We start from the raw sequence: 144,179 nt of genomic DNA, 5'->3' as shown, positions 1-144,179 counted from the left end.
TGATCCTGAATTTTAGGGTGACAATCTTCCATGTGTTCAGCAGGACATCTATCCTGCGAGTGGTCTATACTTATGGGTGGGACATGAACCTGAGCGGTAGTACATAGCTGATTTCATGTGCAAATATTATTCGTAGGAGGTGGCCTTGGGGGGAGAATCACGGTTGGTGTTATATTTTCAATAGGGGTGGGATTAATAGTTTCCTTCGGCCTCGCCTGTTTTTGGAGCTCATTAGTAATTCTATCTAATTTGCTAATCAGTGGTTTTATTTGGGCAGTAATGAAGGTTTCCAGGTGTTTTTGCAAATCAGTTATAACTGGTTGTAGCCATCCTGGCGGACTTAATGGGCTTGGTACAACTATTTCTATGTCTCTCAAACAAAGGAGCCTAGGGGGTTAAAGGGTAGGAAGCCCCCCTCTCAAGACCATACAACAAAACAAGACCTACCCCGGAAAAAGGTTCTGGTTAAAATTTGTATATATTCTAGGTACCCAATATCTGTAGTGCCTATCTCGCTGTCACTCTCTAGTGTTACTGCCACTAAAAATGAAAAGATTGCTGTTAAGCACCGCCCGAGTACATATGCACAGGGTGTGACAACAGCAACACGACCCTAGGTGTCAAAGTGTTTCCCTGCACTGTGGTGCTGTAAAAACCTGCTAGTGATCAGGCCAAAACCAAAAAAGGTGTGATAGGACGGCAGTGCCTCACGGAAGCAGCCCCAACGAGGTTTATGTAGACAGGTACTCGCCTACTACCTCCTGTTGTCATCATCGGTCACTGCCGCCCAAACAGAAACAGAAAAGGAGGAAAATGATAAAGAGTGCTGAAACCCTCGTGCTAGTCCTAATGACTGGTGTCTACGGGGCAAACTATATAGTGGGATGTGTCTGGTAATCTAAAGAAAAAGAGGAAGTGTCGACCCAACTGCTGGGGAACTGAGTCTGATCAGGACTCGAGTCACTCCAATTAAAACCGAGCAGCACTACACTGGCTATATGGAACTTTATTCTAAGCTGTGTCGCTGCTCATTAAAACCGACATGTTTCGTTGCCCAGTTCAATTTACCGGCAACTTCATCAGGGCTTGGGTCGACTGGTCTCTCTGCGACGCTAGTATAGACCAGCGATTACTTTTAGTCAGCACCTGGGGGAAACACAATTAAAAACACACATACTCAGTATCTCACCCATCCGGTCAAGACCAGTCCATCTGAGCATCTGCTCGTCATCCACATTACCAGCTTCACACCTGACATGTATATTTACCGTCAAAGTGGCTGTCATTCAGCATACCTGCACCTTCAGTGTGTAAGTATCTGTGATGTCTTAAAAAACCCTTTGGATGTTTCTTCAAAGGCTGCGGAACTGCGTTTCTATAAGTGCACACAAAAAATGTAACAGTTAATGAAATGGCATAGTGTATACACTGTTCAGTCCCCTCTGCTCAAGTATCGTGTATCAACTCCTTTACGAATGACTACAATGAAGTGTAAGCAGAGCCCTGCAATGATGCCTGTGTTCGAAAATCACCCTGGATTGCATTGTTACTGCTGTCTATTTTCGTGAATGGTCAAGAGTCAAATGATATTTTAAACACAGCGCCGCGGGACGCTGTTGCCGCGGCTGCCTAAAGTTTAAAAACCCTTGGCTACCCTGATGTTGCGCGGCAATTCAGCAGGCGCTTGTCATGCGCTGGCACTGTGCTGAAAAAACTGCCCTCGTCGGCCTGTGTGAGGAAATCACACTGCTCTGCTCGCTACAACGGGTCTTACCTCGTCAGCCTGTACGTCGGGAATTGACTCGTCCTCGATCACTGGGGAGAGGCCTGCTTCCTGTTTAAATGCGTCATGCGCGCGGCAACCGCGCATGTGCACTAATTTACTGAGGGGGTTGGCGGCCATGTTGTGTAAACCGCCGCTATTAGTTGCACTGTGCCTAATGTCTCCCTGATTGTTTTAAAAGGGCATGACATTGTGTGCCAACAACCTCCCTGGTTGATAAATATGTGGTCTACACATTCCATTAAGGGAATACGAAGAATAAATGTGTTTAAATATTTAAACTGGTATGCTCCTTATCTGGATAGTGCAGATTATGGGGGTAGTTATAGAGGCGCTGGGATCCCGCACCTAAGCTCAGCCCCGATCAGTTCATGTGGGTTTATAGGCATGCCTGACTCCGCTGGATTCTGTAGTTGATGATGCGAGGTCAGCAGCCTCATGTATTAATGCCTAACCCTGGCGAAAGAAGTCTTATGTCACAGTGCCACCTTACCCCATTCAATGAAATCGTTGAGGCCCTGTTGGTCTGCTTTCTCCTGGTAAATCCAACGGGCCTCTTTAGTCGAGAGCCTTGCTTCCATATTGTGGGAGTCACCAACCACCCGTTCTAGTACTACCCAATGTAAATCTCTAGGGTTGTGTCCGGTTGTCAGAAAATGCTGAACCAGCTTCGTTGTTAATTTGCCCACCCTGATAGTACTAAGATGTTCCTGTACTCTGATTTTGACCTTGCGAGAGGTAAGACCAATGTAGTGCAAACCACATGGGCACGTTAGCCTGTAGATGACATTTTGTGTGTTACTAAATGAGTTCAAGTACCAGGTCTTACCATTTCTCAAGGTAACATTTTTAGTAGGGGTGGTAAGCTCACACACTGTGCATCCGCCACATTGGTAATGCCCCGGCGGGATGCCAGTATCCCTGGACTTAGGCTGGGGTCGTGAGTGCACTAAACGGTCACGCAAGTTAGTTGACCGCTTAAAGGCAAATCGAGGATGTGGCATCGTCATGGTCGGAGTGTTGAGCAGGGGCCAGTGTCTTCTAATTACCTGTCTGATTTTGGTAGACAGGGGGCCAAAGGTAGTGACAACCGGAATGCAATCTCCCTTGATTTTGGGTGTTCTTTCTAGCAGGGCAGCTCTGGGAGTGTTGAGGGCTCGTTTCCGTGCTTGTTTAATTATCTTTGTGGGATATGATCTTTCCTCCAGTTTGTTAGATAAGGCTTCAGCTTGTGTGATAAATTCCTCTGTGGAGGAACAGTTCCTCCGGTACCGTAAGAACTGCCCCACGGGCAGATTATCTCTCAAGGCCCTAGGATGGTAGGATCTGTAGTGCAGCAGGGAATTCTTGTCAGTAGGCTTTTGATGGACATTGGTGACAAGTTTACGATTTTCCGCCCTGATGTCCAGATCCAAATATGTGGCTGCCACATCACTGATGGTCCAAGTGAATTTCAGGCATTCATCCAAGTTGTTAAGCCACACGAGGAACTCGTCCAAATCGGTCCTGGGTCCCGTCCAGATACACAGGACATTGTCTATATATCGCTTCCAGAGGGCAATGTTCCTCTGGAAGGGATTATCGTGATGTAGGACGTACCCGGTCTCGAATTGACCCACATATATGCAAGCTAAGCTTGGAGCAAATGTAGCTCCCATGGATGTCCCGGACACTTGCAAATATAGCTGGTCTTTGTAAGCAAAAAAGTTTTTAGTGAGAGCCAATTCAACACACTGGAGCACAAATGATTGAGGAACATCGTAGAACCATTCACAGGTCCCCAGGGCACGTGCTGCTGCCACCAGCGTGGCTGCCTGGGGAATGCTCGTATATAACGATTCTATATCGATTGTCACCAGGAATTGATGTTGCGGGTCATACTCGATGTCATTGAGGATCCTCAGAACGTCGGTGGTGTCCTGGACGTATGATGGCTGTGTGATCACACAGCATTTTCTGACAACCGGACACAACCCTAGAGATTTACATTGGGTAGTACTAGAACGGGTGGTTGGTGACTCCCACAATATGGAAGCAAGGCTCTCGACTAAAGAGGCCCGTTGGATTTACCAGGAGAAAGCAGACCAACAGGGCCTCAACGATTTCATTGAATGGGGTAAGGTGGCACTGTGACATAAGACTTCTTTCGCCAGGGTTAGGCATTAATACATGAGGCTGCTGACCTCGCATCATCAACTACAGAATCCAGCGGAGTCAGGCATGCCTATAAACCCACATGAACTGATCGGGGCTGAGCTTAGGTGCGGGATCCCAGCGCCTCTATAACTACCCCCATAATCTGCACTATCCAGATAAGGAGCATACCAGTTTAAATATTTAAACACATTTATTCTTCGTATTCCCTTAATGGAATGTGTAGACCACATATTTATCAACCAGGGAGGTTGTTGGCACACAATATCATGCCCTTTTAAAACAATCAGGGAGACATTAGGCACAGTGCAACTAATAGCGGCGGTTTACACAACATGGCCGCCAACCCCCTCAGTAAATTAGTGCACATGCGCGGTTGCCGCGCGCATGACGCATTTAAACAGGAAGCAGGCCTCTCCCCAGTGATCGAGGACGAGTCAATTCCCGACGTACAGGCTGACGAGGTAAGACCCGTTGTAGCGAGCAAAGCAGTGTGATTTCCTCACACAGGCCGACGAGGGCAGTTTTTTCAGCACAGTGCCAGCGCATGACAAGCGCCTGCTGAATTGCCGCGCAACATCAGGGTAGCCAAGGGTTTTTAAACTTTAGGCAGCCGCGGCAACAGCGTCCCGCGGCGCTGTGTTTAAAATATCATTTGACTCTTGACCATTCACGAAAATAGACAGCAGTAACAATGCAATCCAGGGTGATTTTCGAACACAGGCATCATTGCAGGGCTCTGCTTACACTTCATTGTAGTCATTCGTAAAGGAGTTGATACACGATACTTGAGCAGAGGGGACTGAACAGTGTATACACTATGCCATTTCATTAACTGTTACATTTTTTGTGTGCACTTATAGAAACGCAGTTCCGCAGCCTTTGAAGAAACATCCAAAGGGTTTTTTAAGACATCACAGATACTTACACACTGAAGGTGCAGGTATGCTGAATGACAGCCACTTTGACGGTAAATATACATGTCAGGTGTGAAGCTGGTAATGTGGATGACGAGCAGATGCTCGGATGGACTGGTCTTGACCGGATGGGTGAGATACTGAGTATGTGTGTTTTTAATTGTGTTTCCCCCAGGTGCTGACTAAAAGTAATCGCTGGTCTATACTAGCGTCGCAGAGAGACCAGTCGACCCAAGCCCTGATGAAGTTGCCGGTAAATTGAACTGGGCAACGAAACATGTCGGTTTTAATGAGCAGCGACACAGCTTAGAATAAAGTTCCATATAGCCAGTGTAGTGCTGCTCGGTTTTAATTGGAGTGACTCGAGTCCTGATCAGACTCAGTTCCCCAGCAGTTGGGTCGACACTTCCTCTTTTTCTTTAGATTACCAGACACATCCCACTATATAGTTTGCCCCGTAGACACCAGTCATTAGGACTAGCACGAGGGTTTCAGCACTCTTTATCATTTTCCTCCTTTTCTATTTCTGTTTGGGCGGCAGTGACCGATGATGACAACAGGAGGTAGTAGGCGAGTACCTGTCTACATAAACCTCGTTGGGGCTGCTTCCGTGAGGCACTGCCATCCTATCACACCTTTTTTGGTTTTGGCCTGATCACTAGCAGGTTTTTACAGCACCACAGTGCAGGGAAACACTTTGACACCTAGGGTCGTGTTGCTGTTGTCACACCCTGTGCATATGTACTCGGGCGGTGCTTAACAGCAATCTTTTCATTTTTAGTGGCAGAAACACTAGAGAGTGACAGCGAGATAGGCACTACAGATATTGGGTACCTAGAATATATACAAATTTTAACCAGAACCTTTTTCCGGGGTAGGTCTTGTTTTGTTGTAACAACTATTTCTATGACCTCATCCTCTAATGGTTGTTTCTTCCCACCCTTATTGATGGATTTTGGTTTTCTTACTTGCGTAATCTTTGAGCCTCTTTTGGGCAACCTAGGCTTACTTAAATTTGGTCTTTTTGCTGCCTTGCAAACAGGTGGTTCGGCCTCTGCTGGCTGCTGGCCACAAGGCAAATTTCCATATGAAATGTCCAGGCTATTGTCCTGTAAACTATCACAAAGGTTTACTTCTGGGGCTTGCAGAAGTCTGCTTTGCATTTGTGTGTGGGAGTTATTTGTAGGGGTCATTGATAGGCGTCTCTGGGTACGTTCAATTTCCCCATTTACTGCCCCAATGACCTTCCTTAACATTAAATCTATGGCCGTTGGGGGAGCCGAATATCCAACTGCAATGTCAGTGTCAGATTGGCTATGTGTGGTAATCAGCGGGGTACTTGCTTTACGCTTAGTTGATCTTGTTTTAGGTTTCGTAGCCATAGCGCCCTTTCAATTAACAGCCCCCTTTCTCCCAGTATGGTCAAAGCAAAATGGCCAAATATTAATCAGTGTTTAGCATTTAACATTTGGCTACCCAGAAACACAGGGCACGTTGTGTATATCAATTTGTAAAATGACCGATCATGCAACACAACCTCAGTGTCCAGCTTATAAGTACTATAGAGTCTATACAACACTCCGATTTTAACAGGTGGAACGGAGAAGTCTTACATGTGTGTCAGCCCCGATACCTGGGTTTTACGCCAATGGATGTGGCCCAGCCCGGCCTCCTTGTGCCTCTGAGGGCCACAGAGGGCCCGCCCTTTGCCCGGGCTTAGCCCGGCGCCCGCCCGCGTGTCCCGCTCCCCCGAGGGAGCAGCGGTCTTTTGTGCGCCTCCGGGCGCGTAGTTGGCGTCAAGGGGCGCTAGGGCGCCTGGGATCTGTAGTTTCCCCGCTTCCAGGCCGCGAGATGATGTGGCGGCGCCTGCTAGGTTGCACACAGCGTAGACGGCCAGAGGAGCAACAGCAAAGATAGCGGTAAGGGAGGGCACCAGCAACGTTCCCCGTCCTATTGAGCAGGTCTCTGTATTTTACCAGGGCTCAGTGTTTCATTTTCCCGCTCCCCCGAGGGAGCAGCGGTCTTTTGTGCGCCTCCGGGTGCGTAGGTGGCGTCAAGGGGTGCTAGGGTGCCTGGGATCTGTAGTTTCCCCGCTTCCAGGCCGCAAGAGGATGTGGCGGCGCCTGCGGGGTTGCACACAGCATAGAGGGCCAGAGGAGCAACAGCAAAGATAGCGGTAAGGGAGGGCACCAGCAACGTTCCCCGTCCTATAGAGCAGGTCTCTGTATTTTACCAGGGCTCAGTGTTTAATTTTCCCACTCCCCCGCGGGAGCAGCGGTCTTTTGTGCGCCTCCGGGCGCGTAGGTGGCGTCAAGGGGCTCTAGGGCACCTGGGATCTGTAGTTTCCCCGCTTCCAGGCCGCGAGATGATGTGGCGGCGCCTGCGGGGTTGCATACAGCGTAGAGGGCCAGAGGAGCAACAGCAAAGATAGCGGTAAGGGAGGGCACCAGAAACGTTCCCCGTCCTATAGAGCAGGTCTCTGTATTTTACCAGGGCTCAGTGTTTAATTTTCCCGCTCCCCCGAGGGAGCAGCGGTCTTTTGTGCGCCTCCGGGCGCGTAGGTGGCGTCAAGGGGCGCTAGGGCGCCTGGGATCTGTAGTTTCCCCGCTTCCAGGCCGCGAGATGATGTGGCGGCGCCTGCGGGGTTGCACACAGCGTAGAGGGCCAGAGGAGCAACAGCAAAGATAGCGGTAAGGGAGGGCACCAGCAACGTTCCCCGTCCTATAGAGCAGGTCTCTGTATTTTACCAGGGCTCAGTGTTTAATTTTCCCACTCCCCCGAGGGAGCAGCGGTCTTTTGTGCGCCTCCGGGCGCGTAGGTGGCGTCAAGGGGCTCTAGGGCACCTGGGATCTGTAGTTTCCCCGCTTCCAGGCCGCGAGATGATGTGGCGGCGCCTGCGGGGTTGCATACAGCGTAGAGGGCCAGAGGAGCAACAGCAAAGATAGCGGTAAGGGAGGGCACCAGAAACGTTCCCCGTCCTATAGAGCAGGTCTCTGTATTTTACCAGGGCTCAGTGTTTAATTTTCCCGCTCCCCCGAGGGAGCAGCGGTCTTTTGTGCGCCTCCGGGCGCGTAGGTGGCGTCAAGGGGCGCTAGGGCGCCTGGGATCTGTAGTTTCCCCGCTTCCAGGCCGCGAGATGATGTGGCGGCGCCTGCGGGGTTGCACACAGCGTAGAGGGCCAGAGGAGCAACAGCAAAGGTAGCGGTAAGGGAGGGCACCAGCAACGTTCCCCGTCCTATAGAGGAGGTCTCTGTATTTTACCAGGGCTCAGTATTTAATTTTCTCGCTCCCCCGAGGGAGCAGCGGTCTTTTGTGCGCCTCCGTGCGCGTAGGTGGCGTCAAGGGGCGCTAGGGCGCCTGGGATCTGTAGTTTCCCCGCTTCCAGGCCGCGAGATGATGTGGCGGTGCCTGCGGGGTTGCACACAGCGTAGAGGGCCAGAGGAGCAACAGCAAAGATAGCGGTAAGGGAGGGCACCAGCAACGTTCCCCGTCCTATAGAGCAGGTCTCTGTATTTTACCAGGGCTCAGTGTTTAATTTTCCTGCTCCCCCGAGGGAGCAGCGGTCTTTTGTGCGCCTCCGGGCGCGTAGGTGGCGTCAAGGGGCGCTAGGGCACCTGGGATCTGTAGTTTTCCCGCTTCCAGGCCGCGAGATGATGTGGCGGCGCCTGCGGGGTTGCACACAGCGTAGAGGGCCAGAGGAGCAACAGCAAAGATAGCGGTAAGGGAGGGCACCAGCAACGTTCCCCGTCCTATAGAGCAGGTCTCTGTATTTTACCAGGGCTCAGTGTTTAATTTTCCCGCTCCCCCGAGGGAGCAGCGGTCTTTTGTGCGCCTCCGGGCGCGTAGGTGGCGTCAAGGGGCGCTAGGGCACCTGGGATCTGTAGTTTCCCCGCTTCCAGGCCGCGAGATGATGTGGCGGCGCCTGCGGGGTTGCACACAGCGTACAGGGCCAGAGGAGCAACAGCAAAGATAGCGGTAAGGGAGGGCACCAGCAACGTTCCCCGTCCTATAGAGCAGGTCTCTGTATTTTACCAGGGCTCAGTGTTTAATTTTCCCCTTAGAATCATTCCGCCCCAACCCTCACCTTGGTGAAAGTGCCATTGGTGCATTTATAGGTAAGACAGTTGTCATGTGAACTCTGTATGTGGGTTAGATTCCTAAAGCTTGAGCAACATTACAATCTGTTCAATCAAACACACTATGGGCCTCATTATGATGTTGGTCGGAAAGCATTCTGATCAAATCGGATTCAGTGAGTCTGACCGACCGATTACGATGTTTCCGAACACCTTTCGGGCAGACTCCCACTGACTTCAATGGGAGTCTGTATTCCGACCGACAACACAGGCTTCTATTGAAGAAAGAGGTGGTTGCAGAAAACCTTGCATCCTGCCACACCATGCATGGTTACCCCCACGGACCCCAACCGGAGGTCTTCAGGTGAAGGGGGCCTGCTATGGGCCCCCAAAGTCAGATTCCGACAGCCGAACCATGTTGGACAAACTGATTCCGAAACGCGGTCCGAATCCGACATCGTAATGCGTTGGTCAGAAAGGCGGTCAATAGACCTGTATGATTCGACTCCGACCAACTCAGTTTCTCCGAATGCCGATCGGAACCATGTCTGGGTGACCGAACGGTTTCAGACTATTGTAATCAGTTGGTAAGATGTGTTTCTGAGTCGGTCAGAAACGCGGGTTCTGAAATGGATTCGGACAAGCCAAATGCCGTTCAGAGCCTTTCAAAATTACATCGTAATAAGGCCCTATGTTTCTGTACAGCTTGCATTCAGAACGTGTAATGTGCTTGAGGAGAAGGAAGATCTGTAAATAAAATATTTACAGTTTAAACTTAGCTTGCCAGGCTGTTTGAGAGGCTTTGTACCAGTTGGTGAGAGGAGGCCAGGGTTTGTGTGCTACCTGTCGCTGTCGCAGAGGGAGGTGTCCAATTCCCAGCCCCAGTTCACAGAGGAGCTGAAAGTGAAAGCTCTACTCAGCGAATTTGGCAAAAATGCTATAAACAGATACACTGAGCACAAGCATGCCCAGTGTATATGTTTACAGCATGCAGCATGTGACTAACGTAACAGGATTATGAGTTAAGTCTCATGACTCTTTGAGGTCACATCATATTAACTAAAACACATAGAAACAGGGTAATCGGAGCCCCAGCGCGTGGCAGGCATGTGTTTTGGCCTTCTGAGAGGCTTCAAACCCATTATTGGTTTCTTCCAACCTCATATTCGACAGTTGATCATTCAATCTCTCATCCTGTTGCTCCTGCATTACTGCAACATCTTGCATCTTGATGGTAAGAAACCGATTTTAAAGAGGTTGCAATTGGTCCAAAATGCTGCTGCCAGATTACTGTTCTCCCTTCCTAAATTCTGCTCCTCCTCTGGGCTCCTTCAGAAGCTCCATTGGTTGCCCATTGAAGCGCATTCAGTTTAAAGTTCTCATCACTGCCCACAAGATTATGAACGCTGCAGGAGCCGCCATTCTCTCAGAACCCATGCAACCCAATTCTCCTGCCAGGGCACTTCGTTCACCAGAATTACATCTGGTAGCGATCCCTCGATTTAAAAGAAAGACATTAGGAGGTTGCTCTTTTGGTGTTTGGCTCTCACCCTTTGGAACAGCATGCCTCCTGATCTAAGAGAATACATAGACTCATCTTTGTTTCAGGAAAGAACTTAGGGGCATATTAACAAGGGCCGGCGATAAATATCACAAAGCTCGCTTAGCGCTTGCATATTTATCGCCGGCTATCTCTGGAATTTATCGCCCGGTTAGCGCGTTATCAACAACGCGCTTCGCCGAGGCGATAAAAATTCCAGAGATAGTGTGGATATCGTAGTTTTCCACCATGGAAAAAGGTGATATCCTAGATGATAGGGCCTGTGGTCTTAGCCACAGAATCCACCCCCATTTTAAGTATGCCTTAGTCAGGAAGTTAACAGACGTTAAATTCATGCGTTAAGGCATACTTAACGCGATTTTAAAAATCGCTAAACTTCTTTGTTAATATTGCGAAGCTGCCTTTGCGCTATTTTCCCTGGTTGGTTTCACAGCCACGCCTACTTTGCATCTCATTAGCGATGCAAAGTTAGGCATGCTGGAAACGGGTGCTAAGTTAGCAAAACACGCGATAGCGTGTCTTTGCTGATAAGGCGATTAAATTATCGCCGCTTTTCGCCCGAAAACGGACGCAAAAGCGGCGATAATTTCATAGCGCTGCCTTGTTAATATGCCCCTTAAAACCTGCCTGTTTGAGATCTAGGCCTCTTCACGTCCTCCCTAACTCTCTTTGATGCATAATGCAGGTCTACTGTGGTAAGCGCCGGGAAGCCCGTTGCTGGGGTAGCCATGAGGTTTATATATCATATTAACATTAATATTAACTTTACGGTTAAAAGGCGAGATTAAATATATCCCCAGAGACTATCTTGGGATTAAGTGTTTCCCAGTAAAGCTTTGTGACCACTCCATGTGGTCGAGAAGCGCTAGAGATAAAGGGGCAGATTTACAAGAAAGTGACGCATCTGTAGAGATGCGTCACTTTCCCTGTGCCAACATGCCAAATCCTTGCGTCACCGTGGATGCGTCGTATTGACAATAGCAAGGATTGACAGATGCGTCAGAAATTCTGACGAATCTGTTGACGGAAAAGTCACGCATTGCTGGAGTCGTGTTGCAAGCACGAAGCAACTCCAGCAATGCTCAGGGGCGCCCTATGCCTAACATGCTGCGTCATTCCTTACGCCTGCTTCAAGCAGGCGCAGGGTTTTGACGCAGCATGGACGCAAATGTAGATTTCACTGCGTCACTTTTACGAGGTTTCCTGCGACGGAACGCCCACTCTGCATACATTAAACCTGATGCAGGTTTAATGTGGCGCAGGGCTTCACAACGTGACGCATCTCCCTAGAAGCGTCACGTTGTAAATGGGCCGCATATTATACGCTGCCGCTGCGTCACAAAAGTGACGCAGCGACGGTGCAAAAGTGACGCAAGGGGCTTGGAAATCTGCCCCAAAATCTTTAATGAATAAAAGATCAGGATTCATTTTTCTGTTCCTAATTGCCAGGCTCAGGAGGGCCAGGGAGGCACTTTCTAGGTGGCTGTGGTCAGTGAGGTTCTACATCCCCTAGAGGACATTATTTTGCATTATCATGGTATGGATTTAGTTCCAGGGGCAAAATATGAGAGGTCCTGGTACTATAGCAGGTTGCAATCTACACTCTACGAAGAAAGTCAGAAAGCCAGCTGTAGGCTGCCTGTTTTTTGTGGTCACTAGATGGCCCTAGTGCTCCACGCTGTGTAAACTCCCTTCCTCAAGGACGGTTCTTCCACAAGAGAGCTTCACACACTGTCGCTTTGCCATTTAATGGCAATGTAAGAATATGTGAAAATTCTTGTTTTGCTGTTTTAGGGGATTACTGTTGAATGGCACATCCCGTCCCTTCCTAAGTTGTTATGTGTATCAAGCATGTTTTTAATACTTTCATGAGCTATGGTCTATGCAGCACCCTAATGGACATTGTGTTGCCTAATTCAAGTCAGGCAAACGTAGAAGTCTTTTCGTGGTGATATTTTTGGATTAATGCTTAAAAAAATGTATTCCTGTAAAGATCCCAAAAAGTAAGTTCTGCGCACAATGCCTTGAAGTCGGAGAAGGGGAGCACAAGGCATGTATCTGTGGGGGTTTGAGACTGCTAGTATTAGAACAGCATTCATCTGTGAAACGTCTAACCTACAGAAGCTGTAGTCTTAAATATTTTGGGGGCCCCGTGCCTTACATATTTTGGAATGCCCCGATTTGGAGCAACTTTGATTTAATTCACCATTTTCAGCGTGTTCATGCTGTTTGGGGTAGGTTACAGGCATCCATCGAATTACTGGACCCCAGGCCATAAACAATATATGGGGTATATTACCAATAACGTGTGATAACTACCGCAAGAGTAGCTTAACGCACCACTCAACATTGCAGCCCATCGTGGCAAAATAACCCCGTGTCAACGTGGAATTTACAACAAGGCGGTACCATGTGATAGTCTGCCGAAACCGCAGACATTGTCCGCGATACAACCACCTCGATGGAGATAAAAACACAAACCAAAACACCCAAAAACCCGCGATGGGCCAAAGCGCGATGAGGAAATCAGCGATAAGCAGTGCCAGGCCTGCAACACACACCTGGCAGGCGGGAAAAATCACCATCAAAGTAGAAAAAAACACCCAAACACAAACTGACCAACACCCAAGCACCATGGAGGCAGCTGGAGCAGGCGCAGAGGACGAGCGCAACCCCTCAAGCACCCCGGACGACCAGCCCGGAACCTCGGGGACAGGGAAGGGCAAGAACAAGAAGAAGAGGAAGACGAAGTTCAGTCCGCAGGCAAACAGCATCATAGTCACGAAGGTGATGGAACACCATCAACAACTGTTCGTAACCGCCAACGTGTCATTGGGCACCAAAACTGGAAAATGGCGGGACATCGTGGACAAGGTGAATGCCATCGGATAGCACAAGAGGACAATGGACAAGGTCAAGAGGCGATGGAATGACATCAAGCGGAAAACCAAGGAGAAACTCGCAGCCAACCAGAAGGTAGCAATGCAGACTGGAGGTGAGGGTCCAGCGCCACAGCTCGTGCTGGATGACATGGAGGAGCTGGTGTCGACAGTCATCAGTGTGGATACTGTGGCCGGAGTCGGGGGACTGGACACTGCTCGACAGGACACAACACAACCGCAACAGGGTGAGTGACCACCAGGTACTGGGGGGACGGGTGGAGATGGCCATGATGGCACACATGCACAATCAAGCAGAGCACAGTGCACACCCTCAATGACTCTGGGTCATCGCCCAGATCCACAGACTGTCACAATGTACAATGCCATGCTGTCTGAATGTCAACATGTACCATGCAGCTACATACATGTGGAGACATTGCAAAACACCATCTCCCCTTCACATTGCAGGGCCACCGTCAACACACCCTGCAGAGCAGTCCCAGCCACTCTTCACTGATGACGAGGAGGACAACCCCAGCATCGACGCCCAAGCCTTCCTAGATATCATTGACATAATCCGGGACTCACCTCCAGGATCAGGGCTGACCAGCTGCATCGAGGAGACCCCACCCTCCACCCAGCAGGAGGCACCCACGGCAGTCTCCCAAGACCCCCAGGAACAACACACAGCCCTCCAAGGCCGTGTGCTGGAGGCCCAGAGGGAGACGGCTGAGCAGGTGCGGGTGGGGTTCGACCTCATGGCCACCAAACTGGACGCCATCCATGGCTGTCTAGGCCTGCTAAATGGCCTCCAACGAGCCCTGACTGACATCGCTGGTATCCTGACATCGGAGCGAAGAACAACTGTCCGCTCAGAGGGGCACCAGCGATAGTAGCCGCGAGCTGGCACACATGCGGAGGCTCATGGAGGACATAGTGCGGATGGAGGCAGGAAGGATGGCAGCTACCACTGCACATCAGCGAAATGTAGCTGGGATCTACCATGCCCTGCAGACCATCATCATGGCATTGCTGCCCCAAGGCGTGGCACTGATGAATGCTGCTGCCCCCACACCATCCACATCTCCGCCCCCTGGTGTGTCAGTGCCTCACAGTGCGGCCAACAATCCTCCTCCGGCCCCTGATGTGTCAGTGGCACACTGTGCCGCAGCCAGTACTGCAACCCCCACAGGTGGCGTAGAGCACACATCCGGGGATGAGGATGTGGATTGGTTTGGGATCAGGAGGTAGTAGCATTCATCTCCTCCACCTGGCCTGTTGCTGCTTGGTGCCACACATGGCCTCATGACCTATCACTGACCCCCGATACACTCCGATGCACTCACCTTGGACAGCAACATGGACTGCCATATCCTGTCTGATGACCAATGACATGGCGACCAGACTGCGGACTGTACCCTTCTTCTTCCGCAGGACTTGTCATCCCCGGATGGAGTCTGGCTGGCCCTCCACGGGCCCATATTATGTAGTGTGCTCGGCATTGCCCTGTACCGCTCCAGCTGCAAAACTGCACTGGATGTGCAATATACATTCAGTGACGCACTGCTGTGTCATATCTGTCATCATTCATGTATGAATGTGTGGATGAATGTAGGGACAATGATTTCCCTTGTGTCAATGATGCTCATCCTGTGGGATGCCAGTTAGAGAGTGCTACATTGCATATTGTGTACCGGGTCCCGTGAACACCACAACAGGGACACACGCATCAGTCACTTCCAAGACCAGACATGGACTGAACCGCGTCCAGAGCCCATGAGTCATTGTTGTAAGCTCTGCGCGGGTCTGGCATACGGCAGGTCAGACCACTCCGCTAACGCTCCGAGGGGGAGCCCTCATTGCTACCTGTCACAGGCGTACTCGCTGGTGGTGTGCAGGTAACTGGTCTAGTTGTCAGCATGTCACAGCCACTCCCTGAAGGCAGATTTGCATGCACACCACATGTTATCATTTGAAAACTGCTTGCTTGCCTTTTCTTCACAGGAGAACTGTCTGTTGTTCACATCCCTAGACGTGCGCTGCGACCTTGGTCTGAACATTGTGTAAAGAAACAGTCTGGGTCGCCAGAAAATGCATGTTTTTGAGTTCAGGTTGATCGGCCCACTATTTAGCCATAACACGCACACAGCTGCAAATACCTGAAAGTCGAGAACCTTTAATATTGCAGTCTGCATGCTTTACACACACATTCTGGAGAAGAACTTTCCCAGGAGCAGAGCAAAGCTGATCCTGTGATGTGATTCAACTAAGCTGATCTTTACGGTATGGGGTTCCCCATTCAAACCTAGAGACCTTCTATTAGTCTAATAATACTAGTTTACTAGCGAAAGGAAGGTGGCTGTATTCCACTGTCATTTGTACTATGATTTCTCCTTTCATTTTCTATGGTATTGTAACAATGCTGATGGTTTTAATTCTAATCATTTTTCTGCTTATGTTAGCCAAAGTACTGCATCTTAGGACACGTAGTTTATAAAATAAACATTTTAAACTCTACCGTGTCTCTGATTACTCTTGTTGTGGACTGATATGAGAATAATAACAAACAGGTATTTCTGATTCCCACCATTCCTGAGAGTGCTCTAAGTCGCTTGTTCTGGGTTGTCTATACATTGGGACCTCCGATAGAATACAGATAACGAATGGGACACTGATGCTGGTCGGATAGGGGTTCTGGGTTCTGAGGTGAGTTTTTTGGTACACCACAATTCACTGAGGTCCTGGTTTCCTGCGCATAGTTCTGTGCATGAGCAGGATCCCTGCAACATGGCGCACCTAACGTTTGGTCTTTTGATTTGAAACGCCTTAGTAGTGCTTATATTAGTCCACAACTCCCTCACTCTTGTTTCCGGATAGTGGGAGTGACGGATTTCACCTACCTATTAGTAGCCTAATAGGTTCTTTCAAGCTTGTTAATTAAAAAGGTTTCTTATATTTCTGAACCCTTGTGCTACTGTAAAATCCGTTGTTGTTCTTCTCTGTGTCCTTCTGGCGGTCGAAATTGCAGCACACAGTCGTACGCCTTTGCGGCGTCATTTGACGCAGTATGGGGTACCGGACGATGGGATGAACGTTATTTTTGTGGTGAGTGGGGATGCATCCCACCCTTACGAGTTGTTTTACTCTTGGGTGATGCTGCCGGTAGTGAATGCGGATGATAAGACATTTCACTCGTATACTCACACATGGGTCCCAGCAAATTATACACCATATAGGACGCTGGAGATTCCCCTTTCAACCTGGCAGCATAGCTTATGGTTTAATGGTGCCCTTCCCCATGCGGTTGCACCGGCTAGACTGGGCCCTTTGTCAATTCCAGGGGCCACATGGCCGGTGCTGGCCGGATTTACGCCTCACCCCCGCTATTTGACTATTGCGGTGGATGAATTGCGTACACTCCATACAGCCCTCATTTCAGTATATAGGGCTTTAGTGCAATACGTTTCGTGCAATGTGCAGGTGGGGGCACCTGCTGTTGCGGGACTACCGGCTGGTCACCCTGCGGTTGTTATTAGCCCCGTCATAGTTAATTCGGTGATGGGCAAGCACCCCCAGAATAAGGACGATCTGCCTTATTGGCTTGCCGAGAAATTTGACCAACTGGAAGCAGTTTTTCCGCACTCTACCACTGTGGAGAAACATAGGATCCTCACCATTAGTTTGCCGAAAGACTTAGTCCCGGAAGTGTCCGATTGTGACAACTGGGGTAAGGTTTTTGCCGCGGTCTACTCGAAGTGCTGTGGCACTCCGTCTATGGCTATGCTTCCCTCCGTCATTAAACGTGTTTAATATAACCACGGTCCGGAGGCGGCTGTAGAGTTGGGCATGCGGCTTGTCGGAGTGTTCGACTTAGTTGACTCTCTCGTCCTTGGTAATCTCAAGGGAGATGCGGTACAATTCCAAGTGGGTAATGGCTTAGCCCGCGTCGATGAACTCGATAAGCCCAAAGAGTTGCCTAAAATTATTGCGGAGGCTTATAGAACTATTGGACGCAGTAGTTTAGGGGTTAAACCAACTATAGTCATTCCTTACTTGATACAACAAACTAAGGTGAGCTCGTCTGTTAAAGACGATCGTCTAACTTTTCCAAAGCAGAATTGGCGGACAAAGAAACAGGGAAAGCAGCAACAGAAACAGGGGTCTCGTCCTGCGTCTCCCGTACAGCCGACTAGTGAACGCACATACGATTTGCGCGATCGCACTTGTATTAGATCACCTGATAGATTTCAGGTTACTGAACAACGCTCTCCTCGTTCTTCACAGGAAACATCGGCCTCACAGTCCGGTGGCGGAGAACGTGGCAAAGGTCGGGGTGCCCAGCAAGGATGCGAGCAACCCCGTCAGGCTGATGGTAAAGGCAAGCAAGATGAGTTTGCACGTCAACGTCCCCCGTTTCAGAAGAAGAAAGTTGCTGCGCTAACAGCGAGGTATGCCACAGATAGTGAGAACGCAGCTTCGGAACCTGACATGGGCACTACCGCTGCTCGACAGCGCAGCGGAGGTTACAGTAGTGCGGAAAGCACTGCGTCCATATCTGGAGGCGACAGCAACTGACACGTTCATTACTGTAGGAACTGCTGACACTAGAGTGGCTCCCCCTGACAGACTATATGATATAGTCCTCCTAATTGAAGGTGACATACAACGTACAATTCAAGGGATTTTTTGGGATAATCTGACATCTTCCTATGACATTCTCTTAGCGGAGGCAGACTGGCCCCCGGCTTTCATTTTAGATGCTCCTAGAGGGGAGGAGGTAATCCTCCCGTCCTTTGCGCACACAGTGCCAAAGGAACACGCTGAAAAGATTTCCGAGGAGTAGGTTCAGGTGCTTGCTCCTGCTTTGTATCGTACTCAAGTAGGCTGGGATAAATTGTCCCCCAGCCATGAGATTCCATTACGGTCTATGACCCAGCCACATCCCCAATATCCCATGCGTCGCGAAGCTAGATCTCACGTCGCGGACATCCTTGAACAATTGGAATATCAGGGTGTTATTAAAACATGTGTGTCACCAATGAATAATCCTTTATTCACTGTAACGAAGCCTGATGGGTCGTACCGCCTAGTTTTGGATTACCGGCATCTGAACTCTCATTGCCGGACGTGTGCTGTACAGAATACCCACAGTTCTGCTCTCGTTGATAGTCTCGTGAGAAAAAGGTTTAAAACCACACTTTACATTTCAAATGGCTTTTACAGCCATAACCTGTCCTCTATTAGCAGTCAGTGGCCAGCGTTTACTTCTGGCGGCAAACAAAAATAGTTTAAGAGGTTAGCCATGGGCTATAAAAACAGCCCTGGCGTCTTTGCCGCACGAGTTGTCTCTCTGTTAGAGAGCATTGACTCTGATGCATACTCGTATGTCGATGATATCTATTTCACGGACGACGAGTTGTGGCCCCATCTGTGTCGCGTTGATCGCATCATTGTTATGTTTGCAGACTTCGATTACAAATTAAATTTTGTGAAGTCTCACATTGCAGAGTATACAGTGTTGTTTCTGGGCTACGAGCTCAACAATGAGGGTCGAGGATTAGCTCCTCACTTTCTGGAGAAGTGCGCATGCTTGCGTGCTCCTACGACACTGAAAAAATTACAGTCTTTGCTGGGCTTTCTGAATTTCGGTCGTACGTATATTCCTGATTATGCCCAGCGTATCAAGCCGCTTTATGCCTTGGTACAACCTACTTTTTCCAAATCAAGCTGGCTGCCAGAGCATTCAGCTATTTTGCAATCTTTGCAAGCTGATCTTCTTGCTTCAAAATACTTACTGACACGTGATAACCGCACTAACCTGGTAATAAGTATTGTACCAGGCGCAGTGGGTTTCACATACTTAACGTTCAATGAGGGCGACACCATCCCCATTGCATACAAATCACACTTGTACACTTCGGCTGAACTGTCGAGAAAGTTTTAACGGCAGTTCAGATGGGGATTCTTAAAGAACGAGCGCTGTCGCAAGGAAAACGCATGTTGGTGGTCACACCATATCCTGCCCTAGAGGCAGTGACTAACGCGAGCTACGTGTAGCACTTCACGAACTGCGTAGTACCTTGTTCGCACTGTGCCAGATGTCGTTTTCAATGATTGCACAGTGCGGACAAGCAACCGGCACTGTGCAATCATTGAAAATGGCATCTTGCACAGTGCGAGCTGTAGTTTTCTGCTGCTCGAGTAGATTTTTACTCGAGCGGCAGCTTTCTCAACGCGAACTGGTAGTTTGTCATCGCAAGCGGTCGCAAGCATACGCGACCACTCGCAATGAGAAGCCTGACCTCCTCGCGTTGGGAATCTCGCCGGGAGGTTTATTTTCCATGCTCGCGATCGCCAACTTGATGTTGCTGATCGCAAACAAGGAAAAAGTCTCGCCGGGATGTCATTTTGCTTGCTCGAGGTCGCCAACTTGACGTTGAGGACCGCGAGCAAGCAAAAAATGACCGCAGCACTACGCAACACTACGCTACGCGTGTTCGCACTGTGCTACGTGCAATTCGCGAAGTGCGAAGTAGCGCGAACTTCGCAAACTACGCGAGCGTAGCGTAGTGCTTTGCCCAGGCTTAGCAGTGACTAAGGCCAGTGTACCTAATTCTAAAGCTTTGCATCCACGTTGGATACAATGGGCCACTTCCTTGACATCGCCCGATGTCACCTATATCTTTGGTGCCTCATTGCAGACTCAGGAGTTTTTGCAGTATGAATTCGTTCATCCGGCTCCTCTGTCTTTGCGCCCGCTCGAAGATTACCATTGTGTCATTTACACTGATGGTTCGGCGCAACCAGCGACTGGATCGAAGCATGCCTATTCAGCGTACTGCGCAATTGTGGCGGGTACTTTTGTGAATGGTGAATTCCAATCTGATGTCGTGCATACGCAGTCATTGGGTGATTATACCGCACAGTTGGCGGAGGTCCGTGCTCTGGTGCTTGCAATGGAGTTTGCTGATCCTCGGGTCACTACTCTTATAGTAAGTGAATCGTTTTACTGTGTTCAGTCCTTTAACAACAATTTATTCTTTTGGTCTCCAAATGAATATCGTGATTCCAAAGGTAGCACAATTAAGCATAAAATGCTTTGGGTTCGAGTGGCAGAACTTAAAGAACATCTGCCTCTCGTGAATGTAATTCACACTCTTGGGCACCAGCGAGTTGGTGTCCACGCTGTCGGCAACAGCTTAGCTGACAAAGCAGCGAAAACAGATGTGGCGACATATCTAGTAGCAGCAGTTACAAGATCCAAAAGTAAGATCGATGATGACATCTTGGCAGCTATTGCTGCTACAGAGAAGGGAAGTAATTACCTGAGAGGTTTCCCTTCTCGTTACCATTATCACTTAAGTCCTGATAACGTCCCATTAGTGAGAATTAACGGCGTTGGTGACAGATTGATTCCCAACGCGGACTGTAGACCATCCTTGATAACAGCAGCTCACGAGGGTATGGCCTCTGCCCACGCCGGCGTTGCAGCAACTGTTACTCTGTTACAACAGCGTTACTGGTGGCGCGGGTTATATAAACTGTCTCACACTTATGTTCTTGATTGTGACATTTGCCAGCAGATTAAACCTTCAACTGCTGCGCGCCCACCACAAACTCAGTTGTACATATCCAATAAACCACTTGGGTGAGTTTATCTGGATCACTGCGGTCCTTTCTCCTCTGATACTGCGTACAAGTATATCTTAGTTGCAGTGGATTCGTGCACACGTTTTCTGTGGGTATGGCCACAAAGGAGTGCTGATGCCCGTACTGTCATCAGGGATTTGCGTGTCTTTGTGGGAAGTTTTGCGTGTGGTACCTTTCATTCTGATCCGGGCCCTGCGTTCGCCGCTAAGGCGTACAAAGAAGCCATGAAAAATGTGGGGGTCCAAGTCAAATTTTCGTCTCCATACCGACCTGAGGGTACTAGTGTAGTGGAGCGAATGAACCATGACTTAAAGCAATCCTTGACAGCTAGGTTTTTAGGCACTGGCCGGAAATAGTTAGCCCATCTGTATAACGTCCAACGTGCACTTAATAATCTCCCTAGAAGGTCTCTGGGTGGGCGGACCCCATGCATGATGCTCTTTGGCATAAAAATGTTTGTCCCCGACCTTGATGGTCTAGACATGGCGGCGTCTGCCGCACCCTTTGACGTAGATGATCACTGTGCTGTATTGCAGACTCTACAAGAAGCCAGAGACAGTCTCGCGAAGGAACACGTGCCCTCCACATCTGATGCTGCGCTTCAGATTCCGGTAGTTGGCTTGCTACCTCGAGTTGGTGACCTAGTCCGTGAGAAGGTGGCGAACAAGAAGGAGTTTGGCCCCTCTTATCGTGCCCCGGTTCCAGTGCTTGACGTGCAGGGTACAAGAACAGTCATTTTACCTCCACTTCCTGGTCGCAAGGATAACAGGTACATATCCATTGACAATGTCAAACTACAGCGAGTGGCCGATTCTTCTTAGTATGACTCCAGCGGTTTCTTGCCCTGTGATGCTGAGAAATCCTGTTTTGGCTCCAGTCTCTACCACCTTGTCTGATATTGCTATCGAGATGCATACAGTTACTGATCCTTTGTTGCTACAACCGGCTGGTGGTCCACCTGAAGATCCTGAGTATGCTTATCCTGCAAATGTACCATTGCCTGTTTTACAATCCATGGCAGTTAACCAGTCACGTTTTTCCTTTGATACTAACTCTATGACTTCCAATGCCCCATCAAAAGTTTCTATTTTTGCTGTTTGGTTTAAAAGACATTTTTTGATTCCCCCTTGGACTTACATTTGGCTAATGCTCATATGTATTTTTTTGTTCATGTCCATTGGATTTGTGATGGTAGTTTTTCGTCCTGTGAATGGACACTACCTTAAGGAAAGATCTGCAATTAGACTAGTTGATGGAACTTTGACCCCCCACTCCTCATCACACATCATGAAGAGGGACCAGACTTTTGTGAATATTACTGCCTGGCCTATGTTAGATGGGATTGCGTGGGATGCTGTTAAATTTCAGATTCATGGTCCCATTGAGGTTATCAATGTACCGAATGTATTTCGTGTTTCTATGGGTGATGTGGTTAAGCAAAACATCCGCTCTGATGATTGGGACGTTCAGGCCATAGAAGCACTGTTTTCTGATTTAAAATATAATGCCGCATTTGATGCTGAAGATTTGTATTTAGATACTGCTAATTATCGTGAGCAGTTTTGCTATCAACATTATGGCAATCATTTCCTACATAAAGCCAATACGTATCGAAATTTTGTAAATTATACGCAATGGGAACATTGTCCAACGCCAATGCTAGGCAGCTTCACCACATTGGTGAACAAATTCACATATTTTTCTGATTTCAGTTTTTCCAATCCTGCCTCCTTTTATTTTAAAGTGGCAGCAGAGTCTGCCTCTAAGGTTAGGCTGACGCACACTAAATTATTATATTCCAAATACTTTATGGATGATTTGTCAATCAGAGGTTATGATCTGTGGAAAGCTACTATTAATCTTAAATCGGCTTGGGGTTCTAAACCGTGGCAGGTACAAGGAACAGAAACTTTACATCGTGCCTGCCTTATCCCGAACCACATGTTGTTTTTAAATTCAACAATCTTTCAGACCACCTGCTTTGGATTGGCTACTTCTAAAAAACTGAATTCTCCCTCCACTCCGGATCTGGGTGCGTATCCACATTGGGATAATCATACAGATCTATCCCTTGATGCGTTGCAGTCATCCATCTCTAATACATCCTTCAATATTTCCAAATTAGATCCGGAAGGATGGTTAATATGGCAGACGAGCTCGGATTCCTGCCACAATCGTTTTCTGGGTTTGAAACCTGGGCATAGGCAGGTTCGTGTAGACCCCCATTTTGAATCTTCTCATTCTGTTACTACCTACTCAGTAGGCAAGTTATGCCAATCCTGGCTGTAACATTCCAACTTGGCATCTGTTAAACTTCATTTATCTAAGTTACATGACAAAATAGATTTGAATGATTTTGTTAAAGGTCCTGTAGGTGGCAGGTCCAAAAGATGGGTATATGCTATTTATAACTAAGATTGGAAGTTATCACAAATTGAAGCTGCTTCCAGATTGAGAGCTATAGATCAAGCCAATATGGAAAAAGTACTAGCGGTAATAGATAATAGCATTAACACCCTTTCTTCCCGAATTTACGCTTTAGATAATGTTTCATCTGCTGTTGATATTGTGCAGGATGATATGTATGTTTTGTATCATGGTCATAATCAATTGTGTTCTATAATGCAGTTTGCATGGACGTTGCAAACGTTAAAGGCTGGGAAAGTCCCATGGGACTACATGAATACTTCATCTTTGTTCCTTCCTTTTAATCTAACTGCAAAACAACAATTCATGCCCATGAAGGATGCAACATACTCGTTACTACACATTAAGAAGTTAGAACCTTTGCCTTTCTCTGTGGCCGAATTGAACTCTGCTGTGTGGCTTATCAACGGGTTAATAACACTACCATTCCCCTTGTTTAAGTTCAGTTCTTGCATGAAACATTATGCCCTAGGCAGATATGAACAATTAGGTACTGCCTTCCTGCATGACGTTTGGTCACTCCCATTTACATACAGGTGCATGAGAGACAGTAAAGAGGTCTATTTGAAAGGTGAGGAATGCACTTCCACACCTGATCACTCTGTAGTCTGTAGGCACATTCAATTGCATGGCACGTGCAATGTGCTCGCTCCTAATTTAGCATGCGTCCTGAAAGGGATTCCAGTGCCAGCTATTACACCCTCTTTTACGTTGCTAGCTAACGGTAGTTATTTGCTTTTAAATAATGAAGCTTGCTGCGGGATGCTAGTGGGAATTCCCCAGATTGTGACTGTATCTCAGAGATTAGTCTGCTGTAAGAATGTCCTTTTCCACCTCCGCATGGGCGGCTGGATGTATCCATCTGGCCTTCCATTCCAACCTTGAAAGCAGAGTTCAACAAGATGAGCAGAATAAGGGCTCTATTGTCTCAAAATACATGTTATCATTTGAAAACTGCTTGCTTGCCTTTTCTTCACAGGAGAGTCTGTTGTTCACATCCCTAGACGTGCGCTGCGACCTTTGTCTGAACATTGTGTAAAGAAACAGTCTGGGTCGCCAGACAATGCATGTTTTTGAGTTCAGGTTGATCGGCCCATAATTTAGCCATAACACGCACACAGCTGCAAATACCTGAAAGTCGAGAACCTTTAATATTGCAGTCTGCATGCTTTACACACACATTCTGGAGAAGAACTTTCCCAGGAGCAGAGCAAAGCTGATCCTGTGATGTGATTCAACTAAGCTGATCTTTACGGGATGGGGTTCCCCATTCAAACCTAGAGACCTTCTATTAGTCTAATAATACTAGTTAACTAGCGAAAGTAAGGTGGCTGTATTCCACTGTCATTTGTACTATGATTTCTCCTTTCATTTTCTATGGTATTGTAACAATGCTGATGGTTTTAATTTTAATAATTTGTCTGCTTATGTTAGCCAAAGTACTGCATCTTAGGACACGTAGTTTATAAAATAAACATGTTAAACTCTACTGTGTCTCTGATTACACTTGTTGTGGACTGATATGAGAATAATAACGAACAGGTATTTCTGATTCCCACCATTCCACTCTAAGTCGCTTGTTCTGGGTTGTCTATACATTGGAACCTCTGATAGAATACGGATAACGAATGGGACACTGATGGTGGTCGGATAGGGGTTCTGGGTTCTGAGGTGAGGTTTTTGGTACACCACAATTCACTGAGGTCCTGGTTTCCTGCGCATAGTTCTGTGCATGAGCAGAATCCCTGCAACACTACCACAACGTGGCGCTGACTGGGGTTGCACAGGCTTAGTGGCACCCAGAGCATTGCGGCCGGCACAGACACCCCGCCACAGGACGGTGACTTTGAGTGCTCTGAGTCAGTGGCACCTTAAGCTGCTGAGTGGGTGTGCAGCCCTGTCCCGGCGGTCCGGACAGCTCAGGTTTTGGGTGCCCTGCTGGACCGCAGTGTAAGCCATAGCCAGCGGGCAGCGAAGCCCTACCGCCACATGGTGTCGCTTCCAGGATCCAAGAGTTAGTGGCACCCATTGGGCTGAGCGGGTGTGCAGCCTGCGATGATGCCGGGTGCACTGGTATGTCCTATGCCATGGAGTAATCAAGACCCAGCACCAAACATGGGACCTGGTGGCCTCCGGAGCATGGCTGCATGGTGTGGAGGGTGCCATGTCCTCGGGCGCTGGGCTTGTGGCTTGCAGCGGCACATGGTGGTGCCTCTTGTCTACCCGCCGGTGGCGGAAAGTGAGCAGTGAGACCTGGGTGTGCATTGGCGGGCATGCTCCGATGGGCAGCGGGAGGGGCTCGGGTGCCTCTGCCTGGGTGTGCATGGGCGGGCATGGTCCGATGGGTGGCAGGAGGGGTTGGGTGCCTCTGCCTGGGTGTGCATGGGCGGGCATGCTCCAATGGGCGGTGGGAGGGACTGGGGTGCCTCTGCCTGGGTGTGCATGGGTGGGCATGACCTGATGGGTGGTGGGAGGGCTGAGGTGCCTCTGCCTGCGTGTGCATGGGCAGGCAGGCGATGTTGTCTTGTGCAAGTGTGTGTACTATGCCAATCATGTTTCTGGACTCTGTTTCAGATGACGGCTCTGTCTCAGATGTGTGACCTGGTGTACTGCTATACGTACCGGCAAGTGGTTGGAGACACACCGATGGCCCCCTCTCTTCTTCTCTACCTCTCTCTCTCTTTCTCCCCCTCTCTTCTTCTCTCTCTCTCTCCTCCTCTCTTCTTCTCTCTCTCTCTCTCTCTCTCCCCCTTCTTCTTTTCTCCCTCTCTCTCTCTCCCCCTCTCTTCTTCTCTCTCCCCCCTCTCTTCTTCTCTTTCTCTCTTTCTCCCCCTCTGTTCTTCTCTCTCTCTCCCCTCTGTTCTTATCTCTCTCCCTCTCTTCCTCTCTCTCTCCTTCGCTCTCTCTCTCTGTCCTTTGATGTGCGCAGGACACACCTTCTCATCATGATTTTTGTCTTGCAGGCTGTGACCTACGGATTGTCCCGAGGGGAGCCGCCATGTGTCTTCATTTCATTTCAGTGTTTCATTTGTTGCTTCGAAAGTGAATGTGTGATTCTCATTTCTGTGACAACACATGCATGTCACCAGTTGTGATTGTGCAACATCAAGCGGATTATTTTGGACATGTTTAGCTATAGCTGATGTGGCACATCTTTGGTCGGAGGGGGTCCTGGGGGTGGTGGCGGAGGCAGAGGGTGTTGTTGCCCTTTCGACCCTCCGGGCTGCATGTTCAGTCACCCGGGTGCATCTGTTGTTCTTCAGATGTGGCTGTGGGCTGTACCCCCCTTTGTGGTGCAGACTGCGGTCCGACTTTGCACCAGGTCGGAGCAGGTGTTATTTTCCTGCTGCTAATGCACCATATCGCCTGTTTTGTGTTCTTATTGCAGTTCTGTCTGGTCGTTATGAATGTTGTGGAGTGGTGTTGTCGCGGGATTTGGCACGGGAACGCCTACTCTGCATCTCATTAGCGATAGTTGCGGGGGTCATCTGTGGCGATAGTTTTTTGCGGCTGCTATCGCAGGAAAACTGGTGGTATCGTCTGTTAGCACCAGCTTGTGAATAGGGCGATAATGTTATCGCCACTTTGGCTGGGATAAAATGCCGCTAATTTGGCGATAAGTCCTTGTGAAAATCCCCCTATGTGTACCCTGTACCGAGCTATTTAGGTTGTAGTAAGTGGTGACAATTCCACATCCCCAAGACACAATTCCCTGTATTGATTCATAGGAAAAGAAGAAAAACTACAATTTAAAAGCCCATCAACCTGCAGGACCTGCAACCATAGATCATGAAACAAAAAGGACAGACTTGAACATGAGTAAACCTACAAAGAAGAAAGATATGTAGGAATTTAAAAAGAAAATTAACGTCACTTAAGAAAGATATGGTGATCACTGCAGCCTTGTCAGGAACACTGTATGATTGTGTACAAATATCATGGATATCCGAGCTCTCTACTCCTAATCAAGATGTATCTAGTTGCAGCCACTTCAGAAACGCAAGGTTGCACCATCTTTACAATGATATGGTGCAGCCTTGCATATCCCCCTGCACTGGTGCTACACTTAGCAGTGTAGCGCCAGCGAAGGCCCCCCTGCACCATAGTGCAAGGATGTCTGCGAGCAGGGGAGGATTGGTTATGTGTAGGAAGATGTCCCTTCCTGCACATAAACAATCCTAAAATGCCATGTTGTTACTTTCATGTGTGCTGCTTCATACAGCACCCATGAAAGTCACAAAATCATATATTTTTTTTACAGATTGTTTATATACAGGAAGAGGGACCTTCCTGTTCACAAACGATCCAATCAATCAATCAATCAATCAAAGGACTTTATTTCGATCACTGGGGATCATAAAAGTACACCATAAAACCAGACAATTACAAACACACAATACAAATAAAACATTTCACTATAAGCAAACATTCACAGTCTATTTACAGTCACAGCAAAGTGAGTCAGTCAAAGTGCATCAGTGTTTGTGCAAAAAGAGAGTTTACTAAGGTAGCAGCATGGTTGTAAAAATTGCATAACTGTTTACAATTTCGAACTTTATCAAGGTGTACTTAAATAAGAAAATGAAATATGTTTGCAACAATACTCTTTTTTAAAAGAAAATGAGGACATAACATTATAAATAAGCTTTCATCACCTATTTACAGTACAGAAATATAGGTCGATCAAAGTGCATCAGTGTTTGTGCGGATACATCCATGTTAATACTTAAAAACCTCATCTTGTGAAATTTTAAAAGAGAAATATATAGTTTTTTAAATACTATGTGCTTATGAAGTAGGACATAACCCACGATAGAAACTTTACGGCGCCATAGAGTGTGGTGCGCCATAAAACCGACACCCTAGAGACTGTCAGGGGAGTACTTAGTGCGCCTGATCCACACAGCCATTAAAAACATAACTATACAAAATACAATCATACATGTTGTAGTTGTCTTCAATATTCTGTATGCCTCCTTGTTTCTCCTTACTCCCAGATTTCTACAAAGGGGGCAATCCATTTAAGTCGGGATCGGGAGTACAAGGGACAAAAAAATAAAACATGTTCAGGTGACGCAGGAATCCCTTGACAACAGGGACAATATTCTTCAGCACTCTCTCCTACTTTACACCAATGTATTTTAAAGTATTTTAGAGGTAGGCAGCCATACCTAAACTGTAGGTATAGTTACCTCGCTAGCGGGGGTTCCATTTCATCCAGTGTAGGCTCAAATAACAGAGTCTGTTTAAAATTCATAAAATCATTTGAAAGTGATCCCTTGCAATTCATTATCAGGTCAGTTTTGATAAAACCCCAATATACAGCTTTAAGACTGAATTTATTAATCTGGCTAAGGGTTTCCAGATCTCTCCAATAGGCAACCAGTCCTAGCTTAACTAGCAGATTCTTGACTGTGAGCATCCAGGGAATCTTGTCCACGCAAGATGCTATCATTAGCTCACGGACATCCCACCGTATAGGAGGCGAGTGCTGCAGTGGTCCATAACCAGTGACAAAAAATAAGTATCCACACGCCAATTTTATGTAAAATCCTCTTCTGGCCAAGATCTAGATAGAGAGGAATCAACGGAGTAGACACCGGAAGATTCACTAGTGATCTTAAAAACTTTTGTTCAGTAACTGGGAGGTTACTACAGTTAGAGCAGCCCCAGAGTTCTGCACCAAATAAGGTCACACCTAAGGCTTTAGTGTTATAAATTTCTAACGATGGAGCCAGCTTTCTAGATCTAGTTCTCCTATGAATTTTCAGAATGCTTGCCGCTTGATGAATCAGAGTTGACTGTGCTTTATCCAGTTGTGGGGCCCAACTCATAATCTGGGTGAATTTAATACCCAGATAATCAGAATCTGTCACTAATTCTAGTCATTCACCGCCCACACACAGATGTTTCTTACATTTGGTCATTGAGTTAGATGAAAACAGCATACATTTAGTTTTGGAACTATGTAGCTCCAGCCCCTTTTCCGAAACAAATTCCTGAAAATCATCTAGCAGCTGATGGAGCCCTTGCGGTGTCTTAGATATGAGCAGAGTCTCATCCGCAAATAGGAGAGCAGGGCCTATTGACCTCCTATTCGTGGAACATCACAACCATCCCTGCTCAAAAAACTAATGACATCGTTAATGAACAGGGTAAACAGGGTGGGTGCTAATACACACCCCTGCCTAACTCCTTTATCAATATAGATCACTTCAGTTAGGGCCCCATTTTGACCCCAACTCACGTGTGCCAGAGTATTAGCATGAAGTCTTATTAGAATATTGAGAAGAGGGGATGGCACTCCAATATTTTCTAGGACTTCCCACAGTTTTGCTCTCGGTACCATATCAAAAGCAGCACGTAAATCCACAAAGGCAACATATAATTTCCCCTTGCGAACAGTGACTTCCCTCCAAAAAATGCACATAAAACGGACAATTTGGTCTAGGGTACTTACTTGTTCCCTAAAACCAGCCTGCCACTCTGAAATAATATTCCCCTCTTGGAGGTGGGCAAGGACCTGCTTACAAAAATGTTTTTGTAGTGAATCAATAAGGCTGATAGGCCTATAACTCACTGGAAGAGCACAGTCCCCCTTCTTCACTATCTCTGCCAGCTTCCACGAGGGGGGTATTTCCATACCTAAAAGAATACTATTAGAGAGTAAGTTGATATATGGTCCCCATGTTTTAAGATCTTCTTTGTATAAATCATTAGGTATCCCATCGGGTCCAGGGGCACGACCAGAAACACAGGAGCTAATTGTTACTTCTGTCCCACTGAGTAAAAATTGCAAATTGTTAGGCTCAAAATGAGCCCCACTCACAGCTACAGTATCTCTATTGTTAGGCAGGGTTGTCCTTTGTATAGGTGGCTAAAGTGTGCAACCCACTCTTCAGGTTGGACACAGAAGTCAAGTACAGATTTCTTACCCCTAGACATGATAGCTATGCTTTTCCGAAAATCCCTAGTGTCCCTGTTTACCAAGGCATCGTGCAGATCTGACCATATCGATTCTTCCCACTCCCTTTTTGCGTTGTTGATTACCGCCCTATGGCGTGCCCTAGATTTCATAATCAAGACCTGTGATTTAGATTTTATGGCATTCAGAAGCTTACCTTTCACCGCTCTACAGGCATTATTGTACTAGGACTCGATTATAGGGCAGGTGTTCTTCTTGTTTCTTTGTTTACCCAAGACATCTCCTATAGTCTCCCCTAGCTTCTCATGTATATATAGCAATTTTTCGTTTCTCATCATAGTAGGGAGTATGGGCAACTGATCATGTCCAGCCTTAACAATTCCCTTAATAATGGTTAATGTCCCAGGGTTTTTAGATACCCAATCCCATTTAATAGTTCTCAAGTTATTAGTAGGCTGAAGTTCACCAATATCACTATGGCCCCTGTTCCCAAGGTGTGATATTATCTTGATACTTAGTGATAAACTGAGAATGTTGTGATCATTATCAGAACGATCAATCACCTCCATGTCTATGGCAGCAGGCCATAACTCGACTTGGGCTAGGAAGTAGTCTATTCTACTACAATGACCCGGTCTATTAGAAGTAACTTTGCTCTGACGGTCTTAGGTGCACCTGCCATTAGTGGCTTTAAGATCATACTCAAGGTTAAGTGCCTGAAGCTGGCCTGCTTTGGGTGTCCATCTTACTTTGGGCAAATTCAAGTGGGGTATACCCTATTGGTTATCCAAGTCAGTGGTTAAGTCGTGGGGAGCAGCCGCTATTGGCTCAAAAGTTGTATTGAGATCTCCCGCCACCAGTATTAAGTCTCTTGTCCTCGGGGTCAAGAGATGTTGTTCAAGTTGGTAGATAGTAGATAGTGGATGTTTCGTTGTATCTATCCTCTACCCTGTTATAAACATTTATTAATTTTATAGACAAACCAGAGGGAAACAAAAGTCTAAGAGCGAGAATATCCTTTGAGCTACAAGGCAAAGTGCTAATAGTACATTGCAGCGAAGTCTTAACCCAAATACCCAATCCCCCTGAGGGTCTTCCCTTTGAGCTCTTAATCGCGTCAACACAAAAGGATGTATACACATTTCTATGAAATGGTACAAGACACCAGGTTTCCTGGAATAGGCATATGTCGTAGGTATCTATAAATTCTCCCCATTGAGCATCAGGCAAAAGTTTAGCCAATCCAGCTGCATTCCATGAGGCTATCCTCACCACGGGCTCCAGAGCTAGTTCTACCTCATATGGAATAGGGGTAGCTTTTGAGGTACTGACATTTGATATATTATTAGTTTCTAACATCGATGACCCTTCTTGCCTATACAGGGGAATCCCCTTCTTGTACGGGAAGTGAAAGTGAATTCTCAACCCCCATACTTCTGCATACATCCACAGTACAAGAGATCCTATGCTCCAGTCACTGGCGATTTCTACAGTCTGCTCCAGTCCCTATGCCTGTTCCCCTATCTATCTACGTGCAATCCATGGCAGTTTCCTTTTTCCATGTGTGCTGCACAAGGCATCACACATGGAAAAAGCAAAAACAAGGAGAAATGCATTTCTCCTCGTTTCGCCAACTTAAGACCAGGTTTTCCCTGTTCTTAATTTTGGTGCTGCCTCCTATGTACGCAGCCCTTGTACATAGGGGTCAGCGTCAAAATCTATGGGTGTTGCGGTGGAACGCCCAGCGCAACACCCACTGCCCAGCCCTTTCAAACTAACCATAGCCTGCAAGGGTGTCTTATTTACAAGGCAGAGTTAAGCCACGTTAAGTGGCTAAACGCTGCCTTGTAAATAAGGCTAAGCCCCTTTCGCCACCACAATGTCGGAAAAAGTGACTTTGTAGTGGCGATAGGGACTTGTACATATGCCCCTCTGACTTTTGAAATCTAGGCATTGTTCATATAACTTACATTATACATATTTAACTTTTGCCAGCAAAGTAATGTCTCTGTTTACATAAATGCTAACATTGGCTCAGACCTCACACATGAAAGCTATCCCAGATGTTACACATGTAGAGTTCACAGGCAACGGTATCAACTTCTCTAAACCATGGCCTCTGAGCTATCCCTCAGACTACACAGATTAGACAACCCCAAACCTCAGACAGCAAATCCTGTCTATGTGCTACATAGATCTACAGAGTCAAAGTTCAAACAGAATCCCTATCACTTAGACATCTGACAGCAATAACATCCCTAAAATGACATATATCTTAGAGTCTTGGGCCTGTTATAGCACGGCTGCTCTCAGGTCACATTAACCTTACACCAGCAAATTGATTACATGTCTTAATTGTAAGCGAGAGACACACATGAGACATAAGTGACATCCTGCCACCTTTAATATTGGTATTGTCATGACTATATTTTTAACCCCTGAAGGACAAATGACATGCAATTCTTCCAAAAGCCATGTTTCAGTAATAAACAACAGTTTTAAATGTTGTTCCAAAATGAGTGCATCATATAGGTTTCTGTTCTTTACTGCAGACCTGGCATTAATAAGACTGGCATCTTATAAATGTTCTCATTTCGCTCTAGCTAGTGGGTAGGCATTAACCCAGATGCATGTTTTCTGTGTGGCACTAGGCAGTATACGTTGCCTTTGGGGAGAAAAGGAACAGATTAGAGATTTAAAGTGTAGCTGGGAGAAAACAATGAAACCAGAAACTCACAGTTGTAGTATTAATAGGCCTCTTTAAGAACAGAATGGATAGCCACGGGGTGCATTTGGGTGTGGACGGATCCAATGGACAAGCTTTAGGAGGGCCGGTAGTCCACACCTGTGGATGATAACTTTTAACTGCTGCGCAAGGTACCTCACAGCCTATGAGGGAACAGCAACAGCCACCGATCGACTTGAGGCAGACTAAGCAAAAATTAACACAATTTAAACCAATAAAATAAAAGCAAATGAAAGTCCAAGAAAAAAGAGCCAAAGAAAGCAAATCAGCTGAAAAAATATTAATACTAAGGTAGTGAGGCTCTGGCATCCCTTGGGACTAGATGGTTAGGTACAAGAAAAGAAGCAGATGTCAAAATGAAACCAGATCTAGTTCACAATTTGGTTTAGCAGCAAAACCCAAGTGTTAGAAGGGAGTCCATGTCACTCTGCCATATAGTGCTAACAGCCAATGATGAAGGAGCTACAGTCTTTGTCACAACTTCATGAATCTCTTGTTCAGGTCTAGCCAATAAATTGATTCAGCTGTTTTGTCAGCTCTGATTAAAAAGCATAAGTACAAAATGGGCCAGTGGTTCAGCCCCCTCCCACCATTGGCTCGTTTGGACTGCAAGGGACCCTATTTTTGCTGATCACATGCAGACACGTGCCTAAAAAGATGTGCACTTCATATATTTTTGTCAGTGTTGAATGTTTAAACCATGTCTTCAGGTGATAATCATTTCAAACCAATAGTGTCTTATCTTTGCTTCATTAAGAATCATATGTTTCTGTCATTTGCGGCACAACTAAAAAGGATTTCTGTACATGTACACTTGTCTGCAAGGAAATACCTGTAATGTTATATTAAAATGATATGCAATGATTAATTATTATTAATTTAAAATCTGTATTGAACATGTTCTTCTTTTAATTTTTGTAGCATGTGATTAGAGTAAAAAATGAACCATCATACAAGCTTACCAATACATACCTAGTGGATTTGCTAATACTTCTTTAAAAGTGGGTAACGTTGCAGCTCAGATGCAACTCAACTTAAAATTTAAATAAAGGTCACTGGCACAACAAATGACTCCAAATGAATGCAGAAACTCTTTGGCACAAAACCAATAGAAACAACAGCAGGATATGGACATTGATGCTTTTCTGTTTTCATACAAAGTTGTATGCAAACATTTTGTGGACTAGTCAAGCTGTAGGTTGTATGTTGGGGTGACTTGACAACACGATGATACATGTCTTCCAGTCTTATAGTGGAATTTCTAAGTTCTCATAGGATGCTGCAGTTTTTCTTTTGATTTTCTCCACACTTTATTTTCAGATTGCTTCAGAAAGTAGCTTGTTTATCTGATACTATCTTAGCTTACAGACTGTAAGAGAACATGCATTTCAACTTATAATTTTCTCTCGTCACCTTGGGTCCAATGATAGGTCTAACTTAATTTGCAGCTGTGTTGTGGGTTATTTTGGAGCTCTAGTTTGTGACCAGGAAGCTTTACCTAGTGATTTTGTGCACCAGTTAAGTGTACAAGGGATGAGAATTCCAGTCAATCCGTTTGGTTTGTGAAAAACAAAACAGACAATAACTGTTTAGCACCAGCGCCATGGGACTCTCCCACTTTATTACCAGGGGCCCCCTTGAAATGCGGGCCCTGGGCAATTGCCCATTTTGCCCAATCCTTAAATGTCCCTCGCTGGAGTGACACAGGGGATACAGGTGAAGTGGTATTGTCAGCGGACAGCCTGACACCTCTTACCTGTAATTCAGGGCTTCAGTGTAGGAGACAGGGCATGTGGTGTTGACTTCAGTACATAGTTTGCTGTCTGCTGAGACCCGTCGCCTACATATTCAGTTAATAATGGGGAGGATAGAAATTGTCTGTGACAGAGAGTTGGAAAATGTACGTAAAACATAGAAAGGAACTAATAGTCAAGGAGAATAGCATAATTAGAGTGAAAGGAGAAAAAGGAAGAAAGAAACCTATTAAACAAGCATTGGAAATGCAACAGGTCTAGCATTTATTTGAGTCAGAGCTATATGCATTGTAAACTTGCAAGACTACCTACTATGCATGCAGCACTATGTTCGTAATTGTATTTATATAGCGCTTACTGCCCATGATGAGGCATTGAAGCATGAGCAGCGGATGCCACGATTGCTTCAAAAGTCAATGAAAAGGAAAAGAAATGCTGCCGCACACTTTGTTTTTCTATTTCTTTACTTTTGTTACAATCGCTGCACCTGCGCTTTAGCTTTAAACATCTTGAGGTAAAGCGTGGGTTCCACGATTGCTTAAAAAGTAACTAAATAGAAAAAAACACCTTTGCAATGCAATAGGTCTCGCATTACTGGAAGTTTAAGCTATTGGCATTGCACTATTATTAGCAACGCCAATAGCTCACACTTTTAGTAATGTAAGACCTATTGCATTGCAAATGCTTGTTTCTTTAAGTGACAGAGTGCATCCATGGCAGCCAAGATCCACGTCTGAAAGCAAAGGGCAGACCAGTAAACCCTTTTCTTCTGACGCACACGCTTCGCCCAGAATTTAAGCTTAAAGTTGGAAACACTGACAGCAGACCAGGAACAGAAAAAATATTGCTTATTCAAATGTAGTGGTTTGGGTATCAAGACGTTTTGCAGCCCTAAAAGACAGCTACAGACTGGGTGGGCAAGGGAAGCAAGCTCAGACTCCATGTTATATAATGATGCATAAATAACTATGACAAGAAATAGTGACGTTCAAATTCAAAACAAAGGGGCATATTCTCAAGGACTTACCGCCTAGTTATCGGGAACTTTAGCGCAGCAAAAGTGGCGAGAGAATTATCACCCCATTCTCAAGCCGGTGCAAACTGCCGATATCGCCAGTTATCCAGCGATAGCTACAGCAAAAAACATCGCCATGGATGAGGGCTACAACTAACGCTAATGATATGCAGAGTAGGCGTTCCCGGGCAAAACACACAGAAACACCACTTCGCGATATTTTAAACGATCAGCCAGATCGGCGAAGTGATCCAAAAACAGGCGATAAGGCACGTTAGCAGCAGGGAATGAACACCTGCCTTTTACTGGTGTTATGCAGGACGATAACCTGCAGTATGAAAGGGAGCCCAGTCCAGAGCCTCATCGGCAGACCAACACATGTCATGGAGCTACTGATCATGCAGTTCGGACACCCAAGAGGCCCACAACACCCACCGTCACCAGCCCCAGTCCCCCCGCGGATCACACCCCAACCACCCCCCCGGACCCCGCCCCCCAGACTGCCACCGAGGCAGTGCAGAATAAGACAGCGGTCCTTCCGAAAACGCACCAGCCTCACAGACCTAGCGCCAGAGGAAGTCATTGCCCACTACAGGCTCAAAAGGACAACCATCCTCCGCATCCTGACCCACATTGCCCACAGGCTGACGGTACCAACACAGCGGACAACCAACATCCCTCCACAGACAAAGCTGCTGGCTGTGCTGCACCTGTTGGCAGCTGGTATCTTCCAACCAACAACCGCCAGAGTCATCAGAGTCTCACAGCCAGCCCTATCAAAGTTCATCACAACTGTCTTGGATGCCATCATCAGCTTGGTGCCCCAGCACGTTCACTTCCCCCACACTGCGCAGAAACAGCTGGAGACCAAGCAAGGCTTCTATACCATAGCTGGCTTTCCGCACGTGTTGGGGGCAATTGAATGCACACATGTCCTACTTGTGCCCCCTGCCGACACTGCACACAATTACCGCAACAGAAAGCATACTCATTCTATCAATGTGCAGGTAATAGTGGACCACCGGGGACTCTTCACCAACATCGTTGCCAACTACCCAGGCAGTGTGCATGATTTCTACATCTACTGACAGTCCATCATCAACCAGCGCTTCGAGGACAGCACCTACGGAAATGCACTGCTCGTTGGTAAGTACCAAATGAACACACCACACACCTCAACTCCACAACCATGCAACTCACAACTGTAGGCATGCACATGTTACAACATCACATACAACATGCCAAACAGCATGCCCACCTACCAGACACAACAACACAAGGAACTGTGGTAACAGGGGCCAGGCATGTAGACAAAGCATCCACGTCATGGCACCTCTACCACACAATAGCTGGATGTGGTGAGAGGTGGGAACCAAGTATGTGCGAAGGAGGCAATTGACCCATGAATCAGAATGAACACAATGCCAAGTGAGGCGGTGATGTGCTGGACAGACTCAAGTATGCAGAGCACAGACATGTCCATGTGGACATATACTGCTGGTGTATGTGGTGTCGTAGACAGTGGACTCAACCATGTTACCTCAGGCAGTGGGGTAGACCTAAGACATGTAGCTATGTCGTCCCCCCCTGTAAGCGTAAGCTGAGTGGGCTGGGCCAGCGTAGGAGTGGAAATTAATAGCCCGGGGCTCAGGGCATTGTTCACTTCTGGGATGGCCACCAAAGCAAATACTGCGTGTGTCTCTGTGTCCGCCATATCCTCACCATAGGCCTACACACACGTGGCTGACCACCTTCAATGGCCAATATCACAGTGTCGTTGTCAGGCTTGTGGACATGCGCAGACATGACAATGGTGTGTCTTAGGAGTGCATGTGATGCAACCGTGCAGCGCACACAAGCAAAATAGGCTTGTGGGGAGTGAGGAGCAGCTGTGAGGCAACGTAATACACATGGATGCCACTCATTTGCCACATGCAAGACATGTCAAACACGAATCCCAAAGTCCCACACATCACACACCAATATACTAATAAGCCTGCCAACACAGAATGCAGAACCACTGATTGACACATCTCTCTCCTCTGTCACAGGTGATCAAGGATATGCCAGTAGATGATGACACCCCTCCGAGCCCCGAACACCCAGGCCCAGAGGCAGTACAATGCGGCCCAAAAACGCACCAGGGGAATTGTGGAGCGCTCATTTGGCATGTTAAAGTCACGTTTCAGGTGCCTGGACATCACAGGTGGAAGAGTCCTTTACAGCCAGCAAATAATGTGCAAGATGATCATTGCATGTTGTGTGTTGCACAACATATGTGTACGCACCAATGCCCCATGGATCCATGTGCCAAATGCACCGGACGATGATGATGAGGATGAGACAGGTGGACCACACCCCAGTGCAGCAGCAGTAGGAATAGCCCGAAGGAACACTATCATTAACAATTTCTTCACATGAGCACGTCACATTGGACTGTCCTTAGCAATCATGGGAGAGGACAAAATGACCACAGGCACAGCATGTGAAAATAAATTCATTCCATGACACATTCCCTGTGTGCATGTCACTCCTCTGCATTAGCACATCACTCTGACAAGTGTAAGTGCAAAATTTAGTGCTGACAATTTCACCAATGGCAATTAGATGGTGGCAGTGTCACCACCGTTATCGGGATCCTGTATTCCTGAGGACTGAACCGGGTCATCCTCTTCTCCTTGCCCTTCCCTGATCCCGAGGTCCCAGGCTGGTCCTCCGTGGAGCTTGTGGGGTTCTGGTTGTCCTCTGTACTTGCTCCGGCTACCTCCATGGTGCATCGCAGTTGTTTGTGCTCTGTTTGTGTTTTTTGTTGCCGCTTTTATACTGATTTTTGCAGCCTGATTTGTGGGACTTGCCGGCCGGGTGCTGCTTATCGCTGACTTTTTTATCGCAGTTGGGCCTAACACAACTTGTTTTGCGTTCGGGTTTGGATTTGTATCGTCATCCCGGTAATGTTATCACGAACATTTGACTCGTTATGGGGTCGCTATTGCATGTTACCGCTGTGTTGTGAATAGCAGGTTAACACGGAGTTATTTTCCCGCGATAGACGGCGATATGAAACATTGCGTTAACCGATTTTGACGATGATTATCGCACGTTCTTGAGAATATCCCCCAAAGAGTGCTTAGAAATGGCCGCTGGCAAAGTTCAGAGCATTTAAAGTTATAAGCAGCCTCTACTCTCCCATAATATGCATCTGAAAATAGCTAGCATTGCGCGTCTATGAGAGATACACTTTCCCCAACCTTCCTATATCCATAACTGATGCAGCACCTAATCTGCCCAGTAGGATAACAGAGGGTGTAGCCTACTTCACCACACATACTACATATACTGACTGTGCTGGCTACTGAACCCCACACACCCAGCAAGCACTTTAAGGACAGCGGTGGGAGGTCACCACCAGTAATAGACCGAAAACAGACGGTGGGAACTGGAAATACTAATTCGATTTGGTTTCTCAAGTTTGGAGACTGAATGAAAAATACAAGTTTAGTATAGTTCAATGTTATTATGCCTGATAGGTGTGAATGAAAAACACATACGAGCTGTTCCTGTGTCGACACTTTGTTTAAATGACCCTTTAATACCAACTTGTGATCCTGATGCATGTGAACTGCGGAGTACTCTCACAATCAGGCATATTTCATTCTTGGAAGACTCCATGTATGTCTCCTACCCTACAGAAACTTGTGCCTCAGTTGACCATGCCCGCCCTCAGGCAGTTTACAGAACTGGCATACCAAGATTTAACTATTGCACTTGATTGATGCCCTTTCTTAATGAGATAATTTAAAAAGGAATTTCTTCAAATAAAAGGCTTGAAAAGCAAATAAATGAACCGATCCTGGGAAATGAGATAGCATGCAAAATCTGCTTGCATCCCAATGCCTGCACAAACACAAATCAGGCTTTGCTGTTTTTCGAAGTCCTTAAAATGAAAACCACTCCAAAACTCAGCTTCTCGCATGAATGAGCCCACTTCTACCAGTGTACTCGGAAACCTACAGCATCCATACATGTGCGATGTAGCAAAAAACACAACAGGACAAGCAGTGTTGTGAGGGTGAGGTGGTATGAGACCTGATGAATTGTAATGGCCAGCGGAGGAAGGTTCTGAAACTTAGCAGAGAAGCTCTGAGGGTTGACACAACTTAGAGGGTTGACCCAAGTTAGAGGTATAATCATAGCCTTGGTAGGATAGTATGAGTTCCAGAAGGGAAGACCGAACAGCTGAAAGATAATGTTTTGGCTTCAGGACACTTAACAGAGAGACTCCAAAGGCCTATGAATAGGGGTCTTGGATGGAATGTTGTACAAAGAGGCATGAAAGAGATTGTGTGGAGTTGTGGAAACGGACTGGTGTGGTAGTTTGAATGGGTACTGTGGGTCAGGACTGAATTTTGTAGCACTGATATGGGCTGTTTAATAAAGAAATGTAAACAGTGTTGGCATGGGAATGTCCCCTGCATAGTATACCAGAGTGTACTCTTGCCTTTACTGCCCAACTGTATGTGAAATTGATATCCTGACTTTTTTTGCTCTCCAGCCACACTAATTTAGTAAGTACACCGAGTCCTAGGATTGTCAATGGAAGTGCAATTTCCAGAACCTGTTCTGTGACCTGGAAGGTGCAACAAGCATGGTCTTATAACTGACAAGGGACTACTGTCCATGTCCTATGTTGATCACATGAAATAGTGATGGCAGTGTACTGTACTTTGTGAATTATTAGTCTTGGCCAGACTTTTATTCTGTGCTAAAGGAGAGTGAGGACTAGCAACATCAGTTGAGTAAAGTTCCATTTTAGTCTGTCTTCCAGACCTTTGTGCTGACATTCTTTTTGTGTATGTGTCGAGTGTGTTTATGTCTGGTAGGTGTGTACCACATGTGCTGTAGAAAGTCTATTTAGGCCTGATGTGTCAAAGGGTTTTATCCATTCTGGGCCTATGGGGAAATGTGTTGATACATGAGGGCCTTTGTATGATGAGAGGCTGAGTGATGGGGCTAGTGTGATGCATTTTGAATGGCTCCTGTTTTAGCATAGCACAAGATGCATGATGGATGCAGCCTTCCCAGGTAGTCAAAGAGTATTTACTGCATTCTGATGGCTAGGGACCTAGACACTAAAGTGAGGAAGCATGGAGACATGCCTAGCCTTAGAACTTTAATGAGGTCCTTGTTAGACCTGTAAGCCTTAGGATGGTTTTCCCTCAAACATTTTGCCTTCTACCCTCCTGTCTGCAGATTTATTTTTGTTGGCCTTAGGATTTGTACTCAATCCCAAAAACATGTTAAAATTGGCTTATACTTTATTGGCATATTTAATTTACTTATATGTCCCCAGTAAAATGGCATACCATATACCCAGGGCTAGTAAATTAAATGGTGCTAGTGGGCCTGCAGCACTTATTGTGCCATCCACTTAAATAGCCCATACAAAATGTCTCAGCCCAGCCATTGCAGCCTACATGCAGTTATAAACTGCCACTTCAACCTGGCAAAATAAACCCATTGTCAGGCCTGAAATTCCCTTTCTTTAAAATACATATGTCACCCCTAATATAGGCCCTACCAGTCCATCGGGCATGGTGTATTGTATTTATTTAAGAAGGTGGACATGTATTTTTCAGCTTTAAATGTCCTGGTAGTTAAAAAACTCACAAATTCATTTTTCACTAGAGTGAAGCTTGACTCTCACATGTGATAACATTGCGTTACCTCATTACATTTAATTAGTGCTAATTTTCATCTGGGAGCAGGTAGAATTATCATGTTTGATTTCGAAGAATCTGTAATTTAAAATCCTCCTTAATAGTAAATTTGGATTTTACATCACAATCCTGAAAATACTACTTTTAGAAAGTTGGAATTTTCTTTTCGAAACCATTTGGTGCCTGCAGCCTGTTTCATGTATCAAATGACTAGGTGTAGTTGGCAGTTGGTCTTTATGTATTTCTCACAGACAGCCACACAATAGAGGAGTGGGTGTTGGCAGGATGGTCCATTCAAGCAGAATTGGGAGTGGATCTGTGCAAAGTCCCACTTGCACTTCAAAGACTCTGCCTCAGCACACACATGAAGAACTTCACACTAGCCTACAGTGCACCCACACATTCTGGGGCCAGAGCAGAGAGACAACACGTATAAGGGGGGAAAACTCCAGAAGTTTGTTCCGCTGGCACCAGATCTAAAACTATGACCCTCAAACCCACTCTTTGGTACACTCCTGGACCTGTGGACACTACACAAAAAGGGCTGCCCTGCTGCCAGAGGGCTGCCTTGCTGCTTGATGCCAGCCCTGCTGTCTGAGAAGGAAGACTAGCCCTACTCCCTTCATCACAGGCGACCTGAGTGACTCCAAGGGCTAGGTAGCTGCCCCCCTGTTCGAACTACAGGGACACAACAAGCTCCCGAGTCCTCTCTGCACCTGCTCTGCTACACTGGACTTGTCTTGACCTACGGCTGGACCGGCCTGAGTCCTGCCGGACTGTACTGGTATGAGTTATTGATTCCCTTGAGGTGCCTCCCAGGCCCTTGACCCTTGGATGACATCAGAGTGCATTCATCTTGAAGTGAAAAGCTGAAACCCTGAAGTTTAGACTGTATGCATTTCATATTCCATTGGCAAGATAGATTTTACAGAACATTAGTCCTGAAAATGTTTCAATGTTTGAAATAAGCCTTAAGAGTGGAAGGGTGTCAGGAATAAATAGAAAGGTCTAAAATATGTGGAATACCTTTCTTCAACAGCTCAATCCTTAAAATCTCCATACTAAAAGGGGAAGATTTCGAAGAAGAAGTGACCCCAGGGGTAGAACTGGAGAAGAATAAAGAGGAGTTCTTCATGACGAAGAAGAGCCATAGATAGAAGGAGAGAGAACCATGACATCTTCTGCCAGAATGAGACCATCACAATTACGACTGCTGCATCCATCTGAATTCTTAGAAGATGTTGAGGAATTAAACTAAAAGGAGGGAAGGCATAAAGAGGAAGAAGGGACCAAGGAATAGATAAGGCATTCAATCCCCATGCACCTTGTGTTAGAAATCGACAATAGAACTTCTCCAGATTTGAACTGAGAGGAGAGACAAATAGATCTACTTCTGATTTTCACAATTTGTAACTTAATTCGTGAAAGACAGTTCGGGTAGGAGACAGATCCAGAGATGTTAGAGCTTTCTGGCTCAGAGAGTCTGTCACAAAATTCTTCTTTCCTCTGATATGCTTAGCAGTAAGAGATAGGAGGTATTATTCTGTTTAATCTGCTCTCCTCATCACCACTGAATTCAGGTATGTGGACAATGGTCAGATATTCCTGTTGACATATGACATCTGACCTAGATTGTATGTTCTGATCAAGGCATGTTGATGTAGAAAGTTACTGAAACTTAACACTACCTGGGTATCAAGACTCTCCACCTGCCAGTCAGTTCTCTCAATTTAAATGATGGATGTTGTTCCATTGAAGATAATTTCCCTTGAGTTGTCAGATTCAACAGAGTTTTACTCCAACCTAGAAAACCTGTATCTGTTGTTACTATGCATGGAGAAGGTGCAAGGGAAATCCTTTCTCTGGAGATTCTTTCTTCAGGCACCATGGAAACTGCAGAGAGATGTGAAATTCTGAAAGTCTCTCAATTATGGTCTGCAGTATTTTAGGATGTGACCTAAGTGAGTTCTTAGAAGGAGTCTGGCCCAAGGAACCAAGAACACACAATACCATTTGCTCTTCAACTTTAACCATGCTCTTGCCAATAATTGACTCTAAGCCATAAGGGAGACTGGTGCTTTCCATAGTCATTTTCTCTTTTTCTCAAGGGAAATATATGACTTCCAAGCCTGTTCTAAAATAAGCACTTATTGAAATCTGATCCTGAGAAGGAATCAGGTGACATTTCAGGAGGTTCACTAGTAGACCATGCTTTCCTTGAATATTCTGTGTAGTTTCTCTTCTATTTCAGAACCAAGGTTTTTTTTCTTCGAAGTGTAGACACAATGCTGCATTCTTTTCAGCTGAATGTGTGCTAGACTCTAAGAATAATGTCTGCTGGCCACTACAGTAGCCCCCTCAGTATCTATTCTAACACCATCAAAGGAGGTATCTGAAAGAAATTCAAATTTGTATTTTCCAATTTTCTAAAGGAGCCATTGTTATGATGCTACATAGTAAATGTGTCACCTTGCTTACGTTCCCCGCGCGCCCCTCCCTCCTGCGCGTGGCACTTCCCGGCTGGAATGTTGACAGCCGGAGATTCTAGTGACAGTTGACAGTTTGCATGTATGACAGTTGGCACTAATGCTTTGGATGTACCAGTCGCACTCCGCCTCCGGTTGAGTGTGTCGTTGTATGAGAAATAAACTTGTTAAGTTTAACCTCCTGACCCTTCGTCTTTACAATTTGGCGACGAGAGATGGTGATGTGAACGACACACAGAAGAACCCACAAGTAAGGGAACGTAAAAAAAGGAATTGGAAGAAGATAACCGTATGATTGTGCAACGGAAGTGGTGGCAAGGAAAATTTTGAAAAAAACGGAACATATAAGCGATAAAAGAAAAGTGTTTGAAGGAGTACAACTAATTAGTGCAACTTTGATGAAATGAAGAGACTAATGTAATTATCTACGCATTTGAGAGAAAAGTGTTTTCTGAAAGGGCCTTTGTGTGAACAGCACCATCAAGATTAACGGAAGTAAGGATTCCAATTTGAGAAGCGATCGAGCAAAGAATATTGAGTGGACTTAAGGTGGAAAAAAAAAAAACGCTTGCCACGCACCACGGAACGAACTGCGACGGAACAATGTCGTGTGAGTAGTGACTGACTGCAAAAGAATATCTATGCGATAGACTTGTCGGAAACATTCCCTGTGAATTAAAGAAGACATTGTCGAATAAAAAATGGAATCCAATTGAGGATCAACAGTGATTAAGTGGATGTACGTAACAGGACTACTAGCTACGCACCTAAAGGAAAGAAAACGACGAAGGCGTGTGAGTAGTGACGTATTACATAGAATTTCAATTTAGCAAACTCACCGAAGCATTCTTCTGTTATTATCCAGTGTGGCAAGGGATCGTGAGGTGGCGTGGAGGGAATTCTCCTCAGACCTTGGGCATTCGACTTAGAACGTCGTGACGTCAAGGCAAGCGGAAGTGAGTATTCAATCCGCGGTCTAGTTTTCACGCACAGGAAACCGGCGTGCCGCAATTTTAACCAGGAAGTGTAACGCTGGTAACTGGTTTGACGCTGAAATTGACTAGAATAATAGTACGATCAGCTGGATAGTTGGAAAAACAACGTTTTTTTTTTACGGAACTCTAGCGGAAGCGTACTAGGCACACTGGTGAGAATTGTGTGTGAAACAAAAGGGTTTTACTCAAATTTAGTTTAAGAAAAAGTTTAAGTAAGTAACCCAAAAAGAAAAGGGTAGTTTACAATGGCATCTAGTAATGTATACAATCTACAGCCACCAGAAGCATTTCTAAAAGGAACAGGTGCACCAAGTGTAAAATGGGAGAATTGGAAGGAGTATTTTTGCAATTATATATCCACTTTTGACAAGGAGGATGAACCACTAAAACAGGAAGAAAAGAAAAAAATCTTATTACATTGTTTAGGTGCAGGCGGATTGACAGTATATAACAATATCACAAAGAAAACAAGAACTGATGGCGATAGAAAAGTGTACGATGAGGCAATGGAGGATTTAGATGGTTACTACAAGCCTACAGTATGTGTTGCTGTACACAGGTACAAATTCTACAGAAGGAAACAAGGGAAAGATGAAAGCATTGATGACTATGTGTCGGCACTTAAGAACTTGGCACTTTCATGCAAATTTGAAAACATGCATGACGATTTAATAAGAGACCAGATTGTCATGTGTGCTGCGAATTCGAATATACAAGACGCTCTGTGGGCTAAGGGAGAAAAACCACTCCTCCAAGTAATTGAAATAGTAAAGAAAGCTGAATTAACAGGGAGATGTGCAAAGGAAGTGATTAATGAAGGGAAGAATAAGATGGAAGAAACCAGCGTTGTGGCAAAGATAAGTAGTAGAAAAACATATACAAAGAATAAAATGAAGGACATACCCAGATACAAAGGAAATGCTGGTCAGTTTGAACAATTGAAGTGTTACCGTTGTGGTAGTGGAAAACATCTGGCAAATGATTGGAAATGCCCAGCAAGGAATAATAAATGTTCCCAATGTGGAATCATAGGCCATTTCCAAAAGTCATGCAAAAGAAAGGGAAAAGAGAAGGTGAAATTTGTGGAGGACGTAGAAGAAGAAGCGTCCGAGCAAGAATCCTCTGACGAGTCGGTGTACAATTTGTGTGTACTGGAGATTAATGAAGAAACCAATATAGAAGAGGAGGAGATGTACAAGAAAAAAAAACCAACCTGTTTGGTCGAAATAGGAGGCGTGAGTATTAATATTGTAGCGGATTCTGGGTCACCGTGTACAATAATTAACCGTGAAGTATGGAAAGAGAAGTTTAAGGGTAAGGTAGGAAAACAATTAAAGGAACCAGATATCAGCCTTAAGACATTCACAGGAGAACCTATAGAACTTATGGGGTTTAAGGAACTTAAATTTGCATTCAAAGAAAGGGAAACCAACAGCAAATATGTAGCAATTAATGGTCCTTCAGTACTTGGGTGGAGAGATCAAGGTAAACTGGGAATAACTCTCAATCCGAATAGCGCTGAACCTGTCCTAATAACACTACAGGAAGACTGTGATCTGGTTGAAAGGTTTCCAAAAGTATTTAATGGAAAAATAGGGAAACTAAAAGGATTCCAACATAAAATAAGACTGAAAGAAGGCGCAGAACCTTGTCTACATAAAGTAAGACAGATACCGTTGTCTCTAAGAGAAGAAGTTGAAACAGAATTAAACAAACTGTTAGATGCTGAAATAATTGAGACTACTGAATCGTCAGAGTGGGTCGCACCACTGGTAGTCGCAAGAAGGGCCAACAAAAAGTTAAGATTATGCATTGACTTGCGTGACCTAAACAAAAACATTCTAATCGACCAGTACCCTTTACCAAAAATAAACGAGATGTTGTCCCTTACTAAGGGCATGACTGTATTTTCAACCGTTGACTTGGCAGCTGCATACCACCAGGTGCCACTGCATCCAGAGAGCAGACACCTCACGACGTTTATAACGCCTTTTGGGTGTTATAGATTCAAAAGAGTACCATTTGGGCTAGCATCCGCAGCTGCACTATTCCAAAGACTGATGCACGAATTATTCAAAGGCATAAAGAACATACTCATTTTTCAAGACGATATCCTCATAATAGGAAAAGACAAGAAAGAACATGACAAACGGTTGGAACAAGTTCTGAAAATCATAGAGAAAGAAGGATTAACAGCGGAATACAGGAAGTGTAAATTTAGCAAGAACTCCGTCACTTACTTAGGACATGAAATCACCAAGGATGGAGTGAAACCCAAGAAAGAATTGATCAAAGCCATCAAAGATGCTCCTATACCACAGAATAAAGAGGAATTAAGAGCGTTCCTAGGTCTAGTGGAATACTATTCAAAGATTGTAAAAAATTTCTCGATGAAAACACACTGTATCAGAACCCTTCTGAAAAACAAAATCAAATTTGAGTGGTCGCAAGACTGTGAAAACAGTTTCAAAAACCTAAAAAAAGAAATATGTGATGCACCACCCCTTCAGGGTTTTGATAACGAATTACAATGTGTAGTCACCACAGATGCAAGCGGAAAGGGTATAGGAGCAGTATTATCCCAAGTGGAATCTAATGGCAAGGAGGTTACAATTGCCTTCGCATCCCGGTCTCTAACACAAACGGAAGAGAAGTATTCCGTAATAGAGCGAGAAGCACTGGCGTGTGCATGGGGACTGGACCATTACAGACAATACATATGGGGGAAAAGAATAATTTTAAGGAGTGACCACAAACCCCTGACAAAAGTGCTCACAGTAAAAGGATTATTCAATGCATCTCCAAGATTAGCAAGATTGTCAATCAAATTGTTGGATTACAATTATGAAGTGCAATACTTGCCAGGATCTAAGAATGTCGTAGCGGATTTTCTAAGTCGGTTACCATTGCACAATATGGGGAAAACTGAGATGGAAGAAGAACTATGTGTTGCCAGCGTAAGTGAGGAATTCCCAAGTATAACCAAAGAAGCATGGAAAGAAGAATATGAAAAAGACAAAACATTAGAAGAGGTAAAGAAAAACATTGTGGTAGGATGGCCAAAGAAGTGTAACATGACGAAGGAAATGCGAGCCTATTGGGAATTAAGGAATGAGCTATCGATAGAAAACGAATTGGCATTAAGACAAGGCAAAGTGATACCTCCCACAGCCTTAAGGGAAAGGCTTATTGATCTATGCCATGAGGGACATCTCGGCATAAATAAAACAAAACAGAGAATAAAAAACTGGTATTGGTGGCCAGGGTGTGACATTCAGATTGAAAGAGCCGTGAGGAATTGTGTACCCTGTGAGAATTCGGATAAAACCCAACATGTTTTAAGGCCAACATTACAACCGTTAGAGTGCCCCAACATGGCTTGGGAAAGAGTTGGCATAGATGTAATGGGTCCAGTGAGATGGCAGGAAGAACAAATGTATGTTTTGGTCTTAATAGATCATTTCTCAAAATGGCCAGAAATTAAGGTCTGCAGGAAAGTAGATGCAACTGATATTGTCAAGTTTTTGGACAAAATATTCAGTAGGGAAGGCATACCTAAGGTTATTGTCAGTGACAATGGTAGTCAGTTCACGACTGACGTTTTCAAAAAATTTGTAAAGGGAAAAGGAATTAAACATAAAACCACTAGCATCTACCATCCAGCAGGAAACGGAGCCGTAGAGAGGTTTAACAGGGTGATAAAAGGCATCATCCAGTTGGCCAACAATAACGGGAAATGCTGGAGAGAGGAATTGGGAAAAATGGTATGGAGCTACAGGATAACACCTGGAGAAAAAACCATGGTAAGCCCTTTTGAGATGCTGAGAGGAAGAACTCCCATGTCCAAAGACAATATTGGTTGGCTAAAAAGCGCAAGGAAATCAGATTGGTCTGTTGAGAGTGTAAAGAAGAAGATACAAGAGTCAAAAGAACAGAGTAAAGGACGATATGACAAAAAACACAACTGCAAAGAAATCAACCTGGAAGTAGGGGACATAGTGAGAGTAAGGAAAAGCGGTAACGTAACCAAAGGTCAAAACAGGTTCTCTAACCCATTAGAAGTGAAAGAAGTATTTTGCAATTCGGCACGTCTTGGTGACGGAAAAGTATGGCATGCCTCTGCAATATCAGTTTGTAAAAGGGTGGAAAAAGCTCCTAAAGAAACACGGAGTAAAGTACACATGGAGAAGAAAGAAAAATGTAAAGAAATAGATGTAATGGGGCGAGTTGAACTTGATTTTACGGATTCAGAGGAAGATGGGGATTACATGCTACAGCAACAAATGGGACAAAACAGTACTAATGGACAGGGAAGTGAAGTTGTTGAGACCATAGGTGCGAACTGTGATGCTACCACGAGTGAATCTGGTGCTTCAGTGAGTCATGGTAGTGACATTGAGTTAGAAAGTGAACTGGAAGCTGTTGAAACAAACGGAGTAAGGTGCGTTCCTGTTGCCTGCACACCTGGAGGTCGAACTGATCTAGATGAAACACTTGAAACCAATCTGAAACCAGAGTTGGAGACGGAAAATACGGAAGAGGAGGCAACCACAAGTAGATGTGGTCGCGTCGTGATTAAACCTAGCAAATACAATGATTTTGTGTGTGAATAGCTGGTTGTTACCCTTCTCATCCAAGCTGTTCCTTTATATTCCTTTTCACCAAAATCCCTTTCCTTGAGGGGGAGATGTGTTATGATGCTACATAGTAAATGTGTCACCTTGCTTACGTTCCCCGCGCGCCCCTCCCTCCTGCGCGTGGCACTTCCCGGCTGGAATGTTGACAGCCGGAGATTCTAGTGACAGTTGACAGTTTGCATGTATGACAGTTGGCACTAATGCTTTGGATGTACCAGTCGCACTCCGCCTCCGGTTGAGTGTGTCGTTGTATGAGAAATAAACTTGTTAAGTTTAACCTCCTGACCCTTCGTCTTTACAGCCATACATTCAAATCCTTCTTGAACAGATTAAAAACATTCTTTAAAATCCGATGTTAGGCTCTGATTAGTGTATGCTGTGTAAATAGTAGCTCTCATGGCACGATTGGATCTGAAATATGTTTAATTTGGAGCAGATCTACTATTTTGTATGTAAAACACATGTTCTCTACAATTAAAGATCTCCCCCCAAAGCTTGGATCATCTTATCTTTTTCTTTTAATTGACAAAAGTTGGACATGAAGCAGGGAACCACAATCTTGTCAGGATCCTTCCTGACATGAGGAATCACATCCAGAACCTGCGGATGATGTGCTGGAGTGGGAGAACTAGCCTAAGGAACAGATGAATCACAGCTCAGTAGAATTAGAGGTAACTTCTTAATTTGAACATCCCGTATCCAAGCAGATTATTGAAAGGATTTTAGGTAGAAGCTTCTTGTTGACGCATTTGGCCTGTTGTTTATTGAAGGGTGTTGGAAATGGCCCTTTTTGCAGGATTAGCCCCAAACTTTTTGCTTATTCCTCCTATATTTTCCTGACCTGTTGTTGTTGGCTATAGAACTCTGGGCACTTTACCACTGCTGATCATTGCTAAAGGGCATCTACTGTCTGTGTACATTGTTAGTGTGATTGGTTCTCCCTGATTGGCATATTTGTTTTACCAGTAGGTCCCTAGTAAAGCGTATCTGATTCCAGCGAATTTTCACCAGACTCACTCTCTCAATTTCGTTGCTTAATAAAAACGTAAATTTGCTGTTTTATTCTGTCAAAGGTTTTGATCTCCAAGTTTATGTGGGGTAGCTCATCTAGACTAGAGTTTGCAAAGCTGTAGTTTTATTTTAGACACTGATATATGGGAGAATATTTGTCAGTCATGTCAGGTTTAAAATCATCCCCCAAAGAATTGTGCCTATCTTTTACACTCAGAAATCACTTTAGAAACTGAGGTTATTGACAGGAGATTTGCAAAACTATTTTAAAATGTGTGATATTGTTCAGTTGTTACTGTACATTATCCTTCAGAACCTTAATACAAATATCTACACAGACATTTCTCTTTTTGTGGCTTTGCTGGTGGCTATCAGCAGAATCGAGGCACAAAAATATTCAAAGAAGCACTACCTTTGCAGTGGTTTGTGGTCTTCTGACTCGCCATCTTCTGAGTAAAGAGAGGGCTTGGATTCTGTCCCAGAATCCCCGCTATACTCCTGCCTCAGCAAATGACTGAGCAAGCAGAGGCAGCAGCTTTACAAGCAAGAGATGGGCCTTCAGCACCAAAGATGCTAGATGGGCTGCTCCTGATGAAGAGCCTGAGGAATAGGGCCTCAGGAGAAATTTTGTGCATAGCACAGATCTATATCAGTTTCAGAACCCCTACACAGAAAATTGTAGAAGGAAGTTGTGAGGAAGAAGAGGAGGATTTATTTTCTTACATTTTCAGAAGACAAATCTCAAAGATTCTTTCCAGAGACCCAAAAAAACGGAACATTTCGCAAAAATTGAGGAAGGACTACAAATTGACATCAATAAAGTGGCAAAGAATAGAAACAGAGAACAGGTACTTAGAAAATAAATAAAATGCAATTTTTTAAACCAGCATCATACCTGTTAATTACATTGCTTACTCATAATAGCTGCTTACTAGCCCTGCTTTGGAACATCTAAAAAAATGCTACTCACTGTTTTCAGTTTACCCTCTCAAAAAACCGGGACATGGGCCAATTTTACCGAAATCTGCCAGTCGCCTAGTCACCCTAAATTTCAGTGTAGTATTACGACCATAGGACTTAATGCAAGCAAGAAAAATATGCTTCCGCCGCCGCCAGTCGTTAATAAATTGGGCTTTAGCGAGCTCCTCTCAGACATGAACCTTGGTGCCAAAGTACTTAGGCCTGGCATTGTTTAAATATGCAATTCCTCCTAAAGTCGTGTGCGCGAGGTTGTGTCACCCACTACACCCTTCCTCCCTTCTATTACTTTGTGAGTGGAGGAGTGAGTAAAATGAGCGGGTACCTGCTTCTCCGAGGAGGGCGGCCAGGAGGACCCCTAACAGCAGACTCAGTTCGGGGCGCCTCATACTTCCTCACCTGCAGCTTCTCCCCTCGGGGTCCGTACTTGGGACGAGCAGCGACTGAGAGCGGTGAACGACTGACTGCGAGGTGAGCGCCTCAGTGACTGCAGCGTTGAGCTCACTCAGGTTACTGACTAGAGGGCAGGGAGGACAGGTGAGGGGAGGGGGTGACAGTGTGGAGGAAGAATAGAGACAAAGGTAAAGGGCGAGTCTGACAGGGAGAGAGGCACACGTGGGAAGACACTCGAGAGCTGAGCTACAGAGCGGGAATTACGAGAGTGAGCCATTACCAGTGATGTTACTGACGCGGAGAGCGAGAGAGAAACAAATGCAAATCGACAGGAAAAGAGAAGCAGTGAAGGAAGAGAGGCACCCACTGAGTGGGGTGGGCACAGAGACTGAGAGGGAGAGACGTGCTAAGGGAGGAGAAACTGATGAGCAGGAAGATACAGCGCACTGAAGATGGAAGAAACTAATGGAGGGGAGAGAGTGTGACACGGAGAGACACGGGCGAAAGTGACGCGGGGGTGGGGAGTCAGGCACGGAGAAAGACACTACAAGGGGGAGACAGCCTCGGGAGGAGAGAGACCCCCCTAAGACCGGTCCAGGAAGAATCTGGTAACAGGGGCACCTATATGCCCAAATATTTAAAGTGTGGACAGTGAATCTCGGTAAATCTGGAGTTGGATTTGCCAGACTTGGAGTGATGGGGACCAGTTGACCTGGAGGCCCGAGGCCTTCCTAAAGAGCTCCAACACCCCAAAGTAGCCTAGGTTCTGTCGTTTGTTGGCGCCCCATGAATAAGAGCGCATCCTCCACATATAGAGTTATGGGGTTCTCTAGCCCTCCCTCCCACTGAACACCCCAGATGTGCATGTCTCCCCTGATCCACACTGCCCGGGGCACCATCAGAAGGGCAAACAGGAGGGTCTGGAGGCACCTGGATGTGTTTTGAGATCATCCTTGTCCTGACGAAGATCGTTCTTAACGTTTGCTTACAAGGTTGAATCAAAGTGAGGTAGTAAACATGGCACACGTGGATTTGCATGTATAATGTTAGATATAGATAGTTAAATAAATACATTAAGATCTTGTCAAACCTGTACTGTAGCTCAGACAAACCATACTCGTATTGTTGTACTAAATATGTCACTGAAGCATTTTGACTTGAACTGATCAGTGCCACTTCTTTAGCCTTGTTGCTTTGCTTTGTCTCTTAACATATAACAAGAAGAAACAATAAATACATGTTAGAAGCTAATTGTGTGTATTGATAAAGACTATATTGAATAAGACCTTAGCATTAGCTCTATTCTGCTCTAGAAAAGGAAGCATTGTTTTTTTGGAGCCCTCAGCGTGGCACACACATGTTCACGCCAGAGTGTCACCCTGACATGCTGGGGCAATTGCCTTTAATTGTCACATTTGTCATCATCAATACAGTAAATACAAAGCTATTAGAAGACAGATGTAAGAAATAAGGAATATATTACCATCCTCGATGATGTTTGACCAAGTTGAGAGAAAAGAGGCAGAGATTCTTGGTTAATTTTAATAGATTCTTTTTAAACATATGGTGAGTCATGGAATTGTATGCACTACCAGTCATTGGAGGATATAAAATACAAAATTCCTTTCTCTTCCGTTATCGACATGCAATAAGTAAGGAAGAGTGGAATTAGAGGAAAGAGTGAGTGACGAATGTTTATTTTTTCACTTGGGTTTCTTTTTCCATGTTGGAAAGTTGATCACTACCATGTCGATAGAACAATGTCTGTCTATTTTAAAAAGGAAGGCAAAATTATAGATACCTCAAAGGAGTTCTGCTTTCCAGTGAGGTTGTGAATTAAGGCGAGTTTTCGGTACCCGCATATTTGTGAGAATGTGGGGCTGAGGGTGGTGGGTTGGAAACATCAGGTAGTTTGAGAGTGCCGGAGATAGGTTGTGTGTCCCAGATACTTAGAAAGTTTTTGAGAAGTTATCGCTTTTTAGTTTATGTTTTCTGGAAAGGTTGTGAGTTCCACAGTGGTCGGGAGATGGCGGGAAGGTGTTCGTGTTGTAATTTTAATGCTTCCAGAGTGGTGAATGAAGGTAAGTAATGAAGTGTGCCGTGTCATTAGTGGTGCATTCATACTTGTGCTGCCGTAAAATAATAATTGTATGTATCCTGTTAATATTGAAGGACCTTCAAACATCCACTGTGCTGGATCCTTTAAGACAATTTACAACTTCTGGAGACATTTGAGAATTTGCAGGAGTTGTGCAGTTTTAAGTACCAAAGAGGTTGTGAGTTTTAAAGAGGTGGTCGGAAGCGGAGAGGTTGTGAATTTAGGAAATGTTGCAGGTTCACAGGGGTTGCATGTTTTCGAGAGGCGTACAGAACTGATGAATGTGAATCCCAGAGAGGATTCAGTCCCGGAGAGACTGTTCAGTTTTAGAAACTGTTTTATGACACTGCTGCACGGAGGGAGAGTTTCGCGTGCCCCTTTTCACCCTCAGGCCATCTAGTGAGAACTGAAATGCACATTGCTGGGATGACTGCTTGAAAGCATTTCTGTAAAATATAAAAATGTTCCCAAACAGGTTCCAGACATGATGGTGGAGCAGCCCGTTCGTTTGAGGAGGCAACGCCTATTTTCAATGTACTCCATCGCACCACTGCTGAGGGATTTGACATGTGAAAGGGAGTTATTGCCATTATACACCTTGACCTGTCACCCCCTTACTATCCTGGACTGGAAACCTCTGAAATCCGGATTTGGCAGCAATTCTTCTGCCTAAATTAAGTTCAGACCCGGTGCCAGTTCGGGGTAGTGTCCTGACACTGAGACACATGCAGAGCCCACACATGTTCAGGGACCTATTCACAAAGTGTATTTTGTAGTATGGAAAGTAGTGCTACGGCATGTTCTGTTGTATATTTTATAAAGCACAAATGCACACCTAAAAAAGGTGTCCTGGTGCTTATGTGAGACAATTGCTGATGCAAGGCTAGGGAGTTAAAGCCAGAATAGCCCTGTCTTTAAGGATTTCCTAAAACGTATCAACTCCTGTGATTTATGAAGGGAATCGGGAAGGTCGTTTCAGTGTTTTTCTGCTGCTGTGGAAAAAGTCTTGCATCCTCATCTCACCCCTTGAAACTGGAGTGTGCACCACTGACAGGATTCTGTGGACCGTAACAGGCAAGAAGGGGTATAAATGTTGAATTTTGTTCTCAAATATAGTAGTCCTTGTCTATATACTGCCTTAAATACGTGGCACAGAGATTAAAAATCATTCTCTTACGCATGGGTAACCAATGTAGATATTCAAGGTTCTTGGTAGCTGAAACAAATCTTTGGCTGTGGTGTTTTGAGTGTTCTGCAATGTCTGACTGAGACCCACCGGAAGTGCCAGATGCAAGGAGTTATCTATGCGTTTCAAAATGGTGGCTCGAATGACAATATGATGAGCCGATCTGGGTAAAGATGGTAGGGTATTTTTCTAGTCCTTAACAGGTGGAAAGAAGTGAATGCATAATGATGAACCTGACTGGCTAGGAGTAGTTGTCAGTCTAAAAAAATACCTGGAGCCTCATTTATGAAACCTGGCGCATTGCTGCGATAAAACAGCGATGCAACAGTTTTCACAGTGCCCTCCTTGCGACACGATGGATGTGCCGTATTTAATGTACGGCACTCCCTGTCGCAAGGAATGACAGATACGTCAGGAATCCTTACACATTTGTTGGTGCAAAAGTCACGCATTGCTGGAGTTGTGTCACAAGCATGATGCAACTTCAGCAATGAATGGGGTAGGCCTGTGCCTATGGCACTACGTCACCCTTGCGCCTGCCATGAGGCAGGCGTAAGGTTTTGACGCAGTAACGTCCTAGAAATGTCGCAGTAAAATCTCATAGATTTCACTACAACACTTCTTTGGCCCTTTTTTACATGGGAACGCCCCTGCATATATTATACCTGATGCAGGTATAATGAAGCGCAGGCATTTACAAAGTGGCACATTTGCTTAAATGCGTTACCATGTAAATACGGGGCAGAGTGGCACATTGTTTACACCACTGCTGCATCACAAAAATTGATGCAACGGCAACACAAAAGTGATTTTGGTCCAGGAAAGACATCTATTTACTTGTTTCTCCAATATATTAATCTGGAAAGAGAAAAATGAGCCTCAAATTAGACATCACTTCTGGGCCAATGTTGCATTTCTTCAAAAAGGAAATATTAATGCTTTTTTCCACTCAGGTGTAGCAAGTCCCTTTATTAAGGACTCTTTGCAAATGTCCAGCAACAGAGGTACAAGGACAATAAAAACTTTCTTCCACTGATCCAGAGGGAGGGAACTGAGAGGAGGTGCTGAAGAGATAATTGCAGTAATATTGGTAAATTGGACTAATGTAAAGGGCTCCACTTGCTACAGCCTTTGGAGAGTTGTCCGTCCCTTGACTGCTGTAGCTGTCACAGATGCCAAGATTGAACCTTGCTCTAAGCCAGAGTTGCTAGACATCAGCAGGGGTTGGACCTGTAGAATAGAATCCATGAAACTATTTGTCATCGAGTTCCAAATAATTGTAATTTTCTCCTCAAAGTAAGAAGAAAGTCTATGCACATTTGTGAGTGAAAAATCTCAAAGATCATTTTGGAAGAATTTTCTGCCTAGCAGATCGTATTAGAATACAATTCCTTTTATGCATCAATGATCACTTTTTTATTAGTTTTTACATCACTTTTTCCATTCTAATTGGGCTGGGTAAGAATAGTCCTTTTGTCAGGTTCTTTCAAACTTTTTACAGCCAGTTTATCCTCCTTCAGCATGAACGAATACTATAGGTCAGAAGAGCTCATTCTCTGGTTTAAGCGTTTTCATCGCAATCACTTCTTCCAGAACAGACTCAATCCATTGAATATATGTCTTGTAGCCCACAGAGCCAGTCATTTTGCTTTGTATATTGGTCTTAGCATGATGACCAAATGCTAGTTATGAAACCTCTAATTTAGACCAAGGACGTTTTTTATATTCCATCCCTCGATCGTATACATTGTGAGAGGTAGTGGGTCTGGGCCATAGATTGAACTTAATTAAGAAGTGGTCCATCCACACCGAAAATGTGGGTTCCAACTCGTAGATGGTGTCAGTGGCACTGAAGATTAAATCTATTATGTGGTCTTTTTGATGAGTTTGAGTGCGGACTTTCTGAAACAATCCTAAAGTTGTCATGCCCTCACAAATCTACTACATGCTAAGTTATAGAGCTGGTCATCCCAGATGTTAAAGTCGCCCACTACCATAAAATGTGCATAATCCAAGGCCATAGAAAGTACACTGTCTAGAAAAGGTTCTATTAATTCTTCCACCAGGCCTGCTAAGTGGAAGCAAACAATGTCACTTATAGTAAAAGTAGAAGGGGATGAAATGACAAAACCCATTAGCTCCACTAAGGAGAAATCTGGAATTGCTGGTTCCTGAAGGGAAACAACCTTTACAATGCAGTCATTACATCGCACTACCTTTACAACACAGTCATTACAATGCAACATCCTTTAGATCGCATGCCATTACAACGCAGCCATTACATCGCATGTCACTACAACACATGTCATTACAACGCATGTCACTACAATGCATGCCATTACAACGCAATATAAGGTAAGTAATGGGAAATAGTAATTTTTACACCTACACTATCCAACAGTTACCCTACTGTTGCACGCACTGGAGTGGGAATAGTAATTTTTACCCCTACACTATCCAACACTTACCCTTCCATTGCCCTAAAAGTAATATGCGTTGTAATGGCATGAGTTGTAATGGTATGCGTTGTAATGGAATGCGTTGTAAATGTAGTTTCTAAAAATGCGTTGTGTTGGCATGCGATGTAAAATCATGCATTGTAATGGATGTTGCGATGTAAAAACTGCATTGTAAAGGCATGCGTTGTAAATGTTTGTGTTTTAACATCATACATTCGTTCCTGAACACCTTATCTCAGTGATACTCAAAATACAGCCCAAGGGCCTCTTGCGGCTCTTTTGACCTTTGCATGCGGCCCCTGGTGAACAGCAGCTCAAGCTGCCGTTCAGTTGCTGAGCACTAATTTTTGGGAAAAAATGTTAAATGAATGGGCAAGCATTTATTAACCTGCAAATAAATGCTTGCCCGTTTATTTAACATGTTTTTAGACCTCCTTACACAATCCCTGACCCACCTAGACCCCCTAATGCCACCCTGTTGGCATCAGTGCGGCCCTCAGTGACAGTACAGATCATGCTTTGTGGCCCCTGGGCCAATGATTGTGAGTACCCATGCCTTAGCTGCTGGGCGTCCTCCTGTGATGGCTTTTTGGAGTAGTTGATTGATTGATAAAAGATTTATACTGCGCAAGACAATAACCCGCAGGTATCAAGGCGCCTAACATAAAGAAAATAGAGATATAAATGTACAGCCTTACACGTAGGCTCGCAGGAAGAGGCGAGTTTTAAGGGCACTTCGGAATCTCTGTAGGGAAGGTAACGACCTGAGGTCCAAAGGAAGATCATTCCACCACTTAGGAGCCAGAGTGGAGAAAGCCCTGCCACCCCACCTGGCTCTTCGTATACGGGGAACTGTCAGAAGCAATTTCCTGGAGGAACGCAAGTCCCTTGCAGGAATATAGTGGGAGATGATAGAGCCAACTCCCATGTCGTTATTCCTTGCAATGGCTCTGTAGGTCATACATAAAACTTTAAACTGTACTCGATATTCTACCGGTAGCCAATGCAGTGTTTTCCTGGCCAGAGTGGCCGAGGAGCGTCTAGGAACATCCAGAACAAATCTAGCAGCGGCATTCTGGACCACCTGTAAGCGCTGTAATAGGCTCCTATTTAGCCCCGCATACAGCGCATTACAGTAGTCCAGTCGTGAGCCGATGAGAGCGACAGCTATTTGCTTTCTGGACTGTAGGGAGAGATATTTCCTGATTCTTCGCAAGGTATGAATTAAGCCCCAGCAGGTAGAGATGGTTCTACTAACCTGTGAGCCCATGTCCAGGGCAGGATCTATCATCACCCCAAGATTCCTGGCAGATATCGTGGGGGAAGGGCATACTCCCAGCGAATCAGGCCACCAACTGGCTGACCAGATGTTCTGATTTCCTCCAAACACCATCACCTCAGTCTTCTCCCCATTCAGTTTGAGCGAATTTTGAACCATCCACTGACCGACTGCCTCCATACAAGATCTAAAATTGGAGGCAGTTGGTACATCTGAATGGGAAAGAGAGACGAGGATCTGGGTGTCATCTGCATAAGAGACTACCTCCATCCCGAAAGTTCTTATTAATCTAGCCAGTGGGGTCACGTAGATGTTGAATAGGGTCGGACTCAGGGCCGACCCCTGCGGGACCCCACATAGCACCGGTTGGGATGGAGATAGGAACTCTCCCAGCTTGACTCTTTGTTCCCTTCCGTTAAGGAAGGAGGTCAACAGATCTAGAGCTGCGTCCCTCACCCCCACCTCCCTCAGACGATGTATAAGTATTGAGGGGGGAGAGGGTGTCAAAGGCCGCAGTTAGATCTAACAGGACCAGGAGGGTGGTCCGGCCCCCATCCACTCTAGTGCGGATCTTATCAAGCACGATGGTGAGGGCCGACTCAGTACTGTATTCCCTCCTGAATCCGTGCTGGGAAAAGTCCAAACAGCCCGAGCCTTCCACAAAGGCAGCGAGATGCTTGTTTAGATGTGCCTCAAGCATCTTCGCAGGGGCTGGAAGCAGAGAGATTGGACGGAAGTTCTTTAGGACCTCCGGATCAAGGGAAGCTTTCTTTAGCAGAGGTTTAAATACTGCACTCTTCCACTCCAAGGGGAAGATACCATCTCTCATACATAGATTCATGATTTCTAGTAGAGGCGGTAAGAGAGATTCCCTACACTGCTTGATTATCTTCAAGGGGCAGATGTTCAGGGAGGAGCCAGAATTGGTTTTATTGAGCAAGATCTCCAGATCTTGTAAGATCAGCGGGGGGAAAGAGTCGAGAATACTCAATGGGGAGATGTCAGACGTAGTCCTATCCATCTCAGCCGGGGCAGAGGGCCCACTGATCGAAGCTTTTTGTATCTCAAGAGCCAGGTGGATATCCTGTATTTTGGTGTGAAAGAAGGAAGCAATTTTATCACACAGATCTTGCAAAGGTACGACTGGATCTGATGTTTGTAGGTTGATCAAAGAGTCAACGATTCTGAAAAGCTCCTTCGGCGAGGAGAGGGAAGTTGTCATGGCCACAAAGTAGTCTTGTTTGGCCTGCACAATCTCAGCCTTGTATTTCCTGACCAGGAGTCTATGAGCTTCCTTATTCTTAAGGTCCCAGCTAGCATGCCAGAGCCTCTCCATCCTCCTCACTTCTTGCCTGAGAAGTCTAAGGGATTCCGAGTACCATGGGGCAGAGGGTCTCTTCCTAGCTCTACGACGGGTCTGTAATGGAGCCAATTCATTCAGGGCCTCGGCAATAACCTGTTCAAAATGGCCGACCGCGGTCTGGACACTATCCGAGCCTGCGGTAGAAAGACTGACAACCCATGGTGCAAGGGAATCATTACTAATGTTTCTAAAATTTCTACCAGTTCCCGTAGTGTGTTTCCCTGTTTTGCTTCGGTCCATCTGAGGGCATTCCAGAAGGAATGGAACCGCAAGATGATCGGACCAAGACAGATGTATCGGATCCTTGACAGTCAAGCGATGGTCGTTAGAAAAAATACCGTCTAGAATATGGCCTGCACGATGGGTCGCCCCGCGGACTCTCTGCGTGAGTCCACAGGACGCCAGGGCATCAATAAGACACGAAGCATCTGCTAGATCAAGCCGTTCTAAATGGTAATTAAAATCCCCTAGAATGGAGAAATTTTCTTGACCAAAGTAGGGCTCCAAATACTGGAGGAGATTACACATGAAGTCAGTCCTCGGGCCAGGAGGTCGATACAATAGCATTCCATTAAAAAGAGGGCAACGCCCTTCCTTTACCGCAAAAAAGAGAGCCTGAACGCCATCCTGAAGATCAGGTATAGGCACTATGTGGCATTGCAGGTGATCTCGATAAAGAATAGCTATCCCACCTCCCACTCGTCCCTGTCTGTCCAATCTGGCCAGGCAGTATCCTTCTGGGACCGCTTCGATCAGATCAGGGCCAGATGACTCTTTAGCCCAAGTTTCAGTGATAAACACTAGGGCAGGCTTTCTATCCAAGACCATCTCTCTAAACATTATTTTATTTTTAACCAGGGAGCGGGCATTGATCAAGATGCCTTCTACTCCCATTGTCTTGGGGCTGATAGCAGCGGGGGGATTGAATGAGGGGTGAGGGGGAGGGGGAGCAAAATTACCCGATGGACACGTATAGTGACAACCACATAATAGGGGGCGAAGAAAGTCGTCTGGTTCAAAGATGTGTGAGCATCTCAAGAGGCGAGGTTTCAGGCGCAGCATCTCCTGGCGCGTATATCTCCATGAGGAGGCAACAGCCCCGTCCGAGTCCGAAGTCCAGCCGCCCAGCCCGTCCTCAGCGCGGACGGGCGCAGACGGGCTGGACTCTGGCGTGACTCCGGCGTCACTGTGGCGTCCCCGATGCGCGTACACGCTGCAAGTCATAACCAACCAATTAAGTAGTGCTCAAGCCCGGTCACGTGACGGCTCCAGCAAATGGCTGCGAAGTGCTTCCAAGACCCACCCAAGATGGCGCCCCAGGAAAACAGAGCGCGGGGACCGGGCCGCCGAAATGGCGGTGGAAGCAGCCAAGTTTTACAGTGCAGCGATGCGGTCCGGGAATAGAAGCACAGGTAGGGGCGACTATGGTATATTTTAGGCAATTCTTAAGCTAATTAAAAACCGGGGTCAAAGTGAATCAAATTAACAAAAGAACATACGACAAAACGAGGGCTATTAAAATGATAGCAGGCGTCTGCCAGGTAGCGCTAGGTGCAGGCGATATCAAGGATGAGACTCTCTCCCACCCACCTTAAATATGCACTCCAGATAAAGCCTCTAGCCCGTTCACGTGACGGCTCCAGCAAATGGCTGCGAAGTGCTTCCAAGACCCACCCAAGATGGCGCCCCAGGAAAACAGAGCGCGGGGACCGGGCCGCCGAAATGGCGGTGGAGGCAGCCAAGTTTTACAGTGCAGCGATGCGGTCCGGGAATAGAAGCACAGGTAGGGGCGACTATGGTATATTTTAGGCAATTCTTAAGCTAATTAAAAACCGGGGTCAAAGTGAATCAAATTAACAAAAGAACATACGACAAAACGAGGGCTATTAAAATGATAGCAGGCGTCTGCCAGGTAGCACTAGGTGCAGGCGATATCAAGTTTGTGCTTAGACCTCCATCACTTTTTTCCTCATAAGCCAAATTTGCGTCCTTTTTTCCAACACCCTAGGGATTCTAAAGGTACCCAGGGTTTGTGGATTCCCCTGCATGGTACCGAGAGAACAGGCAATATATTCCATAATATAGATTTTTTGAGAAAAATAGGGAAAGAGTTGCTCCAGATAAAAGTGTCTGTTTTTTTCCTAAAAAAGGACATGAGTGACTGGTTTGCTGTACTAAAGCCACCATCTTCCCAGCTTATAGGAACATGCAGAGCTGAGCCAAAAATTTAATATTGTATCACAATTGTGGTATTTTTTAAAGAGGTAGCCCATTTTTCTTTTTTTATGTGCTCTCAAACTACTTCCTGTTTGTGATGGAAACTAGTGTGAAATGCATGGGTGATCCAGTAAAGCTATAGATTTCTGAAAAGTAAACCACATTCCAAATTCAGCAAGGTGTTGTATGTGTTGATCACTCTAGGTTTTTTTTAAAGGAAAAAAACTGTTGAAACAAAGAAATATTGAAAATGGGTAGGAAAAGACGGCCACTTGCAACAACATTTTCATCTGTAACTTTCTGTTACTATGACCGAATTACACAAGCAATATACCGTTACGCCTGCCATCCTTCTGGTTGTGAGGATGTACAGGGTTTGTACATTTTTCAAGAACCCAAGTTACCCTGAGCCAACAACTGAGCTGCACCATACAATATTTTTTCATTAAGTACCGAGTATAGACAAATTCATATAGCGAAAGAGGCTGAGTGAAAATAGGTATCAAGGAAACCGATGAATTTCTGAAATAGGCATAAGATATGGAGTTAAGGAACAGTGGTTATTTGTACATCACTGAATGTGTGGGTACCCGTAATAGATTATGGTTTGGAGGGTATTTCTTAAAATGGCTTCTTTCTTATACACTGGCTTTCATTTGAAAAGCACAAATTCAGCAAAATCCAATTGGTAATAACAAATGTTCTACTATTCTGTACTCCCATAAGTCTTCTCTTAGAAATTGTACCTCACTTGTGCAGGTCGACTTGGTGCCTGCGATACGAAATGGGCCAAAACACAGCATGAACACATCACATTTTTCCACTGAAAACGGACCCTTTTTCCAATGTGGGTAGCTCTAGGTTTTGGACACTAGCTCAGCCCACAACTAGGGAAATGTTGCAAATTCATCCTGTGCCCTGGGCACCCCCATTTTGTGCTGACTGGTACTGGTGGTAACTGACTCTGACTGTCCCTGGGCTCTGCCTAACCAGGCTCAGGGCCAGCGCTATGCTGAAAATACACTTTGAATATGGTGACAACATCTAAATACACTAAGGTACACTATGGGTTAGGGTACATCTATGATTGACATGCCCTCCCCTATAAGCCCTAGTACAAAATAGGGCAGGGGGATCAAAACTACATTTATGTCCCTATTACGTAACAGGACATGGCAGTTTAGAGACCAGCAGCCCTTTGTGCACTTGCTTTGAGCCCTGTGTGCACTGCTGAGGCCTGAGGTCAGGTTAAAAGCAGCCCTATGTTGCTGGACTGCTTTTAACATGTAAATTGTGCCGAAACTCGACTTTGTAGTTTGGGGCACTTAGAAATTATAGACTACAATATTTTGGCATATTAGGTAACCCCAGGGTCTCCACTAGGTGTTCCAGTGGTTGAGGGTCAGGTACTTATAAGGAGGAAATATATATAAAGAGGTAGGGACTCGGAGTGAATAAAGGTCCAGCAGACATGCTCCCATTAGCTAATCATGATCATGTGGTACTCAGTAAGTACGGATTCGTCTGCTTAGGTCAGTTAAGTTCCACAAAGTCTACAGGAAGCATTACTCTGTAGGAACAAATGCCTTCACACACTTTGATAGGTGTCATGATTCATCATTGGGCTTTTGCTCTATGTCAGGATGATGCTGCAATGCCCGAAGGGCACCCTCAATGGGGGCTCTGCATACCTGGGTGATCATGACTTATAAAGAGGTCACTTACAAAATTGATTTCATATGCCCTGAGCATAGAGAAATGACGCATTTCACATCCCTCAATGTAGTGAAGTGCTTCCCAAAATCGGCGTTTGTGCTAGGAGCACTATAGAGAGAGGACCTGCAATCATGTTACATATTCAGAACCCCTAAAGTCCTAGGTGTTCCTGGGGTCGGGGGCCCTGTAGATATAGGCAGGGTGCCTATAAAATATGTTTTATAAGCCTTGGTGTTGGAGAAAATTGCCCAGTTCATTTCCCCCATTGCAGATCCCCAGCTACATAGGTTAACATGACAAGAAGTATACCAATCAGGAAAAACAGAAAAATATAATTCAAGGACTTACTAGAATGGTATTGATGAATCCCACAAAATGCTACTGTTGAATTTATCCTAAAATGTACTGGCAAGAAATTATAAGACTTCCTTGTCTTTAAGATAATATTTAGCCTTCCAGTGAACTGCCCTGATTGGTTAGAGTTAAGGGCATTAGCCAGCCTGCATTGTTGAGGTAATAAGTTGCCCCTGGGGTGAAAGAGCCATTCTGGGATTTGTGGGTTCTGCCACATAGGAATACCAGAGCATTGGGAGGGGTCGTAAACCATGATCTTCAAAAGAAAGAGGGGACAGGCAGAAGAAACCAGTTTCATTTACGCCTCTACCCTCTGAACCCACCCAGATGGCAGGCTTAAGGAAGGAATGTGTAAATGCCAGGGGAAAGGGGTTTATGGAGATGAGCCATCCTGGAGGTTGGTTCAGCCAGCTCTTGCCTCTCTGCTGAAACTTCACCATATTACATTTGGGAGAAATAGTGCTTTCTGGGAGACCATTGTGCCACACTTTGGAGGAAATGGTCATGCTATGGGGTGTTGCCCTGCACCCCATTGGACAGGAGTGCCCTCCTGCGTGACCCCAGAGAACACTGAATAATTATCAAAGAGGGGCAGTGCCTCTTAGCTCTGCTGCTTGAAGCTGAAAGAAGACGAGGAAGGATTGGCAAGCTGGAAACTTGATTTGGACCTTCAGGCCCTGCATTCTGACTTATTGCACCTGCTGCATTATCTGTAACTACAGCCCTTTGGATGTACCCTCTTTCAAGAGGAATAAATAGTGAGCTTCCCGCAAGCTGCAGGTTAACAGAGCTCACCTGCATCAACTCCACCAAGAGTCTCCTGCCTGGAGTGCATCCAGTGGACCTTTAAGGGTGTTGTCCAGATGCATCGTGGGAACTGTTGTCCCAACCTTTCAAGGCCCATCTTGGAGATTAAAGACCCTTGGATTGTTTTTTGGACACTTTGGACTCTCAAGAGGAACTTTAGGACGAAGTTCCAGAAGTTTGGGAAAGTTTGGTGAACTTTACTGAAAAAACTCCAGAGGGTGACTGGACTTTTACAGAAAAGCAATCCACTGAACCCTCACCGAATCCGGCCTACTGGAGGAGGATGCAGGAGTGTGAAGGTAAAATCTTGACCGAGCCTCCCCATTACTGTATCTAATCACCGCTCCATTGCGGTCAGCCTCAAACTTTGTCTTTGTCCTGGTCAAAGGCGACCAAATGTCCAGAAGTGGGACTTTTGGTTTCTGAGCACTAGAAAGTGTTTAATCTTTAAAATGCATATCCCTGGTTCCTTAAAGTCAATTATTTTCGTTTCCATTTCATTCTAAAGATAAAAATATTTCCTGTTTTTATAAATTGGTGTTGGATTTTATTGTGTGTTGTGTCTTAACTATTTACTGAATTTTTGTTTTTAAATGCTTAACATACCTGTCTCTGCAGTTAAGCCTGCCTGCTCGCAGCCAAGCTACCAAGGGCTAAGCATGGGAATAATTTTCTGAGATCTATTCTGAGCCCTAGACTGTGTTAGTGGCCTTATTGTGAGTGGCACATGCATATTTGCCACTCTTAATAATCCACTTTAAAACAGGAAACCTAGCAAACCTGGGCATTTTTGGAAACTAGACACTTGAGGGTATCCAGGGTGGGGTGACTTGCGTGGATCTCGCCAGGTTTTTTTACCCACAATCCCTTGAAAATCTCAAACAACACATTTTCCTCACATTTCTGTGATGGAAAGTTCTGTAATCTGGGAGATCTGCAAACTTCCTTCCACCTCACATTCCACCAAGTCTCCCAATAAAAATAGCAGAGTAGGCCTTGTGGCCGCAAAAGGAAATGGTTCAAAACGCAAAATGGACACAAATAGAATTATTCCACTGAAAACTGATGCTTTTTTCCTAATGTAGGTAGCTCTAGATTTTGGACCTTAGCTCAACTGGCATCTAGAGAAACCTAGACAACCTATATGTTTTTCAAAACTAGACACCTAGGTTATCCAGGGTGGGCTGACTTGTGTGGGTCTCACCAGTTTTTTTTACCCAGAATCCTTGCAAACCTCAAACTTTGAGTATAAAAACACAATTTCCTCATGTTTCTGTAATGGAAAGTTTTGGAACCTGCAGGGAGTCACAAACCTCCCTATAACAATGTAACCTCACTTGTGTGGGTAGGCCTAGTGCCTGTGACAGAAATGGATCCAACTAAGGTCAATAGGAGTCCCCTGGTGAGGGATCCCGTAGACCTTGGTTTGAGCCATTCCTGTAGCAGGCACTAGGCCCAGCCACACAAGGGGGAGCATTTTTATCAGCACAAGTGGGGTAATGCATAGTGGTAGGAGATTTGTGGATTTGTGCAGCTTGTGGAAGTGTTACTCACAGAAATGGAAGGAAAATGTGTGATTTCATTCAGAGTTTGAGGTTTGTAGAGCATTTTAGGTGAGAAAAGCTCATGGGAGCCATGCAAGGCACACCACACCACCCTGGACTCCCTTGGTTGTCTAGTTTTAAAAAATGTCTGTAGTTCATAGGTTTGCATGGGTAGCACCACAGCACGGCCCCAAACACTGCACCTAACCCTATTGCTTATCTCTCAACAATGCGATTTAGGGCCTGTTGTGTTGTTTTCTCTTGGGCCACCCACACAAGTGGGGTACCATTCTGATCGGGAGATATGTGGGAATGCGGGCTGGTAGGAAACCTGTGGCTCCATGCAAATTCAATTTCTTTCCTTCACAGAAATGTCTTGCCAAAGAGCTTCTGGGTAATATTATCTGGTGAGAGCCACACAAGTAATGCATCCCTGGAATCCCCTGGTTTTCTACTTCAAAAATGTGCAGGTTTGCCTAGGTGCCACCTGAGCTATGGCCTAAAACCCACAGCTACCAATAATGATACAAAAAATAAGGAATTCTAAGTAAGTGCCATCTTACTCCCACAAACATAAATCTGGTACTATTTATTTAAGCTAATCCACCACGTATACTGGTTGGTTTTAGCACCTCCAGAAATGCTGGATTCAATGCACAAATACTTTTCAAAGCATATGAATATTGAAATCAAGTCTTCTGAAGGTGAGCCATAAAGCCATATCAAGACACCAATCACTTTATGGTCCATTAACACACCATTCATGCACCACATACAAGACATTCTTACCTTCAGCCATGGACCCAAACCAACAGATCAGTGCACTCACATCAACATACCGCCACCAAGCAAGGGCCAATCACATTCATACACCACAAGACATAATCAGTTTGATTTTACCATCTGACAAGTAACCACCTCCTTCTTTCTTACATTACTATACACGTTCTCAGTAAACCTATACTAATAGCTCCCAAGACATCCACATGGGGCTCAGAAAGACATGTCTTACAAGCATTTTTAGCATGCTCATTGTGATAAATCGAACTCCTTCTAGTTTGTGGATGCAAGTTGGGGCTGTGTCTAAGTATGCCTTCTGAGTCCTCATTCCTCGAACTGAGCAAGCATATTTACCATTGAAATAAAGGGTAACATGGTGGGAAACACTGCCCAAGTTACCTAAAAGTAATAGCCAAGCAAATGTCCTGTGGGATTCATTCACAAATAATTCTTCTTTTGCTTGGAAATTGTGAAAACACAGTTACTAACTTGCATCATACCCAATGTTATTGAAAAAGGGTACAGGACACGATATCTTGTACGACTGTTTTCACATCGTTAGTATAAGGACAATATACATTTCCTTATATTTTAAAATTAGTGTAGACGACATAGTGCTCAGGCAGTGAGGAAGTAGTTATACAATAACATAGAACAAAACACAGAACAGATCCCAAGGTTGTCTGTTGTTGTATACATACTTTTTTGCTGTCTGAGCACTGTGTCGTCTGCACTCATTTGGATATATAAGGATATGTTTACTGTCCTTATATTAAAGATGTCATCAGGGATGTCATCAATTATGTAATCAGTGATGAAACTGACCATGTCATGAGTAATGTAATATGTGAGGTCATGAGAAGTGCAGTGCAGGGGCGCAAGTTATAAACAGTTTAACTGGTTTTCAATTTGAAATCTGAAACTAAGTATAACATCTCCATAACCTTTGGTTGTTTTAGTGATTTTCTAAGGTTTTTTTCAATTTTATTGTCTAACTATAATGCCCCTGTAACCTTTGGTGTTTTAGTGAATTTCCAAGGTTTTTAAAATGTTATTTGCTAGTAATAACATCCCTGTAACCTTTTTTTAGTGAATTTCTACAGATTTTAATGTTATTTCCCAACTATAACGTCCCTGTAACTTTTGTTTTTTTAAGAAAGTTTCTAAGGCTTTTAAAATGTTATTTCCTAACCGTAACCAGTAACCTTTGAGAGTGAGTGCATGAATGTCTCAGTGGGTGTGTGAGTATCTGAGAGGGTGTGGGAGTAGCTGCATAAGTATCTCACTAGGTGTGTGAGTGGGTGCCTGAGTAGGTCTGCAAGTGGGTGCATTAGTATCTAAATTGATGTCTGCGTTCATGAGTGTTGGAGTGTGTCTCTGAGAGAGTGTGAGAGTGTCTAAGTAGGTTTACAAGTACCTTCATGAGAGTGTGAGTCAGTCTGTGAGAGACTGCATGAGGGTCTGAGTGGGTGTGTGAGTGGGTGTGTGAGTCTGTAAGTGGGTCTGTGAGTGGCCGTGCGAGTGGCCGTGCGAGTCTCTGAGTGGGTCTGTGAGTGGGTGAATGAGTGTCTGAATGGGTCTGTGAGTGGCTGTGAGAGTGTCTGAGTGATTCTGTGGGTGGGTGCATGAGTGCCTGAGTGGGTTAATAAGTGGGTTTGAGAGTATCTGAGTGTGTCTGTGAGTGAGTGCATGAGCATCTCAGTGGGTCTATGAGTGCCTGTGAGAGTGTCTGAATAGGGTTATGAGTGGGTGTGTGAGTGGGTTTGTGAGTGGGTGTATGAGTTTCTGAGTCGATCTATCAGTGGGTGTGAGTTCCTGAATGTATAAGTGGGTGTTTATGTGTTTGGGTGCGTGTGTCAGTAGCTGTGCCAGTGACTGGGAGACCTTTCATCTGGTTAATTACTAAGTATTGCCTCCTTGGGTAAATGACCAGTACATATTCTACACTACAGCTTCATAATGGAGCATGAGGAAATGTCACCAGTGACCTTGTGTGATTTTTGGCAATGTGATTTTTCCTTATCCATCTTTATCCAGAACTTAGTGATAATATGAATCTTCCTTTAGAGAAGAGGACAGTAGTACACAGAGGTAACTCTCTACAAGGGCCCTTCCTCTTAACTACATGAAATAAGTGCTTCTTTGTTTGATGGGGATGTCCTCATATTACTTAGCATCAAGAATGCGTCACCAAAATTGGTAGGAAAAACCATGGGGGGGCAATTGTTAAGCTGCCCATCATCCTGGAAAAATGCGAGAAGTCCATTGCAGACTAAGGTGAAAAGGGAGGGGCCAAACAGATAGAGTTTCAGGTGATTTTGCACATTTGTATGCTCATAGTCATTTAAAGGAAGAATCATTGACTCCGCTCTGACAGATAATGACAAGAAAGAACCCACTTGTCACAGTCACTACACATTGTGCTCCAATAGATCAACGATGCATTCACCTCCATGAAGCATTTCAGATCGTCTTTTAATGTGGGACTGCTGAAAACACACACTTATTTTGCCTTTGTCAAGCCCAGGAGGTCAAGATAATTTTTCCCTTACATAGTGGAGTTTCAATTGTGCAGCTGCTATCTTTATATATGTAAGTGTTTCCCATTGAGATTTAATTTCTGTAAAAATTGGGCAGGTCCTCATGCCAGCTACCTCTGTGACAGTTCTCGTGTCCAGCTTGTCTGTAGTTTGATACCCTTGGCTGCCTGTCTACCTGCTGCCCTCTGTGTGTGTCTCCTCTGCTCATTTCTTGCTCTGTTTTGCCTTTACTGCTCACTTTTCTGCCCTCTGTTTTGCCTTTTTTCAGCTCGTTTGTCTTCCTACAGTTTTGTCTTCACTGCTCATTTTTCTAACCCTCCGTTTTGTCTCTTCTGCTTGTTGTTCTGCCCTCAGTTTTGCCTTTTCTGCTCCTTTTAATGCCATCTGTTTTGTTTTTTCTGATAATTTTTCTGCCCTCCGTTTTGTCTTTACTGCTTGTTTTCTGCTCCGGTCAGCTCCGGTCTTGAAAGTTTAGGGCTGATTCGTCAAGCGGGGGCCAAGAAAAAAGGGGGTCTCAAAACACGTTTTCCCCATGTTAATTTCCATAGGAACTTTAGACAAAGCTACAGCCCAAACTGCTGAACGGAATTACACCAAATTTAGCAAAAAGGTAGGTCTTGGTCCTGAAAGAACCTTTTTTTTTAAATGGTGTAAATCCGTTCAGTAGTTCCTGAGAAATTAGAAAAAGAACAGTTTCGATATCTGAGCACCAGGGCATGAGCTTCACTCTGATTGGTTGTCAACACTCCAAACCAGGAAGTGTTGGCAGCCATCTAGTGACTCGGTAACCGAGTCACAAGAAAAGAGTAAATAAAAAGGTGAAAAACAAGAAAAGGGGGCAAGGAGCAAACACCTACTTGCTCAGAGGGTCTCCCAGGGCCGAAAAGCCTTTACAAAAAATTATCGCCCGAATTCGTGCTGGGGTCGCGAATCTGGGCGAGAAAATAATTTTAAAAAAGGACGCGTGGTCCCCGAAGCCCCGGGGTCTGCCACCTCCCCAAGGCTTTGTTTTGAAAGAAAGCGTGGGGGGGCTCCTGCCCCCCACGCTGCCCCGGGGACCACCACCTCCCCAGGGCATGCCAAAATCAGTGCGGGGGGCCTCGTGTGCCCCCACAAGCCCTGGGGACCACCACCTCCCCGGGGCTTTGTACTTGATGGCAGGTGGGCCGCATGCCCCCCTCCTGGACCTCTTGATGGCCCTGGGGACTGCCACCCCCCAGGGCCGGCTCCTGCAATGTCCCAGGGTGCCCACCCCCGGGACATTGTCGGTTGCTATGGCAGGGCGGGAGCCGTGCAGCTCCCGCCCTGTCATAGCAAACTATGTTTTGCTTCATTGAAGCGAGAGCAGGGAATCCTGCTCTCGCTTCAATGAAGCAAAGCAGAATTGCTTTTGAGCAAGGGGAGCTGCATGTCAGCAGCTCCCCTTCCTCAAAAGCAATGTAGGTTCCCCCAGGAGGCCAGGAGCCGGCAGGGACCGTGGGGGCATTGTGGCTCCCTGCACGGTCCCCAATGGTCAGGCCAGATTCCGGGGGATGGGGTCCCTGGGGCCAGAAGTGGCCCGGGAGGGGTGGCACATGGCCCCCTCCCGTAAAATTGTAATTAAAAAAATAAACCAGGGCAGGCCCAGGGGAAGGGGTCCCCGGAGCCAGAAATGGCCCTGGGGGTTGGGGTCCCTGGGGCCAATAGTGGCACTAGGAAGGGGGGTCACGCAGCCCCCTTCCTGTGTTTATTTTTTTTAAAACAAAGAAAATGCCCAGGACCCAGGGGATGGGGTCTCTGTGGCCAAAAGTGGCCCAGGGAAGGGGGGCCATGCAGCCCCCTTCCCATTAAATAAGAATTAAAAAAAGAAAAAAGAAACCGGCAACTCGCCGGAGGCCCCGCCCCCTCCATGCAGCACTCTGCAAGCGCTCCCCCTGGCACTTTCTAAGTCCCCTTGAATACTAAGGGTCCCTGGTCACCAACTAGCCCACCAGGTATCTTCAGTAAGCGCCACAGAGCTGCGTTGCAGAGAGTAGGTCTGAGGCTGCGCCCCCTTTTACACCTTTCTGCAACGCAGCTCTGTGGCGCCTAATTGGAGGTACCTGGTGGGCTAGTTAGCCCCCAAGGACCCTCAGGATTCAAGGGGACTTAATCCCCCAACTTACAACACGTGAGGGGGCGTGTTTGCAAAGTGGTGCAGGGAGGGGGCAGGGCCTGATTTAAGAAGTGTGCTAACACGCCCCCTGGCGCATTGTAAATTGGGGGATTAAGTCCCCTTCAATCCTGAGGGTCCCTGGGGGGGGCAACTAGCCCATTTCATCACGCGCGCGGCATCGCCATTTGGCGTTTCAGTGTGCGCAATTAAATTTGTTTTATTTATTTATTTATTTAGATTACTCAGGTTGGCCGTGAGCCAGAGTTTACTAAAACCCACCTTGCCCCTCCCCTGAGCCGCCCACAGCACTCCCTCCAGGAGCCGCTACTGCCACCAGGTACCTCCAGTAAGCACCACAGAGCTGCGTTGCAGAGAGGTGGTCTGAGGCCACACCCCTTTTTACACCACTCTGCAAACGCGGCTTCTGCTGCACTGCTGGTGGGGCGATGAGGTCCTCTTGTGTCCTGAGGACCTCAGGACACAAGTGGACATCATCCTCCGAGCAGCAGTGTGCAAGAAGACGCATTTGCAGCGTGGTGTACAAAAGGGCATGGCCTCGGAACACCTCTCTGCAAAGCAGCTCTGTGGCACTTACTGGAGGTACCTGGTGGGCTAGTTGACCCCCAGGGACCCTCAGGATTCAAGGGGACTTAATCTCCCAAGTTACAACGTGCCAGGGGGAGCATTTGCACAGTGGTGCAGGGAGGGGGCTGGGCCTGATATAACAAGTGTACAAACTGCCCCCTGGCATGTTGTAAATTGGGGGATTAAGTCCCCTTCAATCTTGAGGGTCCCTGGGGGCCAACTGGCCCACCAAGTACCTCCAGTAAAAGCCACAGAGCTGGGTTGCAGAGAGGTGGTCCGAGGCCACACCCCTTTTTACACCACTCTGCAAAAGCGGCTTCTGGTGCACTGCTGGTAGCGCAATGAGGTCCTCTTGTGTCCTGAGGGCAAAAACCTTGGAAATTCACTGAAAAAACAATAGGTTTCAGGGACGTTATAGTTAGTTGGACATTATACTCGTACAACCCAGAGAAAATCGGTAGTTATAGTTAGTAGAGCTAACTATAACTCGCGCCCCCGCAATGCACTGCTGATGACGTCATATATTACATCACTCATGACATGGTCAGTGACATCACTCATGACATCACTCATGACATCTCAAATGACATCACTGATGACATCACTGATGATATCATCCATGTGATAATCTGATGCACCTACTCACACCCTAATAAAACCTTTTATACACCCACTCTAAAATACAGACTACCAATATCGAAACCATAGACAGACCAATAGCAGTTAGTACATACCAGCTCAGTGATTCCTAGGTCTGCACACACACATCTACTCATTCACCCATACAGTAACTCATACATAACTCATACATGCAGTCACTCATCAATACAGCACTATCATATGCACTCATACACCTATACATACACTCACACACTGCCGCTCATCCATAGACTTACTCACACATCTACTCAGTCATGCAAAGAATCAATCACACCCATTTACTCACCTATACAGGTATACACAGACCACCTCACCTATTTATACAAAAACTAACACATACTTACTCTCTTATACAATCAATGATACAAGAACACACTCATCTATACAGCCACTCTCACATTCACTCACTCTCACGTATAGTCACTTGTATACTCCAACACTCACATATACTGCCTTTCACAAATGTATTTACTCACACATATACCACTGAGACATACATTCACTCACCAACACACCCATACACACACTCAAGCCACTCCTTTGTCACATTTATACAAAGAGGTGAGCAGTTCTGGTATTTTACCTAAAAGCTGGAGAGGCACCATAATCAATCCTGTGTATAAAGGAGGCAATTTGGAGGAACCAGCAAATTACAGACTGATCTCGCTAATGGGCTCAGAAGCTAAATATTATGCCTCCCTAGTTCTCAGAGACTTGGTACATTGGTCAAAAATTAATAGCATAATTCCCATTAATCAGTTTGGATTTCGTTGGGGTTCGGGCACAATTACGAACATTCTAGCTCTAGGCTCAATGGTAGACAAGATCATACAACAGAGGAAAATCCTATATGTATGCTTCGTAGATTTCAAAGCAGCATTTGCCCACCGTGTAGACAGAGGTATTCTATGGAACAAATTAAGGCAATGGGGGCTTCCAGCACACATCCTCTGAGCCATAATGCAGCTATACCCAAAAAACTGGATGCAAGTCAAAGTGGCAGATGGCTCTAGACTTACGAGGAAAATACAAACAGAAAATGGCCTGAAACAAGGTTGCATTTTAGCCCATCACCCGTTTAACTTGTTTATGGCCGTAAGTAGGACCAGGCAAATTTACACCCGCCATGCCTAGGCCCCTTACAATTAACGCACTTATCCTATGCGGATGATATAGTTTTGTTAAGTCAAACGAAAGTAGGGCTTCAAAGAGGGATCAACTTATTGAGCGATTTCGCGAAGGACAACTTATTAGAAATAAATAAAGCGATAACAAAAGTCATGACAATAAGTCACCGCTTGCAGGTACGACAACAATTCAAACTAGGTAGTGTGAACTTGGAGGGAGTCACAAACTATAAATATCTCGGTCTAAATATCGACAGCCGATTTAATTTTAGAACCCATAATGATGGTTTAATCAAGAAAGGAAATGGATTGATACATGCTTTCTGCTTAATAGCGAAGAGTTTAAGCGGTCCATCGTTTAAACTATTATTGGCTGTTGTTAAAGTGAAGCTCTTGCCAACTCTAGCTTATGCTACTGAAGTTCAATACGGCAAGGAAGCAGCAGTCCTTGAGAGAATGCAAATAAAGACATATAAAACAGTATTTGGTTTATCGAGAAATTCCTCCCCAGCGCAGATTCGCCTAGAATTTGGTTTACTGCAGCAACGTCTAGCAAGAATGTATGCGACAATAAAACTATGGTACAAAATCCATTTAAGCTGCCAAAACCCACTAAATAGTGCCATCTGGGAAGCACAGAAGAATATTCCACGATCAGCTTATCATAAGTATTTGCAGCTATCAATAAAGTTAACGAAGGTGTTGGATTTATGGAACCTGAACTTACCATTCACAACATTTCGACAAATAATAAATAAGGCAGAAAAAAGACACTCGTTAACGGAGGATAAAATTATATTCAGCAAGTGCTCTCATGCCTGGATGGTACTGCAATCTTATACAATCTTACAACCAGCGACTTACTTGAACATAACGTACTCTATATATTTAAAAAGGAAACTGCTAGCAATATGTCTTGGTTCACTACCGACCAATGCTGATCAACCACTCTGGAAATATAGTGACCCGACGTCATGCACTCTATGTGGTGCTCCGAAGCAGGATTTTGTTAATCTAATCTGTATATGTCCCGTTTAAAAATTAAATTGTCTTTTATTGTTAAAAAATCCTTTTAATACCAGGGACTTACGCACTTGTAGATTTGCCATACTAAAGTGTCTTGATCCAAATGACCCGCAACTTAACTGCAAATTGGTAAAAGTTTTACTTTTATTTGAGAAATTAACTTGAATTGGTATTTTAAATGTTATTTTATCAAAGAGAGGAAAACCCTTGATGCACTGTTTAATATTGTCTTATCTACTTGTAATCGGTTCTCTGGCGGACCATCAGTAAATCTAACATGTATACAACATTGGTGATAATACCGTCTTGATATGATTTTATCAAAAGTTGTAAACCTTATTAATGGCAATTAATGATTTTAATATGTAAATTATATTTTCCTCTACGGATTGTTTAATTGCATCAAAATTGTTATGGTTTTAATTAACTTAAACAATAAAGAATATTTCATGCTTCATGTAATTTGTGAGGTCAACAGCAGTGCATTGCGGGGCTGCGAGTTATAGTTAGCTCTGCTAACTATAACGGGTGAATTTCTCTGGTCTTGTACTAGTGAAAGGTCCAACTAACTATAACACTCCTGAATCCTGTGGTTTATTCAGTGAATATATATCATTGCTTTTGGGTTTAAATGCACTGGAAACTTAAACAGTGAGGAGGGACTCAAAGTGCAGACACATCCTTGGCAAAATATAAATCACTCCAAAACTTCACAGTTTCTCACTATTATCCAGAAAGGCACAGTAATATTGTTTGTGAAGGGAAGGATGCAGTCCAGTAGTGGCACCTGGAGGGAGTGCTGCCAGGCGGTGACGCAGGGCAGGGGAGGGGCAGGGTGGTGGATAGTAAACTCTGGATTATGGCTGAACGGAGGTAAGTATACAAAATAAATAAATAAAACAAATTTTATTGCGCGCGCTGCTTCGCATTTGGCGATGCATAATGACATATATACATACAAAACACATAATGACATATATAAATATATACGTCACTATTAACTTCTGTTTTCCACCATTTAAATACTTCCACCACTTGTAATTTACATCGTTGACTTTCGCTTCCGAACTGCCTTTAAATCATGTGTTTCGCTTCTGTAATTGCCTTAATTCATGTATTGCCACACCTACCTTGACCCCCAGGCATGGCTAGTTACATGATGTACAGAGTAATTCAGGATTAATATATATTTATATATATCATTATGTTTTTTATAAAAAGGAGCCTCTGGTTGTATTAATTATACTACATGTAGGGATCAAACTATAGCTTATTTATTTGCCCGTTTTTCCTCATTTTAGATTCAGCTTGCTCACCCGTTATATGTCCTAAAGATGATCTTGAACAGTTGAGATCGAAACGCCGTTGACCCTTTACAACAAAAACTTCTTCCTATTATATAAAGTTGCTTGAGGAGTTTTACACTATTGTTGTCAATGCGATGCCGTTATTTTAAACTTCACCATCACTCTGCATGTCACGCCTCTTTCACTTATTGTGTGAGCACCTGAATTCTATTGTGGAAATAAATGTTTCACATGAACTGACTTATGTCCCTATGTACGTTATTAATTTTTTTGCTCCTTTAAAGTAATTAATCTTCAACTCTCTAATCTTAAGTGCTCTCCTTAGGATCACTTTATTATTGGACCTTTTGGCCACACCCAAAGCATTGATTTTTTACCACATATTTCACCCTAGGTTCACGTATTGGGGTACCCTTGTTTTTCTTAAAACTTTTTCTTAAAATCAGTGATGTCACTGACCATGCCATGAATGATGTAATATGTGACGTCATGAGCAGTACATTGCGGGGGCGCGAGTTATAGTTAGCTGAACTAACTATAACGGTGGAATTTCTATGGTTTTGTACGAGTGAAATGTCCAGCTAACTATAACGTCCCTGAAACCTATGTTTTTTCAGTGAATTTCAAAGGTTTTTGAAATGCTAATTTCTAACTATAACGTCTGTAAAAACCTATGGTTTTTTCAGTCAATTTCAAAGGTTTTTTAAATGCTAATTTCTAACTATAACATCTATAAAACCTTTTTTTTTTTTCAGTGAATTTCAAAGGTTTTTTTATATATTAAACTACTATTCTGATATTTGTCATTAGTAATGTTTTTTCTAACTTTTCCACTACAGAAAAGAAAATAAGCTGTAAAACTGTTATGTAATGTAATATATTTCACAAATTACAGTGTTACTTATCAAATAATACAACATAATTTAACATTTTGAAAACATATTTTTCTCCCTTTTCCTACTGTTAACAGATTCTACTTAACTTCACTATTCACAGTGATGTTAGTGTAGTATCATCATAAACAGCTGGGGGAAAAAAACAATCAACTAGATTGTTAAAAAAAACAAATGACTAATTCTTGCAACCACAATCAGCACAAATAACACATCCAATAAGATATACAATTTTTAAATCTTAGCTTTACTCTGTAGTTTCTGTTCACATTTTTCCTCAATGCCAAATAATGTGTGGAATTGTTTTTTGAAAACATCCAATATGAATTCCTTAAAGCATCTTCCCATTTTCCCTCTAGGCCGGATAATGTATCTAAAAGTTTTGTTTCAGAAATATCAAATAGGAGTTGGGTAATTGATAAGGCAATCTCGGTTTTATTTCCAAGTGTGTATCGTTGCAGTGACTCCAACCATTATTGCATTTTAAATATACAGTATAATGTCCACATGTGGTAGTAGCTCCAGCATGGAAAACAATAGCCAGTGTTGCAAAAGTTCTTCCAGAAATAGATACTTGAGTAGCAACAACATTTTTAATTTTCGTTTCCACTTTTCTTCCATTTGGTCTACAGCGTTGTAGCATTAAAATTAGATATTTTCCATATCTTTGTAGGCATAATGTAGATAACATTTCTGATTGACAACGAGAACATTTCATATTATGATTTGCTTCTTTTACTAATTTCAGAACAGGTACAGATTTACAGTCAGGTATTGTTGAATATAGAAATCGTTCTCTGTCATCTATAGTGCTTGAAGTTAATGAACACTGTTCACATTTGTGATCCCATTTGTAACTGAGTCCAAATAAACTCTCAATCTGGATTCCTTCTCTTCTAATACTTCAAGCATAACCATCAGAAACTCTTGTGCATCTTGTTGTATATTAGGGCTGAACGTTAAAGATCCAGGACATGAATCCAAGAGTTGGCGAATACCAGAAGCAGTATGGATCTTACTTCTGTCAGTTCTCAATTGTTCAAATAAAGTATAAAGTGCAGAACATAATCTTTTTTCCTGACTTTCCATAATTTCACTATAAAGATCTTCTAGATAAAATGTAACGTTTAGAATAACATTACCATAACAGTTGACACCAGAAGCATTTTCTAATTGGTGTCCCACAACATCATCACTTGTTTGTATTTTTTATTTCTTTGCATCTTTTCTTTTCTCTTGAATTTTTTTCTGCTTTTCAACCACATTTGATTCATCAACATGTTTGCGTTTTGAACACACAATACGTTTTTCATAAATAGGATATTCACCTAAAGTTGATGCATAACGTCTTCTTAAACGATTATATTCTCTTACACAATTTACATCAGCACTAACCTTGTTTTCATCGAAATCAATTAAATACAAACCAGACAATGTTCTAACTCAAGATAATGCAACATATGCCATTCCCTCTTTAAGCACAGTTCTTCCAACATTTACTAAAGCATTATCTACACTTAAACCTTGAGATTTATGAATGGTTATTGCATATGCTAAAAAATCAATGGTAGAATGGATCACTGGTCCTGGGAAACCAGGGTATTGCATGGACAGTACATTGTACCGTATAAGAAACCCTCATTCACGTTTTTGTTGGGATCGAGATTAGCGGTATATCTTGATTCTCCGCTGACTGTGGTCTTCAACGTGATCGCATAATCATTGGGTCAATCCAATGCTTCCTCCACCCGGAGGCTTTTAACCACTGGTTAATCACAGTAGTGATCGTGAATCAAAAAAGAAGGGTGAGGTGATCGTGATAAAAGGAAAAGTGTCTTAAAATTCTCGTAAAACCAGTAGATTTTTTTATTGGTACTGGGTTTAGCATATGCTAAACAGAAAGGAAACTGTTTTCTATGAACATACAAGTCTTTTACCAGCAAAAAACGTACAGCACAACGCCCAATCTGTCTAACCTCTGTAATCTGATCACATTTAATTTGAAAGAATTCAATTGCATTTCTGTTTTGATATTTTAGAAATTCAACAACTTTCCCCATTGCTCCATTCACTAAACCTTCTTCTATATTCAAATTACGCCTCAAAATTACCCGACAGTTTATACATACATCTAAAAAAAATTCTAAGCTAGCAGTTTCTGATATAGACTTTTCCAAAGAATCCAATTTAGTCTGTAGTTTATTTGAAAGAAGAATTCTAATTAATTGATGCTCGATTTTATCAACAGCTTCAATGTGAACTATTTCTTGATTTTCCAATTTCAGAAGCTCTTGATTAAATGTATAACACTCTTCCACTGTAGGCATTAAGCAAAGTATAGACTTTTTTTCTGCAATGTTCATGTACAGTACTGCTGCTGGTGTGTTTTCAGTTGTAAACAAGTTCCTAAGTAGACGACTTCGTAAAGCTTGTTTACCATGTTTGCTTAGAACATCAATTCTTACATCTTTCAGAATTTTTCCAGAATCTTCATCACTATTCTGAGTAAATTCTTTATAGTCAAAATTTAACCAGAGATTCACATTTCCAATACTTCCCAAAGATTTCCTAGTATCTTCATGTAGAAGGGTTTTAAAGACTGGTTCTCTTTTTACAGGAGTTAGTTGTAGCAAATCTCCAAATACAATTAAATGTTTTCCTCCAAAGAGAACGTCGTAATCTGTTTTTAATAGCTGTTACATTCTTAAATGCATGAAAGCAAGCATTAAGTTTGAGACCATGCTCACCTCATCAATAATTAAAAGTTTCATCTTCTTCAGCACTCTTGACACTTCATAAGAAGCTTCTCCAGACAACTTCTGATATTCTAATGTATTATCATGCTCAACTGGTAAAATCAGTAATCTATGCAAAGTAATTCCTTTAACATTGTGCGCAGCTAATCCAGTTGGAGCTGTTACCACACAAGATAAATGTGAATCAGTAGTTTTTTAAAGATAACTGATCCAAACTTTAATTAAAAAATGTTACCTGTTCCAGCTTGACCACTGATGTACATCAGAATAGGTTTAAATGATGAACATACACGTTCTTTTTTTCATGTAACAAACCATGCTCTATCTGTTCTCTCAACCTGTACATATATTTCTTTCTGTTCAATATTTACTTGTTCTTCTAACTTTTCTAATGTAATATTCTCCTCTTGTGCTTGTTGCATTGCAATTTCGACTTCATGCATAGCAATCACTGCTTCATTTTCCACTATTGGTTGTCCAAGTGGATCTTGACTACATGGACCAGAACTTTGACTATCTTGAGAACTTTCATTAGCAACTTCAGCTGTAATAGTCTTTTCCTGTTCAACTTCATCATTCAACATTTCTAAATATGTAGGGAAAACTGAACATTCAATGCTATCTTTACATGCATTAAAAGAATCTTTGTAGCAGTCGAAATCTCCAAGTAATTCACTTTCGCTACGCCATGGTTTGAACAGTTGGAGACGTGCTAAATAGTAAAATTCTCGCTTATCTGGAGTTTCACAACTGAGTTTCTTGTGGTTGATAAGGTTACCTTTTGTGTGTTTTACTAAACATCCATGACCTCCATCTACTGCGTATTTTCCTTCTTTTAAATTCTGTTTAACATTGATTTTGAAGCTGTAATGTTGCAGTACTTCATACAGACATAGCTGTTCCAGATCTCGACTCCTTTTCAGATAGTATGTATCCAACATATTCGTTTTCAGAATTTCTGTACTGTCTGGTTCATTTGCTGCTAAGAATTCTATTTCTTCTAATGATTTCAACACTCTATTTCGTGAGCAGGCAAGACCTAAACTTACCCAAATGATTCCTCGTGATTTTGAATATAAACTTGAAGAGGACATGTGGTCTGAACTTTCATAGGATCCAATTTCTCTGTGGGAAAGCATTTTCAAAGTAAAGCTGTACAATGTTTTGCTAAGGCTCTTTTCTTGTGCAATTTCTTCCCACATTTGTTTCATTTTGTTTTTTTCTGATTTCGTTATGTATTATGTAACGTAGCAATTGAGTTGTCTGCAGCATACTGGATGTCCATGTTTGCATTCCACATTTTTAAAATAATCGGATTGTAGTTAGTAATATACTTTGACAGTTCTGTTCTTTTCAAGGTGTAGGTATTCTTTGGAGATTTGTGAGTTATTGTGTGCCTTACAGGAGAAAAAAAAGAATTTACTCTTCCTTTAGAAATTATTGGACGTGGAAATCGAAACCAACACTTGGTATAAAATGTTCCTTTAGACTTGTATTTTCATCGGCAGTAATTTCCACAACAGTGACTTTGGAAACGTAAAACTTGCTGTCTCAAGCTTCTATCTCCTCCTTCTCTTGGAATCTCACAAGTCAAATACTGTTCAGTGAAACACAATACTATTTCATCTGAATCAGTTCCAAATTTAGGTGCATCCTTGATCCACAAAAGCATAAATATATGAGGAGCACCTTTCGCTTTGTACTCCTTTCTCCAAAAGAAATCGGTAATTTCTCCAAGAAGTGGATTCTTTTTATTGCAGATGAAAGACATCATAGCTTGAAACCTATGATTAAAATATCTGCACACATTTACAGGATCCAAAGAACACAGTTCTCCGGGTGTCTTCATTTCAACATTCTATATATTGGAATTTGCTTCTCGTAGAAATTCAAGCAAATCTTCCAATGCATACTCTGCACAGCTAAGTGTCACAAACCATGTTGGTGTACCTAAATTCCGTAACTTACACTTCAGTTCTCCATGACGACGATACTAATACTCATTTGTTTCTCGTTGACATGCCATCAAATTAATTAACTTTGCTTCTAAATTTTCAACTGTTTGTTGAACTTTCTCCACAAATTCTTTCGCTAAAAGAAGTGATTGATGAACTCCAGTTTTCAGTATGTGGTTCACTGCATAGGACAGAGAAGACAGATCACTTTCAAACAAAAGGTGAAATATATATAGTATACATTGGTGGAATTTAGGATCTTCAGAGTATAATCTTGTTGAGCGATATTCTGAAGCTGGAATCCATTCAGGTCGGTCATCATAACGTCCACCTTCTCAAGTAGGAAACAGCTGTGGAAAACAACGAGCTTCTAAGCTTTTCTCCCATACACATTGGATTTCCCTTTGCTTTTTTCATTTGAAATAACTCAATGCTGTTTCCTATTACTTCTTTTGAATGCAGAGGATATATTGTGTAATGTTCATAAATCTCTTCACTCCTTGACTTGTCCACTTTCTCTATTTGACCACTTGAAATTTCAGATTCATCTTCTAAACTTATTATCTGTTCTTCCACATTTACACTTTTACAGTAAATATTGTTCTTCACAAAATATAACGTAGCCTTTTAAAGTTGTTTAACATCCACAAATTCTTGCCCTATTTTTCAACTCTTTGTTGGTACTCCATTTACTAGAATGACTACTGCTTCATTTTCATCTTTGTCTCCACCAACAATTTCAATATTGTTCTTAAAATCCAAAGGTAAGTACACTACTCTTCCTTTCAGCCCTCTTTGTAAGTTCGTTGGTGGCAGTTTACCTGTTTTAGGCTCCATGCGTATTATAGTTTCAAATGGTTGAACAGATTGTATTAGAACTGACTCATATGTATTCAAATCTGCCAGTTCCTCCGGAATAGCTACTAATTCTAACTTATTATGTACTGCTCTAGCAGGCATTTTGTTATCTTCTAATTTGTTATAACAATATTTACAAATACGTTGATCACTGCCTAATTCAATTTGACCTTCCACTAACAAGTAAGTTGCAAATTCCTTCCATTTATTATTATTATTCTTTTCAGATTTCAAATACAAATCAACATTCCTAGTTTGAGTTTTATAATTAGTACGTCGACAACAAACACAAACATAGTTTGGAATTTCAGAGCACACTATGTTAAACTTTCCAATTTCTTCTTCAAACTGATCAATCATAATCACTTTCCCATCTTCTTCAACATCTGTAATTGTCAAACTTTCACTCTCTATACACAGCTCTTCTGAACCAAAATATCGGAACTGAATATCATCACACTTTTTTTGTACATCTGATAAAGAACCGTGTGAAAGAGCTGTATTCAGTTCACTTAAACATAATGCAGGACTCTTTACATAGTACACTTTCCTTACAAACTTCCGCATTTCTGAATGGTGTACTGCTAACATCCTCAAGTGATGAAAAACACTTTTACATACTTTTCTTGAAAGACAAGCCAGAGAATGCCCATGTTTCTCAGTATATTTTCTTACATTGCATGGATTCCTTTTAACAATCTAATCTTCTGTTTTACACTTTTCTGTGCATATTCTCGTAACAAATTTCGCATTGTATCAATAGATTCCTGTTGAATACTACAAATACTGCTACAACCCCACTTATACACAGGAGCTTGTGTGCATTTCCCATGCACTTCTTCAGCTATTAACTGTTCTGCACTAATAGTAACCATTTCCTCTTTTGGAAAAGGACAACCATTCGGAACTTCGTAGCAACGACCTCCAGTATCAACTACAAATGGTAAACTATTTTCTAGGAAGTAACTCTCTTCATTAAAAAAAGTTCACTATTAGATGTATGTTTCCATTTTCCACTGAAGATTTTACAAAAGTTGGTTCAATTCACACGTCTTTTTTTTATTTTTGTCTTTCAGAATCTTCATTGTTTTATCCAACACTTTCATCCTCTTCAAAATCAAAATGAATATTTTTTGTTTTACCTTAAAAGCAGTATCCACTATGCTTTCAACACGCTGTTTCTGTTTCAATTGCAGTACTTTCTTTTTATATTTGCGGCATCCTTTTATTAAATTCTGAATTACTTTATTTCGAAAAAGTCTGTGACAAATTTCTTGAAATTGTTTTTGTCTACGGGTAGCAAATACTCATTCCTTATCATGTTTTTTTTTCTTGCAATTTGAAGTCGAAGTCTGCTTCTCCTTACTTGAAAAATTCTTCTTTTTCCTTTGTGTGATGTTATTTTCATTAAATGTTCGTAATACTTTTTAAAAAAATTGTATAGCGTTTTTACCAGAAGAAACTCTTTTTGTAGTACTCTCATTTACTTGTAATCCACATTTTTGACTTTTCTTTAAGTAGATTGCCTTTTACTGAAAAGAAAAAAAAGTTTCAATTATTTGTTATATCTGTTCAATATGTCAAAATAATCACATACAATTACATGAGTTCCACTGGCGGCTTGCAGAGGAAATGCTGCATGGTACTGGAGCGGAATAAGGGGACAGTAGGGTGGCAGGTAGTGTTATTGGACATACAGCACGTATTTATTGAATTATTTAGATTCACCTTCCCATTTTATATGTGACTCCACTACCTCCTACTTTTCCCCTCGCCCCCACGCCCCACCTCACCGTCCCACAGCACTTCCTCTGCAACGCACTACAGATACCTTTGTAGATACTATTTTGTAAAATTTTTATCTGTATACTTAGAGTGATATGCTCAACTAAATGGCACATGTAAACATTACCCTTATTAGTTTAACACTTCTATCGGCAACTTAGCAAGCATTGCACTGCACTATATTAGCAAAAATATGGTACAGGCTTACATTTCATTGTGGATGTACATAACAAGTACAGATCAACTGTTAGAGAGCAACAAAAATGACCGACATGGGGGTGGAGAGGGGGAAAGATTAAGTTGGGTGTTATTCCCATTTCGGTAATCTGCCAGTCCAGTCGTGTACGGAGCTTTAACACCAGCAGAAAACCTTGTAATTACGTTAATTTACATTTACGTGTGCTTTAGCACTGTAACCAACACTTTGTACCCCTGAGACTACTGCTTATAAAAATAAACAAACAGAGCTTTAACTAGTATAAAAAAGGCAAACAGTGGGAGTGAGACGTTCCCCCCCACACGGGCTGGCTCGTAGAGGGAGAGCTGTGGGCCAACTGCTCCTAGAGGGACAGATGCGCTCCGGCTCGCAGACGGAGAGCTGAGGATCGGCTCGCAGAGGAACAGCTATGGACCGAGTCGCAAAGGGAGAGCTGCGGGCCGTCGGCTTGCAAAAGGATATCTGAGACCGCTGATGTGGGGCGAGGGAGGGTGAAGGGAGTATTTGTTAGAGGGAAAGCTGCGGTATATTTCCAGTGTTGGCTTGCACAGGTAGAACTGCGGGCCCAACAGCTTCTAGAGGGAGAGCTGTGAGCCGTTGGCTTGCAGAGGAACAGTTGCGTGCAAATTCACAGCGGGAGAGCTGCGGGCCGCCTCGCACAGCAACAGCTGTGGGCCGCTGCAGGCCGGTGATGTGGTGTGAATGAGGGAGAAGGGGGTATCTGGCAGAGGTAGACCTGCGATATATTCTCAGTGTTGGCTCGGAGAGGTACAGCTGTGGGCCCGACGGCTCGCAGAGCGAGAGCTGCGAGCCGATGGGCTGCCTCACCGACGGAGAGCTGTGAGCCGACAGCCTGCCTTTCTGTGAGCTGACAGCCTGGCTCGCAGAGGGACAGCTGTGGGCTGTTGGTCGACGGTCTGGCTCGCAAAGGGAGCGCTGTGAACCAACCGGCTGGCTCGTAGAGAGAGAGCTGCGGTATATTTCCAGTGTTGGCTGGCAGAGGTAGAGCTGCGAGCCCAACGGCTCGCAGATGAAGAGCTGCGAGCCGACGCGCTGGCTCGCAGAGGGACAGCTACAGTATATTTCCAGTGTCGCTTACAGAGGTAGAGCTGCAGGCCCGAGGACTCGCCGAGGAAGAGCTCCAAGCCGACCGGCTGCCTCACAGAGGGAGAGCTGCGGACCGGCTCGCATAAGAACAGCTGCTGGCTGACTCGCATATGAAGAGCTGTGGGTCGTCGGCTTGCAAAAGTATATCTGCGACCGCTGATGTGGGGCGAGGGAGGGTGAAGGGAGTATCGGGTGGAGGGAAAGCTGCGGTAAATTTCCAGTGTTGGCTTGCAGAGTTGGCACTGCTAGCCCGACGGCTTCTAGAGGGAGAACTGCGAGACACTGGCTTGCAGAGGAACAGTTGCGTGCCAATTCGCAGAGGGAGAGCTGTGGGCCAGCTCGCACAGCAACAGTTGCGGGCCGCTGCAGGCCGGTGATCGGGGGGGAATGAGGGTGAAGGGGGTATCTGGCAGAGGTACAGCTGCGGAATATTTTCAGTGTTGGCTTGGATTGTTAAAGCTGCGGGCCTGACAGCTCGCAGAGGGAGAGCTGCGAGCCGACGTGCTGCCTCGCAGAGGCAGAGCTGCGAGCTGAGGGCCTGGCTCGCAGCGGAAAAACTGTGGGCCGCCGCTCAACAGGCTGCCTCGCAAAAGGAGAGCTGTGAGCCGACCGGCTGGCTCGTAGAGGGAGAACTGCAGTATATTTCCAGTGTTGGCTTGCAGAGGCAGCGCTCCCTCTACGAGCCAGCCAGTCAGCTCACAGATCTTCCTCTATGAGTCAGCCTGCCAGCTCGCAACTCTCCCTCTGCAAACCACCAGTCGGCTCACAGCTCTTCGTCTGCGAGCCATCGGGCCCGCAGGTTTATCTGTACAAGCCGTCGGGTCCGTAACTCTACCTCTACTAGCCAACACTGCGAATATAACGCAGCTCTCTCTCTGCGAGATACCCACTTCACCCTCCCTCGGCCCGCATCAACAGGCCGCAGCTATCCCTATGCAAGACAACGTCTCACAGCTCTCCCTCTTCAAACCGTGGGGCCCGCAGCTCTACCTCTGCAACACAACACATCACCAGCCGGCAACTATCCCTCTGCAAACTAATACTGAGAATATACCACAGCTGTATCTCTCCGAAATACCTCCTTCACCCTCTCTTGGCCCACATCACCGGGCATGCCATATTATATCTAACAGTATGATCAAATTATTTAAACCATGCGCACATACACAAACCAAGGTACATATTTACTTTCTGTATTTGCTCTCCATGTAATGTCTGCAACTTGTAAAGGTGCTAGCAGTACAACACCTCCCTTAGCTTAAATTCAAATATACCTCTCTGTGTAAAAAATCAGCCCACCAGCTGTACACATAATATATCTGTTTTTTGTTTTATCTGCCTTAAATTAATAGTAGATAAACATCTCCCCCTCCCTTCACCAGTATTTCCAGACCAAACATAATTTCCAAATGTGCGACATTTTCTTTATCTCGGCCAAATTTATTTCTCGACACAAATCAACGTCGTATCTGATTTACGAAACTACATACTCGTTTAAACATAACAAACTCTTATTTGTTACCTCTATACCTTACTCCTAAAACCATGTAATCTTTCTAACATATGTCACGTCACTTTTGTACCATTAAAACTGATTACGACCTTCTCTTTACACTACAGATCCCATGAACATACCAATAAAGGTATAAGTGCTATTTTCATACTATATAAAGCTCTATTACTTAAGTTTTATAAACACTACTGTTTGGTGCACAAAATGGGGATGACAAATGAGGAGAGTAAATATTTAATATACGTACATTGAGGGTTTTAAGTGGGATGAAAAAAATTGCGGGTGTCTAAAAGGAGTAGCAGTGTTCAGCACCGGTAAGACCCAGCCCACTTAAAGTCCTGCGTATATTCAGCACAGAGACACACCCTAACAATTTTCATCACTTATAATCACAGTTAGTTTACTAGTGTGAAAAAATCGTACAGAAAATTTACTAAGAACATTTTTATTTATTTTTTATCTCTCACATTTATAAAATATATTTTGTAAAGAAACGCCCCTCTCCACCTTTATTTTGTACGAACGAGCAATAATTAATCCCTTTACCAGCATCTAGTCAACTACTAACACTGTGCACTGTACCCAATTGTAAAGCAGAAACAGTGTTTAGATTATATCTTAAAGTATCATCAAATGATTCAAACCATGCATACATACACAAAGCAACTTGTACGTTTACTTTGTCCATTTACTCTCCATGTAATCTGTGCACATTCTGAACGGGTTCGCAGTATATCACCTGTCTTCACTTATACTCAAATGTACCTCACAGTGAAAAAAATGACATCACAACCTATGCATATGTAATATTTTCTATATATTACAGTGCAGTTTTATACCATTGAAACTGATTGCAACATTCTCTATATAGTACAAATTCTACCAATATGCCAATTAACCTATAAGTGCTATTTTTATAATACAAAAAGCTGTATTAGATTATTTTTATAAACAGTACTGCTGGGGGCACAAAATGGTGGTGGAAGGTGGACAGAGTTAATGAAGGTGTAATTCCAAACTTTTCATGTACCGTCCCTTTACTATACGTATATTAACAGCTTTAAGTGGGATGAAAAAATGTGCCGCTCTCTTAAAGGGGTGGTGAAGCTCAGTACCGATAAGACCTGGACCACTTAAAGGCCTACGTATATTCAGCTGAGGAACACACCCTGACAATTACTATCACTAATAATCACATTTACTTTAGCACTGTGAACAAAATCGTACAGAAAATATACAAAGAACATTTTCATTTATTTTTCTCTCTCACATATTTAAAAAAATTCTTCTGAAGAAAATGCTCCCCAACCACTTAGATTTCCTAAGAACACCAAAATCCAAAGCCTCGTAGTACCACACCAGTCTTGACTCACATTGAAATCTACCTCTCAGGTGCTGATTCCGATCTGGGTCGGAAAGCACTCCGACCGAGTCAGATTCGGAGTGTTTTCCGACCGAGCCGGAGCCATACAGTCTGACCGAGTGAGTACGATGCGCACGTATGCTGTCAGATTCGGTTCGGTCGGACTCCCATAGGAGTCAATGGGAGCCAGTTGTACGATGCGTACATACGCTCCCATTGACTGAATGGGTACATCTCGAACAAGTGCGCCCCCTACAGTGGGTACGCATTGGTGCCATCCGCACCGAACATGCCTGTGTTGGGGAGACCCATAGGTCTCCCCCTGTGTCCGAGTTGTAGGGCTGCGGGTGTCAGGGGGACCGACGCGGACCCCCGAAGTCCGACTCCGGGAGCTTTTGCAAGCCGGACACTCCAGCTCACACAGGCTGTCCGACGCGTGCATCGTTCTGGCTCGGTTGTAAATCACATCCATTGCACGCCACGGTTAGCTTCCGACTTAGACGTACGGAGCGGTACGGACCCGGAAACGACTCGGTCGGTGAATCTCATGTAGCTCGCATCGTACTTGCTCGCTCGTACAGCTGTACGAGTCGGCTGGAAAACACGCGTACGGCTTGTAGTTTTTCCGGCTGGATCGCATTCGGTGCCCTTCCAACCCAGATCGGAATCGGCCCCTCAGTGTAAAAAATTAGACCACAAACTGTGCACATAACATTTCTGCTTTTTGTTCCATCTCTGTTAAGTTAATAATACATGAATTTTCTACTCTCACTCCTTCCCCACTATTTCCGGACTGAGCATAATTTGCAAACGTGCGACATTCTGTTTATGTCGCCAGAATAGATATACAAATCCAAATTAACGCTACATCGAATTTTCAAAACCATACAGTCTTTTACAGATGACAACTTACACCTTTTCATTGTGAAAAACTCCTAAACATATATAAAGTACTTGTTTACGAACGGACTGCATGAGCTACAGACATCTATCCATATCTTCCAGCCATACCTTCAAAATGCTAGTGTGGATTGTAGTACATAGCTATGTTTTCTGGTGCAAGAGGTATGCAGAACAGAGACGTATTGACTTAGACCTAGGTTTACAAAATGTGCACATTAAATGGTTTGCACAGAGAGGATTGAAATGGCACCAATTGCTGCCTTTGGTTAAAACCTGTATGCATCTCCAACACCCTGACCTCATGATTTTGCACTGTGGTGGTAACATCCTAGGCACATTGACTGGGGAAGGTTTGGAAATGCATATGAAGGACACCTTTGGACAATTGATGTTACTTTTGCCTCAAACTGTCTTTCTATATTCCAATATTTGCCAAAGACAGAAGTGGAAATGGTCAAACCAATTTTGTCATGAGATTGAAAAATCTAGGAAGAATGTAAACAAAGCTGTGTCTGCATACCTCAGAGACCATAGAATGAGGTTGATCTACAACAACAACATACGTTTTGATATGGCTCATTTCTACAGAAGTGATGGAGTACACTTCACAGATGAGGGAAACCGAGTTTTTCTCAATAACCTGAAGGTGTGCATCCGCACTTACATGTATCTCCAACTAATAAACACAAGGGCTCTTTTTAGAGCCGCCTTACATTCCCAATTTCGGCTCGCAGAGTGTCAGCTGCGGTCTGGCTAGCAGAGGGAGACCTGCGGGCCGTCGGGCAGGCTCGCAGGGAACAACTGCGGCCCGTGGGCTCAGCTCGCAGAGGGAGAGCTACGGGCCGTCAGCTCGCAAAAGCACAGCAGCGTACTGGCTTGCAGAGGGAGAGCTGTGGTCTGACTCGCAGAGAGAGACCAACGGACCAACAGGCCTGCTAGCAGAGACACAGCTCCAAGCTAACGAGCTGGCTCACAGAGGTACGGCTGCGGGCCCGAGCTTTGACCCGACGGGCTGACTCACAGAGGGAGAGTAACGGGCCGACGGGCTTGCTAGCACAGCCACAGCTACGAGCTAACGAGGTGGCTCGCAGAGGTAGAGCAGCGGGCCCAACGGCTCACAGACGCAGAGCAGCGAGCTGACGGACTGGCTTCTAAAGGCATAGCCACAAGCTGGTGATGTGGGGAGAGAGAGCGTAAAAGGGATATCTCGCACAGACAGACCTGCGGAATATTTTCAGTATTGCCTCGCAGAGGTAGAACTACGGACCCGATGGATTGTAGAGGGAGAGATGCGAGCTGAAGGACTGAGTCACAAAATGGCTGACAGCTCGCAGTCGCAGAGCTGCAAGCTGACGGACTGGCTTCTAAAGGCATAGCCGCGAGCTGGTGATGTGGGGAGAGGGACCGTGAAAGGGGTATCTCGCAGAGACAGAACTGTGTCAGATGAGACTCCAGCCACTCACCTGAATATCCAGGAAGATTTGCAGGGGCGATGCTAGATCTCCACTGCTCTTGGAACAATTCTCAAGGCTACTGAAAGAACAGCAGGCTTGGCAATTGTCCCAAAAGGGAAGGGGATTAGTACGACAAGAGCAAAAAGAGAAGACACTGCAATCGTCTGCCACCTGGACCAGAGAGGATCCTAGTTCTCATGTGCAGGTATTGTGTTTGTATCTTCTATCTGTAAACAAGAAACTGAATATATTTAAACATCAGTAGAGCTTGAATTGGTTCAAAAGAAGACTAAGCTGCATTAGTAAGTACCTTATAATGTCTGTTGTTGCACAGTACATCTCTCTGTTCTTGGGAATGACTGTGATGATGGGTTACGCCTAATTCTTAAATAACTAATGTTTGTTAAAGGGAAATACAAAAAACACAATAAATATGTGCAACGACTTCTCAATCTTGGTTGAATTGAGCTCCCTAAATAAGCCCACGGATTAAAAGAGAAACATACCTAAATAACAAGCCACTTGTCTAACATGCAGTTCAAGGTTCATCAAAGGTTTCCACTGAGTTAAGACTGAGGCCGAAAGACATACAGTTCAAGGTTCATCAAAGGTTTCTGCAGAGTCTAGACTGAGCCCGAAAGAAATATGTAAACTGTTTCTCAGCAACTTCGCATTAAGTGTAAACCAAGTTTGCTTTTTGTCAACAAACCAAACACAGTTAAATATCACTGCCCAAGTTAGCTTTCAAAATTGTCCCGAACAACTTGTCTTTTAGGGATATTGATTTGAGTCCTAAATAGTTTTTTAGCTTCCTGTAAGCCACGTAAACTGTTCTCCTTAATAGCACTCAAGCGCACATTAATTGCACAGCAAACGCGGTAAAAATCACACGCTCGTTTAAGGTGCAGAGTTTTCATTTGATGACAACGCTGCAAGAATTTCAATAAATAGAGCGCGAGTGCCACTTAGCTTGTATTTGAGAGAAGGATCCTCTTGGTTGCAGATGGCTAGAAGAATTCAGGTGTCCTTCTTCTCGCGGGACTCTGCATTGTAGATCTTCATCCTCACATGACTTAAACAAAAGCCAAGCACCGCTACGTGTTGGGTGTGGCTATTTATAGAGGAAGCAAGGGTGTGGTTTCTACGTTATCACGTCTTTGTTCCAAGCGTGATATTGACGTTCCTAACAACGGTGTAAACGATCTAAGCATAATACCAGGAAACCAAACAAGCATTGTCAAAAACAAATATCTGAACATGATTAATAACAAGAACATGCTTAAATTACAAAGACATGATTTAAATATACCCGAGAAGGATGTTGGCAAATTACGCAGCAGTGATGTGAGGTTTTTACATGAGAATTCCTAATAAGCTGCGGTATATTTTCAGTGTTGCCTCGCAGAGGTAGAACTACGGACCCGATGCCTTGTAGAGGGAGAAATGCGAGCTGATGGACTGAATCACAAAATTGCTGCCAACACTTCCTAGTTTCAACAGTTCGCAGCCAATGAGCCTCAAGCTCGTGCTTGTAATGCCTCAGCCAATCAGATGTCAGAATTCTCAAACATCTATATCTGTATAATTTGATATTTCTAAATAACTACTGAACGGATTTACCCCATTTAAACAAATGTGTGCTTTCTGGACCAAGACCTTTCTCCCTGTTAAATTTGCCATAATTCCATTCAGCAGTTTGACCTGTAGACTCGTCTAAAGTTTCCTATGAAAATTGCATGGAGAAAACATGTTTTGGGACCCCCCTTTTTTCTCAGCCCCCCCCTTGACGAATCACCCCCAAACTTCAGGATGGGAGCTGACCTGAAAAGAGGAACTTTTTGAAAAATTTCGTAAAGATTCGTCAAACGACACCAAAGTTACAAGTCATCAAAAAATGCTTTTCTCATGGAAAAGTGGTCCTAACTATAACTACCTACTGGCGACTGCCAGTAGGTAATATATATATATATAAATATATATATATCTGTGGAACACCATTTTAAAAACAACTTTACACTCTTTTTGTTATAAAGATAGACGATATACTGAGAAAAACCATGGGCAGTGATCTGACATGCTCATATGACCAGAGACATAAAAATTGAAAATTACAATTTTAGCAGTTTTGACATTTGTGTAGATGCATTAATAATTTAGAAATAATCTGAATCTGAATCTTGAAAGAAAAATATCAAACGCATTTAACATACATCTATATGCTGTTATAAAAAAACTCTCTAAAGTCAAGGTTACATTGTGTGCTCTCTATTGAGACCGTAATGGTCTTTAAAGCGTGATCAGCAAAATTGCTGGACAAAACCTGCCACATGAATAACATTTTTCGAATGTAGCCATTGCAAAACAAATTTCAATTCTTGTTCACTGCAACTGTTGTTTAGGTCATATTGTATGAGACAAAATATTTTCATGCTAATGTTTGCCATTAAAAATCACCCCGCTTTAGAGCTCCATTGCTACAATATATAAAAGTGTTCACAGTTAATTGCTGCGTTTCTCTTCGTGCTAAAAGCCACAATTTATCTCCAAGTTCTTATTGGTTATTACCAGCGATGTGAACACTGCTGTTGCAAAATTAAACAGCACTGAACAAGCACGCTTTTTTGTCTTTTGTCTTTTCTGCCACACAGGTTCATGATCAGTTCAATGTAATCGCTTTGCATCGGTGCGGCCGGACACAGGTAACAGTGGTGAGGCAGGGGGAGGAGGGAAAGTGGACAGACGACGGGATAGGTAAAGTAAAATAAAAATAAAAAAAACACTTACCTTGCGTTCGTCACATTGTCGACTCGTTAGTTTTGGGTGAGGGCTGTGGGGTTTGTAGGGGTATAGGGTGGGAAGAAATTTAACTATATTTAATCATTAATTAATAATCAATATTAATTTATTTGAATGATCATTAATTATGTTAATTGTGTAAATAATTTGTTATATTACATTAGGTTTTTGGTGCAGGTTGTTTGGTGTGTAGATGTATAGCGTGGAAAGCAATTTAATTATAATTATTCAATAATAATAACTTTTTAATTAACATGATTTAATTGATAATGAATGATGTAAAATGTATAATTAACTAAAACATTTATTCAAATTTTTTATGTAATAATGAATGTTAATTCTTAATTATTATTTAATTGATAATTAATTAATTATATAAATTGTGTTATTAAGAAAATGTTTAAGTTGCACATGAAGTGTGTATTGTTGTGGTTGTAGGGGTAAAGGTGGGAAGTTATTTAGATATAAATAATGTATTATTAGTTTACTGTTAATTATTTCATTGACAATTATGTAAATTATGTCATTAAGATTTTCCTAAAATATATATTAGGTGCATGTTGTTGTTTATGTAGGGATAAAGGGTGGTAAATTAACTAAATATAGTTATTTTATTAATACTTAATTAATATGTGATCATTTATTATGTACAATTTTAATTATTATAATTGTAAGATATTTATTAGGTGGGTGTTGTTTACTTTTTAGAGGTATCGGGTAGGAAATTATGTAATTAATTATAAACATTAAAATAGTTATGTATTGTTTAAAAAATGTGCCATCCTAGCTAACGTGACGGAAAGTTTCAATTGTATTAAGGACTCGAAGACGAGGATTATGCCTTCTCTCTTCACTTTATTTAACAGCAGCCATTACTTAACAGGAAACACAACTATGTTTCCCATGAACACTTGGGAAAACTATAGTATAAAGAAACATCCAATATGGAAACAGTACTGTGGCCTCCAATCAGGGGCCTCTCAGCCCAACATAGTCCATCCTCATTGGCCCTTCGTCTTCTATCGTAGTGCGAAGTCAGCCGTTGGATTCTTTTCATGAGTCCTGTTTATTTGCATCAGATCATACAAGGACAAAAAGACATTGTCACCATCCGAGCAAGAACCCATCAAAGTCTGTGAACAAATAGCAGTGAAAGCAGACACTATGCAATCACATCAAATACATTGACCATACACTTTAGAGGTCAAATTGTATTACTTACTCTTGTATGGGAGGACAATCTTCTTATGAAATCCCTAGGGTGGGATAATCCTCGCCTCCCAGCCCTTAATAGAATTGAAACTTTCCATTGCGTTAGCTGGGAAGTTTTTCATTCAATGTCAGGACTGAAGGCGAGGATTATGCTAGTTTAAACCTTGCTCACCACAAGATGAGCCATATCCAGCGCCGGCTTGAAGTAAAACCTTTTAAAGGTGGGGTCCGAGGACCAGTCTGCCTTGTTGACAATATACTACAAACGGGCACCCAAGCCAAATGCCTTAGATCCCATTGCACCTCGTGCCGAGTGGGCCCCAAAAATTTGCAGTTTAATACCCGCCTCGTACATGACTCACCTAACCCACCTAGCTATGGTGGGGACAAAACCGCCCCAAAAGGCTTACCCAATGCAATAAGGAGCTGCCGCTCCCCTGGCGGTCAGAGCTCTTCAGTCATTTCCTTACATGCCTTCAGGCAACGGACAACACACAGCTTAGGGGAGTCTCGGAACTCTGGGTAAGTGATTACTCTTGTGTGGCACTTCGTCCTTCTGTGGAGTGTGAACATTACTCCGTTAGAGGTACAGATCATGACCTTGATATCTAGCACACTCACGTCAGAAACGCAGAGGCAAGAGATGAGGCAGAGAAGCATAGCCAGCTTAGCTGACAACTCCTTCCTTAAAAGAATACGGTTAGGTTGCCAAGAGAGGAACAAGTTAAGAACCTGATTCACATCCAAAGAGCTGAGTAACAGGGCTCCGCAGGTAGTGAGAGTCTGATACCTCACAAAAGCCTGCATACAAGGGGGTGCTCCTCAATCGTTGCATCATTTAGCGACACATGGCCAGCTGAAATGGCCGACCAGAAGGTATTTATGGACCTGTAAGCTAGGCCACTAGAATTCAACTGTGCCAGGAAATTCAGAACGTACACTACATCTGCGTCCAAGGGGTTAAGATTCTGTTGCATACACCAACGGGACCATCTGCCCCAAGCAGATCTGTATCTTTTGACAGTGCTGTCGGCCCTAGCCTTGGACATAAAAGCTTCAGCATTTTCCGAAAGATCTGGGACATCCCATCGCCCCCTGCAATCCGCCACTCTATGAGCCACAAGTTCCCTTCAATCAGTGGATGGGGAACTTGATCAGGGCTCAAGAGAAGAGTCAGAAACCGGGGGAGTAGGATTGGAGAATCCCAGGAAAGTTCCAGTAGGACTGGAAACCAAACTTGGGATCTCCAAAGAGGGGTGTACCATTACCAACTGCGCTTGTTGTCTCCTGACCTGTGCTGTTGCCCTTGTGATCATTGCAAAGGGGCGAAAAGTGTAGCCTTTCTCCTGAATCCAGTCCAGGAGGAAGGCATCCGTGGCCACTGCTAATGGGTCCGGCCTCCAGCTAAAAAAATGGGGAAGTTGGTGGTCCAATCTCGAGGCAAATAGGTCCACCGAGAGAGGGCCTCAATGTTCATTCAGCATCGCAAAAATCCCCGGGTCGAGCTTCCAGAGACTAGAGTCCATGCAGTTGTGGGACTGGAAATCTGCCACTTGGTTCCCCTATCCGGGCAAGTACTCCACCGTGACCAAGACCTGATGGTCCAGGCACTATTGCCAAAAGCCAGCGGCTAGGTCCAAGAGGGCTTTGGATCGTGTGCCCCCTAAATGGTCGCAGAGATGTTGTCCATCTTTAGAAGGACGCATGACTAGATAGAGTCCCTTGTCCAAAAATGGACAGCAAAGGAACCTGCCAGGAGTTCTGAGCAGTTGCTATGTAATATTTATTCTTCTGGTGACCACAACCCCCTGTAGAAAAATCGCCACATCTGGCCCCCCAGCCTACTCCACTGGTGTTGGATTCTAGAACCACAATTGGGGCTGATCCAAAGATCGCTCGGCCGTTCCAGCCTTCCATGTGATCTAACTACCACTGGATCTCCTCTTGCGCCTCCTCGGAAAGTACCACCTTGTGGTAATAGGGGCAGCCTCTGCGTACGTTTACCGCTTTTAGACGGTGTAGCGCCCGATAGTGGAGAGGACCTGGGAAAATGGCTTGGATCGAGGCAGAGAGGAGATCCAATGTCTGGGCCAGTTGCCTGAGTGACACCTCTTGTTTGGAGTGGGAATGCCTCAGTTTGTGCTGAATCTTTGGGAACTTCCTGGAGGGAAGACTGAGAGTAGAGGAAGGGGAGTCTATTATGAAGCCTAGAAATGTAAGGCTCAGGAAAGGCGTAAGGAGAGACTTCTTCTCATTCACCACAAAGTCCAGGCTCTTGAGAATATCCACTGCCATCCGAAGGTGACACAGAAGTTGGTGCGGGCATGCATCCATCAGGAGCAGGTAGTCCAAGTAGACTATCACTCATATAGCCCGAGCTCTCAGGAACTCCACTGCTGGCCTGAGGACCTTGGTGAAGCACCAAGGAGCCGAGGACAGGCCGAAGGGAAGAGCGTAAAACTCGTACATTTGATGGCGCCATATGAACTGCTGAAACCGCCCATGAGGAGGGAAGATCGGAATAACCGGGTAGGTATCTTTGAGATCTAGCTGTACCATCCAGTCCAAGGGCCATAGGACATCCCAGAGGAGTTGAATACCCTCCATTTTAAAGTGGCGATAGACCAGTCACTCGTTGAATTCACTAAAATGGATCACCGGTCTTTTGCCCCCGTCTGTCTTGTCGACCAGAAAGATGTTGCTGATGAACCCCTCGGGATGAGGGGTTGAGGAAGAAATGGCGCCTTTGGACAGGAGAGGTGCAACCTCCTTGTCCACCAGGGAGGCCTCTTATTGAGAGAACTGGATGGGACAGGGCCTGAACTCTTGAGAGGGTTCACCAACATAATCTATATATGTGGAACCCAAGAACAGTCTGAAGAATCCATGTGTCCCCAGTGAGGAAAGTCCAAACCTTGAAAAAATTCCCCAGCCTCACCCCTACCCTTAAGCAGAAAGAAGGGAGAACACTCACTGGGCCTGGAGGAGGTTGCTGCTCCTCAAAATCCTCTGCCCTTGCCATGCCGGCCTCTTGTGGGATAGAAGTCCCTGAACCAGAACTGGTCCTGGTATTGGCCTTGTCTGGAGCCTTGCCCTTTTGGAGGGAGTTGGTTGGAAGGGCGGCCGGTCGAGCGGCCCCCACCTTGACTGGCATTGCGGAAAACCCTGGGAAATACCTTTCTAATAGATGACTGGGCTTTATCAAGGGAGGTAAAGGTGCTCACGAATTTACCTAACTCCTTGACAATCGTCTCTCCAAAGAGAACTAGAATCCTGTGCACATGCTATTTGTTTAACAAGTTATGGCGTAATTCTGCCACCTTCATAACACAACACACATATGTATTCAACACAGATTCCTGTAATCAAAAGATTTTGCGATGTGTTCTTTGGTTCTTTTTTATTCAATTAGTTTGCCCAGCAAACACGTGTTTCGTCGTGGGTGATTGCTCAAACGACTTCTACGAAACGAATTGCGTGTGCACAGGATTCTAGTTCTGTTTATAAGTGGACTTCGTCTTGGGTCCCCAACTGACGGTTTAGGGTGTTAGCTTCCCTCGCCTATGCACCGCACTAATAACTGTTACAATTAATAGCGTATATTAGGGAGGCGCCATTTCCTCACTTAGAAAACACCCTGAGGGTTTTGCACGTCTCTCCCAAGAGCCCTCCCTGTGCAATGGCCCCTGCCTCTGAATCTGCCAGGTCCCTTAACTTGGGGTCTACCTTAATGAGGAGGGAGTGGTGATGCTCTGTGGAAAGGGCACAGTTGGCATTGCCCAAAAATACAATGGTCCTTTGCGCCCACCCTCAAAGGGTCTCTTGGAAGATCAGGGAGCCTGTTAGCTTGGTCTTCTCTGCCATGTCCAGGATCTTTGTGAGGAGACCTAAGTTGTCCAGGATTTTGTCCTTCATGAATTTTTTGCAGGAAGGTGGCCAAACGCTGGTAGATCTCCGGGGTGAGGACCAACTTACCCTCCAGGGAAGGCCAGGGACACTCTGTCCTAAGGCAATTACGAGCCTCCTTTTCTGAAGGCCTGCAAATGCACACCACGACATAACTGGCGACCTTGTGGGCTGGGGCCCATTCAGAGCAGTGAGGGTGGATGATATAATTGGGATTGAGCGTGTATGAGTTGTCCTGAGGGGGCCGGGAGGGGAGTCACGGTCTGGATGGGCCGGGTTCTGTGTCAGCGTCCCCAGTACCATTGGGAGGGGCCGTGTTGTCCAGGGTCAGGAAATCCTCAACTGTGGCTGGCAAGGCTGGTTGGCTAGCTAGAAAGGCCAGTTTGAGCCTATCAAAGGGGCCCAAATCCACCCACCCATCTTGCGGTGTGCTTGGACGGGGGAGGGACATTGGCTGATGAAGGGGGAATCCCTGGAGACACAGGTGGGGGAGCGGATGCTGCAGGAGGGCAAGGCCTGTACGATCTTGCGAGACAGTCTCTCCTCATGGGGAGTAATGGCCTCCTCCACTGCTCTCTATATGGATGCATCCAAAGTATCGTAATCCTTGTCGTTCCAAGGGAGGTCAGCCAGGGTGTCCCCATCCTTGGTAGACCTCCTCATAGTCCATTTCAACTGCATACCAGGACTGAATGAGGTTCGCTATCACTGGGGTCTGGGTGGCAGACCTGATGGCCTTCCTAAGAGGCGCTAACTTATGGGGGGCTGTATGACAGCCTAAGCTTTCTGTGCAAGGATCTTGCTGCTGCACGGATCTAAGCCCTGAGACACGTAACCTAGTGCCAATATATATTTCAGTGGTAACCCAGCCTGGGTAGTGTCCCAACAGGTGTCAGAAGCCTGATTAATACAGACCCTTACAGGACGTAGTGAACACACACAGTACAGACTCTGCTGCCATCTCCCTCAGGGCGGTAGTGGACCGGACTGCAGCGCGCCAATCTAACCCCTCAGTAAGGGATTCAAATGCCCCCTGGCGGCGGGAGGTCAGCGACAAGAGCCGCACTAGAGAAAGGCCACGTAAAGCAAAAACGATCCCACAGCCGTGATAAATTGTCGGGGAAAGTAAATAAACCAACAATCGGAGAAACACGGTAGAGCCGCTCTACACAGTAATGATTACGAAAAACATCGTCAATACAAAGAAACAATCATAACAATCATAGAGATGTGGCAGAGCCGCAATAAAGACCAGCTTTTCACTATGCCAAAAATTAACATAAGCAAACCGCTCATGAGTTTCAAAGTACTTATCTCGGATGGGCAGCAGCGAAGAGAGAGGACGAAAGGCCAGTGAGGATAGACTATGTTGGGGTGAGATGCCCCTGGTTGGAAGCCACAGGACTGTTTCCTGATTGGATCTTTCTTTATACTACAGTTTTCCCAAGTGTTCATGGGAAAAGTAGTTGTATTTCTTGTTAAGTAATGGCTGATGTTAAATAAAGTGAAGAGAGAAGGCATAATCCTCACCTCCAGTCCTGACATAAAATTGTTAAACTATGGTGTGGTAATGTTTGTTTTAATTTAAATATTTGTTAAACATTTGATCAAATATGTCATTTTTTATTTGAATTTTTTAAATATATATTTTAGATTTAAATATTTTTATGTGTTCTTATTTAATGTAGTTGTTAAATATTTTTGTTGTTTAAGTGAACTACTTTATCTCTACATTTGCACAGACTGGAGTGGAAATAGTACATTTTACCCCTCCGCTATCCAATGCTGTGTCTACTGTTGCACAGGCTGGTGTGGGATAGTAAATTTTACCCCTCCTACGTACAACCCTTTCCCTACTGTTGCACAGACTGGAGTGGTAATAGTAAATTTTACCCCTCCGCAATCCAACACTTTCCCTGCTGTTTAACAGACAGGAGTGGGAATAATACATTTTATCCCTCGCGACCCCAAAATTTCCCTACGGTTGCATAGACTGGAGTGTGAATAGTAAATTGTTACCCTTCTTGAGTCTAACGTTTTCACTACTTTTTTCACTGGAATAATAAACTTAACCCCTACACAATCTAATGATTTTCCTACTGTTGTAGCGATTGGAGTGGGAATAGTAATTTGTATCCCTTCTGAGTCCAACGCTTTCCCTACTGTTACACTGACTGAGTGGGAAAAGTAAAATGTATCCCTTCACAATCAAACAATGTCCCTACTGTTCCAGTGATTGGAGTGGGAATACTAAGTTATAACCCGCCTGAGTCCAACGCTTTCTCTACTGTTGCACAGATTGGAGTGGGAAAAGTAAATGTACCTCCTCCTGAGTGCAACAATTTCCCTACTATTGCAGAAATTGGAGTGAGAATAGTATATGTATTATTCGTATAATTTTATAGTTTTGTTTATATTGTTTAAATGTCTATTATGATGATGATTTGGTGTGCTTAACATTACATTATTTGGATTTATTAATATTTGTAATATGTACAATATTTTTAGTAAAATTTATTAATTTTTTGGATTATTTGTAATTAAATTAGTATGTTTTAACCCCTTCGCTGTGGCAGGAATTCCGCCGTGGTGCTGGGGGGGTTTGGGGGCAGTTGCGTTGGCGCTGTGCTCGTGGCGGAACCACTCCGTCACGAGTCACGGGTGAGCTGTGCTCATGACGGAGTGGTTCCGTCACGTCTCCGCCCACTGCGCTAATCACCCGCACAGGAGGGGAATTAGCGCCGCGTGGGCGGAGCGGCTGCCAACGGCCGCAGCATGACGGAACCACTCCGTCATGAGCACAGCGCACCCGTGGCTCATGACGGAGTGGTTCCGTCATGAGCGCGGAAAGGGTTAAAAGAATGTTGTTACTGTTTGTAAATTATTGTGCATATTTATAAATATATGGATATGCAAAATATATATGTTTTTAAGTTTACAAAAAAATGGTAAGTTGTAACATAAATTATAATTATATTTAATAATTGTTTTAAATTTTATATGTTTAAATAAATAAATACATATTCATATATATATTTATTTTTTAATTAAGTTTAACATTTATACATTTTTTTATCATTAAAATATAAATAGAGTACATTACATTACTGTTTAGTGTTCATATATTTAATGTTTAGCAGGTTCAAGTATGTTTATATTAAAAACAATATTTTTGTTTTTGATATTAGTGTGTAACGATTTTTTTCTTATAGGAAAATAATATTTTTGTGAACAATATATTTACCTAGATAGTTATTTTCCATGATATTTGTGGTTTTGATATTCTGTCAGAGAGCTATTGATATATAGTGGTGTGGTAGATATATATATCTCCAACAGGCCACTCCTCAAAGTAAACCACAAGGACACAGCGGGGAATACTTTGGAAGCTCTTTATTCACTGGTACAGCAGGGCACAATGCATTTCGGCCTGTCCGCCTTCCTCAGGTGCTGCTAATACCCCGCAATCACCTACTCCCTCCTTTTGAATTTACTCAGGCACTCTCATAGGCGAGAGATCAGCTGACCCAGCTGCACTGGGAACGCAACTGTCTAATGGGAGACTACTACTCCCAGCATGTATCACAAAGGTAAGTGTGGCAGCTGGATCGATGTCACTTCAGTAAGTGCTGTGTTGTGGCAAGCAAAAGGAGGGGGCTGTATGCCAACTGGCAATTGCATGCTGAATGGTGCTGGGAGCTCCCTCCGGTACCCAACGCCCCAGCCCCAACTTGGAAACAAACCGGGCTGTGTGGCAAGCAGTAATCTCACCCGCCTCCCCGTGCAGTCACAGGCTGCCAAGGCAGCAGCCACAGGCTTGGTTCCTTGTCGAGGCGGTCCTGGAAAATTCGATCCCTCGAAAAATACAGTCCATTGCCAACTATCTCCAGGACGCTTTGCAGGACAGGTCCTTGTTTCGCGTAGTTGGCCACCGCAACAAATATCTCCAACAGGCCACTCCTCAAAGTAAACCACAAGGACACAGCGGGGAATACTTTGGAAGCTCTTTATTCACCGGTACAGCAGTGCACAATGCATTTCGGCTTGTCCGCCTTCCTCAGGTGCTGCTAATACCCCGCAATCACCTACTCACTCCTTTTGAATTTACTCAGGCACTCCCATTGGTGAGAGATCAGCTGACCCAGCTGCACTGGGAATGCAACAGTCTAGAGGGAGACAACTACTCCCAGCATGCATCACGAAAGGTAAGTGTGGCAGCTGGATCGATGTAACTTCAGTAAGCGCTGTGTTGTGCAAAGCAAAAGGAGGGGGCTGTATGCCAACTGGCGATTGCGTGCTGAATGGTGCTGGGAGCTCCCTCCGGTCCCCAACGCCCCAGCCCAAACTTGGAAACAAACCGGGCTGTGAGGCAAGCAGTAATCTCACCTGCCTCCCCGTGCAGTCACAGGCTGCCAAGGCAGCAGTCACAGGCTTGGTTCCTTGTCGAGGCGGTCCTGGAAAATTAGATCCCTCGAAAAAGACAGTCCATTGCCAACTATCTCCAGGACGCTTATATACATATTTATTTATTTATATATCGCTCCAGTTACAAGAAAGGTTTTGCGCTCTCGAGAGGGTGCTTGTTTGGGCGAGGGTGCACTCGCCCATATATTATGCTCCCAACAGAAATTTGACCAGCACTCACGGGAGAAGAATTTCCATTGGTTGGACTATTTGTGCACAAAAAACAGACGCGTTTCGGCAAAATGCCTTTATTGTCGTTGGCGGCTGCCATTTTTCACTGTTTTATGTTATTCGACTTACTTGCGTCATACTGATGAAATCGAAAACAGACTTCATGTTTATACAAAAAGGCCAGCGCCACCATGCAATATATAAATTCATACTTATTTACCAGTGAGTGGCCCAAAAGTGACCCAGAGAAGGGGGGCCACGCGGCCCCTCTCCCTATAAATAAATTTTTTTTTTTAAATGAGGCCAAGCCCCAGGGGATGGGGTACCGGGTGCTCACAAAATAATAAAAGAAGGGGGCCACACAGTCCCCCTTCTAATTAAAAAAAAAAAGAAAAGCCGGCATCTCGCTGGTGGCCCCACCCCCACCCCCTCCGTGCACCACTCTTCAAACGCATCTCCTGGCACGTTCCAAGTTTAGGGATTAAGTCCCCTTGAATCCTGAGGTTCCCTGGTGGCCAACTAGCTCACCAGGTACCTCCAGTAAGCCCCACACAGTGGGATTGCGTGGTAACTAATGATTTTGATTGGATTCCAGTCCATGTTTTATGTGGCCAATTTGGTGTGTGATGGCTGATTATGTAAAAACCACAGCCCGGACTACAATTGTGAATACTCCTCAGTGGTACAAACTTTGGTAATTGTTTACAGTTGCTCACGCATGAGCTTACAACAATTATATTTGAAACTGAGCAGTCCTTGTGGAAAAAGGGACACATTCATGTTTGATTGATGTGTGATCGCGCACGTTTTTTCATTTGCTACCACAAATGTGAAGTGCATTATCTAAGTCTATAATTTTATGTTTAAATTGAGCACCAACATGGCACAGTTGTACTGCCGAAACGCGTCTCTTTGTTATGTTGCTTGTCCGGAGAGACCGGATCAAATAAAACATCAATATTTTTCTGAAAGTCTCGGGGGGATTCGTCAAGCGGGGGCTGAGATAAAAGGGGGGTCCCAAAACGCGTTTTTCCCATGCATTTTTCCATAGGACCTTTAGACACAGCTACAGCCCGAACGGCTGAACAGAATTACTAGAAATTTGGCAGAGAGGTAGTCCTCAGGTCAAGGAAGTGCCTTTTGTAGGTTTGGTGTAAATCTGTTCAGTAGATTCTGAGAAAATAGCCTTTAAATCAATATATATATCTGAGCCAGCTTACGGTGCGCTTACGGTACGCTTACCGTACGCGTACGGAGGCGTGCGCGAGCGCGATTTCTGATTGGCTCTTAGATCTTAGTAAACATTCGAATCGGTCGAAACCAGGAAGCGGAGGCCGCCATTTCGTGTGTTTCACTCAGAAAAAAAGAGTGATATCTTGAAAAGGGGGCAAGGAGGAGAGTTACAGACCCCCTAACATTTGTAAGGGGGTCAAAGAAGGACAGAAAAGTACAAAGAAAACATTTATTGATTTAAAAAAAAATCGCGGGGTACGCGTACGGTAAGCTCAACGTACGCGTACGGTAGAAAAAAAATAAAATAAAAGAAATGAAATGCAGATTTAAGAGTTTAGATATTAGGGGGCTCTAAAAAGAGCCGTTGTGTTTATGAAGTGATTTTTTAGTGGTACCTACAAGTAAGTACCGATGCAGAGTCTAAGGTTCAAGAGGAAGACTCTGTTCCCTTCATCATTGAAGTGCACACCATCTCCTCTATAAATGTCTTGCATGTCGTAACGCAAGTTGTTGTGGTAAATGGAACCCATACCATAGTCACGGAGGAAAGCAGAAACAGATTTGTTGACGTGCTTTCTTGCTTTTTCAATCTGCGGACAGAAATGATTGGACCAGTTCCATTTTTGCCTTTGGCATATGTTAGAAAACACAAAGGCAGTTTTAGGGAAAAGTGAAAACAGTTGTGCAAAGGTGTCCTTCATAAGCATTTCCAGACCTACCCCAGTCAAAGTGCCTAGGTCATTGCCACCACAGTGCACTATTATGAGGTCAGGGTGTTGGATTTGCATGAAGGATTTCCCCAATGGCATCAATTGGTGCCACTTTAACCCTCTCTGACCAATCCATTTAATGTCTACATTTGGCAAAGCAAGGTCTCTCACCATACCTGTTTTCTCTGCAAACTTTTCACTCCAGAAAACATAGCTGTGCCCTACAATCCACACTGTGAACATCTTCCAAGGAGATCTGGATGCACTCAGGAGGTGTATTTCAGTAGAATGGGAAAATGAAATGAAAGACAGTTTGGAAATGGAGGCATACATATTTTTTTTAAATAAAATGAACTGATTGGCTGTTTCATACCATTCTACACTAAAAACTAGGCTGTGTGTGTAAATTAATAGAAGCATGTTTTGTATTGGTACAGAAAAATGTGTTACCAAAGAACAGTACTATGGATTTGCTGTTAGGTTTGAAAAGTCAAGCACTGTGGAAATGAAACATTGTTTGGTGAACTTCTGACCTAACTCCACACAGCAGTGTTCCATGAGCTGTTGCTATGGTAGCAGGCAGAAGTCAAGTTGGGGGAAGGGTACTAGGCAGAAGTCAAGTTGGGGGAAGGGTACTTTTGGAAAAGGGTTGGTTTTCAACCAATAGAAATGTGTGATTACATTTGAAAAAAAGGGGGAAGCACTGAGATTTGAAATTAACATGTATATGTGTGGAAAAAGAGAGGGAAAGTTTGCCATTATCTGGTTCTGCTGAGAGGAGAGAGGTGTAAAGAACAGAGATCCTGGCTCTGATAATCTGCTGTTTGAGTGCCACATTTCTTTCACAGCTAACTAATTTTAAAGGTGAGTTTAGAGTTTGAGAGGGGATGTATATGGTAAATTAAGAAATGAATAATAGAAATGGAATTCCTTTTGTTGAAGTTGTGTTTATTATTTTCTGTTTTGGGAGAAATTTAAATGTGAGGAACATGTAAAATAATATGGACTATGTTTTCACGATAAATTAAGGTGTACTGGTAAAAATAAAGAATACTTTAAGGGTTTGAGGTTGGACTCAGTAATGCAAATACATACAGCATCAGTAAGGCTGGTTGCCCTTGCTGGAGTGTAGGCAGTCACCCAGGTTACACATGGTGCTGGTCTGAAAAAGCAGTTTGGACATGTGCTATTTTAAGAATCTGAAAAGTGGATTCATAATGTGTCAGTCTGTAAAAGTGATTATCACTTGCCAAAAAAAAGAGTAGTAAGTGTGCTTTCAAATTGGCAAAGAAATTTCGTTTTGTGACTAATGTGAAAACATGACTCTGTGTGCAAATAGGAATTACAGGCAGAGATTTATTGCGTATTGCTCTGGTGATTTCACAGTTGCATTAGATGGAAAGGGGGAGCCATTTTTTGGTGCAGAAGCAGACTCTTAGCACACACCCAGCTGCTTACCATGTGGAATCATGCACAGTATTCACAAGCGAGTGGGGTTTGAGGTTTCAGTCAGTAATGCAAATACATTCAGCATCAGTAAGGCTGGTTGCCCTTGCTGGAGTGTAGGCAGTCACCCAGGTTACACATGGTGCTGGTCTGAAAAAGCAGTTTGGACATGTGCTTTTTTAAGAATCTGAAAAGTGGATTCATAATGTGTCAGTCTGTAAAAGTGTTTATCACTTGCCAAAAAAAAGAGTAGTAAGTGTGCTTTCAAATTGGCAAAGAAATTTCGTTTTGTGACTAATGTGAAAACATGACTCTGTGTGCAAATAGGAATTACAGGCAGAGATTTATTGCGTATTGCTCTGGTGATTTCACAGTTGCATTAGATGGAAAGGGGGAGCCATTTTTTGGTGCAGAAGCAGACTCTTAGCACACACCCAGCTGCTTACCCTGTGGAATCAAGCACAGTATTCACAAGCGAGTGGGGTTTGAGGTTTCAGTCAGTAATGCAAATACATTCAGCATCACTAAGGCTGGTTGCCCTTGCTGGAGTGTAGGCAGTCACCCAGGTTACACATGGTGCTGGTCTGAAAAAGCAGTTTGGACATGTGCTTTTTTAAGAATCTGAAAAGTAGATTCATAATGTGTCAGTCTGTAAAAGTGTTTATCACTTGCCAAAAAAAAGAGTAGTAAGTGTGCTTTCAAATTGGCAAAGAAATTTCGTTTTGTGACTAATGTGAAAACATGAGTCTGTGTGCAAATAGGAATTACAGGCAGAGATTTATTGCGTATTGCTCTGGTGATTTCATAGTTGCATTAGATGGAAAGGGGGAGCCATTTTTTGGTGCAGAAGCAGACTCTTAGCACACACCCAGCTGCTTACCCTGTGGAATCATGCACAGTATTCACAAGCGAGTGGGGTTTGAGGTTTCAGTCAGTAATGCAAATACATTCAGCATCACTAAGGCTGGTTGCCCTTGCTGGAGTGTAGGCAGTCACCCAGGTTATACATGGTGCTGGTCTGAAAAAGCATTTTGGACATGTGCTTTTTTAAGAATCTGAAAAGTGGATTCATAATGTGTCAGTCTGTAAAAGTGTTTATCACTTGCCAAAAAAAAGAGTAGTAAGTGTGCTTTCAAATTGGCAAAGAAATTTCGTTTTGTGACTAATGTGAAAACATGACTCTGTGTGCAAATAGGAATTACAGGCAGAGATTTATTGCGTATTGCTCTGGTGATTTCACAGTTGCATTAGATGGAAAGGGGGAGCCATTTTTTGGTGCAGAAGCAGACTCTTAGCACACACCCAGCTGCTTACCCTGTGGAATCATGCACAGTATTCACAGGCGAGTGGGGTTTGAGGTTTCAGTCAGTAATGCAAATACATTTAGCATCACTAAGGCTGGTTGCCCTTGCTGGAGTGTAGGCAGTCACCCAGGTTACACATGGTGCTGGTCTGAAAAAGCAGTTTGGACATGTGCTTTTTTAAGAATCTGAAAAGTGGATTCATAATGTGTCAGTCTGTAAAAGTGTTTATCACTTGCCAAAAAAAAGAGTAGTAAGTGTGCTTTCAAATTGGCAAAGAAATTTCGTTTTGTGACTAATGTGAAAACATGACTCTGTGTGCAAATAGGAATTACAGGCAGAGATTTATTGCGTATTGCTCTGGTGATTTCACAGTTGCATTAGATGGAAAGGGGGAGCCATTTTTTGGTGCAGAAGCAGACTCTTAGCACACACCCAGCTGCTTACCCTGTGGAATCATGCACAGTATTCACAAGCGAGTGGGGTTTGAGGTTTCAGTCAGTAATGCAAATACATTCAGCATCACTAAGGCTGGTTGCCCTTGCTGGAGTGTAGGCAGTCACCCAGGTTACACATGGTGCTGGTCTGAAAAAGCAGTTTGGACATGTGCTTTTTTAAGAATATGAAAAGTGGATTCATAATGTGTCAGTCTGTAAAAGTGATTATCACTTGCCAAAAAAAAGAGTAGTAAGTGTGCTTTCAAATTGGCAAAGAAATTTCGTTTTGTGACTAATGTGAAAACATGACTCTGTGTGCAAATAGGAATTACAGGCAGAGATTTATTGCGTATTGCTCTGGTGATTTCACAGTTGCTTTAGATGGAAAGGGGGAGCCATTTTTTGGTGCAGAAGCAGACTCTTAGCACACACCCAGCTGCTTACCCTGTGGAATCATGCACAGTATTCACAAGCGAGTGGGGTTTGAGGTTTCAGTCAGTAATGCAAATACATTTAGCATCACTAAGGCTGGTTGCCCTTGCTGGAGTGTAGGCAGTCACCTAGGTTATACATGGTGCTGGTCTGAAAAAGCAGTTTGGACATGTGCTTTTTTAAGAATCTGAAAAGTGGATTCATAATGTGTCAGTCTGTAAAAGTGTTTATCACTTGCCAAAAAAAAGAGTAGTAAGTGTGCTTTCAAATTGGCAAAGAAATTTCGTTTTGTGACTAATGTGAAAACATGACTCTGTGTGCAAATAGGAATTACAGGCAGAGATTTATTGCGTATTGCTCTGGTGATTTCACAGTTGCATTAGATGGAAAGGGGGAGCCATTTTTTGGTGCAGAAGCAGACTCTTAGCACACACCCAGCTGCTTACCCTGTGGAATCATGCACAGTATTCACAAGCGAGTGGGGTTTGAGGTTTCAGTCAGTAATGCAAATACATTCAGCATCACTAAGGCTGGTTGCCCTTGCTGGAGTGTAGGCAGTCACCCAGGTTACACATGGTGCTGGTCTGAAAAAGCAGTTTGGACATGTGCTTTTTTAAGAATCTGAAAAGTGGATTCAAAATGTGACAGACTGTAAAAGTGTTTATCACTTGCCAAAAAAAAGAGTAGTAAGTGTGCTTTCAAAATGGCAAAGAAATTTCGTTTTGTGACTAATGTGAAAACATGACTCTGTGTGCAAATAGGAATTACAGGCAGAGATTTATTGCGTATTGCTCTGGTGATTTCACCGTTGCATTAGATGGAAAGGGGGAGCCATTTTTTGGTGCAGAAGCAGACTCTTAGCACACACCCAGCTGCTTACCCTGTGGAATCATGCACAGTATTCACAAGCGAGTGGGGTTTGAGGTTTCAGTCAGTAATGCAAATACATTTAGCATCACTAAGGCTGGTTGCCCTTGCTGGAGTGTAGGCAGTCACCCAGGTTACACATGGTGCTGGTCTGAAAAAGCAGTTTGGACATGTGCTTTTTTAAGAATCTGAAAAGTGGATTCAAAATGTGACAGACTGTAAAAGTGTTTATCACTTGCCAAAAAAAAGAGTAGTAAGTGTGCTTTCAAAATGGCAAAGAAATTTCGTTTTGTGACTAATGTGAAAACATGACTCTGTGTGCAAATAGGAATTACAGGCAGAGATTTATTGCGTATTGCTCTGGTGATTTCACAGTTGCATTAGATGGAAAGGGGGAGCCATTTTTTGGTGCAGAAGCAGACTCTTAGCACACACCCAGCTGCTTACCCTGTGGAATCATGCACAGTATTCACAAGCGAGTGGGGTTTGAGGTTTCAGTCAGTAATGCAAATACATTTAGCATCACTAAGGCTGGTTGCCCTTGCTGGAGTGTAGGCAGTCACCCAGGTTATACATGGTGCTGGTCTGAAAAAGCAGTTTGGACATGTGCTTTTTTAAGAATCTGAAAAGTGGATTCATAATGTGTCAGTCTGTAAAAGTGTTTATCACTTGCCAAAAAAAAGAGCAGTAAGTGTGCTTTCAAATTGGCAAAGAAATTTCGTTTTGTGACTAATGTGAAAACATGACTCTGTGTGCAAATAGGAATTACAGGCAGAGATTTATTGCGTATTGCTCTGGTGATTTCACAGTTGCATTAGATGGAAAGGGGGAGCCATTTTTTGGTGCAGAAGCAGACTCTTAGCACACACCCAGCTGCTTACCCTGTGGAATCATGCACAGTATTCACAAGCGAGTGGGGTTTGAGGTTTCAGTCAGTAATGCAAATACATTCAGCATCACTAAGGCTGGTTGCCCTTGCTGGAGTGTAGGCAGTCACCCAGGTTACACATGGTGCTGGTCTGAAAAAGCAGTTTGGACATGTGCTTTTTTAAGAATCTGAAAAGTGGATTCATAATGTGTCAGTCTGTAAAAGTGTTTATCACTTGCCAAAAAAAAGAGTAGTAAGTGTGCTTTCAAATTGGCAAAGAAATTTCGTTTTGTGACTAATGTGAAAACATGACTCTGTGTGCAAATAGGAATTACAGGCAGAGATTTATTGCGTATTGCTCTGGTGATTTCACAGTTGCATTAGATGGAAAGGGGGAGCCATTTTTTGGTGCAGAAGCAGACTCTTAGCACACACCCAGCTGCTTACCCTGTGGAATCATGCACAGTATTCACAAGCGAGTGGGGTTTGAGGTTTCAGTCAGTAATGCAAATACATTCAGCATCACTAAGGCTGGTTGCCCTTGCTGGAGTGTAGGCAGTCACCCAGGTTACACATGGTGCTGGTCTGAAAAAGCAGTTTGGACATGTGCTTTTTTAAGAATATGAAAAGTGGATTCATAATGTGTCAGTCTGTAAAAGTGATTATCACTTGCCAAAAAAAAGAGTAGTAAGTGTGCTTTCAAATTGGCAAAGAAATTTCGTTTTGTGACTAATGTGAAAACATGACTCTGTGTGCAAATAGGAATTACAGGCAGAGATTTATTGCGTATTGCTCTGGTGATTTCACAGTTGCTTTAGATGGAAAGGGGGAGCCATTTTTTGGTGCAGAAGCAGACTCTTAGCACACACCCAGCTGCTTACCCTGTGGAATCATGCACAGTATTCACAAGCGAGTGGGGTTTGAGGTTTCAGTCAGTAATGCAAATACATTTAGCATCACTAAGGCTGGTTGCCCTTGCTGGAGTGTAGGCAGTCACCCAGGTTATACATGGTGCTGGTCTGAAAAAGCAGTTTGGACATGTGCTTTTTTAAGAATCTGAAAAGTGGATTCATAATGTGTCAGTCTGTAAAAGTGTTTATCACTTGCCAAAAAAAAGAGTAGTAAGTGTGCTTTCAAATTGGCAAAGAAATTTCGTTTTGTGACTAATGTGAAAACATGACTCTGTGTGCAAATAGGAATTACAGGCAGAGATTTATTGCGTATTGCTCTGGTGATTTCACAGTTGCATTAGATGGAAAGGGGGAGCCATTTTTTCGTGCAGAAGCAGACTCTTAGCACACACCCAGCTGCTTACCCTGTGGAATCATGCACAGTATTCACAAGCGAGTGGGGTTTGAGGTTTCAGTCAGTAATGCAAATACATTCAGCATCACTAAGGCTGGTTGCCCTTGCTGGAGTGTAGGCAGTCACCCAGGTTACACATGGTGCTGGTCTGAAAAAGCAGTTTGGACATGTGCTTTTTTAAGAATCTGAAAAGTGGATTCAAAATGTGACAGACTGTAAAAGTGTTTATCACTTGCCAAAAAAAAGAGTAGTAAGTGTGCTTTCAAAATGGCAAAGAAATTTCGTTTTGTGACTAATGTGAAAACATGACTCTGTGTGCAAATAGGAATTACAGGCAGAGATTTATTGCGTATTGCTCTGGTGATTTCACCGTTGCATTAGATGGAAAGGGGGAGCCATTTTTTGGTGCAGAAGCAGACTCTTAGCACACACCCAGCTGCTTACCCTGTGGAATCATGCACAGTATTCACAAGCGAGTGGGGTTTGAGGTTTCAGTCAGTAATGCAAATACATTTAGCATCACTAAGGCTGGTTGCCCTTGCTGGAGTGTAGGCAGTCACCCAGGTTACACATGGTGCTGGTCTGAAAAAGCAGTTTGGACATGTGCTTTTTTAAGAATCTGAAAAGTGGATTCAAAATGTGACAGACTGTAAAAGTGTTTATCACTTGCCAAAAAAAAGAGTAGTAAGTGTGCTTTCAAAATGGCAAAGAAATTTCGTTTTGTGACTAATGTGAAAACATGACTCTGTGTGCAAATAGGAATTACAGGCAGAGATTTATTGCGTATTGCTCTGGTGATTTCACAGTTGCATTAGATGGAAAGGGGGAGCCATTTTTTCGTGCAGAAGCAGACTCTTAGCACACACCCAGCTGCTTACCCTGTGGAATCATGCACAGTATTCACAAGCGAGTGGGGTTTGAGGTTTCAGTCAGTAATGCAAATACATTTAGCATCACTAAGGCTGGTTGCCCTTGCTGGAGTGTAGGCAGTCACCCAGGTTATACATGGTGCTGGTCTGAAAAAGCAGTTTGGACATGTGCTTTTTTAAGAATCTGAAAAGTGGATTCATAATGTGTCAGTCTGTAAAAGTGTTTATCACTTGCCAAAAAAAAGAGCAGTAAGTGTGCTTTCAAATTGGCAAAGAAATTTCGTTTTGTGACTAATGTGAAAACATGACTCTGTGTGCAAATAGGAATTACAGGCAGAGATTTATTGCGTATTGCTCTGGTGATTTCACAGTTGCATTAGATGGAAAGGGGGAGCCATTTTTTGGTGCAGAAGCAGACTCTTAGCACACACCCAGCTGCTTACCCTGTGGAATCATGCACAGTATTCACAAGCGAGTGGGGTTTGAGGTTTCAGTCAGTAATGCAAATACATTCAGCATCACTAAGGCTGGTTGCCCTTGCTGGAGTGTAGGCAGTCACCCAGGTTACACATGGTGCTGGTCTGAAAAAGCAGTTTGGACATGTGCTTTTTTAAGAATCTGAAAAGTGGATTCATAATGTGTCAGTCTGTAAAAGTGTTTATCACTTGCCAAAAAAAAGAATAGTAAGTGTGCTTTCAAAATGGCAAAGAAATTTCGTTTTGTGACTAATGTGAAAACATGACTCTGTGTGCAAATAGGAATTACAGGCAGAGATTTATTGCGTATTGCTCTGGTGATTTCACAGTTGCATTAGATGAAAAGGGGGAGCCATTTTTTGGTGCAGAAGCAGACTCTTAGCACACACCCAGCTGCTTACCCTGTGGAATCATGCACAGTATTCACAAGCGAGTGGGGTTTGAGGTTTCAGTCAGTAATGCAAATACATTCAGCATCACTAAGGCTGGTTGCCCTTGCTGGAGTGTAGTCAGTCACCCAGGTTACACATGGTGCTGGTCTGAAAAAGCAGTTTGGTCATGTGCTTTTTTAAGAATCTGAAAAGTGGATTCATAATGTGTCAGTCTGTAAAAGTACTTTTCACTTGCCTAAAAAGTAGTAGAAAGTATGCTTTGCAATTGGCAAAGAAATTTCGTTTTCTGCCTAATTTCAAAGCATGACTCTGTGTGCACACAGGAATTGTTTTTAGATATTTAATTGGTGAAGGTGTAATTGTGATTTTCATTTATAGGAAAGGGGTTTATAGTATTTTAAGATTTCTAAAGAACATAAAAAATGTAGTAATATATTTAAATAAAATAAAGGAATTATTTTTTAGTTTTTTTCAGGTATTGCTGAAGAGCAGTGAACAAAATTTAAGATGCCTACAAAATCCAGAGTAAAGAAAGACCAGAAAAAAAACCTATATTTGAAGACAACTGGAGGACCTAAGTTAGTTGGAGATGCTCATGTTGGGAAAAAGAAAAAATCTTCTCGTAAGCAGACAAAAATTTTTTTAAAGAACATTTTCAAAAAAAGGAAAAATGTACAAAATGTCTGTACTGGAAAGAATGTTTTCAATAGAAAAGGACAGGAAAAAATTGAGAATTTAGTTAATGCAAATATACCTTCTGCAACTAAAAAGATTAACTTAAACAGAAAAACAGCGTTTAAAGAGATACGTAGAAAAATGTTTCAGAGAAGAGTTGTGTCCAATTTGATAAAGGATGTGAAGAAATATAAGCAAAAGGCTAAGTTTTATAAGAGAAAAAAAGAAATTGAAGCCATTGCAGCAAAGGCATTAGAATTAAAAAGGAAACTATTCATTTTAATTTTGAATAGGATGCGTACATTAGATAAAATGGTTAATGTACTGAAATCACAAAGCAAAAGGAAAAGAGTATTGAGCAGAACAAACTTTTCTTAAGTGTTTTTAGGAAAATGGATGCATAGTTCAAGTAGTGAACCTTTTTTTAATGAAGAGAGCTATTTTCAAAGTAATAGTTTGCTGCATGCAGTTGACACCAGAGGTCGTGCTTACGAAGTGAAAAATGGTTGCATAATGGAGAAGGAGATAATGGTTCCAAGAGATGAGGTACAAGTGATGGCGGATGAGGCTATGGGGAGACGTCCTAAAGCCCCAGTGTACACTTGGAATTGTAGTAGTATTTGCACTGTGCGTCAGGAATCTATTGATAAATTTCGTGAGTTTCTAAGAGAATATAGTAAAAAAAGTGTAAAACAGAAGATTAAGGTGCTTCAAAGTCTAGATCCATGCAGAGTGAGAGAGAATACTGGTTTGCAGGGTCCTTCTCTGGCTTGTCTATCTAGAAAAGTGTGTAATAGTGTTTTCCATCATTTTAGGATGCTGGCTGTTCATCATACTGAAATGAGAAAGTTTGTGAGACGGTTGTATTTTGCTAAAAGTCCAGCAATAAAGTTAGATGAATTGAATAGGGCTCTGTTCCGTGGATCGGTATCAGATGTAGAGAAGGTTGTTGATGAAATTCAGTTTTGTTACTTTGGTCCTGAACAAAACAGTGCAGAAAAGGACACAGTAAATGAGGAAGAAGTGGAAGAGAATGTAGAACCCTCTGTAAGTAAGACATTTAATGATCACATAACAAAATTTGCAATAATCTCTAATGAAAGACCAAATATTACTTGTATTTGTTGCCGCAGAACTCATTATAGAAAACAAACTAGGAATGTTGATCTCTACAGAAAGAGTGAAAATGAAGATAATTATAAGTGGAAGGATTTTGCCACATATATATTTCTTGAAAATTGTTTTGAATTGGGTGAAGATCAGCGTATTTGTAAATACTGTTACAACAAGTTAGAGGAAAATAGAATGCCGACCAGAGCTGTACATAATAATTTAGAATTGGATGCTATTCCTGCTGAACTTTCTGAATTAAATACATATGAGTCTATACTCATTCAATGTGTTCATCCGTTCCAGACCATAGTACGTATGGAGCCCAAAACTGGTAAATTACCTCCTTCAGATTTACTGAGAGGTTTAAAAGGTAGAGTGGTGTATTTGCCCTTGGATTTGAAAAAAAATATGGAAACTATTGATGCGGATACTTTGGAAACTGAACCATTAATTATTCTGGTTAATGGTGTACCTACAAAGAATAAGAAGATTTGGCAGGGGCTGGTAGATGTACGGAAAGTACAAAGAGCAAATTTGTATTTGAAAAGGAATAACAAATGGTATGAATCAATTTATATAGAAGAAGAAGAAGAAGAAGAAGAAGAAGAAGATTTACAAGAAGACACAGAAACAACAACTGGACAAATTGAAAAAGTGGACAAGTCAAAGGAAGAAGACATTTATGAACATTTTAGCATACATCCTCTTCATTCAAAAGAAGTTATGGGAGACACTATTGATCTGTTTCAGATGAAGAAAGCAAAAGGAACTCCCGTGAGTGTATGGGAGGAGAGCTTGGAAGCTCGATGTTTTCCCCAGCTGTTTCCTAAAGGAAAAGGAGGACGATACGATGAACGTCCGGAACAGATTCCAGCTTCTGAGTATCGGACTACAAGACTATATGCTGAAGATCCCAGATTTCGACAAAGTATTCCTTATTTGTTCCATCTTTTTTTTAAAGCGACTTGTCTGCACTGTCTTATGCAGTAAATCACATTTTAAAAAATGGAGTACATTTACAAAATGTGTCTGCTAAGGATTTTATGGAGAAAGTGCAGCACCGAGATGATCATTTGGAAACACAACTGATCGATCTGATGGCTTGTCAGCGTGGGACAAATGAATATTGGTACCGACGCCATGGTGAATTAAAATGCATGTTACGAAATTTAGGAACACCAACATGGTTCCTTACCCTAAGCTGTGCTGAGTACGCTTGGGATGATTCACTGGATTTTCTACGAGAGGCAAATTCAAACATTAAAAACATTGAATACAAGACAGCAGGAGAACTGTGCTCATTGGATCCGGTTAATGTTTGCAGATATTTCAATCATAGATTTGAGGCTATGATGTCCTTCATCTGCAATAAAAAAAATCCACCTCTAGGAGAAGTAGTGGATTTCTTTTGGAGAAAAGAGTACCAGGCAAGAGGTGCTCCTCATATTCATATGCTGTTGTGGATCAAGGATGCCCCAAAGTTTGGAACAGATGCTGATGAAGCAGTGTTATCTTACATTGAAGAATATGCAACATGTGCTATACCAAAAAACACAGAAGAGAAAAAGTTAAAGGAGCAAGTTTTACGTTTCCAAAGTCATCAGTGTGGAAAATACTGTCGACGGAAATACAAGAGCAAAGATAAATACTACACTAAATGTCGATTTGTATTTCCTAGACCTGTTCTTTCAATTGGAAGAGTAAACAGTTTTATGTCATCTGTGAGACATACTATCACAAGAAAATCACCTAAGAATACCTACAACCTTAAAAGAAAAGAAGAATCAAAAAATATAAATGACTACAACCCAGTCATTTTATCCATGTGGAATGCTAACATGGATATACAGTATGTAGCTGACAATTCCATTGCTGTTGCTCGATATGTAACGTCTTACATTACGAAATCAGAAAAAACAGAATTGAAGGAAATGTGGGAAGAGATTTCTCACGAGAAAACTGTCAGTAAGAAGCTGTACAGTTTCAGTTTGAAGATGTTATCGCATCGAGAAATTGGATCCTACGAATGTTCAGATAGGTTATCTTCTGCAAGCCTCTACTCGAAATCAAGAAGAATAATTTGGGCAAGTTTAGGCCTTGCAGCAATGAGAAATCGGGTACTGAAATCTGTTGGAGAATTTGAATATTTGGCCGAGAATGACCCAGAAAGTACAGATATTTTGAAATCAAACATGTTGGACACATATTATCCCAAGAGAAGTCATCATCTGGAGAACATGTGTCTCTATGAAGTGCTGCAAAACTACATTTATTCACGGAAAGCCACAGAAGACATCAACAATGGAAAATATAAAGTCATTGGTGAGGAAGGATGTTTGGTGAAGCAAACAAAAGGAATTTTGATAAATCACAGGAAGCTGAGTTGCGACACTACTGACAAAAAGGAATTTTACTACTTGGCTCTTTTACAGCTGTTTAAACCATGGCGTACAGAGGATGAACTACTGGGAGAATTTCAAAGCAATGAAGATTCATTTAATGCTTGCAAAGACAGCATACAATGCAGTACATTCTCAACTTATCTGCAAATGTTAAATGAAGAAATTGAACAGGAAACTACAATTGCAGCAGAAATAGCTAGAGACAGTTCTCAGGACAGCCAAAGTTCAGGAACACTCAGTCAAGATCCCCTAGGACAACCAATCGTTGAAAATGAAGCATCAATAGCCATGAATGAAGTGGAAAGGGCTATGAATCAAGCTCAAGAAGAATTTATAGACTTACAAAATTTGGAAAGACAACTGAACGAAGAGCAGCAACAAATTTATGAAGAGATCAGAAACAAAATTGATCACGGATTTCTACATGAAAAAAAAGAGTGCTCATGCACATCATTTCATCCAATCAGGATGTATGTAAGCGGACAAGCTGGAACTGGAAAAAGTTTCCTTATAAAAGTCATCAGAAGCTACCTACAGCAAAAAACTGATTCTACTTTGTCTTGTGTGGTTATTGCTCCAACTGGGTTAGCAGCATATAACATAAAAGGAATCACTTTACATCGTTTGCTAATGTTACCAGTGGAGCATGAGAACAAAATACAATACAACAAGCTAACTGAAGAAGCATGCTTGGAAGTTTCAAGAGTATTGAAGAAGATGCAAGTTCTCATTATTGATGAGGTGAGCATGGTATCAAACTTAATGCTTGCCTTTGTGCATTTAAGAATGCAGCAAATTCTGAAGACAGACTATGACGTGTTATTTGGAGGAAAACACGTCATAGTTTTTGGAGATCTTTTGCAACTTACTCCAGTTAAAGGACAACCAGTATTTAATACTGTGACACATGAAGACACGAAGAAGTCATTGGGAAGCATCGGTAATACAAATATTTGGTCCTTCTTTGAGTACAAGGAACTTACTACTAATATGAGGCAAGCAAACGATGAAGAATATGGAAGTATTCTGAAAGATATCAGAATTGGACTACTCACTGAAGCTGGCACGAAAGCATTACAGAGTCGGCTGCTACATAATTTATTTCCAAAGGAAGAAATAGTTGCAGAGAACATATACAAGAACATTGCAGAAAAGAAAAGTGTCATCTGCTTAATGCCAACTCTACGTGAATGCTCAATATTCAATGAGGAGCTTTTGAAATTGGAAAAGGAAGATATCAGGAAATTGGAAGCAGTGGACAAAATTGAGGATGAAAGAATTACTGTTACATTAACAGGCACACTGAAAAATAAATTGGATTCACTAGAGAAGAACATTTCCAAAACAGCTGGATTAGAAAAAAATCTATATGTTTGCATGAACTGTAGAGTATTTTTAAGGAGAAATTTGGATGTTGAAAAAGGTTTAGTTAATGGAGCTATGGGAAGAGTTGTGGGTTTTATTAATTATCAGAAAAAAGATGGAATTGAATGTTTAAAAATAAAATTTGATCAGATAGAAGAAGTTAAAGACATTTGTCGTTGTTCAGTTCGTTTCATGCTTGTGAAAGACTTATATGTACGTAGGAAGCAGTTTCTGTTTTCTCTAGCATATGCTGTAACTATTCACAAGTCTCAAGGATTGACTGTAGATTGTGCATTTGTGAACATTGGTTCAACTGTGTTCAAAGAAGGTATGGCATATGTTGCTTTGTCACGAGTGAAAACATTATCAGGTTTATTCATGATACACTTTGATGACTCAAACGTTAGTGCTGATGCAAATTGTGTAAAGGAGTATAATAGATTAAGAAGAAGCTATGCTCCTCATTTAGGTCAGTATCCTGTGTTGGAGAAACGTGTAGTTTCTCGTAAAAGGAGAAATGAGAATATCTGTAATGAAGATGTAGAGAGGAGGAAAAAAAAGAGGAGTGATGTAATTGCAAGCAAAAAGAAAAAGGAAAATGAAGAACAGGTTGTAGGATGTCATTTTGAAAATAGCTCTGGTGTCAACTGCTACGCTAATGTAGTGCTGAATGTTGCATTTTATCTGGATAGTGTGCAAGAGCAGATAATAGTAAATCAGGGAAAAAGATTCTGTTCTGAGTTGAGTCTCCTTTTTCAAAAGCTGAGTAATGATAAAACTCAAATAGAAAGTGCTACTGAAATTAGAAAACTTTTAGATGTATGTTCAGGACGAACACAGTTTTCTCAAAATGTACAGCAAGACGCACAGGAATTCTTGATGTTTTTTCTTCAGGTACTGGAAGAAGAAGGGGTTCCCATTGAAAATGTATTTGGTCTCTCTTATAAATGGGAACATAGTTGTGAAAACTGTTATAATATATGTGGCTCTAATGTTGATTCTGAAAGGTTTATTTATTTAACATTGCCAGAAAGTAAAACAGTCACTTTTGCTAAATTAGTTAAAGATGCTAATCATAGCATGGAATGCAGTGAGTGTCAATCTGACATGTTTTCAACGTTAATTTTAAAGGAATACGGACAGTATGTAATTTTAATGATGCAACGCTGTAAAGCTGATGGTTCAAAATTGGATATTTTAATAAAGAAGTTTACAGGACAGCAATTATCAATTTCAGGAAAAACTTTTGTAACAGTTGCAATAATTTTCCATGATGGACCTACTGTAACTTCTGGTCATTACACAGTTTATCTTAAATGTGAAAAAGGCTGGACACTGTGTAATGATTCCCAATTGATTTTTAAGCAACGTTTGCCTTTTGATTTAGCAAATTCCTATCTAATGTTCCTGAAACCTAAATTTTAGAGAGATTTGGCAACATCTGGACAAAACAATTTTACCATTTTATTGGATTACCATTGGAATTTACAAATAAAAAGATTTTACAAATTATCATTTGGCCTAATGGAAAGGTAACCAATTGTAATGTGGAATTTTTCCATTTTTTAATGAAACTTTGGAAAACCAAAAATTTAGAAAAAATCGGTAACATCTGCACAATTTAAATTTTGGAATGTTATTGGATTGCCATTGGAAATTTATTCAAAAAAGATTTTTAAAATTACCATTTGGCCATGCGGAAAGGTAAACAATTCTATTGTGGACTTATTTAATTATTAATAAATCTTTCGGAAACCAAAATGTTACAGAGAATCGGTGAGATCTGTACAATTTAAACTTTAGATTTTTATTGGATTACCATTGGAAATTTAATCAAAAAAGAATTTTAAAATTACTATTTGGCCTAAAGGAAATGGAACCAGATGTATTGTGGAGTTATTTGAGATATATTTTTGTGATTATACTTCTGAAACAAAAATATCAGACGGTATTTTAAAGAAATAAGTATTGATATTAGATGATATTTTTTAAGAATATTATGCATTTATATAAAGTTATGTTTATGCAAAAAGAGATTGTGGGCTTTTTTAAAACAATCTTTGAGATTGTTAATTTTTTTTTTGCCCGCTGTTAAATGATGAATGCAATTGCTTTCACAATTTATAGTGAAATGCACTATATTCTGAAAACAGCAAAAAAAAGGCAAAAAATTGTTTTTGAAAAATATGTAAATATGCGTACTGTATTATAAAATGTTTTATAAAATATTAATACTTTTTTCTTTTTTTTCAGATTGAGATAGAAAATTTTCGAAAACTAGAACCATTTTTAAAGCAATTAAAAAAAAATTTAAATGAATAAATATTGTTTTGAGTGGGTATGGTAAGTCAAAAATTTCATGGTCCCTTTTTTCCACTTCTCCACAATCACATTTTCAGTTTTTCATTGTAGTCTCTCAAGGACCTTGTAATGTGATAATTGATTTTTAGTGTTTTTAAAAAAAAAAAATAATAATTACGCGTACCGTACGCGTACGGTAAAAAAAAATCAAAAAAAAGTTTAAAAAAATATATAAAAAAAAGTTGCAAGGTAAGGTTGGCTCTTAAAAGAGCCGTTGTGTTCATGCAGGGACAGAGGAAAGAAAGAATGGGAATATTAGACGGTACGACAAATGTGCTGATCTATTTTATTGTTCACTAGGGAAATACTGGTCTCCCTATAACAAATTAGATCATGACAAGTGGCGCACCGTATTTCAACCCTCAGAAACCGAGGGTTAATTTCCTGAGGACGAGAAAAAGGAGATGCTCCCCCCACAGATGAAGGGCTCACCTGACCTGCCGAAGATGGACTCGGCACTGCAGATGATGGTCCAGGCTGAGCTGCTGTGGATGTGCTTGGTTGACTTACTGAAGGGTTACCTTCAGTATGTCGAGCATGTGTCCTTTTGTGTACATCCTTAAGGTGTCTCAACATGGTGTGATTCCCGAAGGAATACTTCTTGTTGGGATTCCCTCTTGAAAGTACACGCTTACACAGCTTACAAGTCACTAAGGGTGCATTTACCTTTTGCTGGCCCTCTGGAAAAGAAAAATACTCCCATATGTAAGAGGTCTTTTGTTTCCTCGTTCTCTGCCTCAAGGTAGTGCTGCTAGCCTCACTCTCAGAAGGGCTCTGCTGTTCTGCCATCGTATCACAAAGACAACCCAGCTCCTTCTCCTAAGGGATCACAAGCAGAAATGAGGGGAATGGGTGTGGTGTAGGAGAGTTCTAGAACTGAAAGTTGTAAAAACCAATCAAAAGTCTTGTTTCTTGATCACATGACCTACCGTACGCTTACGGTACGCTTACGGTGCGCTTACGGCAAAAGTACGCATGCGCGTAAAAAAGACATGCGCACGCGCGCATGCGCACAACAGGCACGCCCCTTCACTTCCACGTAACTTGCGCGTGCAGCGTACGCGTTACGCGCGTGACGTGCGTCTACGCAAATTGCGTAAATAAACGCAAACAGCGTAGAAATCTAACGTAATTAAAGCTAGACGTGCGCTTACCGTACGCGCACGTTAAAAAAAAAAAAAAAAAAAAAGTTATACTAATAAATCTTACCTGTTTATTTTATAAAAATGGTAAAAAAAAACATATTGTAGAATTTTTAAAATTTAACCATAGTCTTTAAAAAAGGATAGAAAATTAAAATAAAAATATGTAAAAAAAAAAAGAAAAAAAAGAAAAAAATTAGCATTTAAAAAACCTTGCAAATTCACTGAAAAAACCATGGGTTTCACTCACGTTATAGTTAGGAATTAGCATTTAAAAAACCTTGCAAATTCACTGAAAAAACCATGGGTTTCACACACGTTATAGTTAGGAATTAGCATTTAAAAAACCTTAGAAATTCAATGAAAAAACCAAAGGTTTCACACATGTTATAGTTAGCTGGACATTTCACTTGTAAAAAACCATTGAAATTCCCCCGTTATAGTTAGTTCAGCTAACTATAACTCGCGCGCCCGCAATGCACTACTGATGACGTCACATATTACATCACTCATGACATGGTCACTGACATCACTCATGACATCACTGATGACATCTCAAATGACATCACTGATGACATCACTGATGACATCATCCTTGTGATAGAGTGGCAGACCTCCTCTTCCCCTAATATAACCATTGAAACACACATTCAAAAATAGAAACTAAAATGTTCAAAATAATGAACATATGAATATCAGTTACAACAACCTATTCAGTAATTCTAAGAACCACATACACATACAGTCATTCACCAACAGTCCTCTACAGTCACTCATACATGTACTCACTCATCATATGTATTCATACACCTATACATCCTGTTACACAACGCCACTCATCCATAGAGTTACTCACACACATAGTCACTCATGCTAATAAAGAATCAAACATCCATTTACTTGCATATACAGTTATACACACACCACCACACTTACTTCTACAGAAACTTACATATACTTACTCTTTTAAACAATAACTTATAGAAACACATACTTATTCATACAGGAACTCTTCCAATCTCTCACTCTCACATATACTCACTTATATACACCAATAGTCACATATACTAGTTTAAAACATATGTAGTTACTCATAAAGACACTATAGAGACAGTCATTCACTCACTAACACACCCATGCACACACTCATCCACCCATACAGTCCTGCACACATGCTGTATTCAACACATACAAACAGTGAGTCACTCATTCATGCACCTATGCACTAAGTAATATCCCCCACCGAACCATACAGAAACTCAGACAGTCATACTGATAAAAAACCAACTAATAACCTATATAGACACTCATGTAGCTACTCACCAACCCATGCAGCCACTTATACACAAAGTAAGAAACTGATACAGATATTTAAATATTTAAAGATTACTCAGTAAGCCATGTATTCACTATGATACACTTAATCAGTCAGTTACACAAAAATTTTTTCAAAAAAAAGCATCCATTTAGACACTTATATATCCATTTATTCTTCCATTGACCTTGAGATATACATAAATATAAAAAATATTTAATTTTCAGAAAAACACACAATCACTGGATGATGTCATCGGTGATGTCATCAGTGATGTCATTTGAGATGTCATCAGTGATGTCATGAGTGATGTCAGTGACCATGTCATGAGTGATGTAATATGTGACGTCATCAGTAGTGCATTGCGGGCGCGCGAGTTATAGTTAGCTGAACTAACTATAACGGGGGAATTTCAATGGTTTTTTACGAGTGAAATGTCCAGCTAACTATAACATGTGTGAAACCTTTGGTTTTTTCATTGAATTTCTAAGGTTTTTTAAATGCTAATTCCTAACTATAACGTGTGTGAAACCCATGTTTTTTTCAGTGAATATATATATAAATACATATATTTATATATATATTCACTGAAAAAACCATAGGTTTCACACACGTTATAGTTAGGAATTAGCATTTAAAAAACCTTACAAATTCACTGAAAAAACATAGGTTTCATACATGTTATAGTTAGCTGGACATTTCACTTGTACAAAACCATTGAAATTCCCCCGTTATAGTTAGTCAGCTAACTATAACTCGAGCGCCCGCAATCCACTGCTGATGACGTCACATATTACATCACTCATGACATGGTCAGTGACATCACTCATGACATCACTGATGACATCATCCATTGAGTATGTATTTCTGAACAATTTTAATATGTTTAATACATATAGGGAAAGGCCTGTTGAAGAATAAGTGGGTGTACAAGTGTGTAAATGGATGATTTTCTGTGGTGTGTAACTGACTCTATATTTGAGTCATTAAATGTATCTTACTGCAGCCTACTGACTAAACTGTGTAAATGTCTGTATGTGTCTGTATGTTGGTGTATAAGTGGCTGCATGGTTTTGTGAATAGCTATATGAGTGTCTATATGAGTTATTGATTGCTTGTCTGAGTATCTGTATGGGTTCCTGAGTGTTTGTGTGGGTAGGGTGTGTGTGACTCTATGCATAGATGTGTGAGTGGGTGATTCTATGGGTGCATGTTTGAGTGAGTGTATGTATGGGTGTGTTAGGGATTGAATGTATATCTCAGTGGTACATTTGTGACTAACTACATATGTGAAAGGCAGTATATGTGCGTGTAAGAGTATATAAGTGGGTAGATGTGAGAGTGTGTGATTGTGACAGTGACTGTATGGATGATTGTGTGCTTGTATCAATGATTCTATAAGAGTGTAAGAATGTGGTACTAAGTAATTGAACTTGAGCGTGTTTAACTGTATAGGTGAGTAAATTGGACTGTGTTTAATTACTTGCACGACTGACTAGGTGTGTCAGTACCTCAATGGATGATTGGCGGTGTGTGAGTGTCTATATAGGTGTATAAATGCATATGATAGTCTTGTACGGAGTGACTGTAAGTATGAGTGACTGTACAGGTGAATGAGTGAAAGTGTATGTAGACCTAACAGTTAATGAGTGGGTATGTAGTTATTGGTATTGGAGTATGTATGGTTTTGAGAATGGAACTCTCAAATTTTGAGTCGGTGTATCAAAGGTTATATTAGGGTGTGAGAAGATGCACTAATTTATCAAATGGATGATGTCATCACTGATGTCATGAGTGATGTCATTTGAGATGTCATCAGTGATGTCATGAGTGATGTCACTGACCATGTCATGAGTGATGTAATATGTGACGTCATCAGCAGTGGATTGCGGGCATGCGAGTTATAGTTAGCTGAACTAACTATAAGGGGGAATTTCAATGGTTTTGTACGAGTGAAATGTCCAGCTAACTATAACATGTGTGAAACCTATGTTTTTTTCAGTGAATTTGTAAGGTTTTTAAAATGCTAATTCCTAACTATAACGTGTGTAAAACCTATGGTTTTTTCAGTGAATTTGCAAGGTTTTTTAAATGCTAATTCCTAACTATAACGTGTGTGAAACCTATGGTTTTTTCAGTGAATTTGCAAGGTTTTTTAAATGCTAATTTATGAATGTTTTATTATATTTTTTATTTATTTATTTTACAATATGCTACCTATGTATATAATTATAGATTTACTGTATCCTGCAATATGGAATGGCTCAGCTTTTTTTTAAAATTTTAGATATAGTTGAACAGCATAGTTAATATCTTGTGTGAACCTCTAAACATTGTTTTTTTTTTTTTAAGGGTTTTTGACCGTGCGTACACCGCACGCACGTGGCTTGCATGTGTACGTGCTCCGTGTGCGCATGCATACGTGATTTACGCGCGCATGCGTACTTTGTGTGTGATGCGTACGCGCGTGCTCCGTACGCGCGTGCGCACGTGCTCCTTTCGCGCATGCGCGCGTGCTCCGTACGTGCATGCACGCGTCCTACATACGCGCATGCGTGCTTGTACCGTGCGCGCACCGTAAGCGTACGGTGTGCGCACGGTAAGTCATGTGATCAAGAAACAACACTTTTCATTGTTTATAGTAGTTTCAGTTCCAAAAACTTCCAACACCACACCCACTCCCCTCATTATTACTTCTGATTCCCTGGGAGAAAGAGCTGAGCAGCTTTTCTAGTACTTCAGTACTTCAGAATGGCAGAGCAGCAGTCATCTTCTGGGAGTGAGCAGGAGACCCTTGTGAGACAGAGACAGAGGAAACAGAAAGACTCTTTTATATGGCAATTTTTTACATTTCCACTGGGGCAGAAGAAAGTGAATGCTCCCAAAGTCACCTGCACTCTTTGTGATCGTGTCTTATCAAGAGGAGATCCTAAAAAGAAATACTCTTTTAGTATCTTCACTATAATCAGGCACGTTAGAGATGTACATCCTGTGGCTTATGTTCGAGCTGCTAGAGAAAACCCTCCAGCAGCTCAGCCGAGCACATCCGCAGCTGCTCAGCCGAGCACATCATCGGCAGCTCAGCAGAGCACCTTCTTCGGTTCCTCTGGATATACACCCTCTGTTTGAGAGGGTGCATATGCGGTGCAACTTGTGTCATGCTCTTATCTGTTATGCGGACACCAGCATTCCGCTAATAGAGGAAGATACAGCAGCACACATGTGACACCCTATAATTTTTGCCATGTCTTTTTTTTCCTCTGTCCCTCAATTAACACAACGGCTCTTTTTAGAGCCACCTAACATCTAAACACTTAATTTTTTCTTTTTTATTCTATTTTTTTGTTTTTTTTCCCCGCCGTGTGCGCACTGTGCACGTACGGTACGCGCACCCCGCGATTTTTTAATAAAAAATACAATGTTTTTTTCACCCTTAATGGTCCTTCAGGAACCCCCTGACAAAAGCTAGGGGGTCAGGAACTCTGTACCCTACCCCCTTTTCACGTTCTCCACCCTTCTTTTAAATGGAAACACACATTTCTTTTTTTTGCATATTTTAACCCTTTCCAAATGATTTCTACCTCCAACATGACTTCTGCCTGCTAGCATAGCATTAGATTATGGAACACTGGTGTGTGCAGAGACGTCAGAAGTTCAGTACATAATGTTTCTAATCCAAAGAGCAAGATTGCTTAACTTTTCAAACCTAACAGCAAATCCAAAGTAATATTCTGTGGGAACACATTTTTCTGGACCAATACAAAACATGCTTTTAAAAATGTAAACATACAGCCTAGTTTTTATTGTAAAATGGTCTGAAACAGCCAATGAGTTCTTTTTATTTAAAAAAAAGTATATAAGCCTCCATTTTACAACTACCTTTCTTTTCATATTGTCATTCTACTGAAAGACATCTTCAGAGTGCATCCAGGTCTCCTCCTCACTCCCTCAAATACACTGCTGTTCTACCATTTTTAAGTAAAATTGATTGCTGCTCACCTCCTTGTCCCAGGTAATAAGAAGAAATAGTGAGGGGAGTGGCTATGGTGTATGAAGATTCTGGAAGAGAAACTACTATGAACCAATGCTTCTGAGTGCATCCAGATGTCCTCCTCACTCCCTGAAGTAGATTGCTTTTCTGCCATTTACAACTAAAATTGATACCTGTTCTGCTCCTTGTCCCACGAAATAAGAAGAAATAGTGAGGGGATTGGCAAGGCATTTATAGAATAGACGGTGTACATTTCACAGATGAAGGGGACAGAGTCTTCCTCTTGATCTTTAGACTCTGCATCGATACTTACTTATAGGTACCAAAAAACACTAAATTAACACAATGGCTCTTTTTAGAGCCAACCATCATCCAAACACTTATACTTTATTTTTAATTCTATTTTTTATACGATTTTTTTGTCGCATCTCTATGCTTCCCCTGCGCAGGCGTACAAACTGCAGCCATGCACCGGCGCAGGCTCCCTTGCACCATGGTTCAAGGATGACTGCATGGTGGGGAGATTGTTCTTGTGCAGGAAGGGACACCTTCGTGCACAAAAACTATCAAAAGAGGCTTTTTCCGCTTTCATTGCGTGCTGTAGAATGCACTAAAAGAGGAAAAAACGAGGAGAAATAAAAACATTTCTCCTCGTTGTGCCTCGCTACGCCACCTCTAGGGTAGCGTAGCATTCACACGCATCTCCAGAGTTACGCATTCTTGGAAACCTGGAGATGTGTCTAGTTCTTTGAGTGTTGCATGGGAACACCCACAACAACACCCATGGAACGCCCCTTCAACGCACAGTGCTGCGTGTGAAGTGGCTGTATTTATGTGGAAAGGAAAAGTCACGCAGGGTGGCCTTTCCTCTCCTTGTAAATATGGAGGAGCTCCCTGCGCCGCCAGTACGTTATGAAAAGTGACATAGTGGTGGCGCAGGGGCCTTGTTAATTTTCCCCAGAGATGTTAAGCAAATTAAGGGTAAGACAGACAAAGGGAGAGAGACAGAAACAGAGACAGAGAACAAGGAACTGAGAAGGAGTAAGGCAGTTAGAATGACTGAGACACATGGAGACACGGAGAGATACATGGTTGAAAAAGTAGTGATGGAGGCAGTGAACCTAGGGGAGTAGTATAGAAGGAGTGAGGGAGTTACGAAAGAGCAGTAAAGGAAGAAGAGAGAAAGAAGGGGAATGAGAAAAGCAGAGTGAGGAGAAGTGAAGAAAAGGGAGCATGAAAGTGAAGGGGTGAGAAATACAGATATTTCAAACTTACCTGACCAACAAAATAACTTAATTATAAATAAATGTTTTTTTTAATTGCTAGAAAAAAGGATTACATTTCTTAAATTTTCTTTCTCGATCTGAAAAAGAAAAAAAGTAGTAATATTTAACAATACATTTTAGAATACAGTACACATATTTTCATATTTAACAAAGTCATTTTTTGCCCTTTTTTTGCTGTTTTCAGAATATATTGAATTTCACTGCAAATTGTGAAATCAATTGCATTCATCACTTAACAGCGGGCAAAAAAATTAACAATCTGAAAGATTGTTTAAAAAAAGCCCTGAATCTCTACTCAGTAAAACATACCTTGATAGAAATGTAACATATATATTAAATATATCATCTAAGAACAATAACTATTTGCAATAAATAACGTCTGTAAATTTTGTTGCTTAAGCTCATACACCAAAATAATATCTGTCAAAGAAGACCACAATAGAAACAGTTACCTTCCCATGAGGCCAAATGGTAATTTTTAAATTCTTTTTTGGGGAAATATCCAATGGTAATCCTATAAAATCGAAATAATGGTTTCTTCAGATGCTGCAATTTGTATCTAACATTTTGGTTTTAGAAAAATTAAGTCGGAATTTGGTAATTCTGCAGGCAAACGTTGCTTGAAAATCAATTGTGAATCATTACACAGTGTCCAGCCTTTTTCACATTTTAGATAAACTGTGTAATGACCAGAAGTTATAGAAGGTCCATCATGAAAAATTATTGCAACTGCAACAAAAGTTTTTCCTGATATTGATAATTGATTTCCTGTAAACTTCTTTATGAAAGTGTCCAATTTTGTTCCATCAGCTCTACAACGTTGCATCATTAAAATTACATACTGTCCATATTTCTTTAAAAATAACGTTGATAACCTTTCTGATTTACATTGAGAACATTCCATGTTGTGATTTGCATCTTAAACTAATTTACTAAAAGTCACTGATTTACTCTTTGGTAATGTTAAATATATGAACCTTTCAGAATCAACATTAGAGCTGCATATGTTCAAACAGTTTTCACAACTATGTTCCCATTTATAAGAGAGACCAAACATATTTTCTATTTCTACCCCTTCATCTTCCAGTACCATAAGCATATACATTAAGAATTCCTATGCATCTTGCTGGACATTTTGAGTAAACTGTGTACATCCTGAACATACATCTAAAAGATTTCTAACATCAGAAGCACTTTCTATTTTAGTTTTATCATTACTCAGCTTCTCATAAAGAAAACTCAGCAGAGAACAGAATCTTTTTTCATGATTTAGTATTATCTGCTCTTGCAAACTTTCAAGATAAAATACAACATTCAGCACTACATTAGCGTAGCAGTTGACACCAGAGCTATTTTCAAAATGACAACCAACAACCTCTTCAACATTGTCCTTTTTCTTTTTGCTTGCAATCACATCACTCTCTTTTTGTTTTCTCTTCTGTACATCCTCATTACAGATATTCTCAATTCTCCTTTTCCGACAAACAACACGTTATTCCTTTACACAGTTTGCATCAGCACTAACTTTTGACTCATCAAAGTCTATCATAAATAAACCAGATATTTTTTTCACGCGTGACAAAGCAACATATGCCATACCTTCTTTAAACACACTAGATCCAATGTTTACAAAAGCACTATCTACAGTTAATCCTTGAGATTTGTGAATAGTTACAGCATATGCTAGAGAAAACGGAAACTGCTTCCTACGTACATATAAGTCTTTCACAAGCAAGAAACGAACTGAACAACGACTAATGTCTTTAACCTCTTCAATCTGATCAAATTGTATTTTTAAAAATTCAATTCCATCTTTTTTCTGGTAATTAACAAAACCCACAACTTTACCCATAGCTCTATTCACTAAACAACATCCAAATTACGTCTTAAAATTACTCGACAGTTCATACATACATAAAGATTATTTTCTAAACCAGCTGTTTTCGATATGTTTTTCTCTAGAGAATCCAATTTAGTTGTCAATTTGCTTGTCAATATAATAGTTATTCCTTCATGCTGTATTTTATCCACAGCTTCCAGTTTTACAATCTCTTCATTTTCCAATTTCAAAAGTTCTTGATTGAATATAGAGCATTCATGTAGTGTTGGCATTAAGCAGATTACAGTATTTTTTCCAGCAATTTTCTTGTATATTTTCTCTGGAACTATTTGTTCTGTTGGAAACAAATTACATAGCAATCGACTCTGTAAAGATTTTCTTCCATGTTCTGTGAGTAGTCCAATTCTGATATCTTTGAGAATACTTGCATAATCATCATCATTTGCTTGCCACATATTGGTAATGAGTTCTTTGTACTCAAAGTATGTCCAAATATTCACATTACCTATACTTCCTAACGACTTTTTCGTGTCTTCATGTGTAAGAGTATGAAATACTGGTTGTCCTTTAACTGGTGTGAGCTGCAGTAGATCCCCAAAAACTATAACATATTTTCCTCCAAATAGCACGTCATAGTTTGTCTTTAGAATTTGCTGCATTCTTAAATGCACAAAGGCAAGCATTAAGTTTGATACCATGCTTACCTCATCAATAATGAGAACTTTAATTTTTTTCAATACTCTTGCAACTTCAAAACATGCTTCTCCTGTTAGCTTGTGGTATTGTATTTTGTTCTCATGCTCTACTGGTAACATTAGCAAACGATGGAGGGTAATTCCTTTTATGTTATATGCTGCCAACCCAGTTGGAGCAGTAACAACACAAGACAAAGTTGAATCAGTTTTTTTTCTGTAGGTAGCTTCTAATTACTTTAATCAAGAAACTTTTTCCAGTTCCAGCTTGTCCACGCACATACATTCTGATTGGTTCAAATGATGTGCATGAGCACTCTTTATTTTCATGTAGTAATCCATGAAAAATTTGTTTTGTGACTTCCTCATAAATTTGTTGTTGTTCATCATTCAGTTGCTGTTCAAAATTTGGTAAGTTTATTAAATCTTCCTGAGCTTGATTCATAGCTGTTTCCCCTTCAGTCATGGCTATTGCAGCTTCATTTTCTATGATTGGTTGTCCTAGGGGATCTTGACTGAGCATCCCAGAACTTTGGCTGTCTTGAGAACTATCTCTAGCTACTTCAGCTGCAATTGTTGCTTCTTGTTCAATTTCTTCATTTAACATTTGTACATAAGTTGTGAAAGTACTGCATTCTATGGTATCTTTGCATGCATTAAAGGAATCTTCATAGCTTTGAAAATGTCCAAGTAATTCATCCTCTGAGCGCCATGGTTTAAACAACTGTAAAAGTGCTAAGTGGTAAAATTCCTTCTTGTCAGTAGTGTCGCAACTCAGCTTTCTGTGATTAATCAAACTTCCTTTTGTTTGTTTTACCAAACATCCTTCCTCACCAATGACGTTATATTTTCCATTGTTGATGTCTTCTGTGGCATTCCGTTTATAAATGTAGTTCTGTAGCACTTCATAGAGACACATGTTCTCAAGATGATGACTTCTCTTTGGGTAATATGTGTCCAACATGTTTGTTCTTAAAATGTCTGTACTTTCAGGTTCGTACTCTGCTAAATATTCAATTTCTCGACAAGATTTCAGTACCCGATTTCGCATTCCTGCAAGGCCTAAACTTACCCAAATTATTCTTCTGGATTTGGAGTACAGACTTGTAGATGATAACCTATCTGAGCATTCGTATGACCCAATTTCTCGATGCGATAACATCTTTAAACTGAAACTGTATAGCTTTTTACTGACAGTCTTCTCGTGAGAAATCTCTTCCCACATTTCTTTCAATTCCGTTTTCTCATATTTAGTGATGTAAGATGTGACATACCGAGCAACAGCAATAGAATTGTCAGCTACATACTGACTATCCATGTTAGCATTCCACATGGATAAAATGACTGGGTTGTAGTCATTTATATATTTTGACTCTTCTTTTCTTCTTAGCTTGTAGGTATTTTTAGGCGATTTTCTTGTAATAGTATGTCGCACAGCTGACATAAAACTGTTTACTCTTCCTTTTGAAAGAACAGGTCGTGGAAATCCAAATCGACATCTTGTGTAGAATTTATCTTTATGTTTGTACTTTCTTCGACAGTATTTTCCACACCGATGACTTTGAAACGTAAAACTTGCTCTTTTAAGTTTTTTTCTTCTGTGCTTTTAGGTATAGCACATGTTGCATATCCTTCAATGAAAGTTAAAACTGCATCATCAGAATCTGTTCCAAATTTTGGGGCATCCTTGATCCACAACAGCATATGAATATGAGGAGCACCTCTTGCTTGGTACTCTTTTCTCCAAAAGAAATCCACAACTTCTCCAAGAGGTGGATTTCTTTTATTGCAGATGAAGGACATCATAGCCTCAAATCTATGATTGAAATATCTGCAAACATTAACCGGATCCAATGAGCACAATTCCCCTGCTGTCTTGTATTGGATGTTTTCAATATTTGAATTTGCCTCTCGAAGAAAATCCAGTAAATCATCCCAAGCGTACTCTGCACAGTTTAGGGTAAGGAACCATGTAGGAGTTCCTAAATTCCGTAACGTACATTTCAATTCTCCATGGCGTCGGTACCAATATTCATTAGTCCCACGCTGACAAGCCATTAGATTAATCAATTGAGATTCCAAATGATCATCTCGCTGTTGCACTTTGTTCAGAAAATCCTTTGCAGACACATTATGTAGATGTACTCCAGTTTTCAAAATGTGATTTACTGCATAAGATAGTGCTGATAAGTCACTTTCAAATAGAAGATGGAACAAATAAGGAATACTTTGAGGAAATCTTGGATCTTCTGCATATAATCTTGTAGTCCGATACTCAGAAGCAGGAATCTGTACTGGACGTTAATCATATCGTCCACCTTTTCCTGTAGGAAACAGCTGGGGAAAACAACGAGCTTCCAAACTCTCCTCCCATACACTCACGGGAGTTCCTTTTGCTTTTTTCATCTGAAACAGATCAATAGTGTTTCCCATAACTTCTTTAGAATGAAGAGGATGTATGCTGAAATGTTCATAAATTTCTTCTTCTTTTGACTTATCCACTTTTTCAATTTGCCCAGTTGGTATTCCTGTGTCTGCTAGTAAATCTTCTTCATCTTCATCCATATAAATTGATTCATACCATTTATTATTTCTTTTCAAATATAAATTTGCTCTTTGTACTTTTCGTACATCCACCAGCTCCTGCCAAATTTTCTTATTCTTTGTAAGTACACCATTAACCAGAATAACTAATGGTTCAGTTTCCAAACTATCTGCATCAATTGTTTCAATATTTTTTTTTAAATCTAATGGCAAATAGACAACTCTTCCTTTTAAACCTCTTTGTAAATCTGAAGGAGGTAATTTGCCTGTTTTGGGCTCCATACGCACTATAGTCTGAAACGGATGGACACATTGAATGAGTATAGACTCATACGTATTTAAATCACTAAGTTCTGCAGGAATATCAACCGATTCTAAATTATTATGTACAGCTCTACCTGGCATTTTATTTTCTTCTAACTTGTTATAACAGTATTTACAAATACGCTGATCTTCACCCAATTCAGAACAATTTTCCAGAAAAAATTATGTAGCAAAATCCTGCCACTCATAATTATTTTCTTTTTCACTTTTTTTTTATAGAGATCAACATTCCTTGTTCTCCAGCAACAAATACAAGTAATATTTGGTCTTTCATTAGAGATGATAGTAAATTTTGCCATTTGATCTTCAAATGTTTTACTAACAGTGGGTTCTACATTCTCTTCCACATTTACTTCAATAACTGTGTCATTTCCTGCACTTTCTTGCTCTGGACCAAAGTAACAAAACTCAATATCCTCACAAACCTTCTTCACATCTGTTACAGATCCACGGAACAGAGCACTATTCAACTCATGTAACTTTAGTGCTGGACTTTTAGCAAAATACAATCTTCTCACAAACTTTCTCATTTCAGTATGATGAACTGCCAGCATCCTAAAATGGTGAAAAACACTTTGACAAACTTTCCTAGAAAGACAAGCCAGAGAATGTCCTTGCAAACCAGTATTCTCTCTCACTCTGCATGGATCTAGTCTTTGAAGCAAATTAATCTTCTGTTTAACACTTTTTTTACTATATTCTCTTAGAAAGTCACCAAATTTATCAATAGATTCCTGTCGTACAGTACAAATACTACTACAATTCCAAGTGTACACTGGGGCTTTAGGACGTCTCCCCATAACCTCATCAGCTAACACTTCTTCCTCATTTCTTGGAACCATTTTCTCCTTTTCCATTACACAACCATCCTTAACTTCATATGCTCGACCACTGGTGTCAACTGCATGCAGCAAACTATTACTTTGAAGATAACTCTCTTCATTAAAAAATGGTTCAGTACTTGAACTATGCTTCCATTCTCCTAAGAACACTTTACAAAAGTTTTTTTTTTTCACTTCTCTTTTTCTTTTTCTTTTTGACTTCATGACATTCACTAATTTATCTAATGTACAGATCCTGTTCAAAATTAAAATGAATAGTTTTCTTTTTATTTCCAAAGCCTTTACAACAATTGATTCAATATGTTTCTTTTTCTTATAAAATGTGGCTTTCTTCCTATATTTTTTCACATCCTTTAGCAAATTGAACATCACTCTTCTCTGAAACATTTTTCTATGAATGTTTTTAAAGTCTATTTTTCTTTTGAAGTCATTCTTTCTTACTTCTGATTGTACATTAGCATTTAGTATATTCTGTCGATTGTCTTGTTGCTTTCTACTTGAAACACTATTTCCAGTGGATATATTTTTTACATTTTTTCTTTGCTTGAGGATATTTTTAAAAAATCCTTAGTCTGCTTACCAGAAGGCTTTGTCTTTTTTCCAACATGACGTTATTCAACTAATTTTTGTTGCCCAGTTGTCTTCAAATATAGATGTTGTTGCTGTTCTTTTCTCTTTCTTGATTTTATAGGCATCTTTAATTTATGTCAGTCTTGTTCAGCAATACCTGAAAGAAACTAAAAAAAAAATACCTTTATGTAATTTATATATATATTACTATATTTTTTATGAGCTTTTCAAAACCTATCATATGAGCTATCCCTTTCCTACGACTGTAAGTCTTACACAATAAAAGCTACACAAATTAAATCTCTGACAACAATTCCTGTGTGCACACTAGGCCTGGGCTGTAAATTCCGTTCCGTTCGCGGAATTTGCGGAATTTGGGTAATTTCGCGTTCCACGGAGAACGCAAAATTGCCCAAAAATCTGCGTTCCATGACTTTGCGAAATTTTTTGCTTGTTCGCGTTCTCAATATGCGTGTTCGCGAGATATTTCACCCCGAGCACACAAACAGTGATCGCGAACAGGAAAAAAGTATCGCGAACAAGCAATTCCGAGTGTTCGCGGAATTTCTGCGTGTTCGCGGAGATTTGTTACCGTTTCGCGGAGATTTGCGCAATGCGATTACGCGAATTACGCCCACCCCTAGTGCACACAGACTCATGGTGTGATTCTAGGCAGAAAACAATATTTGATTGGCAATTTCAAAGCACATTTACTACTGTGGTTTTGCAAGTGATAATTACTGTAACAGCCTGACACATTTTCCTTATAGTTTAGAGAGGCAGAAAAGAGCACATGTCCTAACAGCTACTTGAAAGCATGGGCATGTGGAACCTGGGTGAGTGATTAGACTAGAGCAAAGTAAATGAGCCTTGGTGATGTTGAATGTGGTAGCGTTACACACTACTATCTAAAATACCACACAGTGCTGAATAGTAAGCATGGGAGTGCAGGAGAAGCAACTGCCTGTGTGCTAAGAGCGTGCTTCTTGAGACTGTGTATTGTCAGGTGCAAGAGAGATCTGCATGGACGCTTGCACAACTACATGAAGACTGCACAGATGTATGTAAGAGTACATGTGTGGTAAGGGTTAATTGGAGTTTTGAACATATAGTATCTACCTCACCCATGGCAGACGTGGAAGGAAAATCTACCCTGTTGTTTTCAAATGTGCATTTGCCTCTCATTTGTGAGATATTGATTTGTGCTGAATGCTAGCCATCACAGTTCAAGAAAACAAGCTGCCCCTTTCCTGCGAATGCAAGTCTTACAGAACCAGACAAACACAAATTAAATCTCTGACAACAATTCCTGTGTGCACACAGACTCATGGTGTGATTCTAGGCAGAAAACGATTTTTGATTGGCAATTTCAAAGCACATTTACCACTGTGGTTTTGCTAGTGATAATTACTGTAACAGCCGGACACATTTTCCTTATTGTTTAGAGAGACAGAAAAGAGCACATGTCCTAACAGCTACTTTAGAGCATGAGTATGTGGAACCTGGGTGAGTGATTAGACTAGAGCAAAAGAAATGAGCCTTGGTGATGTTGAATGTGGTAGCGTTACACACTACTATCTGAAATACCACACAGTGCTGTATACTTAGCATGGGAGTGCAGGAGAAGCTACTGCCTGTGTGCTAAAAGTATGTTTCTGGAGACTGTGTATTGTCAGGTGCAAGAGAGATCTGCATGGACGCTTGCAGAACTGCATGAAGACTGCACAGATGTATGTGGGAGTACATGTGGGGTAAGGGTTAATTGGAGTTTTGAACATGTAGGATCTACCTCACCCATTGCAGGAGTGTAAGGAAAATCTACCCTGTTGTTTTCAAATGTGTTAGCATTTGCCTCTCTTTTGTGAGATATTGATTTGTGCTGAATGCTAGCCATCACAGTTCAAGAAAACAAGCTGCCCCTTTCCTATGAATGCAAGTCTTACAGAACCAGACCAACACAAATTAAATCTCTGACAACAATTCCTGTGTGCACACAGACTCATGGTGTGATTCTAGGCAGAAAACGATTTTTGATTGGCAATTTCAAAGCACATTTACCACTGTGGTTTTGCAAGTGATAATTACTGAACAGCCTGACACATTTTCCTTATAGTTTAGAGAGGCAGAAAAGAGCACATGTCCTAACAGCTACTTGAGAGCATGAGCATGTGGAACCTGGGTGAGTGATTAGACTAGAGCAAATGAAATGAGCCTTGGTGATGTTGAATGTGGTAGAGTTACACACTACTATCTGAAATACCGCACAGTGCTGAATACTTAGCATGGGAGTACAGGAGAAGCAACTGCCTGTGTGCTAAGAGCGTGCTTCTGGAGACTGTGTATTGTCAGGTGCAAGAGAGATCTGCATGGACGCTTGCACAACTGCATGAAGACTGCAGAGATGTATGTAAGAGTACATGTGTGGTAAGTTTTAATTGGAGTTTGTAACACGTAGGAACTACCTCACCCATTGCAGGAGTGGAAGGAAAATCTACCCTGTCAAATGTGTTAGCATTTGCCTCTCATTTGTGAAATATTGATTTGTGCTGAATGCTAGCCATCACAGTTCAAGAAAACAAGCTGCCCCTTTCCTGCAAATGCAAGTCTTACAGAACCAGACCAACACAAATTAAACCTCTGACAACAATTCCTGTGTGCACACAGACTCATGGTGTGATTCTAGGCAGAAAACGATTTTTCATTGGCAATTTCAAAGCACATTTACCACTGTGGTTTTGCAAGTGATAATTACTGTAACAGCCTGACACATTTTCCTTATTGTTTAGAGAGACAGAAAAGAGCACATGTCCTAACAGCTACTTTAGAGCATGAGCATGTGGAACCTGAGTGAGTGATTAGACTAGAGCAAAAGAAATGAGCCTTGGTGATGTTGAATGTGGTAGCGTTACACACTAATATCTGAAATACCACACAGTGCTGTATACTTAGCATGGGAGTGCAGGAGAACCTACTGCCTGTGTGCTAAAAGTATGTTTCTGGAGACTGTGTATTGTCAGGTGAAAAAGTGATCAGCATGGACGCTTGCAGAACTGCATGAAGACGGCACAGATGTATGTAAGAGTACATGTGGGGTAAGGGTTAATTGGAGTTTTGAACATGTAGGATCTACCTCACCCATTGCAGTAGTGTAAGTAAAATCTACCCCGTTGTTTTCAAATGTGTTAGCATTTGCATCTCTTTTGTGAGTGATTGATTTCTGCTGTATGCTAGCCATCACAGTTCAAGAAAACAAGCTGCCCCTTTCCTACAAATGCAAGTCTTACAGAACCTGACCAACACAAATTAAATCTCTGACAACAATTCCTGTGTGCACACAGACTCATGGTGTGATTCTAGGCAGAAAAGATTTTTGATTGGCAATTTCAAAGTACATTTACCACTGTGGTTTTGCAAGTGATAATTACTGTAACAGCCTGTCACATTTTCCTTCTAGTTTAGAGAGGCAGAAAAGAGCACATGTCCTAACAGCTACTTGAGAGCATGAGCATGTGGAACCTGGGTGAGTGATTAGACTGGAGCAAAGGAAATGAGCCTTGGTGATGTCGAATGTGGTAGCGTTACACACTACTATCTGAAATACCACACAGTGCTGAATACATAGCATGGGAGTGCAGGAGAAGCTACTGCCTGTGTGATAAGAGCGTGCTTCTGGAGACTGTGTATTGTCAGGTGCAAGAGAGATCTGCATGGACGCTTGCACAACTGCATGAAGACTGCAGAGATGTATGTAAGAGTACATGTGTGATAAGTTTTAATTGCAGTTTGTAACACATAGGAACTACCTCACCCATTGCAGGAGTGGAAGGAAAATCTACCCTGTTGTTTTCAAATGTGTTAGAATTTCCCTCTCATTTGTGAAATATTGATTTGTGCTGAATGCTAGCCATCACACTTCAAGAAAACAAGCTGCCCCTTTCCTACGAATGCAAGTCTTACAGAACCAGACCACCACGAATTAAATCTCTGACAACAATTCCTTTGTGCACACAGACTCATGGTGTGATTCTAGGCAGAAAACAATATTCCTGGGTGATACCAGTACACCTTTACTTATGGTGAAGACATACTCCATAATATCTGACAAGTTCAAGGCAGTTAAATATCTTCCAAAACATAAAATGTAAAACACAACTTTAAAACAAGAATCTCATTTATATTTTTCATATCAAAATGCACCATATACATCCCCTCTCAAATTCATAACTCACCTTTAAAAGAAGTTAGTTGACAAAGAAATGTGGCACTCACACAGCAGATTATTAGAGCCAGAATCTCTGAACTGTACACCTCTCAGCAGAACCAGTAAATGGCAATGTTTCCCTCTCTTTTTTCACACATATACATGTTAACTTCAAATCACAGTGCTTCCCACATTTTTTCAAATGGAAACACACATTTCTATTGGTTGCAAATTTCAACCCTTTCCAAATGATCCATACCCCCAACATGACTTCTGCCTCCTACCATAGCAACAGGTCATGGAACACTGGTGTGAGCAGAGAGGTCAGAAGTTCAGCACACAATCAGCCTCATGCATCAACCCAAAATCCAGTCGGTAAAATACCGATTCGCTAATAGCTCCCGGTATTAAGTTAAAAATACCCAATCCCAATGCATCAACCCAAAAGCAGAAATCGCTATTTAAGGAATCCTTAAATACCGATTCCTTAAATAGGCATTCCTTAAATACCGATTCCTTAAATAGCGATTGCATTTAAGGAATCCCAAAGTGAGATTCCTTAAATGCAATGCATCAAAGTTAAAAAAATTAGCGATTTCGCTAATAGGGGAGCAAATTACCATGAAGATGAACTGCATGGTAATTTGCAAAAACTTTGAAAAATGCACTTTTGTGCATTTTTCAAAGTTTCATGTTGCGCACACACATGCCCTTAGAGCATGTGTGTGTGCAACATATGTGCACATATCATTTTCAGGGGTGCTATAGGGTGTCATTTTGACACCCTTGCACCCTTGAAATTGCATGAGCAATTAGCGAGAACCTACTGGTACTCGCTATTTGCTCATGCAATCTCCGATTCATTCCTATGGGCCTGGAGGCACATAGGAATGATTGGGACGGCATTCCTTAATTGCTACTCGCTATTTGCTAGTAGCAATTAAGAAAAGTTAAGGAATCGCTATTTGAATAGTGATTCCTACATGCATAGCCTTTTGCTATTCCTTATTAGCGAATCCTTATTTTTCGCTAATAAGGAATCGCAAATGCTAATGTTGATGCATATGCCCCAATGTTTCTAATCCAAAGAGCAAGAGTGCTTGACTTTTCAAACCTAACAGCAAATCCATAGTAATGTTCTGTGGGAACACATTTTTCTGAACCAATACAAAACATGCTTTTAAAAATTTAAACATACAGCCTAGTTTTTAGTGTAGAATGGTCTGAAACAGCCAATGAGCTCTTTTTATTTAAAAAAAGTATGTAAGCCTCCATTCTACTGAAAGACACCTTCTGAGTGCATCCAGATCTCCTTGAAAGATGTTCACAGTGTGGATTGTAGGTCATAGCTATGTCTTCAGGAGTGAAAAGTATGCAGAAAAAAGAGGTATTTTGAAAGACCATGCTTTGCCAAATGTAGACATTAAATGGATTGGTCAGAGAGGGTTAAAGTGGCACCAATTAATGCCTTTGGTGAAATCCTTTCTACATCTCCCACAGCCTAACCTTATAATTCTGCACTGTGGTGGAAATGACCTAGGCACTTTAACTGGGGTAGGTCTGGAAATGCTTGTTAAGGACACCTTTGTGCAATTGATGTCACTTTTTCCACAAACTACCTTTGTATATTCTAATATATGCCAAAGGCAAAAGTGGAACTGGTCCAACCAATATTGTCCGCAGATTGACAAAGCAAGAAAGCACGTCAATAAGTCTGTTTCTGCTTTCCTCAGAGACTATGGTATACGTTCTATATACCACAACAACTTGCGTTACAACATGCAAGGCATTTATAGAGGAGACGATGTTCATTTCACAGATGAAGGCAACAGAGTCTTCCTCTTGAACTTTAGACTCTGCATCGGTACTTACTTGTAGGTACAAAAAAACACTCCATGAACACAACGGCTCTTTTTAGAGCCAACCAACATCTAAACACTTAAACTTGATTTTTAATTCTATTTTCTTATGTTTTTTTCCCCCCGAAACTTTCAGGATAGGAGCTGAGCGGAGCGCCCCATTAGTTTTGCAAATTTCGCGAGGATTCGTCAACCGGCGCCAAAGTTATTCAAAATAGAATTTTCATATTTCCTATGGAAACACGGTCCTAACTTTAACTATCTACTGGCGACCGCCAGTAGATAATATCAATATATATATATATATATAGCAGAAGGAGACGCAACAACATCAAACGAAGGGAACGCAGGCAACACCGCAAGATCCAGCAACGGTCAAAAACCACAGAGCGGCAAAAGAGGACAGAAGCGATGGACCCGCAAACAATGATCACAGATGTTCCACCCCTAGCTGTCATTAACCTCACAGACATGCAATTGAGTACCAAGGAGGAGAAGATCTTGGCGCTTGGCCTCTCATTTTGTCCAGCTGATAATTTTAACTATGCGCAAACTCGCATAGATATTTACAAGTTTACACGCAAACTAAAACTTCGTAAATTTTTCGAACTGAACAAAAATAAAACGAGCACCACGCAGAGTGAAACTATTTCCTCTAGTCCTCCAGTAGGAAACTGTG

This window comes from Triturus cristatus, chromosome 3_2 (genome assembly GCF_964204655.1).
Source record: "Triturus cristatus chromosome 3_2, aTriCri1.1, whole genome shotgun sequence".
Lineage (NCBI taxonomy): Eukaryota > Metazoa > Chordata > Amphibia > Caudata > Salamandridae > Triturus > Triturus cristatus.
Note: the sequence above shows the minus strand (reverse complement) of the source record.